Source organism: Zea mays, chromosome 8 (assembly GCF_902167145.1).
Source record: "Zea mays cultivar B73 chromosome 8, Zm-B73-REFERENCE-NAM-5.0, whole genome shotgun sequence".
In the NCBI taxonomy this organism is placed as follows: Eukaryota; Viridiplantae; Streptophyta; class Magnoliopsida; order Poales; family Poaceae; genus Zea; species Zea mays.
In genome coordinates, this window is record NC_050103.1 from 177246077 (window position 1) to 177386997 (window position 140921).

At 48.2% G+C, this 140921-nt stretch overlaps 9 protein-coding genes across 12 annotated transcripts; 3 read left to right on the forward strand and 6 right to left on the reverse strand.

The window, feature by feature from the left end:
• Positions 1 to 13346: 13346 nt before the first annotated feature.
• Positions 13347 to 18411, reverse strand: LOC542578 (2,3-bisphosphoglycerate-independent phosphoglycerate mutase). Of its 3 annotated transcripts, XM_008657218.4 has the most exons (10): positions 17992 to 18411; positions 17470 to 17643; positions 16726 to 16853; positions 16035 to 16185; positions 15748 to 15951; positions 15240 to 15664; positions 14346 to 14538; positions 14180 to 14275; positions 13880 to 14035; positions 13347 to 13778 (listed from the first exon to the last, which is right to left on the reverse strand). In XM_008657218.4, exons 2-10 carry the CDS (start codon positions 17629 to 17631, stop codon positions 13614 to 13616), a joined length of 1680 nt encoding a protein of 559 aa, XP_008655440.1. In that variant the 5' UTR covers positions 17632 to 17643; positions 17992 to 18411; the 3' UTR covers positions 13347 to 13613.
• A 6665-nt stretch (positions 18412 to 25076) lies between these two features.
• LOC103636557 (protein LURP-one-related 8) lies at positions 25077 to 26137 on the reverse strand. Its single transcript, XM_008658909.4, has one exon. It carries the CDS (start codon positions 25846 to 25848, stop codon positions 25228 to 25230), a length of 621 nt encoding a protein of 206 aa, XP_008657131.1. The 5' UTR covers positions 25849 to 26137; the 3' UTR covers positions 25077 to 25227.
• A 4345-nt stretch (positions 26138 to 30482) lies between these two features.
• LOC103636558 (cation/H(+) antiporter 15) lies at positions 30483 to 33740 on the reverse strand. The gene is made up of 4 exons (XM_008658910.3): positions 33315 to 33740; positions 32197 to 33195; positions 31680 to 32091; positions 30483 to 31589 (listed from the first exon to the last, which is right to left on the reverse strand). Exons 1-4 carry the CDS (start codon positions 33579 to 33581, stop codon positions 30640 to 30642), a joined length of 2628 nt encoding a protein of 875 aa, XP_008657132.1. The 5' UTR covers positions 33582 to 33740; the 3' UTR covers positions 30483 to 30639.
• A 21302-nt stretch (positions 33741 to 55042) lies between these two features.
• Positions 55043 to 58526, forward strand: LOC100277380 (uncharacterized). Its single transcript, NM_001150956.2, has 2 exons — positions 55043 to 55658; positions 57706 to 58526. Exons 1-2 carry the CDS (start codon positions 55278 to 55280, stop codon positions 58183 to 58185), a joined length of 861 nt encoding a protein of 286 aa, NP_001144428.2. The 5' UTR covers positions 55043 to 55277; the 3' UTR covers positions 58186 to 58526.
• Positions 58527 to 69030: 10504 nt separating this feature from the next.
• Positions 69031 to 71893, reverse strand: LOC100285297 (L-ascorbate oxidase). The gene is made up of 3 exons (NM_001158190.2): positions 71414 to 71893; positions 70211 to 71314; positions 69031 to 70115 (listed from the first exon to the last, which is right to left on the reverse strand). The coding sequence occupies exons 1-3, from the start codon at positions 71683 to 71685 to the stop codon at positions 69812 to 69814; spliced, it is 1680 nt and encodes a 559-aa protein (NP_001151662.2). The 5' UTR covers positions 71686 to 71893; the 3' UTR covers positions 69031 to 69811.
• Positions 71894 to 77062: 5169 nt separating this feature from the next.
• On the forward strand, positions 77063 to 104693 carry LOC100280369 (Protein MOR1). 2 transcript variants are annotated; one of them, XM_020542089.3, is made up of 53 exons: positions 77063 to 77543; positions 77697 to 77802; positions 77894 to 78017; positions 79075 to 79154; positions 79233 to 79410; positions 79493 to 79557; positions 81879 to 81961; positions 82054 to 82139; positions 82229 to 82342; positions 83140 to 83259; positions 83386 to 83488; positions 83905 to 84041; positions 84126 to 84191; positions 84294 to 84408; positions 84499 to 84539; positions 84865 to 84936; positions 85032 to 85136; positions 92920 to 93025; positions 93498 to 93610; positions 93694 to 93781; positions 95148 to 95248; positions 95463 to 95570; positions 95649 to 95754; positions 95831 to 95910; positions 95991 to 96143; positions 96237 to 96312; positions 96398 to 96522; positions 96611 to 96871; positions 96969 to 97043; positions 97132 to 97213; positions 97443 to 97564; positions 97643 to 97735; positions 97808 to 97885; positions 99718 to 99813; positions 99916 to 100017; positions 100124 to 100225; positions 100305 to 100487; positions 100568 to 100679; positions 100979 to 101055; positions 101162 to 101241; positions 101341 to 101406; positions 101488 to 101611; positions 101790 to 101909; positions 101976 to 102053; positions 102133 to 102291; positions 102363 to 102521; positions 102638 to 102735; positions 102813 to 102969; positions 103112 to 103228; positions 103332 to 103427; positions 103603 to 103674; positions 103777 to 103999; positions 104086 to 104693. In XM_020542089.3, exons 1-53 carry the CDS (start codon positions 77381 to 77383, stop codon positions 104328 to 104330), a joined length of 5991 nt encoding a protein of 1996 aa, XP_020397678.1. In that variant the 5' UTR covers positions 77063 to 77380; the 3' UTR covers positions 104331 to 104693. The 2 variants fall into 2 exon arrangements, with proteins under 2 accessions (XP_020397678.1, NP_001309236.1); NM_001322307.1 differs by having other exon boundaries at positions 77248 to 77543; positions 104089 to 104626.
• Positions 104694 to 113004: 8311 nt separating this feature from the next.
• LOC100381829 (uncharacterized) lies at positions 113005 to 114564 on the forward strand. The gene is made up of 3 exons (NM_001358095.1): positions 113005 to 113406; positions 113565 to 113848; positions 113952 to 114564. The coding sequence occupies exons 1-3, from the start codon at positions 113208 to 113210 to the stop codon at positions 114393 to 114395; spliced, it is 927 nt and encodes a 308-aa protein (NP_001345024.1). The 5' UTR covers positions 113005 to 113207; the 3' UTR covers positions 114396 to 114564.
• Positions 114565 to 115036: 472 nt separating this feature from the next.
• Positions 115037 to 117269, reverse strand: LOC103636559 (pentatricopeptide repeat-containing protein At5g15010, mitochondrial). Its single transcript, XM_008658911.4, has one exon. The coding sequence runs from the start codon at positions 117000 to 117002 to the stop codon at positions 115443 to 115445; it is 1560 nt and encodes a 519-aa protein (XP_008657133.1). The 5' UTR covers positions 117003 to 117269; the 3' UTR covers positions 115037 to 115442.
• A 10935-nt stretch (positions 117270 to 128204) lies between these two features.
• On the reverse strand, positions 128205 to 132020 carry LOC100273872 (Zinc finger protein VAR3 chloroplastic). The gene is made up of 5 exons (NM_001148267.1): positions 131536 to 132020; positions 131322 to 131439; positions 130937 to 131211; positions 130378 to 130476; positions 128205 to 130288 (listed from the first exon to the last, which is right to left on the reverse strand). Exons 1-5 carry the CDS (start codon positions 131943 to 131945, stop codon positions 128479 to 128481), a joined length of 2712 nt encoding a protein of 903 aa, NP_001141739.1. The 5' UTR covers positions 131946 to 132020; the 3' UTR covers positions 128205 to 128478.
• Positions 132021 to 140921: the final 8901 nt, after the last annotated feature.

Here is a 140921-nt window from a genome sequence, read left to right on the forward strand (position 1 = left end):
TAATTGAACTAGTTTGCATAATTGCAGTGCAAAGGTTACTTGAAATTGAGCCAATATAAATACCCATAGAGTATACATGGATTGTTTCTTTAATTTTTTTTATTAACATTTTGGACCACGCTTGCACCACATGTTTTGCTTTTGCAAATTCTTTTGTAAATCCTTTTCAAAGTCCTTTTGCAAATAGTCAAAGGTAAATGAATAAGATTTTGAGAAGCATTTTTCAAGATTTGAAATTCTCTCCCCCTGTTTCAAATGCTTTTCCTTTGACTAAACAAAACTCCCCCTAAATGAGATCCTCCTCTTAGTGTTCAAGAGGGTTTTGATATATCATTTTTGAAATACTACTTTCTCCCCCTTTTGAACACAATAGGATACCAATTAAAAATACTCTTTGAAAAACTAAGTTTTTTGAAATTGGTGGTGGTGGTGCGGTCCTCTTGCTTTGGGCTCATACTTTCTCCCCCTTTGGCATGAATCACCAAAAACGGAATCATTAGAGCCCTCGAAGAACTATCTTCCCCTTTGGTCATAAATAAATGAGTTAAGATTATACCAAAGACGAAGTCCTTTTGTTCTCTCCCCCAAAGATGGAGAGTGTCATGGAGCGATGGCGAAGGATGAGTTACGGAGTGGAAGCCTTTGTCTTCGCCGAAGACTCCAATTCCCTTTCAATACACCTATGACTTGTTTTGAAATAGACTTGAAAACATATTAGTCATAGCATATGAAAGAGACATGATCAAAGGTATATAAATGAGCGATGTGTGCGAATTAGCAAAAGAAATTGCGCGAATCAAGAATATTGAGCTCATGCCTAAGTTTGTTAAAAGTCTGTTCATCAAGAGGCTTGGTAAAGATATCGGCTAATTGATCTTTAGTGTTAATGTAAGAAATCTCGATATCTCCCTTTTGTTGGTGATCCCTTAAAAAGTGATACCGAATGGCTATGTGTTTAGTACGGCTATGCTCGACGGGATTATCCGCCATCTTGATTGCACTCTCATTATCACATAGCAAAGGGACTTTGGTTGATTTGTAACCGTAGTCCCGCAGGGTTTGCCTCATCCAAAGCAATTGCGCGCAACAATGTCCTGCGGCAATGTACTCGGCTTCGGCGGTGGAAAGAGCCACCGAATTTTGCTTCTTTGAAGCCCAAGACACCAAGGATCTTCCAAAAAACTGGCAAGTCCCCGATGTGCTCTTCCTATTGATTTTGCACCCCGCCCAATCGGCATCCGAATAACCAATCAAATCAAATGTGGATCCCCTAGGATACCAAAGCCCAAACTTAGGAGTATAAGCCAAATATCTCAAGATCCGTTTTACGGCCGTAAGGTGTGATTCCTTAGGGTCGGCTTGGAATCTTGCACACATGCAAACGGAAAGCATAATGTCCGGTCGAGATGCACATAAATAGAGTAATGAACCAATCATTGACCGATATACCTTTTGATCCACGGACTTACCTCCCGTGTCGAGGTCGAGATGCCCATTTGTTCCCATGGGTGTCTTGATGGGTTTGGCATCCTTCATTCCAAACTTGGTTAGAATGTCTTGAGTGTACTTCGTTTGGCTAATGAAGGTGCCCTCTTGGAGTTGCTTGACTTGGAATCCTAGAAAATACTTCAACTCCCCCATCATTGACATCTCGAATTTCTGTGTCATGATCCTACTAAATTCTTCACAAGTAGATTCGTTAGTAGACCCAAATATGATATCATCAACATAAATTTGGCATACAAACAAATCATTGTCAAGAGTTTTAGTGAATATGGTAGGATCGGCCTTGCCAACTTTGAAGCCATTTGCAATAAGGAAATCTCTAAGGCATTCATACCATGCTCTTGGGGCTTGCTTGAGCCCATAAAGCGCCTTAGAGAGCCTATAGACATGATTAGGATACCCACTGTCTTCAAAGCCGGGAGGTTGCTCAACATAGACCTCTTCCTTGATTGGTCCATTAAGGAAGGCACTTTTCACGTCCATTTGATAAAGCTTGAAGCCATGGTAAGTAGCATAGGCCAATAATATTCGAATTGACTCAAGCCTAGCTACGGGTGCATAGGTTTCACCGAAATCCAAACCTTCGACTTGGGAGTATCCTTTGGCCACAAGTCGAGCTTTGTTCCTTGTCACCACACCATGCTCATCTTGCTTGTTGCGGAAGACCCATTTGGTTCCTACAACATTTTGATTAGGACGTGGAACTAAATGCCATACCTCATTCCTAGTGAAGTTGTTGAGCTCCTCTTGCATAGCCACCACCCAATCCGAATCTTGTAGTGCTTCCTCTACCCTGTGTGGCTCAATAGAGAAAACAAAAGAGTAATGCTCACAAAAATGTGCAACACGAGATCTAGTAGTTACCCCCTTATGAATGTCGCCGAGGATGGTGTCGACGGGGTGATCTCGTTGGATTGCTTGGTGGACTCTTGGGTGTGGCGGTCTTTGTTCTTCATCATCCTTGTCTTGATCATTTGCATCTCCCCCTTGATCATTGCCGTTATCTTGAGGTGGCTCATTTGCTTGATCTTCTACTTCATCAACTTGAGCCTCATCCTCATTTTGAGTTGGTGGAGATGCTTGCGTGGAGGAGGATGGTTGATCTTGTGCATTTGGAGGCTCTTCGGATTCCTTAGGACACACATCCCCAATGGACATGTTCCTTAGTGCGATGCACGGAGCCTCTTCAATACCTATCTCATCAACATCAACTTGCTCTACTTGAGAGCCGTTAGTCTCATCAAACACAACGTCACAAGAAACTTCAACAAGTCCTGAGGACTTGTTAAAGACTCTATATGCCCTTGTGTTTGAGTCATATCCCAGTAAAAAGCCTTCTACAGTTTTAGGAGCAAATTTGGATTTTCTACCTCTTTTAACAAGAATAAAGCATTTGCTACCAAAGACTCTAAAATATGAAATATTGGGCTTTTTACCGGTTAGGAGTTCGTATGATGTCTTCTTGAGGATTCGGTGTAGATACAACCGGTTGATGGCGTAGCAGGCGGTGTTGACCGCCTCGGCCCAAAACCGATCCGAAGTCTTGTACTCATCAAGCATGGTTCTCGCCATGTCCAATAGAGTTCTATTCTTCCTCTCCACTACACCATTTTGTTGTGGAGTGTAGGGAGAAGAGAACTCATGCTTGATGCCCTCCTCCTCAAGAAAGCTTTCAATTTGAGAGTTCTTGAACTCCGTCCCGTTGTCGCTTCTAATCTTCTTGATCTTTAAGCCGAACTCATTTTGAGCTCGTCTCAGGAATCCCTTTAAGGTCTCTTGGGTTTGAGATTTTTCCTGTAAAAAGAATACCCAAGTGAAGCGAGAATAATCATCCACTATTACAAGACAATACTTACTCCCGTCGATGCTTATGTAAGCAATCGGGCCGAATAGATCCATGTGGAGTAGCTCAAGCGGCCTGTCAGTCGTCATGATGTTCTTGTGTGGATGATGGGCACCAACTTGCTTCCCTGCTTGGCATGCGCTACAAATCCTGTCTTTCTCAAAATGAACATTTGTTAGTCCTAAAATGTGTTCTCCCTTTAGAAGCTTACGAAGATTCTTCATCCCAACATGTGCTAGTCGGCGATGCCAGAGCTAGCCCATGTTAGTCTTAGCAATTAAGCAGGTGTCGAGTTCAGCTCTATCAAAATCTACTGAGTATAGCTGACCCTCTAACACACCCTTAAATGCTATTGAATCATCACTTCTTCTAAAGACAGTGACACCTACATCAGTAAAGAGACTGTTGTAGCCCATTTTGCATAATTGAGATACAGAAAGCAAATTGTAATCTAAAGAATCTACAAGAAAAACATTGGAAATAGAATGGTCAGGAGATATAGCTATTTTACCAAGACCTTTGACCAAACCTTGATTTCCATCCCCGAATGTAATAGCTCGTTGGGGATCTTGGTTTTTCTCGTAAGAGGAGAACATCTTCTTCTCCCCTGTCATGTGGTTTGTGCACCCGCTATCGATGATCCAACTTGAGCCCCCGGATGCATAAACCTACAAAACAAGTTTAGTTCTTGACTTTAGGTACCCAAACGGTTTTGGGTCCTTTGGCATTAGAAACAAGAACTTTGGGTACCCAAACACAAGTCTTGGAGCCCTTGTGTTTGCCCCCAACAAACTTGGCAACTACTTTGCCGGATTTGTTAGTCAAAACATAAGATGCATCAAAAGTTTTAAATGAAATATCATGATCATTTGATGCAATAGGAGTTTTCTTAGGCAACTTAGCACGGGTTGGTTGCCTATAACTAGATGTCTCACCCTTATACATAAAAGCATGATTGGGGCCAGAGTGAGACTTCCTAGAGTGAATTCTCCTAATCCTGTCCTCGGGATAACCGACAGGGTATAAAATGTAACCCTCGTTATCCTGAGGCATGGGAGCCTTGCCCTTAACAAAATTAGATAATTTCTTAGGAGGGGCATTAAGTTTGACATTGTCTCCCTTTTGGAAGCCAATGCCATCCTTAATGCCAGGGCGTCTCCCACTATAAAGCATACTACGAGCAAATTTAAATTTTTCATTTTCTAAGTTATGCTCGGCAATTTTAGCATCTAATTTAGCTATATGATCATTTTGTTGTTTAATTAAAGCCATATGATCATGTATAGCATCAATGTTAACATCTCTACATCTAGTACAAATAGAAGTGTGCTCAACGGTAGATGTAGAGGGTTTGCAAGATTTTAGTTCTACAACCTTAGCATGCAATATTTCATTTTTACTTCTGAGGTTGGAAATAGTAGCATTGCAAATATCAAAATCTTTAACCTTAGCAAGCAATTTTTCATTTTCATTTCTAAGGCTAGCAAGAGAAATGTTCAATTCTTCAATCTTAGCAAGCAAATCATCATTAACATCTCTAGGATTGGAAGTTGAAACATTACAAACATGAGAATCAACCTTAGCTAACAAATTAGCATTTTCATTTCTAAGGTTGTCTATCGTCTCATGGCAAGTGCTTAGCTCACTAGATAATTTTTCACATTTCTCAATTTCTAGAGCATAAGCATTTTTAACCTTAACATGCTTTTTATTTTCCTTGATTAAGAAGTCCTCTTGGGAGTCCAAGAGATCATCCTTTTCATGAATGGCACTAATCAATTCATTAAGTTTCTCTTTTTGTTGCATGTTTAAGTTGGCAAAAAGAGTGCGCAAGTTATCTTCCTCATCACTAGCATTTTCATCACTAGAGGATTCATATCTAGTGGAGGATTTAGATTTAACCTTCTTTTTGCCGTCCTTTGCCATGAGGCACTTGTGGCCGACGTTGGGGAAGAGGAGTCCCTTGGTGACGGCGATGTTGGCGGCGTCCTCGTCGTCGGAGGAGTCGATGGAGCTCTCGTCGGAGTCCCACTCGCGGCACACGTGGGCATCGTCGCCCCTATTCTTGTGGTACCTCTTCTTTTCTCTCCTCTTGCCCTTCTTGTCGTTATCCCTGTCACTGTCACTTGATAATGGACATTTAGCAATAAAGTGACCGGGCTTACCACATTTGTAGCAAACCTTTTTGGAACGTGATTTGTAATCCTTCCCCTTCCGTTGCTTGAGGATTTGGCGAAAGCTTTTGATGATCAAAGCCATCTCCTCATTGTCGAGCTTTGAAGCGTCGATAGGTTGTCTACTTGGTGTAGACTCCTCCTTCTTCTCCTCCGTCGCCTTGAAAGCCACCAGTTGTGCTTCGGACGTGGAGGGATCATCAAGCTCGTTGATCTTCTTTGAGCCCTTGATCATACATTCAAAGCTCACAAAATTCCCGATAACTTCCTCGGGGGTCATTGATGTATATCTAGGATTACCACGAATTAATTGAACTTGAGTGGGGTTAAGGAAGATGAGTGATCTAAGAATAACCTTAACCACCTCGTGGTCATCCCATTTCTTGCTCCCGAGGTTGCGCACTTGGTTCACCAAGGTTTTGAGCCGGTTGTACATATCTTGTGGCTCCTCCCCTTGGTGAAGACGGAAGCGACCGAGCTCCCCCTCGATCGTTTCCCGCTTGGTGATTTTGGTGAGTTCATCACCCTCGTGCGCGGTCTTGAGTAAGTCCCAAATCTCCTTTGCATTCTTCAACCCTTGCACTTTGTTGTATTCCTCCTTGCTTAGAGAAGCGAGGAGTATGGTTGTAGCTTGAGAGTTGAAGTGCTCGATTTGGCCACTTCGTCCTCATCATAGTCTTCATCCCCTACGGATGGTACCTGTGCACCAAACTCAACAACATCCCATATGCTTTTGTGGAGTGAGGTTAGATGAAATCGCATTAAATCACTCCACCTAGCGTAATCTTCACCATCAAATGTTGGTGGTTTGCCTAATGGGACGGAAAGCAAAGGTGTATGTTTGGAAATGTGAGGGTAGCGTAGGGGGATCTTACTATACTTCTTGCGCTCTTGGCGCTTAGAAGTGACGGATGCCGCGTCAGAGCCAGAGGTGGATGGTGATGAAGAATCGGTCTCGTAGTAGACCACTTTCCTCATCCTCTTTTTCTTGTCCCCACTTCGACGCGTCTTGTGAGAAGTGGATTTATCCTTCTTCTCCTTTTGGTGTGAAGAAGACTTCTTCTCCTTCCCTTTGGAGGAGTTCTTCTTCTCCTTTCTCTTGGTGCGGGACTCTTCCGATGAAGTGCTCCCATGGCTTGTAGTGGGCTTTTCGCCGGTCTCCATCTCCTTCTTGGCGTGATCTCCCGACATCACTTCGAGCGGTTAGGCTCTAATGAAGCACCGGGCTCTGATACCAATTGATAGTCGCCTAGAGGGGGGTGAATAGGGCGAAACTGAAATTTACAAAGTTAATCACAACTACAAGCTGGGTTAGCGTTAGAAATATAATTGAGTCCGCGAGAGAGGGTGGAAAACAAATTGCAAGCAAATAAGAAGTGTGACACGCGGATTTGTTTTACCGAGGTTCGGTTCTTGCAAACCTACTCCCCGTTGAGGAGGCCACAAAGGTCGGGTCTTTTTCAACCCTTTCCCTCTCTCAAACGGTCCCTCGGACCGAGTGAGCTTTCTCTTCTCAATCAAACGGGAACAAACTTCCCCGCAAGGACCACCACACAATTGGTGTCTCTTGCCTTGGTTACAATTGAGTTGTTCGCAAGAAGGATTGAAAGAAAGCACGATTGCAAAAGCCAAGCGACAAGAGCGACAAATAACACACGGATCACTTTCTCTCTCAAGTCACTAATCACTAATAATCTCTTTTCTCAATTGTGGAACTTGGAGAGATGGAGACTTTGAATGTGTCTTGGAATGGATTGCTAGCTCTTGTATTGAATGTTGAGGGTTGGAATGCTTGGATGAAGTGAATGGAGGTGGTTGGGGTTGTATTTATAGCCACCAACCACTTCCTAGCCGTTGCTCCTTTTTGCTGAGCGCGGACGGTCCGCCCGCCTGGTCCGGACGGTCCGCCCCTGTAGATCAACGGCTGAAAACGCAACGGTCAGCAGTAACGGCTATATCAACGGCTATATTGCATTTAATGCGTCGTCAGATGTCAGATAAAGCCAGTCGCGGACGGTCCGGTCGTGCACCCCGGACGGTCCGCGAGGCCGCTATAATTCGTTTTTCCGAACCCGTCACCTTCGGGTTTTTCGGTTTCTCACCTACCGGACGGTCCGCGCCAGAGGCCGGACGGTCCGCGCGAGGGCTCGGACGGTCCTTGCTTTTCCTCCGGACGGTCCGTAGTGCAGACTTGGATTTTTGTATTGGTTCTGTCCGAGAGTCATCCTAGTGCTGCGGACGGTCCGCCGCAAGGGCCCGGACGGTCCGCGCTTGGTCTGTTTTTCCAAAAAGCTTCTCCTGTCCGGAATAATCTACGGTATTCCGGACAGTCGATTTAGTATAGTTGTAGATGAACCTTTGGCACCTGTGGAACATATAATCTAGAGCAAACTAGTTAGTCCAATTATTTGTGTTGGGCAATTCAACCACCAAAATCATTTAGGAACTAGGTGTACGCCTAATTCCCTTTCAGTTACATCTTTCTTTTCTAGCTATGACCATCATGACTAGTCAACGTATTCAAAATGACTATTGTTCAAGCACATGTTCTTTTATTATTTTCATATGATAAATAGAAGTCATCATATATTAATTAGACTAATGCTTAAAGATGTTTGATGTTAAACAAACTCACTCCAAAATCAGACAAATGTTTTTTTTGTGGGGTATCCAACGGAAACCATAGAATATTATTTTTACAATAAAAAAGAGGGCAAAGTGTTTTTTGCTCGCAATGATGTCTTCTTAGAGAAAGAGTTTCTCTCTAAAGAAGTTAGTGGGAGAAAAATGTAACTTGAAGAAATTCGAGAAACGCCTGAAAATGTTTCAGCACCCAGTGAACTCATACAAGATTGCACAAGATGTGAGGCTTATGTCAAACGTTTGATGTCAGACAAACTCACTCAAAAATCAGACAAATGCTTTTTTGTGGGGTATCCAAGGAAACCAAAGGATATTCTTTTTACAATAAAAACGAGGGCAAAGTGTTTATTGCTCGCAATGGTGTCTTCTTAAAAAAAAGAGTTTCTCTCTAAAGGAGTTAGTGGGAGCAAAGTGCAACATAAATAAATTCGAGAAACACCTAAAAATGTTTTAGCACCCACTGAACTCGTACAAGATGTATAAGATGTTGTGCAATCTATTGATGATGTACAAGATATTGTGCAATCTATTGATGAAGCATTAGCCCCACGTAGGTCTATAAAGAAACACCATGTAACCCAAAAGTTCACACTCCTATCCATGAAGCATCGTGACATATTATTGTTGGACAATGATGAGCTTGCAACCTACAAAGAAGCAATGATGGGATCAACTCCGATAAATGGCTTGGAGCCATGGAATTTGAAATACAATCCATGTATGACAATCAAGTTTGGATCTTGATTGACCCAATAGATGGTGTGAGACTTATCGACTGCAAGTGGATTTACAAGAAAAAGACAGACATGGCTGGAAATATTCACATCTTCAAAGCACGATTGGTGGCCAAAGGATTCAAGCATCATAAGTCCATTTATGGGTTGAAGCGGTCATCTCGAAGTTGGAATATGTGTTTTGATGAAGTGATCAAAGGGTTTGGTTTCATAAAAAATCTAGAGGGGGCTACTATTTATAAGAAGATTAATGGGGGTGCAATTGTATTTTTGATCATGTATGTAGATGACATATTGTTGATTGTGAATTACATATCAATGCTTGAGGATGCTAAATCTTCATTAAGAAAGAGTTTATCAATGAAAGATTTAGGAGAGGCATCATATATTTTGGGCACAAGCCAAGATACATATAATGACAAAGTATTGAATCGATTCAATATCTAGGATTCTAAGAAAGGATTCTTGCCTATATCGTGTGGTGTTCATCTTTGTGAGAGTCAGTGTTCGATGACAATTGATGAGCAAGAAAGGAGGAAAGCAATTCCTTACGCTTCAACTATAGGATCCATCATGTATGGCATGCTATGTACATGCCCATATGCCTCTTATGTAGTAAGTGTTACCAGCAGGTATCAATCAAATTGTGGAGAAATCCATTGGGCAGCTATGAAGAACATCGTTAAGTACTTAAGAAGAACTAAGGATGTGTTCTTAGTGTTTGGTGTTGAGGAAGAGCTTGTTGTAACTGGTTACACTAATGCTAGCTTCTAGACAGACATAGATGATTATATATCGCAATCTGGTTTTGTTTTCTATCTCAATGGTGGGGTATTGAGTTGGAAGATTTCCAAACAAGATACAATAGCAGATTTGATGGTGGAAGATGAGTATATTGTGACTTCAGAAGCTGCAAAAGAGGTTGTTTGGATCAGAAATTTTGTTTGAGTTAGGTATTATTCCTAGTGTGTCTAGTCCAGTGGACCTCTATTGTGATAATAGTGGAGCCATTGCACAGGAAAATGAGCCTAGATCACACCAAAAGACCAAACTAATACCACGGTGCTATCACCTCATTCGTGAGATCATAGAACGAGGTGATGTGAAGATTTGCAAGGTGCACATGGATTCAAATGTTGCAGATCCATCGACGAAACCTCTTTCACAAGCAAAACATGAGGCACACATAATATCTATGGGTATACGATGCTTACATCACAGATTCTAGTGTGAATGTGTGAGAGACCTATGGCATGACTATATTTCTGTACTTGTCGAGTACCGTAATTAAGGGTACCCCCAACACTCCTAAACACGGCTGGTAACCACCATCAGCACAAGCTGCAGAGACTGATGGGCACAATTCAGGTCAAGGCTTTGTCTACTCAAGGGACGCGATCTCGCCTCGCCCGAGCCCAGCCTCGGGCGGGAACAGTAGTCCCAGGCGAATTCACGCCTCGCCCGAGGGCCTCCTCAAGCAACGGGCGCACCCTCGACTCGCCCGAAGCCCAGCTCGGGCAGGCTTCGTTGTGAAGCAACCTTGGCCAAATTGCCTCACCAACCGACCGTATCGCAGGCGCATTCAATGTGAGGATCGCTTGACGCCTTATCCTGACACACGTGCCTCAGTCGGCAAGGTCGAAGTGACCGCAGTCACTTCGCCCTTCCACTGACCGACCTGACAGGAAAACAGCGCCGCTCGCCCCACTCCGACTGCTGTGCCACCCGCCAGAGTGAGGCCGGCAACAGCCAAGTTCAGCCTTAGGCGCAACAGGAAGCTCCGCCTCGCCCGACCTTGGGCCTCGGCCTCAGGAGGAGGTCTCCGCCTCGCCCGACCCCAGGGCTCGGCCCCCGCCTCGGCCTCGGAAGGTGGTCTCCGCCTCGCCCGACCCCAGGGCTCGGCCTCAGCCTCGTCCTCGGAGGGTGGTCTCCGCCTCGCCTGACCCCAGGGCTCGGCCTCAACCTCGACCTCGGGAGGAATCGCGTCCTCGCCCGACCTCGGCCTCAGGAGGAGTCTCCGCCTCGCCCGACCTTGGGCTCGGACCGACCACGCCACAGGGGATACATCATTACCCTACCCCTAGCTAGCTCAGGCTACGAGGGAACAAGACCAGTTGTCCCTTTTTTCCTATGGGTTGTTTCGTGGTTCTCTTTTTGCTCTACCAGCTCTCCCTCGACGTCGAGGTCGACCCCTCCTTTTATAGACCAAGTAGGGGGTTTACAGATGGCTTCTCACCAGAAGGGAGTGTAACATAAACACAGTATCCACCCATAAAAATTGGTCGTGTGTTGATTCCCTTGCCTGTGTGGGTTCTCTGTCGTATCTCTAATATTGTCGGTGGTGGATATGATTCATGTTGGCGAGGGAAGCTCGAGTGTCATCATTAGTGATTTTGTCCTCTTCTTTTGGCGTCGCGGACTGAGACCTAGGACCTGTAGGTCATGAGTGAGACTCTGGCCCAAATCTCGTAGGTTGAGTGGGACTCTGGCCTAGAACCCATAGATCATAAGTGGACGGAGGCCTGACACTATTCACGTTGCGTCTACCAACTATCGTAATTAATACGGCATACTCGGCTCGATGCAGGGCAGAGGGGGTGTCCTGTGGACGTGGTGGAGTCGCTCGTGATGGATTGGACCCATAACATACTAACCCTGGTTCTTATCCGTCTACCCGAAGATCTCAGCCCCAGCCTGATCCAAATCAGTTTAATATATTAATATAAATTAATTTTATACACGTTACAAACATAAATAACATATTAAATAGAGGTTATACGGATGTACTAGCGTGCTTGTTTGTTTTAGGTTATTGCTAGCTTCTATCAGCCAAAAGTTGAAACAAATAACTGTTGAGCCACCTTTTAAAAAGCTAGAAAGCTAATTTATAAGAAAATAAACTAAAAGAGTGTTAGGAGGTTTTATGATTTTTGTGTGCTGAAAGGCTAAAAGATGTTACAAAAGACATTTTGACAAAAAAAAAAAGAGTTACTGTTCACAAGTACCAACTAAAAGACAAGGGCTAGAAAACCAGTTTTTGAGTCAAAATGTAAAAAACTCTTAGGAGGAATATCTTTTCATAGAAATGGACAGCCAAAAAAGTTTGACCTAGGACGAATGAAGATGAACTTATATTTGATTTAAGTAGCTAGCAATTATTTCTAGACAGTGTGAATTCACCAAAAAAAAAGATTATTCCAGCAGCTGGTGGGAACACTTAGGCCCTGTTTGGGAACACAGTTTTTCCAAACTGCAATTTTTTGGGAACACAGTTATGACATTACTACAGTTTACAATGCTTCAGTTTTCGAATACAACAGTATCTAATACATCAAGGTGTTTGAGAAAAACTTTGGTTGAGACCAATCAGCCAGAGCGGGACCAAGCTGGCGCTCTCTTTACATAGAAAAACTTTGGTTGATACCAAAGTTTCCAAAACTACAAAACAAGTGCAGTATTTACAATACTACAGTTTAGTATACAGATATTTCAGATGATGTTTCCAAACAACTCAAAGTATATAATACAACAGTATTACTCAATACTACAGTGTTGCTTTCAATAGTGCAGAAAAACTTTGTTATCAAACATCCCCTAGATGCGAATCTGATATGATTAGTCTCGATCGATAAGGCCAGGCTAAACAAGAGAGCCTTTTCCCGGGATGCTTCCTCCGGCACCGTCATCCTAGCTTGGACGTCGATATGATGTGGGGGCAGCTCCGCTGTTCGACCAAGAGCTAGGCTTCGACCACAGCGGGGCTCTCAAGTCTGAACCTGCGTCAGAGTCGTAGCTTTCGTCTAACAAGAACTCAAGTTCTGTTTGGAGTGATCGGAAGAGGATCCGTTGACATTAATTCCGACAAACTATTAGCTCCGCGAAGTGGATCGACTTAGCGAAGAACTGCTCAGTCTGCTCTTTGCACAGGTAGCTAGTTTGTGAGTGTTCCAACTCAGGAATGGCTTTATCTTGGAAGCGTGAGCGAATGAGAAAGTATCGGGCTTATCATAACAGCTGTGACCGGTTTCATGTCTTTGGCTTTGTTTATTTATAAGACTGGCGATTAACATCTAAAACTCCATCAGAGAAAAAAAAAGTTTCCGTCCTTCTGTCAACTCTCACAGAAACCTTGTTTTACGTGTGGAGTGATGGTCGGCGTTTGTGTCTCCATCAGATGGCACAGACACCACGATGTTTCTTTTTTTCTTTTTTCCATTCGTTCAGAGGTAGCCATCATAGACTGAACAAAACCTTCCGGCCTTCCGAGCCAAATCCGGATTCCCAGTAACAGCAAAGCCTGACCGGGATCAATGGCTCGTCATTCTCGGCAAGATTGGCAGCCAATATCGGTTCCCATCTTACCAGCGTAGCAAGCTCGTACATATAACCTCTAGCGATTTGAGACTGCCACAGTTTGCGGCCTCAGACTAAAAGACAGCACAGGAGGCAATCGTCAACGGTATATAAATAGAGCATCTAATGAGTTGTGCAAAGACAGTTGTTCGAACTACTGCAGCTATGATACATAGAAATGAAACAGAAGCAATAGAAACCGATAAGGATTAAAGCCAAACGAAAATGCTGTAAATGCCAAAGTCAAAAGGCATCCCTCGATGTTTTGGTGAGTTTGAGCAACGTGCTTGCAAACATAAATTATTGAATGTCCATTCTCAGAACTACATATAACCAAAATTGGACACAGGTGGCCAGTGTTTAGTTGTCAGCCACTTCAATGAGGGTTTGCTCGTAGTCAGCAGGAGCCTCAAATCCGTGGAGGTTCATCACGGTTGCGGCTACGTTGGCGAGCCCAGGGGTTTGGATGTCGTTCCGGAATTTCACTCCAGGGTGAAGGCCAGGGCCTCCAATGGCAACCGGGACCTGCAAGTTTTACAGAGGCATTAGCATCCAAGCAATCAACACGGGTATGATTTTGCTGGGAGAGAACCAAAAGACATGGGGTCAAATGGCATTGCACTCACCGGCTGAAGGGTATGCGAGGTAAGAATCTGGATACGGTCATTCTTGTCGAGCAACGGCTTGCCAGACTTGTTCCTTTTCACCATATCCTCAGCATTGCCATGATCGGCGGTAACAAGGTAAATACCACCAACTTGCTCGACAGCATCCAAAATAATCTGTTCAGAAGAACACTTGGTTAAAAAATAGGCAAAGGCCTATGAAGCGTGCTACTGTAAGAACCTTTATTGATGTATAAGCGAACTTCCAATGCAGATAATAAGACAACACACATGTCAGCGAACTTTCATTGGTGCTCTCACCTTAACAGCTTCATCAGCTGCCTTGCAAGCAACTACGGTGGCCTCAATATCACCAGTGTGACCAACCATGTCACCATTTGGCAGGTTGACACGTACCTGTAACAACGCTAGGCTAAGCAACAGGGAAACCGAAAGAGTGCTCTAATAGAAACTTCAAATTATTTACCTGGTCAAACTTTCCACTTAGGAGAGCATCCCTGGCTTTCTCAGCAATTTCAAGCGCCTTCATATTGGGTGCAACATTGAATGTAATACCACTGTCACTAGGTACTTCTACATACTCCTCCTTAGTTGCATCAAAGTATCCCGAACGGTTACCGTTCCAGAAAAATGTGACATGGCCAAATTTAACTGTCTCACTGTCACACACAAAACAATGTTGCTGCATAAGTAGAGAGAGAGAGAGAGAGAAGGGAAAATGTAGATCATGTTGCAAGCACAAGGATGATACAACAATGAATCAATCCAAAAATAACATTATGCAGCCCTAATATACAGTATTAGGGCACAAATCATGGGCAGAGCAATGCAACCAAATATCAGCCTAAGTTAGCACAATGTCAGCATACTGCACTGCAGCTAGAAGATTACCCTAGAAAAAAGAACTCTTCTCTACAGATGTCAAATATACTAGTACGGATGCAGTATAAGGTAATAGAGATAAGTCACAACAGAATTCGAAAGCATTTGGATTCCTTTTCACTAAAGAAAAATGTTCTTAAAACATTTTCCTTTAGTGAGATTGAATATTTATATGCAAAATGTAATGCCTTAAAAACACATATTTTCCTGTATTTCAATTTTCAAAATTATTTAAAATATCAATTAACTGAGTGAATCTTGAATTCCTGATGTTCTGTGAAGTGAAAAATGATATCTTTCCAGAAGGTCAGTGCTCCTCACAGGTATGTACAAGATTGTACGAAGTACACTTGATAATGTTGATTCAAAATAAATGGAGCATGCTGACTTAGATGACTCAGAAAAACTAAGTGATTTTACGATATTGAAGTAAATAAAAAAGTATCAAGAGAAAGGCTGAGAAATAGATAGTACTTGCCTGCAAGCAAAGGTGCGGATGCCATTCTTCACCAAGTACTCCCCAGATGTTCTATCTATCTCTGGTGGGGAAACAAGGTAACGGCTTGGAAGCTTCAACTCACCATCATACTGAAGCATCCCAGCATATCGGATTTTGGGGACACGAACACGGTCAAAGTTGTCAAAATCTGCATACTCTAGTGCTTTCGCAAGCATAACCATGCGATCAGCTCGGAAGTTGATAGTGACAACTGCATCACCATCTAATACAGGCCCAACAGCATTGCCACTGTCATCAACTATCACAAATGGGGGCAAGTACTGATCATTGGCTTTGGGCTGTGCTCTCAGTGTTTTCACAGCCTCAAGTGCACTTTTGAATTTGTAGGGTGCTTCTCCAAGCACTTGGGCATCCCAACCACGTTTAACCACATCCCAGTCATTCTGGAAGATATTAAACAAAATAAAACTGTAAGCCAAGGTGCCAGACAGTGAACACTGATGCTTGAACGGGAAAAAGTGTTCACCTCATAACGGTCCATCGTAACATACATCCTTCCACCACCAGATGCAATTTGTGCATCAACACCCTTCGCTCTAAGCTCCAAAAGATCATTCTCTAGGGTCTCCACGAAACCAATACTGCTTCCATCCAAAACATCACGTCCATCAGTAAGGATGTGCACACGGATTTTTTTCGCCCCTCTCTCACTGACACCTTTCAGAAGTAACTGGATAGAGCCCCAAAAAAATTATAGTAAATCTTGTGGCAGTAACTGAACCAGGCTAAATTGAAGAAAGAATATTAGCAAACCTGCAGTTGATCAAGACGGGAGTGGACACCACCATCACTCAACAACCCAATAAGGTGAAGAGTACCACTTTCAAAAGATTCTTTGATGTAGTTGAACCCATCTCCATCATAAATCTTTCCGGAGGCAAGAGCTTGATCGACAAGCTTAGCACTATAGTTAGAAAGAATGCAGCACTCAGATCAGAGAACATCTAGTATGAACTCTTAAGAACTAAAGGTATTATTTAAGACTAACATGACAGACAAAATAGCACACTAAGATAAAGTTCTTGATTGCATATGAATTCAAATGTTGAGCCAAAAACTACACTGCAGTAGTGAGAAACAAATCAGCATATGCAACGTGTCCTAGTTAACAGCATTTGCACAAAGCAATAAAATTAATAAAATCATTGACGTGTCAATGAAACTAGTAACTGATGACAATAAGAATGCACAGTTAGTCTATATTCTTGTCATGAAGCAAACTTTGTACTGTTTCAAGCTTCAAAGTTTTTGAATCTTATATGGACAAAATTATGTGTTATATTTGTTAGCAGCTGCATGCCTACATCACGTGGAGGCTTGGCCTGTATAGAAAAAATATAGCTGTGGGCATCATGTTCAAATGCAATATTGAAACCACATCAGTACATCACATTGTTACAACAGAAAACATATTTCCAAAAAACAAAATAAACATCTAACATACCCTTGGGCGAAAATTCGACCAGCACCAAGTGCATTGTGACCAACTTCACTGTTGCCCATGTCATCATCAGATGGGAGGCCCACAGCTGTTCCATGAGCCTTCACTAGTCTCCATTTCTCAGGAGCGCCCTAATATACATATTTCACTGAAGGGTAAGTAAAAGCATATAGACAGTATACCTGCAAAACAAATTATGCTGACAGAACAATCTTTCTTACAAGAGAAAGAAGCAGGGATTACGTGCAACACCTTGTTATTTTTCATTAACACCAATTATGAGACAACAGTCTAACAAGCAATCGAACGGATACACTTCCAAAGCATTAATAACCTAAGGGCGTAGCCATTTTCAGACGGTCCTACCTAGATGATTTTTTTTGTGCATAATATTTGTGCGATAGTAACTCAGCATTCACAGCTTGGCCCAGAGCCCCAATGCATAACAATGAGTATTGGAATGTAAAAGGCATTTAAACTTAATCTGTAGAACTTAACCTTAATCGAGATTATGTTAAAAAAATCTAAAAAAACCATTACATACCAGTATTAATTCAAATTAGATCCCTCGTCATATAATCGGAGCTAAGAATTAGGCTCCCGATAATAATATGGCCAGTGCATACTTAGAAACAATCAGAACTAAGATATCAAATACAAAAAAAAAAAAAACTCATCTACACAATCCCACAATGACTGCAATTGAGAGTTAAGCAGAAGAAAGGGTGTAAACGAAAGCATACACACATTCTTTAGCGAGTCCATGACAGGAGTCTGAGCGACATGGATGCAGTTGTACTGGTCGGGGTTGGCCTCGCCCCATCCGTCCAGCACGACGACAGCCACCGGTTTCCCCTTGGGGAGCTTGGGGTGGTCCGGAAGCGTCCACGAGAACCCTGAGCTCCCCATCGGCAACAAGACCTACCAAACATCACACGGCAGTCGGCAACGTGTTAGACAAGCAGCAAATCGCAGCATAACCAAAGAGATCCGCCGTCTGCGCCCGGTTCCGGAATCCGCCACACGGCGTCGCTATAGTCTACTAGATCTGATCATCTGAGCACCTAATGTAATAAAATACCCTAATCGGTTAATTCGCATGGTCGATTGAGACTGGACGACCGCCCAAAATCGGTTCAGACCGGATCTCGTGTTACAGATACGAGAACAGGAGGTGGTCGATCTGACGAACGAACGGGGGCGCAAGCAAAGCATATAGAGAAATGGAAAGACAATGCGAACGAGGGAGGGACCTGAGACTGTTCTTACCTTTCTCTTTTTGCTTCTGCTTTTGCCTTGCCTAACAAGAAGAACTCTTGGCGAGCGAGCAATGGGGCGATATAGAACAGATGGAGGTGCGAGGCCGCGGCGATATTAATAAAGGAGCGGAGACGGGGGCGCCCGGGGGTCGTGAATTACTTTACTGCATTTTAACGATTGTGTTTCGACTAAACTCAGGCGATTTATTAACAGGTGGACGGCAGGATCGGTGCTGCGAGGGACGGGAAAGGTCGCATCGCACAAAAGATGAGATGTTTTATTTTAATAGTTTATATATAAGGGAAGGAAAATACGGGCTTTGCTTCGAGTGAGGCAAGGCAACGAGGAATGTCGCCGCCGGGTTTGTGGATCCAGACGGCGGAGATCCGCTCCGCCGGTTTCATATTCTGCACCTGGTATTGGACGGTCACGATGGTGGCGGCTATTGCAGCGCCCAGGTAATCAGCGCTGCTTTTGGAACGGAACAGTAGGTCACCTCACGGTGGTCCCGCGACGGATTTGGATCTTTTCACGTCAGCTTTGGACTTTCGGCATCAGAGAGGCGGCCGCGTGCGTGAAAGCGTCAGACCCAGCCACCCGGGTCGCCGTCGGATATTGCCATATATTGGCTTGCATATAGAGTACGTGCATTCGAGCTTTTACACCGTATATACACAGGTGTGTAGACTGTAGAGTACGTGCCTAATCCTATCTCCACCGTATATATCTTATCTACTCTTCTATACTCTAAAAGTACTACTATCTTAGGAGATGTGCTGCAGCACATGTGTCTCGTCTCATCTTTTATATATCTAATACTCCCTACGTATAAGCTAGAATAATACCTCTAACAATTAATAAAATGAAGTTTGATTTCTATATATAGGTTCGTTGAGAGGCAAAATTTCTCTCTATTTATTATACATCATTTTCTCGTGTGATATGTACGTGACAGAGGCTGTTAAAATGGATTTTTTTTTTGGGTGTGGTCTCAGTTTGAACACAAGGACACACAGGGCTCACTGCCTCACGCTCACGCAGCTTGGCTCACACAGTAATACGACGGACGGTGTCTCTTTGTTGATGTGGACGACTGTGGAGTCATGCAGATGCTCGTCGCCCGGGCAGCCCTGTGTCCGTGCGCGGGGAAGCAAGTTGCTTGCTGTGGCTGTATGCGATGCCGATGGTGACGGGCCGCGGCGCGCGCGGGGCGCCGTAGGGGCTGCCGGGCTGGTCTCAGCGTAGCCAGTAGTGAACGCGATGCTAACTCGTCGCCTCGTCCGATCGTGCGCGCAGCTGCTCCTAAAACCGCCGGATGAACTCGCCCGCCCGCCTGTCCACCTGGGCGCCGTCCGTCGGTGGTCCGGCGGTGCACGCCGGCTGCTGCCGGTGGCAGCCAGGCGCATGCAGCAGCTACCGAATTTTTTGTATTTTAGCCCCTAAACCGAAGTAAATTTACGTTTAGACCTAAAAAAATTTTAAATGCAGTTTTGGACCCTTTGCTCGGCGCCATAGGCCGTGGCGCCGAGCTAACACAGCTCGGCGCCACAGCCTATGGCGCCGAGCTCTGACGTGGCCGCAACGGCTAGTTGCGTCCAGGGCTTACCTGGCTCCGACGTGGCGGCGGCGCGGCCTCGTAGCTCGGCGCCACAGATCTTGGCGCCGAGCTACGAATGCCTATAAAAACGCTCGCGCGGCTGGCCGAGAGCAGCTCATTTCATCCCATTTCCAAACTTCGTCAAAAATTGCTGGATTCAAAGATTTGAGTTGGTTCACTTCGTAGGCCAAGGTATGATTTCGAACTGATTCGTTTTGTATATTGGGTTGTTAGTTAAATAATTTGTATACACCTATTATATTATTATTTCGAATATTAGTTTGTGTAGACTTATTATAAAGCATAATAGGTACAAGTGATAATTATAATCGTTTATTAGATGAAAGACATGTACCGAGAGGCGTTGTGGCAGAAGAGAGGTCGTCCTCGGGAGTTATATCCGGGCGTATCTAGTAAGGATGCTCCTGTTCCTCCTGAACTCCCCGTGCCTAACTGTGACTGTGGCAGACTGGCTTGGGTACATCAATCACAACATCCAGACACGGCTGCTCGCTGCTACTACCTTTGTGGCACTTTGGACGTACGTAGCTTATGACTTGTCACTTAACTTTGTTCGCATTCATTTTTTTGTAGATATGTAATAGTGCATCTTTCCATTATTTTAGGGACATCAGAAGTGTTTCTTTTTCCAGTGGATCGATGGTCCTGATAAATTTGACCCTCGATATCTTCTTTTCGTTAATTGGTTGAGTGGAAAGACCAGTCATGAGCGTTTTAAGCGTTGGGTACCTCTTCCCCCGAATCCTCCACCAATGACGGATGCAGAGAAGGAGGTAGCAACAGAAAGACGGATGGACTCACCGCCTCGATGCGATTGTGGAGACCGTGCTGTCATCGACGAAGACTATGACAAGCAGTTCTGTTGTCCGAACATTGATTATGTGAGCCCATTGATACGCTAAATATATGAACTAGTTTTTATTTACAATAAATTACTAATTTTTTCTCCTGCAGCCATACGGGTGGCGTAAGTGTCGTTTCAGAGAGTGGTTGTATGGTCCTTTGTCCCATTGGCCAGAGCCAGAGGTAAAGGAAAAGAGATACATGGGGTGGGCGGCAGAAGAGGTCAAATTTGATCCAGTACTCTGCAAATGCGGTATTGAAGCTAAGTATGGATTAGTTCCTTCGGAGCTTGGTGTTGGATATTTTTGTGGACATATGGTCGATTACGATGAGGTTGGTATTTTTTTTTGCACCAGATGTAATGTTATAGCGGTACTTACTATTTTTTTGTAGGAGACGAGGAAATGCAGTTGGGAGAGTTACGACGACAAAGGAGAGGTGATGCGGACAATAGAGTCCAAGAGAATAATGGGACAGAAGATGCGTTGTGGATCTTGAAAGTCGCCTAGAGGGGGGGTGAATAGGGCGAAACTGAAATTTACAAATATAAACACAACTACAAGCCGGGTTAGCGTTAGTAATAAAGAAACGAGTCCGCGAGAGAGGGCGTAAAACAAATCCCAAGCGAATAAGCAAGTGAGACACGAAGATTTGTTTTACCGAGGTTCGGTTCTTACAAACCTACTCCCCGTTGAGGAGGCCACAAAGGCCGGGTCTCTTTCAACCCTTCCCTCTCTCAAACGATCCACGGATCGAGTGAGCTTTCTTTTCTCAATCACTTGGAACACAAAGTTCCCACAAGGACCACCACAAGTTTGGTGTCTCTTGCCTTGATTACAAGTGAGTTTGATCGCAATGAAGGAATCAAGAAAGCATGATTTGAAAAAGCCAAGCGACAAGAGCGACAAACAACACACGGATCCCTTTCTCTCTCAAGCCACTAATCACTAATGATCTCTTTTCTCAATTGTGAAACTTGGAGAGATGGAGGCTTTGAATGTGTCTTGGAATGGATTGCTAGCTCTTGTCTCAAGTAAATGGCTAGCTAGTATACTAAATACTAAACTAAATAAATACTAACTAAATGCTAAACACTAATGTAACCACTAACCCTAAACACTAAACCCTAAAATGCTAAAAGCTAAATACTAACTAACCACTAACGAACAACTAAACACTAAATAACTAGGTAATACCAACTAAATACAAAAATATTAAGTAATAATTATAAAAAATTATTACCTTGTGAGCTGGAAGGCCGGAGGGAGAGCGGAAGGCGGAGGAGAGCAGGCGGCGGCCGGAGTCGAGCGAGCTCGGCGGCGAGCTCGGCGGGAGAGGCGGGCGCCGGTCGAGCGGCGACCTCGGCGGCGAGCTCGGCGGGCTGCGGGCGGGCGGCGCGCTCGGCGGGCGGCTAGCTCGGCGGCGGCGGGCTGGCGGCGGCGAGCGGCGAACTCGGCCGTAGGAAAATGAAGCCGCGAGCGAAACAGAGAAGAAACGAAGAGGAAAGGCGTTTCGGTTAAGTTCCCTAGCTCGACGCCAAGATCTGTGGCGCCGAGCTAGGTGTGCCACGCGGGCTGCCACGTCACGAAGCTCGGCGCCATAGGCTATGGCGCCGAGCTGTGTTAGCTCGGCGCCACGGCCTATGGCGCCGAGCAAAGGGTCCAAAACTGCATTTAAAATTTTTTTAGGTCTAAACGTAATTTTACTTCGATTTAGGGGCTAAAATACAAAAAATTCGGCAGCAACTACACCTGTGGTAGGGACAGCGTCGTGGGGGCGCACAGCACCGCGCTCGGCGTCGGAGTCACCGCTGCTGTCGTCATCGTTGATCATCTCAAACCCGTGCCACATGGGCCGCGCAGGTCATAGATTGTAGACTTGTAGTACTGCAGGTATGGCTGCAGCTGGTATTGAGCATCTCGCGCTTGCAGCTAGTCGGCGCCGAGGAGGCCGGCGAGCCCCCGGGTATCTGAAAAATGATTCCAAAATCCAGTCTCAGGTCCGTGAGTCGTGACCGGTCGGCAGAATTTTTTTCCCAGTCGCTCGGCCGCCAACCGTGCGACGGTCAATCTCGACGGGCTGGCACAGGAGTTCCGAAGACCGGGGCTGCATAAACGTTCATGTTGGGCTCGTCTCTGGGGTGACGCATACGAGACGGTGGGGGCGGAGACAGGCCACCATGCTGTTGGTCAGCGAGCGGTGGGGCCGTGGTCGTTTATTCTCGACGCTTCCAGCTAGGAAGACTTTCTGTTAAAAAAAAAGAATCAAAGTGAGCTGCGTATACTCCTGCAATTCTCTAAGCTTTTGGGCCTTCGGCTTCGGCCTGGCTTGTTAAGGCTTTCTGGGCATACATGATTACTTGGGCTTCTCTGGAACTGGAAGAGCAGTTTGTTGGGCCCACTGTCGAGGTGTTCTGAAATGCAATAACCCCCGACAACCCGTATCCGCTACTAAACCCGCATACAAGTGTTAGAACTTACAAGAGTGTCTTAGATTTTTTTATCTGACTTCAGCGAATATTTTTAAAATTAGATGTCATTACAGTTTTAATACTGCATCCGTTCCAGAATAGTATTCGTTTTAGCTCTTGGTTTTTACGTCTATATTAAAATGCACCATATATGAATCTATTAATTACTTAAAACGAGCTTTAACTTGGGATGGAGAGAACAATGTCCTTATCGATAACGAAGCCACGCAATGTTTCCGTTAATTACGAGAAATTTTACCAATCCAGAATTCCAGACTTTGAATATTAATTGTTGGTAGGGGTTAAGTTTATGAGCGTATGCCTATAGAGATGAATATGTGTGCATCGTAAGCCGCATCTCCCCTAGAGAAAGTATAATAGATCTCTATTCATCAGGTTGTAAGACAGTTTATATCATAAAAAATCTCCCGTGAAGGAAATACAGTTTATATCATAAAAAAATCTACCTGGTGCAAGCAGCAAGCTTAGCTACTACGACCACCAAACAAAAGGATACTGCATGGGACAAGATCTAACCTGGCTTATTTCGTAGCCCAAGCTTGGGGTGGAGACGTGAACCAAATAGACCCCATATATCATGCCCTAGTGCCCTAGATATATAGTCTATCCAAATCTATGTAAATCTGACGAACACTTTGCTTGCTCAAGCTAAAACTAACCTGCCCCCACAGACACTGTGCTGAAGATTCGTTACACACACTACACATGTAAACGCAAGAAGCCGATCGACGATCAGATATATAGGATTCGTATCTGTGTATCTTTCGGCGCTCGGCTGTGTCAGGTAGCCTGGACCGACCTGATCGGTCACCAGGTATCTGGAAAGCAGCGAGACACCAACCTGCCTACTACTACCTCTAGCTAGCAGCAATGAAGTCTGAACTCCCACCGGAAAGTGCAGGCCCGCACCGCAGGCAGGACCAGGTGTGCGAGTCCGACGTCTCTCCAGTCCAGGTCCAGGATGGCAGGGTCCCGGGCGAGACACGGAAACGAGTCGGTTGTCCTCTCTGGCCAGCCCACATGCACAAGCGAACAAAACCGGTGCTCCCTCCCTGCGTGAGATTCGCCATATCCGTGTTTATTTAGGGCCTGTTTGGCGGAGCTCCGGCTCCTCTAGATATAGCTCCGGCTCCTCTAGATATAGCTCCGGCTCTAACTTCTCCAGCGGAGCCGCTCTACCAGGTGAGCCGCTGTTTTTTTTTCAAACCGTTTGGTAAAGGACTCTGGCTTCGGCTGCTCCAACGCCGGCAGCGATATGGACTTAGAGTTCGCCTGTGTGACCTTCGTCGCTCGCTCCCACAGCAATAGCAAGGAGAAGTTGGTCTTCCTGCAACCCTGCTCCAGCCCCAATCCCGTCACGTTGTTGAAGCCGTTCAGCTACAAGGAGGCGTCCGTTCAGAAGCAGGACAAGAAGGAAAGGGAGGCCTGGGCACGTGAGACGAAGCCCCCGATGCTCCAAGGACAAGGGGCCAAGGACGGTCCAAGCAGGCCAAAGACGGGGGAAGCAGACCAAGGATGGGTCGTGTGTCGCGCCGAGGCGACGGCCAGGCCGACGTGGGGTTGCATCGGCGCCAAACGTTACCTCAAGGAGTTGCATCGGCACCAAACGGGCGAGAGTCCATGGCGGCGGCGAACCAGCTGCGCGTGGGAGAGGAACGGCGGTGGGCTGCGCGTGAGAGAGGGCTGCGCGAGGGAGCAGTTTGGAGCCAGAAATTTGGGCTCCGGCTCCGTGGGCTGTTTTGGCTCCTGCTCTATGATGAGAGCCGTTTCATCAAGATGCGTTTGGGAGAGCTCCGGGCTGGAGCCGTAGCCGCGGGAGAGCCCTCCTAAACTGGGGCTTAATTTACGGCCAGACTCAGGAAGCTGTCAGTGTTGCTTTTGGTTTCCACAACCTGACGTGCCCAAAAATAGCACTCGAGTCGAGTGGATCGGGACGCACACAAAGGACAATATTTCTTTCACCTCCAGAAATCGGGTAGCAGTACATAAAAAAAAAGATCTGTTTTTTTTTTTGTGCTTTGTTTCTCAAGGTATTTACATCGCCTTCCCTCTTTACCAAGATTATGACGCTTTGGTTATCAAAGAGAATAAAAAATCATCAGAAATTTTGAAGGCAGGCAAGCAAGCAAGCAAGCACACAATAACAGAAATGGCTCCGATGCCCACGACGCCAGGCAGATTGAAGAATCATCATCATATGCATATCCAGTGATAACTCACAACCCCAAGTCCAGGGGCAAAACTCTATCTAGTCTAGATTATATTGAACTGAACAAAGAACATGTACATGAATCTACATCGTGGACCAGCTCCTGAGGAGCGACGGCCTCCCCCCAAACAGCTGGTCCAGCGCCACCACCACGGCCATGGCGAGCGACACGTCGAACCCGGGCCGCACCACCAGTCGGAACACGTCCGTGCCGACGACCGCCTCCTTGGGCCGCACCTCCGCCACAACGACCCGCCGCTCGGCGTCGTACACCACGCAGCGGCGGCGCGCGTAGGACCCCTCCACCTCGTACGCGGCGCCTGCAGCAGCGCACGGCGTCACGCGCGCCGTCGCCTTGCCGCGGCGCCTGACGACGGCGTACACCGCGGGCCGCCGCGTGTCCTCGCCCGCGTAGATGAGCCGCTGCTGGCCGGACAGCAGGCCGAGGAGGCGGCTCCGGCGCGCCACCGTGAAGGCCGGGCGGCCGGCGGGGTCCATGAGCACGGCCCCGGCGTCGGCCCCGGCGTCGTCGTAGCTGTCGACGCGGTAGGCCAGGTCGCCCCTGCCGTCGAACACCGTGTACCCCCTGCAGTTGAACAGCAGCGACTTGCGCCACACCGTCAGCGACGTCGCCTCCTCCTCCTTCTCCTCAGCCGGCGACGGCGGCAGCACGTTGGGGTGGCGGTCCGGGTGGACCTTCGCCATGTGTCGTCGTCGATCGGTGGCTAGGCTAGCGTGCTCGAGCGTATCAGGACGGAATTGAAGGGGGCGCTGGAGCGAGCTCGACTCCCAGTCCCAGGTGGTTGCTGGGTAGTAGCAGTCAGCCAGCTAGAGGTCTTGTTTGGCTTTTGCGGCTGCTGCTGCTGGTGAGGTCTGGAGAGGTCCGGCGGCTATATACATACAGTACAGGGGCAAGCAAGCGAGCGAGCGAGCGAAGCGAAGAAACAAAGGCATGTTGCCCCCTGACGTGTGTGGGGCACGGTGACGACATGGTGTGCCGGCCGGTGAAGCGCGACTCATAACGGACTCCCAATTATGGGTGGCATCGCGCTTGCTTTTTAGCCAAAGCAACCCGGCCGGTGCAACGGACGCATATGCATGCATGCCCCGCGCACTGTCGCAGATCCCATACATAATCTCGGTGGGGCACGACGAGGAACAGACGACGAGACAGCGAGAAAAAAAAGATCGTATAGATTTTCCCCTTTGGATGCAACTTGCGAGCATATCGATTCGAAGTAGCTGGATCGATCCGTCGAAACAGGCCGATGTGAAAACGTTTGGTGTGCGTGCTTGCTAAATGAGGTGGATCACGTACGTGGATGAAGAGAGATGATGCACGCCACGCGATTACACACAGATAAACAGAAACGTGGACGTGTTACCGGCTCGACTCGGCTGCGCTACGTGGATGAAGAGAGTTGTTTTTTTCCTTCTGAATTCTGATGGAGACGCGCAGATGGCATTGCGAAGCTAGCTAGTCTAACCGTACCTATACGGCGGTCGGCTAAATTGTACTGTATTAATTATTACTAGTTTGGATATATAAGCGCCGCGACCATATCATATGATGAAGTGCACAGCCCCGCTCGTTTTTCACCTGCAAGTAGTAGAACACAATTTTTCACTATTAGTTTTCTGCTCAATCCAATTTAGATAACCTCGCTCTGTTACTTTGATACATGTCCTCATAAATGTGCCCTCACTCCTGTTTTTGTTCTAGATCCGCCCTGCATGCGATTACCAAAAGCTGGGCAATGTGTTAGCTTGCCGAAAGGCTCTGCCCCTTTCAAATTCACTTTTTTTTCGTGCTCGAAAACGAAAGCGGGGCGCCGCGACGTTGCGGTGATGTCGAAATCGGAAACGGCATTGTGCGAGCAAGAGAACATCGGTAACGATCGAAACCAACAAAATGATAATTTATAATGAGACGGAACAACATTAAGATCGTACTAGCAATAAGATCGTCCTGCTTTGAAACAAAGGTTTGGTTTACCCTAAACTTTAGCTTTTCTGATACTGTAGGAAAGAGCTAGAAACCACAAAAAAGACTGCGCTAGAGAGACATAAGCTTTTGCAAGCTCAGGACTCGGGACCAACAAACACGGCCACACGCCCGTAGGAGACGCCCTCTCGGGCAGCTAGGGCTATGTGCATGCATGATGTCGCGAGGGTGAAATGCACCCCGAGGTCGCTCTCTCGCCCCGCGCGCATTAGGTCACGGATCAGCCACCCATCGCTCGAAGCTGACATGAGGGACAGGGATGAGACACGGAGATTAATACACACAGCACAGCGGCTTAACCGCATCATTGCCACCACTAATCCTACTCGAGCAAGAGAACATCCTGTCTAGCCCTTGATCAAGCGCCCAGAGCTGGCTCTGCCTCCCGGCCCGTGCCCTCCAATCCGCGCTGTCAACCAGGCAGCGTGTCCCCAGCGGCTCGGCCTCCGCCCCGGCACCGTCGCTCTCCGCGACCATCCGCCGCTAGCTGAGCGCTCGCACATTGCGTTGCTCCCCCCGCGTTCTGAATGTGGGGGGAAGTGTGTGGGGTCCGTAGCTTGCCTTGCGTGCAGCAAGGATCGCCATGTAGTCGCAGGACTGCAGCTACAGTGTTCCAAGCTGATCGGTGATGCTCTGGGAGCAGAGCCGTAGAGGTATGCATGCTAAAATGCTATACTAGCACGCCCCTGATCGCAGGGCGCTTTGGCCACGTCGCTGCCCTACGCACCACACACGCGGCGGCGGCTGCGGCGGCTGCAGCTGGCCCCCAGCTGGGTCGGCTCGGGGGCCTCGCAGAGGACAGAGACAGGCCATGTGGGAGCTGAGCAATGATGCGACGTCGGTTTGCGATCCAAGAAAGATTGCAGCAGTGACGCCGCACAGTTGCATTGATAGTAGAAGGCAGGAGCGGAGCAGAGCAAGAGCATCTCTTGTGGGGGGAAGGGGTGTTGCTTTTTCTGAACTGCGGTAGGATAGCAGCTGGACAGTGGAGTCAGGTTGCACTTTTGCTTTGTACTGTGTTGCCTGTGAGATCTTTTGTTGACAGTGTTCCATAATGCTATTCCCAGGAACGCGCGAGCGTGATATAGGGGGGTTAGTTTGTGGGGCTCGATAATAATATAAGTGCTAAAAGCACCAGGACTAGAGCCAGCGCGATTTTATTTCCTGCCCGTTCAAATGGACAGATAAAAGAAAATGGTGTTACTGAATATTGTGGAGTTTCCCTTTGGAAAAGTTGGAGCATGCTGCGAGACAAATGGAGGAAGAAGGCAAGTGAACCACCGAGATTCACGTGGAAGATGGATGTAGAAGCTCCCGGAAGCTCGGATGGGACTGAGGAACAACGTTACAACCCTGTTTGGTAGTGCTCTTTCTCTACGAGTTTCATCTCTATGCTCTACGTACTATAAGAAAACAACTCTCTCCATATTTTTAAGAAGAGCTGTAAAAAAAGCACACTGTTTTTCTTTGAAAATATGGTGTAGTGACGATAAAGAGAAAAACATGAGAAAAGAGTCGATAGAAGCTCTTTTTTCTGGCTCCTTCTCCTGCTGGATTTTTAGATGAGCTCTTCCCTCTTTTTAGGAAAAGCCCATCAAAAAGTCTCAACTTTGGTAATTTTTTTCAAAAAGTCATTGAAGGAACTTCAGATGGAGCCCTATCAAAAAGGGCATAAAGTTCTGCGTCTCTGCCTCGGAAAATGTATTAGTGTCTGAGAGTAATTTCTTTAAGTGCCGTTGCGTTTAGTAGCCCTCTTCTTGTAGCTCCGGGAGCTATTTTACACCTTCACCAACCAAACGGGGTCAGACAACTTCGCTCCGCCTGATTCTGTATTTTCCGCTCTCTGTAGCTGTACGAGATTAAGTGAACTAAGGTTAGTTTTAATGGATTTTTTTTTTAGAAAAAGTCCAAATTACTCCTCTTTGAATTTACATAACCCTTTAAAATATTTTTTTAGTTTAGCTTACCCCCTCCGTCTATTTAAGTCGGTTAAAGTTCAATCCACCATTTAACAAATTTTGTATTTTATTTCTTTATGTACAAGAGTTTTCAGTTCATTTTTTTATTAATAGCTAATTCCATAACTTAGTCTTGGAAATATATTATAATTTTTCATAAGTATTCTAATAGGTTAAGGATTAGATCACAAAAATAATTTTAATGTTACAAAAACTAAATTTAAAATATAAAAATAACATATCTTTATAATACAACTACGCTGTTCACCTCAGAAAATATAAACTTAGAGGAACTGCGCAAATGACGTTGGGCTCGAAGGGCCCTAGCCACAACAAAATAGCCCAATGGAAGGCGGGCCACCAAGGGAGGAAGGCCATTTGATCGGCCCGGCCTCGTTTCACCAACAGGTGTTAAATTGCCCGGTTTTATTTCTCGCACAAAGACAATGGTACACGCACATCTCTCTGTCTGACCATTTATTGGGTCTCCTTGTACCTGATCAAAAAAATCATGAGCTTACGATCGAACCATACGGATTTATCTATACTATACGCCTATATAAACAACCAAATTCAACTTGCAAAACTCATTCAACTATATCATTCTCACTCATAACTTCATCTAAATCCACCAAACGAATTACACACACATGACACAAGTTTCAAACCAACGGTTCAGATCGCTAGTTAATCACTACCACTCTTACTCGCTCAATTTCAATGACCAGTCCAGGGTAGGGGTGACGATGGACTCTAATATTTACACTATAAAATTTAAGGACCGAACCCTAGTTATATTTATTTTTATAACTAAAATTTATTTAGGATTATAAGAAATTGTGAAAAAAATATTTGGGCTGCGATCCATTGCCACCCCTAGTACAGGGTGAAGCTAGCCAATAACACTTCTGGTGTTATCGCCAATAGAGGGATATGATCATCTTTTATTGGCGGGGTCATAGTGGAGGTAAAGTTGGGTTTTCCAAAGTGTGTCGGTGTCAGATGGCACCATCAAATGCCTCTAGCTCCGCTTCTATGGGCAGTATTATTTTTTATCACCATTCCTCTCTTATCTCTCACCACTCACATTCACAAGAACATCCCTTACCTCTCCTGCGACCCTGCCACCGCCAGCATCTCCCTGTCTCTTTTGTGACCCCGACGCCTCCTTCTCATCCCTCCCTCGCGCAGCCGACATCGCAGGCCCCTCTCTCACGTTGTAGTTGTCGTCGTCCTCTTTCCCTCGATAGGATCGTAGCGTTAGTAGAGTGTTAGACTAGTATCTTGTTATATAAGAGAATATCATTGCCAAAACGGAGAGAAGTTAGCTGTCCTTTTGGTTGTCACATATCAGTCCATGGCAGTGCAACAAAACAGACACGAACCCCATACATGGCACTGGTCATATAAGCCTGCCAGATCGAAAATCGAATACAGCAGTATACATAGACTACAGAAACAATGAAAAACAACCTCCTGAATCAAAACGATGAAGTACCTACATGCCTTAACAAGCTAGGAAGTACACGATCCTCAGAAGCCTACGGTGCCACCAGAGCCAGACCACCTGCTATTGGCTGCTGACGCCGCACTCGTCCGGTATGCCCCGGACGCCGCCGCCGCCGCCCGTTGGTTAGCGTTGCTCACGTACTGGCGCACGGGGTCGCTGCTCGCTGCCGGCGCGGGGACGGGGGCGGGCGCTGCGGCCACCACGTACTGCTGCACCACCAGCACCGACACTGACATGGAGAAGTCGGACGACACGAGCATGTCGCCGATGGGCCCCAGCTCCGGGTTCTCCATCCACTCCTCCAGCGCCGCCGTCATCGGCGACCTGACCTCGCCGGGGCGCCGGCCCACGATGTACAGCTCTTGCAGGTTGTTGTCCATGGCCCGTATGGCCGCCACCGTTTCCTCGCTGTTGGCCACCGTCCTGGTGGCGTAGGTGATGGCGATGTTGCCGTGGTTGCGCGCCCGGAACTCGCTGAGGTAGTCCTCGTCCATCTCCAGCTCGCTCTTGCCCTCCGTGTTGATGGTGATGGCGCGCGAGTCCGAGTCGGCCGGCGGGCGGTAAGCCGAGCAAGAGACGGTCCGCGCCCGGTAGTCCGGCGGGACGAACCGCACGATGCTGAGGGTGACGCCGGGGTGCTCGACCATCCTCCACGCGTACGCGAGCGCCTCGCGGTCGTCGGGCCCGCCGAAGAAGAAGAGCGCTACGTGGTGCTCGGTGGCCATCCGCGCCGCCGCGGCGCTGAGCCCGCGGTCGACGAGGATGGCGACGGAGCACGGGGACGTGGAGAGGAGGCTCTCGTTGAAGCCGCGGACGTGCGGGTTGATCGGCTCCATGCCGCCGTCCACCGTCTGCTGCTTGTGGAACGGGACCACGATTAGCGAGACGTGCTTGTCCTCGGCGAGCACGGACACGTCCTCGTGCATGCTTTGGTACGGGGACACCGCCGCGAGCGTCTGGATGGACACGCCTCCTGCGCGTCACACGGGCAACATGCTCTGCGTCAGCCTATTATAATATGGAAACATATCCGTCAGCTGGTGCAATTGAATTACGCACGGACCAGTGAGCCTCTCGTAGTTCTCGAAGGCGTTGAAGATGTGCTCCGTCACGGGGGGCAGGGAGGATCCCGATCCGCCCCGGCTCTGCTTGGAGGCGGAGGCCGCGGCGGCGGCGAGCATGTTGGACGCACGTCCCGTGAGCTCGACGAGGTGGAGCGCGTAGATGAAGATCGGTGAGCGCTTGTTTGGGTTCGAGAGCTCGAGCAGCGACAGCACGGACGGCACGTTGCGGGTGGTGTGCACGCAGGCCAGCATGCGGAGCTCGCTGTCGTGCCGGATGCGCTGCAGGTTCCGCCGCTTGTAGCCGACGAGGCGCCGGGACGGCCGGTACACGCTGGTCACCACCGGCGTCACCAGGGTTGTCATGGCCACCGACACCAGCACCATCACCGCAAACGACTCGTCATCCAACACCTGCAACAAGCATGGCGGCGCGTGGTCAAAAATAAATCACGCTCAATCATAGACCAACGCATGCACATTGTTGTGACACCAGTAATACGGTACGTAGTATTAAACCTCTTTGTCTCTTCCAATGTTGAGCACGATCATTTCCACGAGGCCCCTGGTGTTCATGAGGAAGCCGAGGGCGATGCCCTCGCGAAACGGCATGGTGTAGAGCGCGGCGATGATGATGGTGCCCATGATCTTTGCAAAGCTGGCCATGACGAACACGAGCACGAGAAGGCCAACAGTGACGGGGTCCCTAATCTTCCGGACGTTGGTGCGCAGGCCGCTGATGGCGAAGAAGAGCGGCAGGAGCAGGCCGGTGACGAAGTCCTCGATCTTCTCGATCAGCACCACGCCGAGCGGCCCGGTCGGAATGACCAGCCCGTACACGAAGGCGCCGAAGACAGAGTGTATGCCGATGGCGTCGGTGCACACGCCGGCGAGCATGACGCCGGTGAGGATGAGGGAGACCTGCATGTCGCTGATGCCCTCGCCCTCGGGGGTGCGGCGGATGAGCCACCACATGCCGGGGCGCACGACGTAGAAGCAGAAGAGGACGAAGAGCGCCCCGGAGAGGAGCACCCACGTGGACGACAGCGCGGCGCTGCTCACCTCCGAGATGGCGATGGCGATGGCGAGCAGGATCCACGCGCACATGTCGTTGACGATGGCGGCGGACATGGCGATCTGGCCGAGGTCGGTGCCGAGCAGCTTGATCTCGGCGAGGATTCGGGCGAGCACCGGGAACGCCGTGACGGAGAGCGCGACGCCGAGGAAGAGGAGGAAGGACGCCTGGTGCACGTTCCGCGACACCTGGTGCCGGAAGATGAAGGACGTGGCGATGCCCATGCAGAACGGCAGCGCCATGCCCGCTAAGGCGACGAACAGCGCCTTCTTGCCCGACCGCCGGATCACGTCGATGTCCATCTCCAGGCCGACCAGGAAGAGGAAATAGAGGAGGCCGAGGTGCGCCACCGTCTCCAGCGTGAGCAGGCTGCGCATCGGGAACACCATGGTCGCCCAGGTCTCTATCTGCCCCAACACCGACGGGCCCAGCAGCACGCCGGACTGCGCGCGCGCGGCGCGCACAGACACGAACAAACGCATGCATGGTCACAGCAGCTCATGGCGCTACAGGCGCATCACGTGCACGAGAAAGAACAGAGAGAGAGGATGCATGTACGTACGAGGATCTCAGCGATGACGCGGGGCTGGCGGAAGGGCCTGAGCACAAGGACGAGCAAGCGGGTGGTGACGACGATGACGGCCGTCTGGAGGATGAAGAGCGGGAGGGAGAACTCGAGCGGGTTGAACCCTTGCCAGATGCCGTTGGTGGTTATCATCATGGGCGAGTAGCACACCACGGTGCTGGACGCCTTGGGCAGCGTCGTCGCGTTGCGCATCTGCTCCGTGATGTTGGGCGGCAGCTCTTCGGTGATCGGCGTGGCGTCCATCTTGGCGGCTCCTCGCCGGTCAGGCGGTCACCGGAACGAAGCTCTGCTCGGCGTCTCGCTCTCTGCTTTGTGTGTGTGCCTCTGCCACGCGCGTTACGTCCCAGGGACGTGGCAGCGAGAGCGAGGCTTGACCGCTCGGGGCGTGTGCGGCGGATGCGCTAGGACAAGGGGGAATAGGTCAAATGGCAGAAACATGGGGGACCCATCGCTTACCACGCTGTAATATCGTCGTTTTCGACCGGTTGCCCGGGGACTTTGGAGCTGTGAGATGAAACGTGTCTTGTTTTGATTGGCCGGGTGAATCACTTATACAAGGGACTAAAAAATAATCTTTTTGTTAAAATAAAACTTCATACAAAAAAAATTAAGACATACAAGTAGACATGCACTACGGCAAGCACGTATCTAAAAAAAACTTGCTTTAACGAAGTGGAGAAATGACGAAGAAACTTTGTGTGCCTTTGTTTCGTCTTATAGATTGCATAATCTATATTGTATTGAGATAAAATAATCTAGATTATGTAATCTAGACTAGTCGGTTGCCCGTGCGTTGCGACGGCTCACAACGATACCCACGTAAACTAACCACCAAAAAGATCTCAAGATTTTTTATCGATTGTCTCTGTTCTCCGCATAATGTTTTTTGATTTGACTAACTGGTGTTGTTGTTTTACTACATCCAATATATCTTGGTACAACACGGCCAATGAAGGGAGCGATTAGAAGATAGTTCACAACGATTGACTGAACAAACAGAGATTATGAAATGACATAATTCCACCATACACAGACCAATATAAAAGAAAGTTTGTGAGCTCAAGTTTCTAAAATAAGTCATATGAACTCAAACTTATAAAAAAGATAGATCAAAATATGGAGTGGTTGCTAAAGTCAAGCATCAATAAAAATTGGATGCACTCCATACAAATGATGGTACTTCATAGCAATTAATAACGTTTAAAACCAACAAATAACCTTTTCTTTTAGTGTTAGCGTGACGAATCATTGTTGCTCCATCCAATTCAGCAACCTCAAATACCATAGAATCCATTGCGCCAGTGTGGTATCATAAACAACCTAATGCATGCAAGAGCCAAGAAGACAAGGGACGAGCACCCTGTGGTAATGGTAGTGCCTGCATAGATCTCCAAATCCTAACACATATTTTGCAGAATCCATGAGCCATCAGCATAAGAACACAAACCATGTGCAGACAATAAATAAAGTATTAACACACCCAAATTATATTCAGTCCTTAGTGCAACAAAATACTAACACCCAAAACAGCAGAGGAACAACACAATATTTTTCAGAAGGATGGGTGACAGGTACATCGAAGTTGTAGAAGCATACCAAGTTGACACTGTGGTAAGGAAAATGGCATGTAGACAGACGATGTCGAACCATCGAATGGGTACCATATGTAGCAAATCAGGGACCCCCATCCCTCGTCTCCCCCACTTCCAAGGTTTTGTAGAGCAGGAAGGAAAGGGAAGAGGTGGACAAACATGTTCGTTGCCAGAGAAGGACACAACGAAGACGTGGGCATCTAAAGGCGATATAGGTAGTATGCCGCTAGATACATATAGGGAGAGAGCACGCAAGCAGAGAAAGAAGTCCAGCCGGAGCAGCTCTAAACCGAGAGCACGCAAGCGTCAGTCCGAGTAGGTCGAGAGAATGCGAGTGCCTTCCCAGCCCTTGACCCATCGAGGCAACACAACACCACCACCAACTCCGTAGCATATGTCGACTACTGTCACGCTACGAGCCTTAGTTATCCAATATCTCAGACCTGGACTCCTCATCACCAAGATAACATAAGCGTGGCAAGCGTCACTGTTCTCCTCGGCGGCACGCACGGACAAAGGCCAGGAGCAAGACCGACCCACCCCGTACTAATGTCGATGAGTGTCGGTCGACTCGTGGCTGCGATCGTGGGCGAGGGCAGCAGGTTAGGGAGGAAGAACAGGGCGAAAGCCAGGAAGACAAATGGGACGTCCGACGATGTCGAAAACGATGGTGCACGCATGCTGTAAAACGTCCTCGTGGACGTGCAATAGCCACTGTGTGGGTCGGTGTTGGGACTGGTGTCGAACGAATACGGAGAGGAGACGCCTGCTCCCACACCCTTTGCCGAGAATGGGGTGGCGCGGAGTCGGAGCATGAGTGGAGAGAGAAAAGAAACAGGATGATGAACGAGGTGCTGATAAGTGAGGTGAGGACCATCATTATCGTACGGAGGTATAGATGGCCAAATGGCTTGTGTCTGGGGAGCCAGTCTGAGGCAAGACCGATTTAATAGTGTCTAAGCCAGCCTGCCACGAGTGCCGTGCTAGGGCCGTAGCCTCGGCCCGTGCTGGCCTAACCTGGCACATTTATATATTTTTATTTTACAAAAAATCGTATATACATATGTACAATTTATATTTAATATTAAAAACACCTGCGCATGATGTTCTACTGGTTAGATAACCTCACCCACTTTTTAACATTTTATGTTGATTTAACCAAATGGCGTGATGAGCTTAACGGGTTAGTCCGGCACGGTGAGCAAGCCGACGTGTCATGCCTAGGCTGGAGCTGTGGTCCGCGGGCGTCGGGCCTAGCGGGCCCATGCTGGGCCACAATTTAGCCATCTATATGCTGAAGTGTGGTTTGTGACGTGGAGGTTGGTTGCACGGTGGGGAGTTAATTTAAAATAGATATGAGAGGTTATTTGTAAAAGTATAACGTGGAACGACCGTTGAAACCGATGATTTAATATAGTAGAGATAGAGATGAAATAATTTAGGTGCAGTTGTATGGTAACCTAGTTTATTGGAACTTTGATTATTAATTTTAGCCATATGTTAGGTGGTGGGAGCAAGGACAAATATTTTTTTAAGGAGTGATAGTGATCGATAACTTCTTCTAAAATTGCCATGAGTAGTGGGTAGTCTAATAATTTGTATGTTTGTTTAATATCCAAATTGTTTAAGCTGGATTATATAATATAGACAGATTATAAGGTAAAACAATGTGCCCCTCTTAAAAAGTATACATGACCTTTGTTTTTAGGTTGTATTCAATCTATATCATTGTTTGCTATTATTTATTGGAAATATTAATGTTTTATAGATATGACTACGGATTTGCTGATAACTATTTGTAGTTGACATAAACGAAAGCCCGAACCACTTTTTGAGACATCTGAGGAAGACTAATTTCAGAATAGGAAAATACATCCAAGGAAAACGTGACTCTAGTCTTGACATGACATCATTTAAGGCACAACCGCACAACTGATGAACATCAACATAATGTTTGAATACGGAGACTTCAAAGTTGGTGCGATATCTCTCACACCCAACACATACGGCCAAAGAGGTTCCATTTATAGTTACCGGGAAAAAAATATAGAGATATCTTCGATAAGCCAACAAAGAAGATGTTTGACGGAATCATAACCTACTTCTACTTCTGGTGGCATATATGGAAGAAGAACATTCCAGCAAAAACCAGTCGACCGAAAGAAGTTGCAATGATGACTGTTGCAAGCTGTTTGTGAAATGATGACTGTTGCAAGCTGTTTGTGAAATGATGACTGTTGCAAGATGTCTCTCCACGAAGCGCATAATCCTTCACTGCAAGGATTTCAGAAAAAAAAAAGTAATTTTATGGGTCACATGGACAAGGGAGTCCTTGGTTTTACAATGAAACGAACATAACATTGTTGACCACTTTTTGACTCTTCTTTCTGCCAGCTACTACGCGTCAATTGATAATGTCATTATACTTCTGAAATTATGTGCTTACAGAAGAGTACCGATTCAGACAGTTCTCTGAAAGTTTTTTTTTTTTTGTGAAATGATTACTGTTGCAAGCTGTTTGATGAAATCATTCCTGTAATGCTCTTGTATCATACTATACTCACTCCTTTACAGGTTTATGAGATGACTGGAACTGGATGTTTCAAATGTTACAGTATGTTAAATAACACGCAAAAGGTTGAGTGGAGCAGTAGTTAAGGTATGTGTGGACACAACCTTGTAGATACGTTTGCCTTTCTTATATTTTTCTTGGCTTTAGCTTTGTTCTTTTTTTGTTGTTGAGAAAATGGCTTTAGCTTTGTTTAATCTGATTATACGATGCCACATATCGGTAGGGGTTTCTCTACACTCCATGGTGCATTGGTAGCTGCTGCCGTTTCTTTCTACTTGGCCATGACCTCTTTGTAGCTTTTACGGAGCTTTCCGACTGTAGCAGCGTGGCTCCTGCAACTGATGCGAAAAAAAAAATGCGAGATCTTGTGATACGCTGCTACGGTGCTTCTGCAGCAGCAATAGAATGGAGTTCTTGTTTTTTTTTTCAAAAAAAAACAAACCTTTGTTGCACTCATGAAAAAACAGTCGTATAATTTATAGCTTTGTATTTAGCCTCCTTTCTTGCATCCTGTCTAGATGCGCTACTGGTTGGGCTGTTCGTCGCGACATTAACGTGCATCTGCCTCGTCTGTTGGGCGCTTTGGGGGTAGATGGGCAGTACGCCAGTACCAGCCTACCAGGTCCATCTGCCTCGTCTGTTGGGCGCGTCGCATCAGGTTGCTTTGTTTTTTTTTTTTTTTTGAAATGGAAACGCATTCCATGGCTATTAAGCAGCTCCAGGCACATCGCCGGAGACAAGATTACAAATGAAGTCCGGTGCATGATCTAGCCATAGACTAGAGTCAACGTCACCTGAATTTGCTCCATGAGCAGCTAAACAGACAGCAACTAAATTACAGGTTCTTTGACATTTAGACACAATACAACAAGCAAACTCAGAAAACATCCTACTCCTTATTTCCTTGAATACTACGCCCAAAGCAGAGAGGTCATATTCTTGTGAGGTCAACGCCGTCTTCAGGATCGCAGCATCAGTTTCAATCATCACATTTTGCATTCCAAGGAAAACAGCCAGCTCCAAACCTTTCATACAGGCGACGCTCTCAGCACGAAGGGCAGAGGATATGCCAGTCAAAGCGCCAGCCCCCGCAGCCAAGAAACCGCCATCGTGGCCCCTGATAATACATCCCCAGCCGCCCAAACCTGATTTCGCCAGATATGAGCCATCGCAATTTATTTTGTAAAAGCCTGCTGGGGGAGGCTGCCATTTTAGGTTCATAGGTGGGCCTCTAGCAGATTTTCCTATCTGAAGTTTCTCCATATTCATCAAATGGTAGGCAACAGTATTGCACACCTCTTCAGTAGATCCACACATTTCCCCTTGGATTGCCTTATTGCGAGCTGACCACCAGCACCATAACAACAGCACGACCTTAATCTTGGTTTCTTCTCGGAGAGTTAGGATGGATTCAATGACCTCCAAAGCCGACGCTTTGCTTGCCAGGAGTATTCTTGTGTCCTCCAGACATAAACACCTCCAGACCTGCTTCACTTTTTTACATTTAAAAAAGAGATGGCCACCATCTTCATCAAGACGGAAACACATGGGGCACAGAGTTTCAATTTTTATACCTCTTCTTGCTATGTTTACTCTGACAGGGTGGCTATTATGGGCTAACCTCCATAAGAACATTTTTATTTTGTTAGTCACATTTACATTCCATATTGACTTCCAAACGTTCTCCCCTCGCCCGCTAATTGAGGAGGATGCATCTGCATTATTGTGATGGTCACGTCTCCTACTTGCCAAGGCATATGCTGATTTAACAGAGAAATTTCCTTTAGGATCTCCATGCCACGCAAGTGTATCCTCCATTCCTTCTTGGATTGGGATAGCTAGAATACAATCTGCATCTTCTTGTAGGAAAGTATCACGGACAAGACGGCAATCCCAGCTACCTGTGATGGGGTCAATTAGCTCAGCCATCTTATGTAAGAGTGAGCCATTTCTTGGAGTAATGACCCTTCTAGTTTCCCCTCTAGGAATCCATGGGTCAACCCATATATTCACCTGGTTCCCATTTCCAATCCTCCAAATTAATCCTTCTTTTAATAAATGTAGTCCTTTCAGGACACTGCGCCAAGTGTAAGATATGCCTTTTTTTGCTCTTGCTTCAAGAACATTTGATGAGGGGAAGTATTTAGCTCTTAGGACCCGTGCACAAAGAGAGTTATTTTGAGTTATGAGCCGCCACCCTTGCCTAGCCAGCATAGCCATGTTAAAAGCATACATATCTCTAAACCCCAGTCCCCCTAAAGACTTTGATCTTGTAAGTTTCTGCCAACCAATCCAATGAATCTTATTTACTTTGTCTTGATTGCTCCACCAGTATTTCCCTATCATAGAACTCAGCTCATCACAAAGGCCCTTCGTAAGATCAAAACAAGACATTGCATAAGTTGGGATCGCTTGTGCCACAGCCTTAATAAGAATTTCTTTTCCAGCCTTGGATAGAAGTTTCTGTTGCCATCCTTGAATTTTTGCCCACACTCTTTGCTTTATATATTCAAAGGCCGATTTCCTAGACTTCCCAATATGGACCGGGAGTCCAAGGTACTTATCATTACTAGCAATCTGGGTGATGCCAAGTTCAGCCATCATTTGAGCCCTTATTGGTGGAGGTGTATTCTTGCTGAAAAAAGCCGCAGTTTTATCCTTGTTTATCACCTGGCCTGAGGCATTTTCATACAAAGATAGGATCTGTTGCAGATGTGCAGCCCCTGAAACTGATGCTTTGATGAAAATCAGAGAGTCATCAGCAAAAAATAGATGGCTGACACGAGGAGCACCTGGACAGATCCTTACTCCTTCTAACTGCCCTCTTCTTCCCGCATTCTCCATTAGTGCTGAGAAAGCTTCAGCACAAATAATAAATAAATATGGCGATAACGGATCACCCTGCCGAAGCCCCCTTTGTGGCCATATTGTTCTTGTAAACTCCCCATTCACTCTGATTTTATATGATACAGTAGTAACACAAAGCATAATTAAGCTGATCCACTTCTCCGAGAAACCCATCCTCCTCATGATTCTTTCCAAAAAGGACCATTCCACCCTATCATATGCTTTACTCATGTCTAATTTGAAGGCAGCTAGACCATAATTCCCTTCTCTTTTATTTCGCAGATGGTGAGTCAGTTCATATGCAAGGAGAACATTGTCCGTTATGAGGCGACCTGGCACAAAGGCGCTCTGTGATGGAGCAATAATCTCTGGTAGAATGGACTTGAGTCGGTTGGCAAGAACTTTGGCAATCAGCTTGTACAGCACATTGCAGAGGCTTATTGGGCGAAGGTCTTTGACTTTTTCTGGGCTCTTGACCTTTGGGATTAGGACTATGATTGTGTCATTCCACCCCCTGGGCATTTGGCCACCATTAAGGACTGCTAGCACCTCTTTTTTGACTTGCTCACCCACAATAGACCAGAATCTTTTATAGAATATTGAAGGAATTCCGTCCGGTCCGGGCGCCTTGAGATCTCCTATAGATTGGAGAGCTTCCCAAATCTCCTCCTGAGAGAAAGGCTTAATAAGTGCTTCATTCATCTCATCCGTAATGCGTGGTGAGATAGAACGCAACACTTCAGCCGTAGTATGACCTGCAGAAGAAAGAAAGAGATTTTGATAATGGTTAGCAATGAACTCCTTCAGCCTACTTCCTTCTACTTCTGCTCCATCATCCTTTCTCAAACTTCTTAATTGCATTTCTTCTCCTTCTTTCTGAGGCTGCAGCATGAAAATATTGTGTATTCCGGTCCCCCTTTGTGAGCCACGCGGTATGAGATCGCTGCTTCCAATAAATATTTAGTTGATCCTGTAAGCGCTCCATCTTATACCTCAAAAGATGTTCCCGGGATACACTCTCTTGACAGATTTGCTGCCTCCTACACCTCTCTAGCTCCTTTTTTACCTTACAGATCCTCTTCTCCAGCATCCCCAAAACATTCCTATCCCAGTCATGGAGCTCCCTCAGCAGAATTTTTTGGGCCTCCACAACTCTATCAGCTCCTGAATCCATTGCACCAGCCCATGCTTTCTTTACCCTTTCCAAACAGTCTTCCTCCTCCAGCCACTTCGCCTCAAACTTAAGGTATGATTCATATGATCTTCCATTCAGACTCTTCCCCCTTCCTCCCGTGTCAATGATCAAAGGCATGTGGTCAGAATGGCGTGGATCTCCATTTACTACCCGAGATAGAGGATGGACTCTCTTCCAATCTCCGCAAGCCACAGCACGATCCAGCCTCTCCTTTATATAGCCAGCAGCTATGTGATGGTTATTTCGCCATGTAAACACATCTCCAATAAACCCCAGGTCTTGAAAGTTGCACTCCTCTAAAACCTCCCTAAATTTTTCCATAGCACCCTGCGTTCTTGGCTGCCCGCCTTCCTTCTCATACCCAAACATAATTTCGTTAAAGTCACCGGCACACAGCCATGGCTTCTTATATTTATTCTTCAGGATGCGAAGAAGCTTCCAAGTTTTATCTCTCTCTTCCACTTTTGGCTCACCATATATTCCTGTAAATCGCCATTCTCCTCCATCCTCCTTTATCACAGCATCAATATGGTATTTAGAAAGACTTTTAACTGAGAGATCAACTTCACTCCTCCAGAAAAGAGCCAATCCTCCGCTCAAGCCCTTACAATTTTTCACAACCAGGTTTGGCATATTCAAAATCCACTTAAATTTCTCAATTCTTCTGAAGTCCATTTTTGTCTCAGACAAGAAAAGAACATCGGGGGATTCCAGCTTCTGGACATCCAGAAGCCCTAGAACTGCCGAGGCATTCCCCAACCCTCGGCAGTTCCAAGCTATAATCCTCATTTTGCCAGGCGGAACTGCTCATGCAGTCCCGCCCTTTCAATTAGCATCTCCATTTCCTCCTTACTCCCCCTCGACTTGTCCTCCGTCACGGATAGATCCCCTGCCCACTTCAACTTTTTTGGGCCCAGAAAGTCAACGTCTATCTCCTCTGGGGCTTGGCACTTCCTTTCCATGCTCCCCCCCTTGTACTGCAGCCTCTCCACCATTACCCTTTGATAGTCGCCTAGAGGGGGGGGGTGAATAGGGCGAAACTGAAATTTACAAAAATAATCACAACTACAAGCCGGGGTTAGCGTTAATAATAATAAATGAGTCCGCAAGAGAGGGCGCAAAACAAATCGCAAGCAAATAAGGAGCGTGACACGTGGATTTGTTTTTACCGAGGTTCGGTTCTTGCAAACCTACTCCCCGTTGAGGAGGCCACAAAGGCCGGGTCTCTTTCAACCCTTCCCTCTCTCAAACGGTCCCTCGGACCGAGTGAGCTTTCCTTCCTCTCAATCAACCGGGAACAAAACTTCCCCGCAAGGGCCACCACACAATCGGTGCCTCTTGCCTTGGTTACAATTGAGCGTTGATCACAAGAGCGAAAGAGAAAGAAAGAATGCGATCCAAGCGCAAGAGCTCAAAAGAACATGGCAAATCACTCTCTCTAGTCACTAGGGTTTTGTGTGGAATTGGAGAGGATTTGATCTCTTTGAATGTGTCTAGAATTGAATGCCTAGCTCTTGTAAGTGGTTGAGAAGTGGAAAACTTGGATGGCTATGAATGTGGGGTGGTTGGGGTATTTATAGCCCCAACCACCAAATGTGGCCGTTGGGGAGCCAGTCTGCTCGATGGCGCACCGGACAGTCCGGTGCACACCGGACATGTCCGGTGCCCCTGCCACGTCATCAGTGCCGTTGGAATCTGACCGTTGGAGTTCTGACTTGTGGGCCACCCTTGATGTCCGGTGGCGCACCGGACAGCTCCTGTTCATTGTCCGGTGCGCCAGTATGGGCAAACCTGACGTCTGCGCGCGCTGTGGCGCATTTAATGCCTCTGCAGGTAGCCGTTGGCGCGGAATAGCCGTTGTGCTGGAGTCACACCGGACAGTCCGGTGCACACCGGACATGTCCGGTGAATTATAGCGGACGAGCCGTTGGCTTTTCCCGAAGCTGAAGAGTTCCTGAGGCCGCTTCTCCATGGCGCACCGGACACTGTCCGGTGTACACCGGACAGTCCGGTGAATTATAGCGCGAGAGCCCCTGAAAATTCCCGAAGGTGGCGAGTTCGAGCTGGAGTCCCCTGGTGCACCGGACACTGTCCGGTGGTGCACCGGACACTGTCCGGTGCGCCCAGACCAGAGGGCCTACTGTTGGCTCTTTGCCCTTTTGTTGAACCCAACACTTGGTCATTTTATTGGCTATGTTGTGAACCTTTGACACCTGTATAACTTATACACTAGAACAAACTAGTTAGTCCAAAGATTTGTGTTGGGCAATTCAACCACCAAAATTATATAGGAACAAGGTGTAAGCCTAATTCCCTTTCAATCTCCCCCTTTTTGGTGATTGATGCCAACACAAACCAAAGCAAATATAGAAGTGCATAATTGAACTAGTTTGCATAAAATAAGTGCAAAGGTTGCTTGGAATTTAGCCAATATAACTACTTACAAGATATGCAAGGAATGTTTCTTTCTTATATAACATTTTGGACCACGTTTGCACCACTTGTTTTGTTTTTGCAAAACCTTTTTGTAAATCCATTTCATAGATCTTTTGCAAATAGTCAAGGTAAATAAATAAGAGTTTGCAAAAGCATTTTCAAGATTTGAAATTTCCTCCCCCTGTTTCAAATGCTTTTCCTTTGACTAAACAAAATTCCCCCTAAAAGAGATCCACCTCTTAGTGTTCAAGAGGGTTTTGATATACCATTTTTGAAATACTACTTTCTCCCCCTTTTGAACATAATAGGATATCAAATGATAAAGACTTTTGGAAAGCACTAAGTTTTTGAATTTGGTGGTGGTGGTGCGGTCCTTTTGCTTTGGGCTCATTTCTCCCCCTTTTTGGCATGAATCGCCAAAAACGGAATCATTAGAGCCCTTTAAGTGCAATCTTCCCCTTTGGTCATAAATAAGTGAGTTAAGATTATACCAAAGACGAAGTCCTTTTGCGTTTGAGCTTTTACTCTCTCCCCCAAGGATGAAGTCCTTTTCCTTGATGCTCATTTCTCCCCTGAAGAAGAGAGAGTTGCTCGGAGTGGTGGCGAAGTATGAGTTACGGAGTGGAAGCCTTTGTCTTCGCCGAAGACTCCAATTCCCTTACAAATATACCTATGACTTGGTTTGAAATAAACTTGAAAGCTCATTAGTCATAGCATATAAAGGAGATATGATTAAAGGTATTCAAAGGAGCTATGAGTGCAAGCTTAGCAAAAGAAATTTCTAGAATCAAGAATATTGAGCTCATGCCTAAGTCTGGTAAAAGATTGTTCATCAAGTGGCTTGGTAAAGATATCGGCTAATTGATCTTTAGTATTAATGTAAGAAATCTCGATATCCCCCTTTTGTTGGTGATCCCTAAGAAAATGATACCGAATGGCTATGTGCTTAGTGCGGCTATGCTCGACGGGATTGTCGGCCATTTTGATTGCACTCTCATTATCACATAGCAAAGGGACTTTGGTTAATTTGTAACCGTAGTCCCGCAGGGTTTGCCTCATCCAAAGCAATTGCGCGCAACAATGTCCTGCGGCAATGTACTCGGCTTCGGCGGTGGAAAGAGCGACCGAATTTTGCTTCTTTGAAGCCCAAGACACCAAGGATCTTCCCAAGAACTGGCAAGTCCCCGATGTGCTCTTCCTATTGATTTTGCACCCCGCCCAATCGGCATCCGAATAACCAATTAAATCAAATGTGGATCCCCTAGGGTACCAAAGCCCAAACTTAGGTGTGTAAGCCAAATATCTCAAGATTCGTTTTACGGCCGTAAGGTGTGATTCCTTAGGGTCGGATTGGAATCTTGCACACATGCAAACGGAAAGCATAATGTCCGGTCGAGATGCACATAAATAAAGCAAAGAACCAATCATCGACCGGTATACCTTTTGATCCACGGACTTACCTCCCGTGTCGAGGTCGAGATGCCCATTAGTTCCCATGGGTGTCTTGATGGGTTTGGCATCTTTCATCCCAAATTTAGCAAGAATGTCTTGAGTGTACTTCGTTTGGCTAATGAAGGTGCCCTCTCGGAGTTGCTTGACTTGGAATCCTAGAAAATACTTCAACTCCCCCATCATCATCTCGAATTTCTGTGTCATGATCCTACTAAACTCTTCACATGTAGACTCGTTAGTAGACCCAAATATAATATCATCAACATAAATTTGGCATACAAACAAGTCATTTTCAAGAGTTTTAGTAAAGAGTGTAGGATCGGCCTTGCCAACTTTGAAGCCATTAGCAATAAGGAAATCTCTTAGGCATTCATACCATGCTCTTGGGGCTTGCTTGAGCCCATAAAGCGCCTTAGAGAGCCTATAGACATGGTTAGGGTACTCACTGTCTTCAAAGCCGGGAGGTTGCTCAACATAGACCTCTTCCTTGATTGGTCCGTTGAGGAAGGCACTTTTCACGTCCATTTGATAGAGCTTAAAGCCATGGTAAGTAGCATAGGCTAATAATATGCGAATTGACTCAAGCCTAGCTACGGGTGCATAGGTTTCACCAAAATCCAAACCTTCGACTTGTGAATACCCTTTGGCCACGAGTCGAGCTTTGTTCCTTGTCACCACACCATGCTCATCTTGCTTGTTGCGGAAGACCCATTTGGTTCCTACAACATTTTGGTTAGGACGTGGAACTAAATGCCATACCTCATTCCTCGTGAAATTGTTGAGCTCCTCTTGCATCGCCACCACCCAATCCGAATCTTGGAGAGCTTCCTCTATCCTGTGTGGCTCAATAGAGGAAACAAAAGAGTAATGTTCACAAAAAATGAGCAACCCGAGATCGAGTAGTTACCCCCTTATGAATGTCGCCGAGGATGGTGTCGACGGGGTGATCTCGTTGGATTGCTTGGTGGACTCTTGGGTGTGGCGGTCTTGGTTCTTCCTCATCCTCCTTTTCTTGATCATTTGCATCTCCCCCTTGATCATTGCCGTCTTCTTGAGGTGGCTCATCTTCTTGATTTTGCCCTTCATCAACTTGAGCCTCATCCTCATTTTGAGTTGGTGGAGATGCTTGCGTGGAGGAGGATGGTTGATCTTGTGCATTTGGAGGCTCTTCGGATTCCCTAGGACACACATCCCCAATGGACATGTTCCTAAGCGCTATGCATGGAGCCTGTTCTTCACCTACTTCATCAAGATCAACTTGCTCTACTTGAGAGCCGTTAGTTTCATCAAACACAACGTCACATGAGACTTCAACTAGTCCAGTGGACTTGTTAAAGACCCTATATGCCCTTGTGTTTGAGTCATAACCAAGTAAAAAGCCTTCTACAGTTTTAGGAGCAAATTTAGATTTTCTACCTCTTTTAATAAGAATGAAGCATTTGCTACCAAAAACTCTAAAATATGAAATGTTGGGCTTTTTACCGGTTAGGAGTTCATATGATGTCTTCTTGAGGATTCGGTGAAGATATAACCGGTTGATGGCGTAGCAGGCGGTGTTGACCGCTTCGGCCCAAAACCGGTCCGGTGTCTTGTACTCATCAAGCATGGTTCTTGCCATGTCCAGTAGAGTTCGATTCTTCCTCTCCACTACACCGTTTTGTTGTGGCGTGTAGGGAGAAGAGAACTCATGCTTGATGCCCTCCTCCTCAAGGAAGCTTTCAATTTGAGAGTTCTTGAACTCCGTCCCATTGTCGCTTCTTATTTTCTTAATCCTTAAGCCGAACTCATTTTGAGCCCGTCTCAGAAATCCTTTTAAAGTTTCTTGGGTTTGAGATTTTTCCTGTAAAAAGAATACCCAAGTGAAGCGAGAATAATCATCCACAATAACTAGACAGTACTTACTCCCGCCGATGCTTATGTAAGCGATCGGGCCGAATAGATCCATGTGTAGGAGCTCCAGTGGCCTGTCAGTCGTCATTATGTTCTTGTGTGGATGATGAGTGCCAACTTGCTTCCCTGCTTGGCATGCGCTACAAATCCTGTCTTTCTCAAAATGAACATTGGTTAGTCCTAAAATGTGCTCTCCCTTTAGAAGCTTATGAAGATTCTTCATCCCAACATGGGCTAGTCGGCGGTGCCAGAGCCAACCCATGTTAGTCTTAGCAATTAAACATGTGTCGAGCTCAGCTCTATCAAAATCTACTAAGTATAGCTGACCCTCTAACACACCCTTAAATGCTATTGAATCATCACTTCTTCTAAAGACAGTGACACCAATATCAGTAAAAAGACAGTTGTAGCCCATTTGACATAATTGGGAAACAGAAAGCAAGTTGTAATCTAATGAATCAACAAGAAAAACATTGGAAATGGAATGGTCAGGTGAAATAGCAATTTTACCCAAACCTTTGACCAACCCTTGATTTCCATCCCCGAATGTGATAGCTCGTTGGGGGTCTTTGTTTTTCTCATATGAGGATAACATCCTTTTCTCCCCGGTCATGTGGTTTGTGCACCCGCTGTCGAGTATCCAACTTGAGCCCCCGGATGCATAAACCTACAAAACAAATTTAGTTCTTGACTTTAGGTACCCAAACTGTTTTGGGTCCTTTGGCATTAGATACAAGAACTTTGGGTACCCAAACACAAGTCTTGGAGCCCTTGTGTTTGCCCCCAACAAATTTGGCAACTACTTTGCCGGATTTGCTAGTAAGCACATAAGATGCATCAAAAGTTTTAAATGAAATGGCATGATCATTTGATGCATTAGGAGTTTTCTTTCTAGGCAACTTGGCACGGGTTGGTTGCCTAGAGCTAGATGTCTCACCCTTATACATAAAAGCATGGTTAGGGCCAGAGTGAGACTTCCTAGAGTGAATTCTCCTAACTTTGCTCTCGGGATAACCGGCAGGGTACAAAATGTAACCCTCGTTATCCTGAGGCATGGGAGCCTTGCCCTTAACAAAGTTAGACAAATTTTTAGGTGGGGCATTAAGTTTGACATTGTCTCCCCTTTGGAAACCAATGCCATCCTTGATGCCAGGGTGTCTCCCATTATAGAGCATGCTTCTAGCCAATTTAAATTTTTCATCTTCTAAGTCATGCTCTCTAATCTTAGCATTTAGTTGAGCTATGTGATCATTTTGTTTTTTAATTAAGGCTAGGTGATCATGGATAGCATCAACATTAATATCTCTACATCTAGTGCAAATAGATACATGCTCAACATTAGATGTAGAAGGTTTGCAAGATTTTAATTCAATGACCTTAGCATGCAACAAATCATTTTTAGTTCTAAGGTCGGAAATGGTAGCATTGCAAACATCAAAATCCTTAGCCTTAGCAATTAATTTTTCATTCTCACTTCTAAGGCTAGCAAGAGAAATGTTCAATTTTTTAATCCTAGCAAGCAAATCATCATCATTATTTCTAGGAATTGAAACATTGCAAATATGAGAATCAACCTTAGCTAACAAATTTGCATTCTCATTCCTAAGGTTGTCTATAGTCTCATGGCAAGTACTTAGCTCACTAGATAATTTTTCACATTTTTCCATTGCTAGAGCATAAGCATTTTTAACCTTAATATGCTTCTTATTTTCTTTAATAAGGAAGTCCTCTTGAGAGTCCAAGAGTTCATCCTTCTCATGTATAGCACTAACTAATTCATTCAACTTTTCTTTTTGTTGCATGTTGAGGTTAGCAAAAAGAATCCTTAAGTTATCCTCCTCATTTTTATCATCCTCATCACTAGATGTTTCATATTTAGTGGAGGACCTTGATTTTACCTTCTTTTTGCCGTCCTTGGCCATGAGACACTTGTGGCCGACGTTGGGGAAGAGAAGGCCTTTGGTGACGGCGATGTTGGCGGCGTCCTCGTCGTCGGAGGAGTCGCTTGAGCTTTCGTCGGAGTCCCACTCCCGACAAACATGGGCATCGCCGCCCTTCTTCTTGTAATACCTCTTCTTCTCCTTTCTTCTTCCCTTCTTGTCGTCGCCCCTGTCACTGTCACTAGACATAGGACATTTTGCAATGAAGTGACCGGGCTTACCACACTTGTAGCAAACCTTCTTGGAACGGGGTGTGTAGTCCTTCCCCTTCCGTTGCTTGAGAATTTGCCTAAAGCTTTTGATGATTAGGGCCATCTCCTCATTGTCGAGCTTGGAGGCGTCAATTGGTTGTCTACTTGGTGTAGACTCCTCCTTCTTCTCCTCCGTTGCCTTAAAGGCCACCGGTTGCGCCTCGGATGTGGAAGGCTCGTCAAGCTCGTTGATCTTCTTGGAGCCCTTAATCATGCATTCAAAACTAACAAAATTCCCGATGACTTCCTCGGGGGTCATTAGTGGATATCTTGGATTACCACGAATTAATTGAACTTGTGTGGGGTTAAGGAAAATAAGAGCTCTTAGAATAACCTTAACCACTTCGTGGTCATCCCATTTTGTGCTCCCGAGGTTGCGCACTTGGTTCACCAAGGTCTTGAGCCGGTTGTACATGTCTTGTGGCTCCTCCCCTTGGCGAAGACGGAAGCGACCGAGCTCCCCCTCGATCGTTTCCCGCTTGGTGATCTTGGTGAGTTCATCACCCTCGTGCGCCGTCTTGAGTAGGTCCCAAATCTCCTTGGCGTTCTTCAATCCTTGTACTTTGTTGTATTCCTCCTTGCTTAGGGAGGCAAGGAGGATGGTTGCGGCTTGGGAGTTGAAGTGCTCGATTTGGGCCACTTCGTCCGTGTCATAGTCCTCATCCCCTATTGATGGTACCTGTACACCATACTCAACAACATCCCATATTCTTTTGTGGAGAGAGGTTAGATGAAATCGCATCAAATTACTCCACATAGCATAATCTTCACCATTAAAAGTTGGTGGTTTGCCTAATGGGACGGAAAGTAAAGGTGTATGTTTAGGAATGCGAGGGTAGCGTAGGGGGATCTTACTATACTTCTTGCGCTCTTGGCGCTTAGAAGTGACGGAGGGCGCATCGGAGTCGGAGGTTGATGTTGATGAAGTGTCGGTCTCGTAGTAGACCACCTTCCTCATCCTCTTGTGCTTATCGCCTTTCCGATGCGACTTGTGGGAAGAAGATTTTTCCTTCTTCTCCTTGTGGTGAGAAGAGGAAGATCTTTTCTCCTTCCGCTTGGAGGAGTTCTTCTTCTTCTCCCTTTTCTTGGTGCGGGACTCTTCCGATGAGGTGCTCCCTTGGCTTGTAGTGGGCTTGTCGCCGGTCTCCATCTCCTTCTTGGCGTGATCTCCCGACATCACTTCGAGCGGTTAGGCTCTAATGAAGCACCGGGCTCCGATACCAATTGATAGTCGCCTAGAGGGGGGGGTGAATAGGGCGAAACTGAAATTTACAAAAATAATCACAACTACAAGCCGGGGTTAGCGTTAATAATAATAAATGAGTCCGCAAGAGAGGGCGCAAAACAAATCGCAAGCAAATAAGGAGCGTGACACGTGGATTTGTTTTTACCGAGGTTCGGTTCTTGCAAACCTACTCCCCGTTGAGGAGGCCACAAAGGCCGGGTCTCTTTCAACCCTTCCCTCTCTCAAACGGTCCCTCGGACCGAGTGAGCTTTCCTTCCTCTCAATCAACCGGGAACAAAACTTCCCCGCAAGGGCCACCACACAATCGGTGCCTCTTGCCTTGGTTACAATTGAGCGTTGATCACAAGAGCGAAAGAGAAAGAAAGAATGCGATCCAAGCGCAAGAGCTCAAAAGAACACGGCAAATCACTCTCTCTAGTCACTAGGGTTTTGTGTGGAATTGGAGAGGATTTGATCTCTTTGAATGTGTCTAGAATTGAATGCCTAGCTCTTGTAAGTGGTTGAGAAGTGGAAAACTTGGATGGCTATGAATGTGGGGTGGTTGGGGTATTTATAGCCCCAACCACCAAATGTGGCCGTTGGGGAGCCAGTCTGCTCGATGGCGCACCGGACAGTCCGGTGCACACCGGACATGTCCGGTGCCCCTGCCACGTCATCAGTGCCGTTGGAATCTGACCGTTGGAGTTCTGACTTGTGGGCCACCCTTGATGTCCGGTGGCGCACCGGACAGCTCCTGTTCATTGTCCGGTGCGCCAGTATGGGCAAACCTGACGTCTGCGCGCGCTGTGGCGCATTTAATGCCTCTGCAGGTAGCCGTTGGCGCGGAATAGCCGTTGTGCTGGAGTCACACCGGACAGTCCGGTGCACACCGGACATGTCCGGTGAATTATAGCGGACGAGCCGTTGGCTTTTCCCGAAGCTGAAGAGTTCCTGAGGCCGCTTCTCCATGGCGCACCGGACACTGTCCGGTGTACACCGGACAGTCCGGTGAATTATAGCGCGAGAGCCCCTGGAAATTCCCGAAGGTGGCGAGTTCGAGCTGGAGTCCCCTGGTGCACCGGACACTGTCCGGTGGTGCACCGGACACTGTCCGGTGCGCCCAGACCAGAGGGCCTACTGTTGGCTCTTTGCCCTTTTGTTGAACCCAACACTTGGTCATTTTATTGGCTATGTTGTGAACCTTTGACACCTGTATAACTTATACACTAGAACAAACTAGTTAGTCCAAAGATTTGTGTTGGGCAATTCAACCACCAAAATTATATAGGAACAAGGTGTAAGCCTAATTCCCTTTCACCCTTCCTCTCGTTTCTCCTTCTTTTGAAAGTTCCCTTCTTCTGGAAGCTCGGCTCCGGGGCCATTAAAAGTGCACTGCTCTTTTTCATTTCTTCCCCCCCCCCCTCAGCTTCCTGGCCATCAACATCCATCTCCCCCTCTACACCGTCCTGTTGAGATGTATCTTGTGATATTATGCTTGACTTGGGAAAACCTGGTTGGCTCACTAAGTCTAATTCCTTTCGCATCTCTGTCTTTTTCCGTTTGTCTTTCTTGGGCCTCTTGGTTTCCCATAATTTTTGCAGCAGACTTTTCACTGGACTTGCCTTGATAACCCTCTTTATTTATATGGTCCTTCCCCGCCATATTCTCTGCTGGACCAAAATCGAGCTTTTGTGGAACTCCTCCTTTCCTGCTCGTATTAGCAATCTTTAGAGGGCTAGTTGACACCTCCCCTTTCTCACAATCAGAGAAAGCCTTTGCACTTCCAGATTCAGATCTGATTGCGATCTTCCAGCTTTGTTTACTCCCACTACCTTGGCTCTTCTCCCATTTGCCTCCACCTGAACCACTCCCATCACTCCCTCTCCCCCTGTTTTCTTCCAGGAACCGGCGCCGAGACGGCACTATTCTGAGATCACCACTATACGGTCTTCTCTTTTCTCTTGAGCTCTTAATGTCACAAGATTTATCTGTATGCCCAAGGAGACCACAGATGTAGCAGAAATTTGGTAAAAATTCATACACCACCGGACACCAAATTTTATCCCCCTTCTCGTTCAACTCCATTATCACTCCTCTCTGAAGTGGCTTATGGATATCTAGGAGAACTTTCACTCTCAGGAAAAGGCCGATGGCTACCTCATCCTCCTCAGATTCCACCTCCAGAAAGGTTCCTAAACTCTCCCCAATGGCAAGTCCAGTAGCTTTGTTCATCAATCCTAACGGGAGTTTCATCACTCTCACCCAGCAAGGAGTTGTATGGAACTCTAAATCTTCCAAGCTGCTGCTACCCTCGTACTCCCTTACCAGAAATAAATCGCCACCAAAATCCCAGGGGCCCTCCTCCAGGGCTCTTCTTTTCCCGCCCGATTGCAAAAAGGTAATGAGGAAGAAATTGTTATCGAGCTCCTTGCATTTTATTCCCTTTATTGGGCACCAGATTTTCCCCAATGTCTGAGCTATTCCGTCTGCTCTGCCAGGCTTTTCAGCAAACAGCTTGCCCACCACCTGCACCTTCCCTCCTCCTTCTTCTAGATTCAGCCAGGCTCCCTTCACTCCTCTCCGCTCTGCTTCTGAAAGGCGCAGACCACTCAGCTTGAGCCCCAGATCTTCCTCCTCCCTCTCTTCCCGAAGCTCCATACCTCACCAATCTTCCCACCAGCACGACACTGCACACCTGCTAGGGCAGATACACAGGAGCAAGCAGACAAGAAACGGGAAAGGCAGCAAGGGGCGCAATGAGGATTAGATGCGGGGGAATGAATGGATTTTGATTGGGAATGGTTTGGACCCACTCGAAACCCTAGGATTGCTCTAGGAGTTCGAGACCCACTCTGAGTCGCGCAGGGTTCCAGAAGGAACGAGACGACCAGAGACGATTCCGCATCAGGTTGCTTTGTTCGTGGCGCGCAGTGCGCCGCCCGCCGCGTCCACGACGTGTTGACACCGACATGGGGCGCGCTGGGCTAAAACCTGGCCTGTGGGCTTGTTTGGGGATGGCGTCCGGGCCGGCTCGCCCGGCCGACCGCCATGTGGTCGCTGTTTCCGTGTCTTGTTATATCGGCACCGACGGAAGAATAAAATCGGAAGAACAGGTTCTTTCCCTCTCTTTTTTTTTGTTCTTTTTGGTTTTAGTAAACCTTGTTAACTCGCGAGCTAAGCTAAAGCCTTTGAACGTGGACATCTAGCCGACGAATTGGCTACTTGTCCTATAAAATTAATACCGGATCCTCCTCGCTTTAGCCATTTAGTAACTACGTGATTGGATGCCTGCTGCTCGGCAGCCAGGCTGTGTGCGTGCGTTGACTGCCCTGCAGCATCTGATTGGATGCTTGTTTGCAGATGGACGGACCTGGATGCGTGGATGCGGGATAGGCCAAATTAAGCACGTTCAGTTGCATGCGTGGAAACGCCGGAAAATGGCGTTTGCGGTAAGTCAGGCTCCAGCGAGCCAGACGCCGATTGCCTGGGCAACCAATCAGGCGTTAAGTGTATATAGTCATACAGAATAAATCCGAGTTTTCCACTGCGGTTACACGTACTGCTTTGTTTAGCTGTTTGTGCACACCCTATACAATTCGATGTATTTACTTTATTTCGATATGCTCAACCTTTTTTATTATTATCATGGGAACATAATTATTGACGGAATAACTTGTATGTTCACAGAACTTTGTAAAAAAGTTACTGTCTTTTAAGTAAACATTTTTTTTGAATAGGTGACTGAATAAAAATATTTTAAGGGGCAATTGAGATTATAGCATCGTTGCCTTGCAATTATGATTTTGTTCTCTATTTTTCAATGTTATGATTTTCACCCTCTCGTTTTGAAAACGAAGGTACTGTTTATGATATATAAAAATTGTATCAATGTACGGAAAGCTAACTAACCACAATAGAATCTTACACGAGCATTTTGTCTTCACCTCTGTCCAATCAGTATTACTTAGACCATCTAACCAATTTAACTAGAAGTTCTTTCACGAAATTTAATATTATCAACTACACCTAACGACAAGCGGTATGATAGAGATTTGTTTTTAAAACAGAGCGATAAAATAAAACAAACTAGAGATAAAATTACAATTGTAAGCCAGATAGGGTATAGTACTATAGTCACAGATACCCCCAAATTTTTAACGCGGCGTAAAGGCGTGATGACACTGCCCTGGCAAGCCGCTTCCGGGAAACCGACACGTTCCTGTCCTCCCTCTTTCTGTGATGCTGTGAACAGGAAAGGCCACATCACCCAGAAGCCATGCCGGACGAGAAAGGAGAAGAGGACCCCTGCCTCCAAAAATAAACCAAACCCCACGCGAAGATGGCCCTCCCAGGCCTCCCTGGCTGGCTCTCCTCTCGTCTTCGCCGCCCCTCCATACTTCCCGCTCCGTCCCTCTCCCCCGCTTTGACCACCTCCTCCGCCATATCTCTCCTCCCCCTCCCTTCCGCCCACCACACGCAGCATCACAAATAGAGAGAGAGACAAAAACAAAGAGGGGTCGACAAGCACTGACACGACCCATGTCAATGTGGCGCGTCTCCCGCTCCCTCCTCCGCGCCGCCTCGGCGGTCGGGCGCGGCGCCGCGCCCAGCCGGTGGGTCCCGCAGCCGTGCGCGCTGCAGCGCTGCGGCTACGCGTTGCTGCCGGAGGCGGCGAGGAGGGACGGGGAGGAGGAGGTGACGGCGGCAGAGGCGAGGCGCCTGATGCGGCTCGCCAACGTAGAGGCGCTCAAGCGACGCCTCGGGAACGGGGAGGTGATCCCCTACGCAGACCTGCTGCGCGCGTGCCAGGACTCCGGCGCGGCCCGGACGCGCGCCGAGGCCGCGGCGCTCGCCGCCGCGCTCGACGAGGCCGGCGTCGTCCTGCTCTTCCGCGACAGGGTCTACCTCCACCCCGACAAGGTCAGCTCGCGCTGCAGCCCTCTCCTCACCCTCACCCAGTCACCCCCTCCCCTTGATCCCCTGTAGATTCGCCGCGTTCGAGGCTCGGTTTCTCCGGTCGGCAACTCATCGGCCGTTTTCGGATTTTAATTTTTAAGCTGTGTTCTATCCGTTTCCCTTGCCGCCGCCGACTCCTCTTTCGTACAGTATGACCGGGTGCCATGCTAGCGGTGCCGGAAATGGTACGGCAAACATTTTCGATGTAATCAATGAAGGGATATCCACATGGTAGATTTTATTTGAGGCATTAGAGATTTTTTTCTCTGCTTGGTTAAGCAGCGTCCACACGGACACGGCTCAAGTACAGATCCGTGCAACCATTAGGTTGAGTCGGCCTGCGGAGTTTGCCCAGCTTCCCGCAAGTGCAAGCGATGGTCCAGGGTTACATCACCTACGGATTTTACCTATGGGCTATGGTCCATAGACCAGTCGTTAGATTTGCATCTGCCATTCGACGGCAAGCTGGTTTGGTGAGAACCAAGATTCAATTGTGCACTTCGTGCGACCTGCTTAACTGATGGGGACTGGCCTTTGAAATCACCGTGAGCTCGTCGCCCTATTGTTTGGACCAGTAGCAATAGCAATCCACCTGCCGGTGGCACACTCTCTGGACGGAAAGCCAGAAAGGTAACGCGACCGCGACTGGTGGCTCACAGCCTGCCCCTCTCGGTTGCCCACGCGGTCAAGCCGCAGCAGCACTGGAAAAGTCATCCGGTTTGCTTCCATCGGAGGAATCCGTCTGCTTCTAATTGGTGCCTTTTCTTTCTTTTTTTCCTGCTTTGCTCTGTCCTCTCGTACACGACGGGTCATTGGCTCGTTGCAGACTTGCAGTGGTGAGGCCAAGGCCATTGTCCCTTTGCACTGCCTCTATCCTAGTATCCTGTTTCCATTATGTCGTGTGGCTTGAGGCACAGGATGCATTGTCCATTACCTTTGGGCAGAACTACCAATAAAAAAACTCGGTTGGGAGGGAAATGGAAAGACTGACCACCTGATATTATATTAAGAAGAGACCGAAACATATTTTCGATCGAGAAAACCCTCAAACTCTGGCCATCCATCACTAACGGGCAGATCATTGCCCACTCTGCAACGGCCAGTAGGCGGGTGGCGCGCAGGATATCGATCCCCGAGAGCGGGCGGAGCACAACAGGTTTTTTTTAACCAAACCTGAAATTCGTCAGAGAGGGTGATCGACCTGGGACCCGGAGGTACTGCTCGGAAACCTTAACCATTATGTTAGAGGCCCTTTCGCACCGAACTACCAGTCTACCGGACACCTTCTATAATGCGGTAGCAAAATTTAAATAGTGAGTGTCTGGTTGGAAGGACAACTAACTTCAACGTTGGTTGCTTTTCACCATGCTTGTCCTTTGTTTTTTTTAATAGTCTCATAATAGTTATGTGTTACTCTCACTTTATTCAGTACGTGATGTTCAATTTGGAGCCTTATTGCAAGCTGAACTATGGGGAATACCAGCAAATTTTGTAACTACCATTCCTAATTGGAGTTGATGGTGCTGGATGTAAATTAGCTATTGTCTACTGAATATTTGGAACAAAAGCATGAAACTTCACATAGAATAAGCCACGTAAGTTGATTTATGTGGTGTTTGCCCACTCTGCTATACTCTTAAATCATGTTTGCCTTCCATTGCATTCCACCATTCTGCGTTTGAAATGTATTTACACTCTTGCATATTTGTTGCACATTATTTTTCTTATGATCAAATTCTTCCATTTTAGAATAGGCCACATTGTAAGTTGATTTTTTAGGATATTATCAATCCATATCTTTTTGACATGTTAACATTTCAGTGATATGTGGTGTAGCGAACTGAAATACAGATTAGGAATGTGGTGTATCCACACATGCTAAAATTGTCCATTTTGAATTTCTCAACTGGTTCAAATCAATATAGGTTCAGATTTGGTGTCTTGCGGGGTCCTCACATACATTACCTTATACTTGCCTTTGGTTGATGCTAATACCACTTGTGTTATACAGATTGTGGATCTTGTAAGGAAAGCTATGCCCCTTGCACTGACACCTGAGAATGATCCGGGGAAGGAAGAGCTCAAGCAGCTCCAGGTGCAGTTGGAAGACATCAACAAGCTTGCACACAAGCAGGTCCGGCGCATCCTCTGGTCTGGTCTGGGTTTCTTGATCACCCAGGTGGGCCTCTTCTTCAGGCTCACGTTCTGGGAGTTCTCCTGGGACGTCATGGAGCCCATCACGTTCTTCACGACCACGACAGGCCTGGTTGTGGGATACGCATACTTCCTCATCACATCAAGGGACCCGACCTACCGAGACTTCATGGAGAGGATGTTTGAGTCTCGGCAGAGGAAGCTGATCCAGAGGCAGAACTTCAACCTGGACAAGTACCTTGAGCTCCAGAGGCGCTGCAAGGATCCCCTGGAGAAGGCCTGCGGCACGACCAACCCTGACACGGCTCATCTTCATGAGCTCTCCGTTCACAAATGACAAAGAATTCACCATTGCTTCACTACTCATTCCATTCTATGGGAGAAATGGTCCCTGCTAGCAATAGTAAGCGGTGTTTCAGATACCTTTTCCACGGTCTTCTCCTATGCAAATGTGTAGGTCAGTATAATTTTTTTGGGGGTAAATTTGTAGCGATGCTGAAACACAAGCTAGTTAAAAGCCAAACTCATCCGCATGGCTGGATGCTTACTCACTACCCAGAACCGCGCGATTCTGTGGTCTCTACTAATATACTGTTTCATTGTGCCTAATTAGCTTTATTATGAAAACTCATTTGTTGGTGGCTAATATTGTCCTAATTAGAGACTTGTATTTGATCACGATCACGTGCCTTTAGAAATGTATACTTGGAAGCGGATATGAGGGTTCATAGCTAATTTGAGATGCACTAAGGGGCTGTTTGGATGCAACAGGCTAAAATTGTTGGGATGCAAGCTCGTAGGGTTATGAATGGAACCAATAAATATTATTGGTTCGAGATGAATCTTGGCTTTCTTCCCAGATTTCAACCTAAGCCCTGAAAACACCAAATTTCACCAAAAGTGATGGTTCTTGGTGATGATCAAGGAGCACGGCAAAACACTCATCATAGTAAAAAAAAAAAAGGTTCCGCTCCCACTGTGAAAAAAAATCAAGAGGACAAGAGAAACCCTCTGAAGCCCAAAAGCTCTAAAACCCGAAAGTGAAGCTCAAAAAAGTTCCTCCCACCAAAAAAAGGAAATTTGGATCCATACCATTAAAAGATCACCACTTTGGATCTATACCATTACTATCTCACTTACATGTGGGTCCACATGAGTCAATGACATTTGGGGTCCATGGTATATATCTAAAGTTTGGATCTTTTAATGGTATAGATCCAATTGTTCCAAAAAAATGTGTTCATCTCGTGCACGATAAGGCTAGCCGTACATCTCCACGGCCGAAATGACAACACATAGAGCAAGTGCATGTATGACCTTTTGACCTTTCTATGCTCTCCTCTGGCTTAAAGCGAAGGCAGGTACAGTAGGAAGGACCCTAGAACTCCTCACCCCAAACACCACAACTGATGGGAAGAAAGTCAATCGAACCAGACAAGACACGAGCAATGGGAGGGAACTACGAGGCGAACTACTTGTACGGCTCGTAGAGGCATACCCAACGGAAGGCTTCGCACACATGTAGTCAGCTCGAAAATGTCAAAACAAATGCATTCGCAATAGCATAGTGCATACTAGAGGAGCGACACATTCGAAGATAGAAACAACACACCCCCTCAAAGCCTCCATATAGCAATAAGTCAATAGATATTATTTTCGAGCTTAATTAGCAGATAATAAGGTATATTACGGTACTATAAATATGGAGTGTTTTTTAAAACTCCAAAAACTAATGTATAAAAGACAAATAACTCAGTTAAAGAGTCAAGAGGGAGTTGAATAAGGGGAATGGTTGGAGAGTAAAATAAATAGATGGAAGAATGATTGAGGGGGAGGTATTTAAATATGAATAGGAAGTACGAATAGGAGGATCTAGGAGGAGGAATGGTTGGAGATAGTCTAAAGGTACGAACCCTCGCTGTAAAGGGCAAGCAAAAAAACTCAAATGTATCCACCTCACACAAGCACGAGAGCCTATCGCTCCACTTTGTAACACTCGGAACAACAATAAAGACTTCAACATCATACTGGACGTAGCTCTAAACCAGTCTAAACCCTTCTCTCAAGTTTGTGAACCAAATAGTAAGGCCATTAAGACGCGGCACCACGAACCCCCACCTAACCTACAAATTTACTTGTCGTGGGCAAGAAATTACGACACCCGGTATGGGTAGACGTTAGGGATTTATTTCAATGAATTTTTGGTCTTTTATGAGCTAATTAGTGCTAAATTTAACAAGTGCATCTAACACATTAGGCTCACCTAGATCAAGGTACTAGTTGATGCCCTTTTACAGTATGACTAGAAAACAAAGTTCTAAACTACTCTGTAATACCCAAAAGTGTAAATCAAATAAAAGGATGTAGTTATTCCTATATAATATCCCTCCCTTATGATATCATATGTGAACGACCTTATTTAAGTGAGTACTTAAAGTAAATGACATCTAAAAATAATTTGTGCATCATGCCGAGGTTTATTTGTTTGTGCATTCCATGCCGGGTTCTTGTATTTTTGCATTTGTATTCAAATTTGGGAGACAAGTTTAAATTTGAAAAATAGAAATATAAAATAGAAATAGAAATAAGAAAAATAAATAAAAATGAAAAAAGGGCAGGTCGGCCTATCTTCCTTTTGCGGTTCGGCGCACATTCCCTTCACATGAGTACGTGACCGCACCATGTGTATTTTTTTTTATTTATTTTGTTTATTTCCCAAGCCGTATACTCATTTCCATGATGTCAGCATGCAAACCAGTTGTTCCCACGCCAATACCTGATTTGCTGCTGGGTGTGCTCGACACGCTAGATGACTTTCCCAGCTCGATTTCGATCTGGATTCTGTTGCCGAGTATTGCGTGAAGCCCCTGATCTTATGCCCGTTCCTTCTCCCAACAACTCGCGCGCACTCCTCCCATGCGTCCAAGTTTTGCCATGGGGCTGTGCGGCGTGCCGTCATGCAAAGCAGGAAGGAGACGAGTACCAGCCGCCGCGAGAAACCAGGGCGAGATCCGATTCCGTCGCCCTCTCGTCCACCCTCCCTCGCGGGAAAAAAATTTGGTGCAGCACTGCTGCAAACCAGAGTGGTTTGCAGCCCCTCACAAAAAGGAGGATAGACCCCACCCGCAGCAATAATAATACAACTAAAACGTTATCTGCTGGACCTGCAGGTGGGGTCTATCCTCCTATTTGTGAGGGGCTGCAAACCAGTCTGGTTTGCAGCAGTGCTGCACCAAATTTTTTTCCCCCTCGCGGCTTCATCCGTGCATATAAGCACCCCATAGACCCCTTCTCCCTCCAACCGACGCTGCTTCCTTTCTTCATCCACTAAACCGAAGCTCTGGAAGCCACGCCCGCCACCATGATTACCGCAGTTCGACTGGAATCAACAGCAATATATGATGTAGTGATGTTCTTTGGTGCACGGGGTCTGTACCTAGGGTTGATTCGTGCAGCAGGAAGTCCTGGCGAACAACGGACCTTCATCGCCGGGCATCGGTCGCCGCAGAACCGCGCAACTTCGGGGGCAGCCTATCTCGCCTATCGATTGGAGGTGAGCAACTACTCATCTGGTTTGCCTTGCTCTCCTCTCCGCATAGGGGCTTCTGGTGCGCGGTTTGGGGCTCGGTGATGGCTGGATACGTCTGCATCTATGGCGCCGCCGCTGGGTTCCTGTGCACAGCCGTGTTGTTCGTCGGGGAGAGAGGAGGGGAGGAAGAAAGGATTTAGTCCGTTAGATGTCGATCCGGCGGCCATGATCGCGTGTAGCGTATCCCTTCGTCAAATGTATCTGAGCCGTAGGATGGTAGTTCAATGACCGAGATTAGATCCTGTCCTCGTAAAAATTCTAGCCGCAAGATTTTAATCTGATGCCCCACGTTGCGTACCAGTTCGTAGTGAATCGGGATCTAATCCGCACCGTCCATTCGCGATCGTGCGGCCCAGATTTGATCATACCCCTTCGCGGGTATGGTTTACTAAAGAGTCCCTGTCCTTTTAACAAATGAACCCGCAGTACACCCAGGGTCGCTCTGTATCTTAGAGACGCTTACACTAGGGCCCCTGTGTTTTCTGTAATTAGTGCGCCCAGTCCAGAAGCCTGATAAAATTCAGAATTTATTTTAGAAATGATTTTTATTACAAAAACAATACTAGAAACTTGTATAATTCATATTTAATTCATTTTAACTCAAAATTGAGTCATTCCAGTTGCAATAAGTTTGTTTTAATATTGTCTACCAACTAGTAACACTGTTTAGCCATGAAAATTGAATTAAAATTGTTCACTTGAATTAGTCTATGTCAGGCATTAAATAACTTCAAAAATTCATATCTAAACAATCGTAGCTCCGAATTTAGTGTTTCTTGTTCCCACGATCTCATAGCAACGTATAGATTATTAATATATATTTTGTTCTGATGTTTAGTGTGATGTTAATTCTGCCTATACCATGTTTGTCTATATTGCTACGACTAGCGCGAGGTCGCGTGTCATCTGAAAGGCAAGTTGGTACCTGGAATCTCAAGTGCCAGGCAAGTTGTGCCCTTGATCACTTCTTTTACCCACTCATGTTCTAATTAATCATAATGATCTGCATAGGTTAATTTTGATGGGACCTAATAGGTTACCCTAGTTTGTCTATTTTTATGCCTTGTTTACCATTGAACTTTTTGGGTAGTACTTGCTAGTGCTATATGTGGTTTTGGGCATTGAGATACACATTATTCATGATTATACTTTTGTTATCCGTTGTTATTTACTGTTCATGTCAAGATCATTAATGTCAATTGGAACATAGAGCTTAACTTGAGAAACACGTGCCACCACAAGGGTTTATGGACGCCCTTGGCTGATTAATTAGGAAAGCTAGTGGAGGACTACCTTACCCGAAAGGGGCAAGGGCAGTAGGGGAGTGGTCAGTGTAGGGAGGTCCTTGGTTGATTTTGCTGCGATGGCGGTCAGGCAAGAACCCTGCATTGGAGCTTCCTATAAACTGTAGCGGGTTTTCTGAAGCTAGTGGAACTTTGTAAAGGCCTCGTAGTGTTACCCTGCCTCGCCTCCTCGGTAGAGGTGTATGGGAAGTCGCGATCCCTTGGCAGATGGGTAACATGACTTGTGGGTAAAGGGTACCAGCTCTGCAGAGTGTAAAACTGGTATACTAGCCGAGCTCACGGTCATGAGCAGCTCAGGACTCTCTGATGATTAATTTATGGAACTAAATTCAATTTGTCATATGCATTGCATCGCAGGTGATGTTGTTACTTTTGTTCTACTACTTAATTGGGTTGGTATTTACTTATACTTAGTAATTGCTAATAAAATTTTGACCAACCTTAAAAGCAAAGCTCAGCTCTAACCGTCCTCTTTGGTAAGCCTTACACTTCACGTGAGCTCCCACCTTTGGCGAGTTCATGCACATTGTTCCCCACAACTTGTTGAGCGATGAACGTATGTGAGCTCACTCTTGCTGTCTCACCCCCCCACAGGTCAATAACAGGTACCACAGGATGAGGCGCATGGAGGATGCTGTGGCGAGTTCGTGAGAGATCTAGGCCGTCGTCTCCCAGTCAACTTTGGGTTGCTGGACCGTTGTCTCCTTATAATGTAATTATTTATTTTGTATAGAACTCCTGTTATGTAGTAAAGATGTGACATTCGATCTTGTGCCATGATTCATCATATGTGTGAGACTTGGTCCCAGCACACCTGATGATTATGTTCGCACCCGGGCTTTGGACCCCTAAAATCCGGGTGTGACAGAAGTGGTATCAGAGGAATGTTGACTGTAGGTCGAAACCTAGATAGAACTGGACAACCATTGTCTACTTACCTTTACTACTCTGATTCTTTTCTAAACTTCCCTTAATCTTTTCTCATCTATTTCCGCTTTACTCTGATTATTCGTACCTTTTCTCTCTAAAGACAAATGTGGATTTCACACCTTAAAATCATGTGCCTAAAGTGACTTTAGGAATAGGAGACCTACTCTTAGGAACAAAAACAAAACTATTTTTATAGATGTTTATACGCTTGAGTGCTTGTTCTTATGATACTTGTCTGATTTGGATCTTTGATTGAGTGTGATGGTTTGTGGAGTAATGTCCACAATTGCATCTGCATATACACCTAGACACAAGGGAAAATATTTACAAAATAGACAACACAGAATATTCCATATTAAAAAAAATGGATCTATTAAACTAGATATATTTATAAGATAAACTAGATCATCTACGAAAATCCCCCACTAGAATATATCCATCTTATCTTAAAAGATACTCTCCTACTTTAATAGATTCATCTTAACTTAAAAGATTCTCTCTTATCTTAATAGATGCATCTTATCTTGAAAGATTTGTCTTACCCTAATCACTTTACTTAACTCATCCTAATGAAACAATCGGGACCTAATCCAAAATAATGAGATCTTAACTAGTTTAATCTATTCGTACCAACCTAATCTAGATTCTATCTAATCTACTATGATCTAATCTAGAGTAAGTTACTTAATGCTGGTACAAAGGATAAAGCCATACTCCAAATCCACTTAAGCTTAAATTGGTGACCTAAATCAACTTGGCCATACCCAACAACTTGACCTACATACACAGATCTATCTTAGCCTCTTGTCCCAAACCCGGATGGAGACACCAAAGAGCAAGACTAGAAAAGGACAATATCAACCTCGTCAAGGAAGGAGAGAAGTCAAACTCGATCTTCAGATGCATTACCACCCAACAAGGAGTTCTTTCTCACCCTAAACTTTCTTACACCAGGATATTATTGCCCTAACCAACCCATCTTTTGTCCTACATAATAAAATGACTATACATGTGGATACCCATGCCTTCCTAATCACTCACTAAAAAAAATAGAGGCTTTTGATTTTTGAAATAATTAGAAACTGAAAGCTAAACTGCAAACCACTCTTCTGATATCCCTTTTCTTACAAATCTCGAGGACGAGATTATTTTTAAGGGGGGTAGGATTTGTAATACCCAAAAGTGTAAATCAAATAAAAGGATGTAGTTATTCCTATATAATATCCCTCCCTTATGATATCATATGTGAACGACCTTATTTAAGTGAGTACTTAAAGTAAATGACATCTAAAAATAATTTTTGCATCATGTCGAGGTTTATTTGTTTGTGCATTCCATGCCGGGTTCTTGTATTTTTGCATTTGTATTCAAATTTGGGAGACAAGTTTAAGTTTGAAAAATAGAAATATAAAATAGAAATAGAAATAAGAAAAATAAATAAAAATGAAAAAAGGGCAGGTCGGCCTATCTTCCTTTTGCGGTTCGGCGCACATTCCCTTCACATGAGTACGTGACCACACCATGTGTATTTTTTTCATTTATTTTGTTTATTTCCCAAGCCGTATACTCATTTCCATGATGTCAGCATGCAAACCAGTTGTTCCCACACCAATACCTGATTTGCTGCTGGGTGTGCTCGACACGCTAGATGACTTTCCCAGCTCGATTTCGATCTGGATTCTGTTGCCGAGTATTGCGTGAAGCCCCTGATCTTATGCCCGTTCCTTCTCCCAACAACTCGCGCGCACTCCTCCCATGCGTCCAAGTTTTGCCATGGGGCTGTGCGGCGTGCCGTCATGCAAAGCAGGAAGGAGACGAGTACCAGCCGCCGCGAGAAACCAGGGCGAGATCCGATTCCGTCGCCCTCTCGTCCACCCTCCCTCGCGGCTTCATCCGTGCATATAAGCACCCCATAGACCCCTTCTCCCTCCAACCGACGCTGCTTCCTTTCTTCATCCACTAAACCGAAGCTCTGGAAGCCACGCCCGCCACCATGATTACCGCAGTTCGACTGGAATCAACAGCAATATATGATGTAGTGATGTTCTTTGGTGCACGGGGTCTGTACCTAGGGTTGATTCGTGCAGCAGGAAGTCCTGGCGAACAACGGACCTTCATCGCCGGGCATCGGTCGCCGCAGAACCGCGCAACTTCGGGGGCAGCCTGTCTCGCCTATCGATTGGAGGTGAGCAACTACTCATCTGGTTTGCCTTGCTCTCCTCTCCGCATAGGGGCTTCTGGTGCGCGGTTTGGGGCTCGGTGATGGCTGGATACGTCTACATCTATGGCGCCGCCGCTGGGTTCCTGTGCACAGCCGTGTTGTTCGTCGGGGAGAGAGGAGGGGAGGAAGAAAGGATTTAGTCCGTTAGATGTCGATCCGGCGGCCATGATCGCGTGTAGCGTATCCCTTCGTCAAATGTATCTGAGCCGTAGGATGGTAGTTCAAAGACCGAGATTAGATCCTGTCCTCGTAAAAATTCTAGCCGCAAGATTTTAATCTGATGCCCCACGTTGCGTACCGGTTCGTAGTGAATTGGGATCTAATCCGCACCGTCCATTCGCGATCGTGCGACCCAGATTTGATCATACCCCTTCGCGGGTATGGTTTACTAAAGAGTCCCTGTCCTTTTAACAAATGAACCCGCAGTACACCCAGGGTCGCTCTGTATCTTAGAGACGCTTACACTAGGGCCCCTGTGTTTTCTGTAATTAGTGCGCCCAGTCCAGAAGCCTGATAAAATTCAGAATTTATTTTAGAAAATGATTTTTATTACAAAAACAATACTAGAAACTTGTATAATTCATATTTAATTCATTTTAACTCAAAATTGAGTCATTCCAGTTGCAATAAGTTTGTTTTAATATTGTCTACCAACTAGTAACACTGTTTAGCCATGAAAATTGAATTAAAATTGTTCACTTGAATTAGTCTATGTCAGGCATTAAATAACTTCAAAAATTCATATCTAAACAATCGTAGCTCCGAATTTAGTGTTTCTTGTTCCCACGATCTCATAGCAACGTATAGATTATTAATATATATTTTGTTCTGATGTTTAGTGTGATGTTAATTCTGCCTATACCATGTTTGTCTATATTGCTACGACTAGCGCGAGGTCGCGTGTCATCTGAAAGGCAAGTTAGTACCTGGAATCTCAAGTGCCAGGCAAGTTGTGCCCTTGATCACTTCTTTTACCCACTCATGTTCTAATTAATCATAATGATCTGCATAGGTTAATTTTGATGGGACCTAATAGGTTACCCTAGTTTGTCTATTTTTATGCCTTGTTTACCATTGAACTTTTTGGGTAGTACTTGCTAGTGCTATATGTGGTTTTGGGCATTGAGATACACATTATTCATGATTATACTTTTGTTATCCGTTGTTATTTACTGTTCATGTCAAGATCATTAATGTCAATTGGAACATAGAGCTTAACTTGAGAAACACGTGCCACCACAAGGGTTTATGGACGCCCTTGGCTGATTAATTAGGAAAGCTAGTGGAGGACTACCTTACCCGAAAGGGGCAAGGGCAGTAGGGGAGTGGTCAGTGTAGGGAGGTCCTTGGTTGATTTTGCTGCGATGGCGGTCAGGCAAGAACCCTGCATTGGAGCTTCCTATAAACTGTAGCGGGTTTTCTGAAGCTAGTGGAACTTTGTAAAGGCCTCGTAGTGTTACCCTGCCTCGCCTCCTCGGTAGAGGTGTATGGGAAGTCGCGATCCCTTGGCAGATGGGTAACATGACTTGTGGGTAAAGGGTACCAGCTCTGCAGAGTGTAAAACTGGTATACTAGCCGAGCTCACGGTCATGAGCAGCTCAGGACTCTCTGATGATTAATTTATGGAACTAAATTCAATTTGTCATATGCATTGCATCGCAGGTGATGTTGTTACTTTTGTTCTACTACTTAATTGGGTTGGTATTTACTTATACTTAGTAATTGCTAATAAAATTTTGACCAACCTTAAAAGCAAAGCTCAGCTCTAACCGTCCTCTTTGGTAAGCCTTACACTTCACGTGAGCTCCCACCTTTGGCGAGTTCATGCACATTGTTCCCCACAACTTGTTGAGCGATGAACGTATGTGAGCTCACTCTTGCTGTCTCACCCCCCCACAGGTCAATAACAGGTACCACAGGATGAGGCGCATGGAGGATGCTGTGGCGAGTTCGTGAGAGATCTAGGCCGTCGTCTCCCAGTCAACTTTGGGTTGCTGGACCGTTGTCTCCTTATAATGTAATTATTTATTTTGTATAGAACTCCTGTTATGTAGTAAAGATGTGACATTCGATCTTGTGCCATGATTCATCATATGTGTGAGACTTGGTCCCAGCACACCTGATGATTATGTTCGCACCCGGGCTTTGGACCCCTAAAATCCGGGTGTGACATACTCTAAGTGCCTCTCAACTCCAAACGACAATAAGAACTAGTCTATCTTTAACGTTGTCATTCATCCTTTAAAAACTGAAGTAAAATCCATTATAAGTGGCATCAAAACCATTGATTGCCTAAACAATCACCATTATATTGACCTAACTCAAATCCCTCAACAAAACACATGTTAGTCACGATAATATGGTGCCATTATTAATCATTAAAACTAAATAAACAACTAGATGCTTTCACGTGTCTTCCACATCTTTTGGTGACAATAGGGGGACGTCCGGGGCTATCGGCGGCGTCGGGGAGAGCCATGGCATTGTTCGTGACCTTACCGAGTGAGTGTGCTTGTTTAGCCACCTGAGCTAGTTAACGGAGGAAATAATTACTAGATTGATAGAGGTGTAATAGACCTGTAATGTATAATATAATGGGTGTACGTTAATGTAATTACTCCATCTTTTTATATTTTTGCAACTCCTGATATTATATCATGGGCACATCAGCCTTCCTGTTGCATCCTCCCCGCACATAGAGAGCAAGTCTATAGAACCACCAGTTGCATCTATGGCCCTTCTGGACTGTACGAAAAATCACGTTTTTTTAGCATCTTCGTGATTGCTCGTTGATCGTTGCCTTTTTTCTAGTATTTTCTCGTACCTTTTTTCTCTTCATCTTAGTGAACGTCTGAGGGACAGGACTATAAACATCTACCTCCACCGATTATGTTCTACTACTATGAGCAACACACGATGTTGATCCCGTATAAATGGGACCCACCGGTACATGAGCATGAGTTTCTATGGTAGATATGTTTCACTCTCTAAATTTGCTTAATTTAATACAATTTTGATTATGGTCTATATTACCACACATATGCTATTCGTCACTCTATATGAAGATTCACCCAACCGATATATTATTGAAAGTATCGGTAATAATTGAGGGATATTCAGTTATTACTGAAAATTGTTGAGTGTTCTTTGTTAATTATTGGTTGGATAAAACATCACTTAGGGTGACAAATAGGGCTGCTCTATACATATATGTGTTATTCGTCACCTTAGGTGATGATCACACCCTGTAACGACTTAACAGATTTGAATACATGTATATCTATATTATCTTAACTTTATATATTATTTAAATATAATATAAAATCTTAAATAAATTCCTAACACCGAGCGTCCGAGGCTTTCCTCTGCTACTACTTCAAACCTCAGGTGTGCCGCCCCTCTGCTTCGTCAAACTCAAAGCAGAGAGTTGCATTGAGAGCAACAAGCAGTCGAGATCGATCAGCTGGAACGGGAAGCCATAGACCCATAGTAGATATGCAGTGATTACAATCTATTTGATCCATATCTCAAGTTACAGAGTTCGGCACGAAAGCGAAAGACACTTAATAAAAGGAGACGTATTTTTATATATATATATGCACGTACATATACATGACATAAAGAACAATTTTGGATGAGGGACTTATTAGATAGACATGCTTCCTCTATATATATACCATCAATGATCATGTACTTCAACTCCTACTCGAGGTGTTATGCATGCATGCATGATGAAGTCTTGAGCCCCTTTGTTTTTTTGTTTTTGGGTATTATTCCTCGGAAGCGAACGAAAAAAAAGAGAGAGAGAGAATAAACGAGGAGGGGACAGACAAGGCTGGCTAGAGAAGGAAACGCGAGAAAAAGTCCCCTCTCGCTCTCCTTTAGTTGTGTACAGCACCGTGCGCGATCGGTCGACGCTCTAGACGGCGCGGTAGGACGGTGGCATCGGCAGGCCGACGACCTTGCCGCAGCGGAGGCTGGTCTCCGGCATGTTGTACTCGTCCCTGAGCGACCGCTCCGGCGAGATGACGCTCACGTACAGCTGCTCGCCGAGGTACTGCCTCTCCCAGATGTTGGAGCGGACGCTCCACATGCCCGCGTTGTCGAACGTCATCATCACCGCCGTCCACGACCTTGGGTACACCTGGATCGTGTGCCGGCTCACCGTGTCCAGGAGGTTGTACGTACTCCGCGACGCTGCCGTCCATTTGCCGGGCCCCATGCTGCAAGGTCGATCGAGATCGGTCAGGCAGGCAGCCTCGATCTGGATGCATGCATTGCCATCCCATCGATATCTATATATAAATTGATTAATTACCCGACGGCGAAGAAGGCGTAGCCGTCGATGTGGATGGTGTCGATGCTCTTCTCGGGGTTCTCGAAGACCACCTCAATGAACGTGCGGAACTCGGCGCTGATGACGTTGGGTGCCATCTTGGTGGGGGCCGTGTTGGAGGGCGGCACGTCCCCGATGAGGTTGTACTTGAACACGCCGTCGCTGGCGTTGAAGTACTCGGCGAGCTTCACGGGGGTTTCCGGGTCCACGTGCGACACGCCGTTGAAGCCGAACCTCTCCTTGCCGTCGACCTTGCCGCGGCCCATGGCGAGCTTGATGGTGCGGGTGATGTTGATCTGGCCGTAGTGGTACGACCCCTGCGGGTTGGGCCGCGCCGCGCTGGCCGTCAGGTTCCAGCGGAAGGACCTGCACTGGTTGATGGACCACGCCCACCCGCTGGGGCCCTCCGGCAGCTTGGCCGGCGGCGGGGCGCTGGAGCCCTTGTAGCGGATCACGGCCGTGGTGCTGCTCTTCTCCTTGATGAACCGGGTGGACGCCACCAGCAGGTAGTCGCCGGGCTTCTGGTCCGCGGTCACCAGGAACGACAGGCACTGCCCGATGTGGAGGTCCAGCGAGTCGTAGTCGTTCTGCATGGTGTGGGACCCCTCCATCTCCACCAGCTTCATGATGTGGTCCTGGATGCGGACGTTGAAGGACGCCTTGATGCCCACGTTGCACACGCGGAACCGGTACGTCTTGCCGGCCTCCACGTTGTACATGGGCGGGTTCGACGCGTCCTTCTCGTTCTTGCCGTTGATCACCAGCCCCGCCGGCCGCCCGATCCCCTTGCCGGCGTCCAGGTTCTTGGCCAGCACGGCGTGGTCCTTGGTGTACCAGTCGCCGATGAGCACCGGGAAGTCGTCGGCCGGCGTGTCGAAGGGCACCGGGATCAGGTCACGGCTGTGGACGCTGATCAGCCCGTAGGCGCCCGCCGCCCGCTGCATGCCGGTGCTGGGGTAGTAGAAGAAGCTGCCGATCTGGTCCTTGGGCTGCCAGTGGTACGTGAAGTTGGTGTTGGGCTGGATCGGGCACATGGTGCCCGGCATGCCGTCCTGCCACGAGTTCTTCCTCTGCTGGATCCCGTGCCTGCGTACGTACATGCAGGTGCAGGCGTGCAGCGCATTACATATACATCATACATGCATGCACCAGCTAGCAGCAACCAATCAAATTCCTCTCGCTTACCATGTGAAGAGGAGCGGCTGGTCGAGCATGTTGAACACGTTGACGAGGATGTTGTTGTTGGATGAGCAGTTGATGGTAGGGCCCGGGAACATGTCGTTGATGAGGATCACCTTCTGCGCCGTCCCCATGATGGTCCTCGTCCCGTACGTCACCTTCCACTCGAAGAAGTGGTAGGGGTCCTCCGCGCGCGCCACGGCGGCGGCGAGCGCCAGCACCAGTAGCGCGGCGGCGGAGGCGCCTCGCATTGTTGCCATCCCAGCCGACCACACCATCCCTCGCCGGGGGGGAGGCCCTCGCCTATGCGCGCCCTGCGTGTCGCCGGTGTGTGAGAGCCGCCGCGCGCAGACGGTCAGGGTGATCGGTGCTGTCGATCCGGCCGGTGGCGGGGGCGTGCACGACGATCGAGTGGGGACAGGGAGCCGGGACGCCGCGGCTTATATGGGTCCGTCGCCCATTGGAAGGAGCGGTGCGCGCGCTGTCCGTGGCGCGGTGGTTTGCCCACAACGGCAAATGCAACACCCGTCTGGCCGTCTTGCCCGCGCGTCCGTTCGCCCAGCCACCGCCGATCTGGCTGCTGCCTCCACCCCCCTCTTCTGTCTATTCTAGACCCGTTCGTGCATGACATGCAACATGCGTCTATGCGGTGCGGCCGCGTTGGATTGGAAATGGACGTCAATCCCAACGCCATGTATGTATGTACTCGTTCAGCTACTCATGTTTTTTTTTAAGTTGTACATGTGTTTGTGTTTGGGAGCGCGTCTGTCCGTCTGGCTCTAGCCGTGGAGTGAAACGAAACGTTCATGGGCCGGCGCAGCTCGGCCTGCTCGGTTGCCTCCACTCCAGCATTGAGAACACAACTACGCAGCCCGGTCCATACAACCTACGCACCATTGAGAACACAACTGCAGTACTCTTGACCTTTTCTATGCGTTATTACTGCTTACACGCATTTGATCACTATATTTTTATACTTGGACACATTTTCCGTTAAATTTTGTAAGCTTTGAAAGGCTGGGTATTTAACAAATAGGATTCGGATGTTGGTTTGGCATGCTTACCTAGTTAGTATAATAATATTCATAGCTGTGCCAATTCTGTAGTAGTATGTTTTTGTTTATCGTATCTCTAAATTATAGCCTATCAGGCTACCATTTTTTTTTGTACAATCTAGCACGAATAAGCTGTATTTGTTATGCATCTGGTAGTCTGTAACAGCTCTAGCAAACCATTGATACTCTATACTGTTACAATCCACTCTCATCAAATAAATGTCATATATGTTTTCAATTTTTGCTTCATCAATGCCAGGACGGGTTATTTATACTTTTATCTGGTTTCATTAGTTTTATTGGGGTGCCTTTCTCACTGTTCCCTACAGATGTGTATAGCTTTACTACAAAATATGAAACTTTATTAAATCGTCTACCATATGAAGTAATACCCATCTGAAGTCATCAATGGCCCCTTTCCCTAAGTAAGTCACACCCATCTGAAATCACCACAACAATTTTCTTCTACTTGTATCGAGTGGGCAGTGCCAAATGTTCCTTACAAGATACCTATTTCAGAGAATCATACATGGTGCCAATGGTAAGACTGAAAATGAACAGAACAAAATAAAAGTCACACAAAAATATTTCTTTCAAGGAATGATTGTACTGTTGAAAAATTAACAGTGCCTAATATTAATTTGATAATGCAGCATAAAACGAAAAACTCAAATGTACTGACAGTTAATATTCACGACATTAAAACTGTTGCACATGCAGTAGTGCATGCATGTACTGAAATTTGGAGGGGACTTTGATTGATTTGGCGGCCTCTACTTTGCTGCCTGCCTGCCAGTCTGCCACCACCAAAATATACCGAAATTTTGTGGGCGGAAAAACGCCTGGGATGCCTTCTGCACTTGAAAACAGCACGTATCGGACTATCGGAGGATCCCTGGGCCGTCCCGATCACGATCGGTGTCACCAACAAACGGCCATCGCGTGTCCGTTCAGTCCAAGTGAGCTTGGGGACGTGTTTTGTTTCAGCTTTTCGTTTTCTGATTCTGACCAACAAAAACATTGTTGCGAACTATTAAACACTCAGTTTTTCCATCCGTTTGTGTAGGAATCGTTTGATAAAAACCGTTCAAAATCAACATGAATACATAATCGGTCAAGTCATTGAGATAGGAGGAATCCGACACTTAATAGATTCTAAACTCTATAAACCCCTTCATTTTTCTCGGACACCTAATGGCTAATCTTCACTGTACTTATATTGTCTCTACGGCTAGATTGTGCGTTGGCTGCTTTTCTGCTGATCTGCATGAAACGAAGGAGATGAGATGAGACAGGGATCTTGCCCTCTGGCAGTGGATGCGAGGGTCAAGCATGTGAGCCATCTATTGTAAAGGGAATCTAAAATAAATCTAACATTATTTTGTACAAGCCTTGTGCGGTGTACGTACGAGGATGTTTCAGATTCCGGTCTGCGGCCCTGAGGAGAGGAGGGAGGTGTGACGTGTGAGTCACTCTAACAAATTACGTCGGCGGTCTACACGCTCCCACATTATGCTCGTACTAAGTTCAAACTGTAGAAAATCATCACTTGCCTCGAAATTCCAAGTGAATGAGTTCAACAAGTATTCATCACTTGTATGCACTTAGTTAGGTAGGAGGATGGTCTATAATTTAAATCTTTGAGACTAACATTATTTTTCAAGTCTACTATTTGTGTAGTCTCAAATCGAAAGAAAAATGGAACCCTTAGGCAAAGACAAGTGTTTCCACTACAAAATTTGACTAGTGTTCAAGATTATTTCCTCTGATTCATGTTTACAAAGATATATCTTACTTGAAGTGGGGTAATTAATCATTGTTCCACATAATTGTTCTTCGTTTTTCGTGTTCGATGCCATAGGGGGGAATTGTTTGACCAAAGCAAAGGACTACAAACCACTGAGTTTTTAAAATTTCGAAAACTTATGAAAACCCTCTTGGAAGTTAAGAGGACAATCTTTTGCGAAACTTTGCAAAGTGGGGGGGAGAATTGGGCCAAAACAAATTAATTTGAAGGGGGTCAAAAAATGGGAAGAATTTGCCAAAAGGGGAGAATTTAGACTTTTCCGAAACAAAGGCAAAGTGCCATATTTTTCAAAGGGGGTAATTTCTCAAAACAGAATTGTGAAGAAAAGTGTTTAATTTGCAAAAAAAACAAAAGGGTTGAAAGTTATCAAGTTTACAAGATCAAAATGCAAAGTGGTTTCAAATATGGTCCAAGATATTAAAATCACAACAAACTCACACTCAACTTAGTTTTGAACTTCAAAGAATATCTTATGAGCATATATTCTTTAGCAAACACTTTACAAGTTAGAAGTTACATATTTGCTTTGATTGTATTGACATCAATCACTACAAGGGGAGATTGAAAGATAAGTGTGTTTCAAGCCATCTATACAATTGTTTTGTTGTTTGATGACCATCACAACATTATGTACTAACTAGCTTGCTAAGTGTATGGTCACAGGTTCATAAGAATAAATATGAAGTTTCAAAGTGAGAAACTGCTCAGATGAAAGAGTTGTAATTTGGAATAAATGAGCCATGAGTGGTTTGAGTGTTTGGATAGGTTCTAAAAGGTCATAAGAACATTACATAATACCTTAGATGGTTTGGCATAACCATAATTAGATTGGTTGAAACTAAGTTTGGAAGAAAATGAGCATATGGGTTTAGAGATATAAAATGACAAAGACATATGACTTATAGTGTTTGATATACTAAGGATATGTCCAAGTCGTAAAAGTGCCCAAGAGTATAGCCAAATAAAGACAAGAGAAAGGAACCCAAGTTTAATTAAGCCGTTTTTGGGTGCACTAGACCAAGCTTCGAGATAAGCTATTTTTCGAATGCAAAGGATTTTGGCATGCTAAATAAAGTCCAATGGCGCACTAGAGCATCCGTACACCCAATGGTCGTCAGATTGGACAGACCAATGGTCGATCGACGTGGCATGGTCCGGTGCGTGCTGACACCTGACATTTTTAGAACGACTACTAACATTGTTTTATACTGTACGTGCACTGTTTGTAGGGTGTAGTTTTGATAGAGGACGAGGCTCGATCTTTTGTGGGATACGATAACTTGATTGGGTGGAGATCTCGACGTTGATGATCCAAGGCTCCGAACGAAAGACTCCTCGTAATCACTACACCATTGCTCCATTGGTTATCACCCGTGACACACAAGTGACCTCGCCATGAAGGCTTATCCCCACAAGTGCAATCAAAAACACCAACAAGAACATGAAGAACACAACCAAACCATGTTGATTACGAGATGGGGTTTAACAAGTCGATGACGACGTAACTGTTCGACGACATAATAATCTAAGCAAAACCCACCCTAATGTGACGACGACTGCTGAATATATAGAGTATTTGGGCGTGTGTGACCCCTAGTCTCGTCCTTAATGGGCTTCGACGCGATACACGGGCCAACGTCCCAATAGACGGTGTCGCAGCACCAGAATAGAATTATTTCGACGATTCCCGTTGACTCCGGACGAATTTTAAGATGAGACCAGTTGAGTTGGTTAAATAATCTCGTTATCTTTCCCATATCTTGTCCACCGCAATCAGAGACCAGATGTGTCCTGTGCGTTCATTTTAGTACAAGTTGATCATGGAAACCGAGATGGAATCGCAGCCGAGTCAGACATTGATGTCCTTCCTGTTGTGGACGCCCTTGCTCCTCCTCTCAACTACTTGGCCTTTCCCAAGTTCTTGTTGGTTCTCTCCAAGGTTCCTAATCATTAAAACATACACGTTCCCAAGCGCAAATTCTGATATAATGTACCTGGATATTTATTCCCACCGATAACCGTCACATTTGACTTCACCTCCTCCATGGTGGGAGGTTGCAACTGCTAGAAGAGGAAGAGGAGGGATAGCGCTGGCGGGTATGCCACAAGCGAGTGAGGAGAGGTGACAACGAGGGTGAGGAGATACAACGACTACACACCCTGAGGAGATGAGGATAGGAGAGAGGTGAGACGTGTGAGTTGCTCTAACAAATTACGTCGGCGGTCTACATGTTTTATCGTGTGACTTAGTGGAGAGAAGATCTAACTTCGTCAACCGTCAATCCACAATTCTTCAAGTATACAACTAAATATCGTCCGCACATGTGGCCACAAAGCCCATCTTAATGGACGTGTTTCTTTGAGTTTTTTCAACTTCTGGCCACCAAAAGCTATTGCGGACTGTCAAACTGTCCAACTTTTCAGCCCGCTTCTATAAGAATTGTTTTGGTAAAAACCATTCAAGATCAACATGAACACATAATCAGTTGAGTTGTCACGATAATAGGAATCCGTCATTTTCTAGATAATGAATCCTTTGAAACACTTTATCTCACTTCACACGTAATCTCTACTATAATTAGATTCTTTTCATAACCAGATTCTCGCTACAACTAGATTCTCATAAAAATTCGTCTAAAAAAACGGAACTAAAAAGATCCAATATCTTATGTTGCCCGGAAATTCAAAATCTTTCAAACAGCACCGGAACCATCCCAGTATCCCACTACCTCCGTGGCGAGCGGATGCCTACCACCAAACTATCCAAGCAGCGGCGCGTGGACCCCATAGACTGGCCTACCAGAAAGGCAGAAAGTGAGTAACGCCTAGTCCCCGACACCGACGGGGAACCTACCGCTCCGCCGCTCCGCTCCCGTCGCGACTCCAAACTCACTCCATATTTCGTTACCATTTCCCACCTCCAGAAAGTGTTTTTTTGCCTTTTTATCTTCGCTCGTTTTCCTTCCCCCGCTCTCTCTCCACCCCCTCCGTCCTCCGATCCAAACTACCGACGAACGCCACCACCCGAATTCGAAACCCTAGGCGGCCGCTGTAGAACACGTGAGGCTGTAGTGCCTCTTGTTCGGTGGAGCCGGCCCGCGGCAGCCGGCTATGTCGACGGAGGACGAGAAGCTCCTCAAGGAGGCGAAGAAGTTGCCGTGGGACGAGAGGTTGCAGCATAAGAACTGGAAGGTGAGGAACGACGCAAACATCGACCTCGCCGCTCTATGCGACTCCATCACCGACCCTAAGGATGCCCGCCTCCGCGAGTTCGGTGAGATACCTCCCCCTACGCCTCCCGATCCGCCCCATTTCGCGCTCGGATCTGCGCTATGCTCGATTAGCGCGGTACCGTTTGGGGATTTCAAATCATTTTTGGGCTCAAGATCTGAAGTCTAGTGTTTTTCTGTTCTACTCCGATGGTTAGGGCCGTTGTTTAGGAAGACGGTTGCAGATTCCAATGCGCCGGTACAGGAGAAGGCGCTCGATGCCCTTCTCGCGTTCCAGCGAGCTGCTGACGCCGATGCATCAAGGTGTGTGCATTCAGCTGCCAAGTCATTCCATTCACATCTATGCTTCTGATTATTTGTTATCTGCAACGATTTATGAGTTGGCTCCTCTCAGATACGCGAAGGAGGTCTGTGATTCAATCGTGGCCAAGTGCCTCACTGGCCGACCAAAGACTGTCGAGAAAGCTCAAGCTGCATTCCTCCTATGGGTGGAACTGGAGGCATCAGAGGTCTTCCTTGTAAGTTGATCATCAATCCCCTGATTGTTATGATTGTGAGCTGTTGGTGAAATGCATGTGCATACATAATGCTACTTTTTTGTTCACTTGGTTTTCACAACATGCGGTGAAATGTTCCATGTAGTTGCAGGTATTATTGACAGTTTGGCATTGTCTAATAGACCAACTATCAATATTGTTACAAATGCTAAGCCTATGACATAGGATTATGTGCTGCATTCCTCCCGCCGGATGATTTTCACTTTCAATTAGCAAATATAGTCGTTCATATTAGCAATTTCTAGGCACTCCTTATGGATAAATGTGACAAGCATGAAAGTCATTTCTCTTGTTTGCCATTCAGGATTCAGTGTGGTCATGGACTCATGGTCATCATGTAAAACAGTAAAATCATGCAACATATTGATTGCTATCATTAGAAACGAGTTGCGAAAGGCCCTCTAGCTGAGTTGGTTAGGTGGTCTGAGTAGCACTCCTCAGGTCCTGGGTTCGACTCCCCGTGAGAGCGAATTTCAGGCTGTAGTTAAAAAAATCCTCTCGTCTCTCCCACGCCAAAGCACAGGTCTAAGGCTCAGCCCCGGTCGTGGTCGTTCTCACATGGGCTTCGATGCCGCTGTGTATGGGTGGGGCAGGGGTTCGGGGGTTTTCTCAACCTGTGTGAGAAGGTCTTCTTCTTAATACAATGCCCGGGGGCTGTCTTACCCCCCGCAGGTCGAGTTTTATCATTAAAAACGAGTTAGCTACTACCAGAACATTCTTTCTAAGCGAGACAACTAATTGCTATCAATAAAAATATTTGCGCATTTGATTTATGGTGATGATAACCTGTTTTTTTAGTTTCCAATTTGTTTCCATTTTGAGTATTTGTTACATCATCTGCAAGCAACCTTTCCCCACACAAGTCTAATGAAACAGACACTGTTCATATTTTGTTTTATTTGCTCACCGAAAACGTATACTTGCATGTCTGTTTTAATCCCATGTTCTCTCTTATAACTATGTATAGCATGGTAAATGATATCATGCTCAAGAAAACTACATATTGTTGTGGCATCAGGAAGCTATGGAGAAGGCTGTGAAGAACAAAGTGGCTAAAGCAGTTGTACCTGCTATTGATGTGATGTTTCAAGCACTAAGGTATGTTCCTAGCTAGTTCTTTTACTCCCTGATTTCGCAAGTTCTTGTAAACTCTTACCAACATGTTTCCTCTGCTAGCGAATTTGGAACTAAGGTAGTGCCACCCAAAAAGATTCTGAAGATGCTACCTGAGCTGTTTGACCATCCAGACCAGAATGTCCGGGCTTCTTCTAAGGGTTTGACACTAGAGCTTTGTCGGTGGATTGGCAAAGACCCTGTAAAGTCTATTTTATTTGAGAAGATGAGAGATACTATGGTGCGTTATTTTTTCAAAATTTTAACATGTGTAATTCTGTTCTATCACTCAATAAAATAACCAATATTCTTTGTGTTTACAGAAAAAGGAGTTGGAAGCAGAGTTGGCAAATGTGTCCGGACTTGCTAAGCCAACTCGAAAAATAAGGTGTTTCTATTTTTTCCATTTAAAATAATTCATCTTTTTGCTGTAATCAATCAATTAGATGAAAACACTTTTGGCTGATTCATGGTTCAGACTGTAGGACTGTGATTCGACACAACCATTTGAAATGCCAGCTGAAGCTAACTGTAGTACTATTTATATTTGAATAGTTATTTGCTAGCCTTGAGAGGGAATATGTGTTGATACTCCATTTTGTTATGTCATGGTAATTTATGTTATTTTTGCATCTCATTTATGATATAGCACATTGTGTAACTGCCATCTGTGTATTTTTAACCAAAATATTAATAAACAACCTTCAAATAGTACATAGGCTTGACTACTAAGACCTCGATGTGGAATTTTCAATTCATTGATTTAGCCATTGGATTTATCTCTCATAGGATGTAGTGGCAGATTTTGTGTAACACACACACACAACTTGTTTATAAGGTGCTCCTGATATTTTTTTGGACTGAACAACGTGTGTTACTGTTATGAACGGCAGATGGCTGTGAGGGTTTGAGGGCGACGGCTAGGGTTAGAGGCGTTGGGGAGGCCAACCGCAGGGCTTTGCCCATGGCCGGCAAGAGAGAAGGGATTTCCTTCTAATCTCTTGCTTACCTTCAATTGATACAATTCTTCTCCTTATATAGAGAGGGTTACTTGACCTCTAAGCACTAGATCTAATCTTATTTTTAATTCTAATCTTATCCCAAACTAGCCTTATCTTTATCATCTAATCTTATATCTAATTCTAACCTTATCCCAAAGTAGCCTTACCTTTATCTAACCTACCTAAGGCGCCCTGATAGTTACTTTTTGGGCCCTATAAATGTGTTAATGTTGTATTTGCTTCTATTGTATTTGTGCAATTTGTGGGTCATAAGAAATATGTAGACTGTACTATATTTCACATAATTAGACCTTTTTTTAAAATGGGATAGTTGTTCAAACGCGTCCCAAACCTTTACAATGAGCATACGAAAGTCCTGAACGACTTGCGAGAAAGGTGGTGACGGGGTCCTACTCGCGTCCTCCTGACTTCAGGCCCTCGCAGGCGTGCCTGTATCGGCGCCACGATGTGTGCTTGCGTCGGTGCCTTCCGCTCCTCAACCAAACAACTACAATATAGAATCGAACCTAACTAATCTCAAATTTACAAAATAAAAAACCAATGTATCTTAATCGATGACCTGGTAGTAGCCTGTCTGCACGGGCCATTGTCTTGATTCCACCGCTGCCTACCTGTGCGGGCGCATCACTAGTGTACAGCTATACATGTCAAAATGGAATGGATCTGTTGGATGGCCCGTGTTTGGCGCGCTTTAGTCCGACCCGGCCCAATCATCGTGCTGTGCTTGGGCCTTAGGTGCGGCACGGCTGGCTTGCCCGGCACCACTGATTTCAGATTGCCTGTTCGGCTGGCCTGGGTGATCAGCCGACTAATCGCAATTAGGGCGACGACGGCCCTAATCGACCCTAGTCGTCCACATAATCGCCAGGACCCAAGACACACACACACATAACACTGTATATAACAGTATATACTATACTATAATAGATAGAAGTTAGAAACCTAGAATATAGAGTAGATGCTAAAATTATGAAATATGAATATTGACCAGTATAGTAGCAGACTAGCAGTATGAATTATGAAAATGCAAAACAGAATTCACCAGCAACAGCAAGTCTATATGAAATGAAAGTTTGAAATAGCAAGTCTACAGCTTACATCAAGGCTTTTGTACTGGCAGCCTGCCACAACGCTTATCGGCTGATAGCCCAACACGGTGATTAATCGCTATATATCGTGATTAGGCGGACGATAAGGACGATCAGCTACCCTGATTGAATCGCTACCTCTTATCGAGCATTAACAACCGATCAGACCGACTAATCGCGATTAGTCGGACGATATGTAATCACTGCCTGTACAAATCGGTTTTTTCTTCTATTTTTTCATAAAAATCTATATGATGCTTGAGTATAGAATATAAATCACAAAATATGTGTGTTCCTTTGGTTAGGTGGGTGTGAATGTGGAGCTAACAACCAAGGTTCAAACCTCCACTTGTGCATAATTTTACCTAATTTTAAGCTGGAAGGAGAGGGGTGACACACGAACAGACTCATGCTTTATATTAGTAGAGATTTGTGGGTCATAAGAAATGTGTAGATTGTACTGTTGAACTGCTATGGATCTGTTTGAAATCACCCGTACAATGTACATAATGTTAACAAAACATACAGCATGCTATGAATATGTTCTTCCTTTGACTTGCATGATGCATTGAAAGTGGTGATTTGGCATTGTGTTCCAGATCCGAACAAGAAAAGGAACTTGAGGAGGAGTCTGTGCCCGAGACAAGCGGGGCTAACACTTCTGAAGAGGCAGCGACAGATGGTGTGTTCTTCTGAGGATTATTTATCTGGATATTGCTCTTGGTAGTTTGTTCAAACTAATGATGGAAATACTTATATAATTCTACTTTGCAGCCCCTGTGGAGATCGATGAATATGACCTTGTTGATCCTGTAGACATTTTAACCCCACTAGAAAAGTCTGGATTCTGGGACGGTGTGGTATGGGACCTGTCTTGAATGCACACGCTATTGGTCACACTATCGTATGAAAAGTAGTTATTATATTAGTTTTTGTTGTCTGATGTCAGAAAGCAACAAAATGGTCTGAGAGAAGGGATGCTGTGGCAGAATTAACCAAGCTTGGTTCGGCAAAAAAAATTGCTCCTGGTGATTTTCATGAAATTTGCCGGACACTGAAGAAGGTCAAGTCTCTGAGATTGATTTTTTAGCCTGTATTGCATGATTTTTTAAATCCTTATGTTAATTGTCCAAATTTTCAGCTACCACCCTGTGTAGGGGTGGATATCGAGCCAGCTTGGCTCGTTATGGCTCGGCTCGTTATAGCTCGTTATTGTAACGAGCCAGCTCGGCTCGGCTCGTTATACTAACGAGCTAAACAGCTGGCTCGGCTCGGCTCGTTAGGAAGCTCGAGCCAGCTCGTTAGGCTCGCGAGCCACACAACTAAATATAAAGATCTATATACATAAATATATGTATAACCAAAAAATCATATTTTAAGTGTTTAACACTACAAACATGTAGCCATGCAATAATACAATTATTTAAGCACATGGCACATCCACACATGTCCATATCACAGATCATAATAACGAGAAAACAAGACTATGAGAGATGAGACGACACCAATGACTAGATAAACTTGTGTTGTGGCTTAGCTCGTTTGGCTCGCGAGCTAGCTCACGAGCTAAACCGAGCTGGCTCATTAGAGAACCGAGCTAGAATGCTAGCTTGGCTCGCTACAAAATTAAAACGAGCCGAGTCGAGCCGAGCTACTAACGAGCCGAGTCGAGCGAGTTATCGAGCCACGAGTATTTCGTCCAGCCCTAACCCTGTGGGTGTATGTACTATTTCCTTTTTGAAGTCTTATAATTAGTCATGGATAATTTGGCTTAGAAGTCAGCACCCAGCACTTCTATCTAAGCTGGAGTGTTGTGGTAATCAGTATTTTTGTTCTTATGATGGTTTTTTGATACTGCAGCTCATCACAGATGTTAATTTGGCTGTTTCGGTGGAAGCTACTCAGGCAATTGGGAATTTAGCTAGAGGTTTAAGAGCCCAATTTTCTGGAAATGCACGAATGCTCCTTCCGGTTTTACTTGTAAGAAGAACAACCTTTTTTCCTGAATAACTGAATTTTGCTATTAGATCCTACTGTTACTTTATTGTGTGGACTTTGATGCCCATTGAAACTGGCATTTCCATTTGTCCTGATTCTTTTCAACAGGAAAAATTGAAAGAAAAAAAGCCAACAATGACAGAAGCACTATCTCAAACACTTCAAGCGATGCACAAGTCTGGTTGTTTTACACTTATTGATGTGATTGAAGGTTTGTAATTTTCTAGCAATCTTTATTGCACATGTTTGTTTGTAGCTTTATTTTCATTGTTGTTTTTTTGGTTTGGAACATATTTTGATTTCCTCCAAAGCATGTTATTGCGTAACCATATTCCTTTCACTAAAATGCACTCTAGATCCCTATTAAATTTGGTATAGTTTGTTCCCTAAACCAGAAAATTACACATTTAAGTTCCCAAAACTTTTTCAAGTAAAGATTAAATCTGAATTTGTTTGAAATATTCGATAACTGAAAACTTTTAGATGCTGACCTTAGTGAATTTAAGGGAAAACTACCAAGGGTTGTCCAGGAAAAAAGTATTTGCATTTTTTTATGAATCTCAAGACATGAACCTTTCAGCTTTGATCAATCTCTGAACAAGAAAATGCTGTCTTTTGATAATGCAGATGTTCGTGCGGCAGTAAAAAACAAGGTGCCCCTTGTTCGTTCTTTAACGCTGACCTGGGTTGCATTTTGCATTGAAACCAGCAATAAAGCAACTGTACTAAAGTTGCACAAGGAATATGTTCCTATCTGCATGGAGGTGAATAACCACTTTATACTTCTAGCTATGTCTGTTTTTATTTTTCTGTTTTGTATTTGTGCTGATCAGTTTTTCAATATGTAGTGCTTGAATGATGGTACTCCAGAAGTACGAGATGCATCCTTTTCTGTTTTGACTGCCATTGCCAAGGTTTCTTCTTGAGAACTTGCTTTTCTCGTCACTTCATTACGTTACATGTATCAGAATGTGGCTTTAAAGCCCGGATTTTTTTGCTACTCTTGCTCTCTATAGATGGTTGGTATGAAACCATTGGAACGATCCTTGGAGAAATTAGATGATGTGAGGAAAAAGAAGTTATCAGATATGATTGGTTCTTCCAGTGACAGTGTTTTGAGTTCAGGAACAGGTTAGTTTTGCTTTTGTAGTTTTACTTGTATTCAAATGGATCAAATATCTCTGTTTTGGACTAATTTATGTACAAACTACACTTCTCCAGCTCCAATCACAACATCAGGAGCAGCCACATCTGCTCGCGGGGTATGTTTATTGATATTCTTATTTCAATATTATACGAAGATGTTTGCAACCTGTCAGCCTTCCTCTCCCAAGTGCCTATTTACAGTTCTTGTGCTGTGTTGGGGAATTCTTGTTAGAAAATTTACCATTTGTGATTGGATTTTGTTAGTTATGGTTTAAAAAAACTTCCGTATTGTCACAGTAAAAAACTAGAAAAGGGGCAGTTGTTTCAAAAGCTCAATGATCACTAGTTATCAACTTTGTTTGTCAGGGCAATGTTTATTTGTGACCAGTTCTGTTGATCAAATGTTTGACAACCCATGTAAGATTATTCTGTATCTTGCAGGTTGCAGATAGCATGTCAATGAAGAGATCTGCTGCAAGCATGCTTAGTGGAAAGAAGCCTGTCCAGGCAGCGGTTAGTTTTGTTGGATGCATATTTGATGTGTAAGTTTCTAGTATTTGAATTTGTGCACCATGTTCTTATGCGGGTATTGGTTTCCTTGTTTCCAGGCTGCTACCAAGAAATCTGGACCGTCCAAATCCACTGCAGCAAAAAAGACAGATGGTGGGTCACAGTCTAAGGCATCAGCTGCTCTTGAGATTGAAGACGTTGAGGTGATTTGTTTGTCCGAGTTACACCATTTTGTTGTTCTGATAAGGTCTTCATGATGTGCATGACTGCCTTTACTCAAAGAAGCATTGTTTGTTAGTTTAGAGCTTTCATTTTGTCATTTCCTTTTTTCAGGGAAAAATCTATATACTGCTCTATTAAGAACCTAATGTGGGCACCTGTTGCTACCACGGCTTCACCCTCCCCACACCCAACGTCTGCAAAAATAGTGCAGAACGAGCACTCGAACCCACACCCCCCTGTTCTAGAAATTTGGGGCTAACCACCAGACCGCACATACCTTAGTGTTTAGAACTAAAAAAATATATTTGTACTCTAGGCGCCGCTCCTCACGCTCCCCCGCCTCGTGGCAACGCACAGACACATATCTAGTTGTAGTCCTTATGAATACTCGTGTTCACAATGTTTGTTGATTTAGAGTTGGGCACTACTAAGGAGCTAGGTAGAATGACCATCTTACGCTTAGTGTTCGTTCATGAGAAAAAAGTTAGTTAAAGATGCAATTAAGGGCATGACTAGAAATTGCTGTTTGAAGATGCCTTGAAGTTGTAGGACAAGTGTTTGAATATTATAAAAGAGTCACAACAACAACAAAGTCTTTTAGTTCCAAGCATGTTTGGGTAGGCTAGAGTTGAAACTTGAAACTCAACAGATCCCACAAGTCAAGGTTCAATCATGTGGATAGCTGTTTTCCATGCACTGCTATTCAAGGCTAAATCTTTGGGTATATTCCATCTTTTCAAGTTTCTTTTTACTGCCTCTTTTTATGTCAACTTTGGCCTTTCACTACCTCTTTTTTTCATCGCTATTGCACCTTAGGATCCCACTACGCATTGGTGCCTCTGGAGGTCTTTGTTGAACATGTTCAAACTGTTAGAATAGGAACCCATACCCTAATCAGGGGTTGGGAGTGGTATTAAATAGGGAGAGTAACTGGGCCAAGGCCCATTACACAGGGGTATAATGGTCATTACACAGGGAATAGCACAAACCCTAGACGGGTAGTCTAACACCCCCCCGCAGTCACAACTCTATCCTGTACAGATGTTGAGACTGGATCGGAAGTCTAAAAAGACACTCGACGGTAACCCCTTGGTGAAGATGTCGGCGAACTGAAGCGTGGTGGGGACGCTGAGAACGCGGACGTCACCGGCAGCGACACGCTCGCGGACGAAGTGCAGGTCGATCTCCACATGCTTTGTGCGCTGATGCTGCACGGGGTTGGTGGAGAGGTAGACCGCGCTGACGTTGTCGCAGTAGACGAGGGTGGCGCGCTGGAGGGGACTGTGGAGCTCGTGGAGGAGCTGGCGCAGCCAGGAAGCCTCGGCCACGCCATTGGCCACGGCACGGTACTCGGCCTCAGCGCTGGAGCGAGAGACGACGGGCTGCCTCTTGGCGGCCCAAGAGACGAGGTTGGCGCCCAGGAAGACGGCGTAGCCGGAGGTGGACCGGCGCGTGTCGGGACAGCCAGCCCAGTCAGCGTCGGTGTAGACCACGAGCTCCGACGTCGGGGATGGGCGGAGTAGGAGACCGTAGTCGAGGGAGCCGCGGAGGTAGCGTAGAATCCGCTTGAGCGCAGTGAGATGGGGCTCCCGCGGAGTGTGCATATGCAGGCACACCTGCTGGACGGCGTAAGCGATGTCGGGCCTGGAGAACGTGAGGTACTGGAGCGCGCCGGTGAGGCTCCGGTAGGACGTCGCGTCGGCGACCGGAGGTCCGTCGTCCTCAGAGAGCTTCGCCTGAGTGTCGACAGGCGTGGAGCAGGGCTTGCAGTCAGACATGCCAGCCCGCTCCAGGATGTCGATGGCGTACTGGCGCTGATGGAGGAAGAGACCCTGGGGCCGACGTTCGGCGGTGACGCCGAGGAAGTGGTGGAGGGGCCCCAGGTCCTTCATCGCGAACTCCCGCTGAAGGGCGACGATCGTGCGCTGAAGGAGGTCGGCGGTGGATGCCGTGAGCACAATGTCGTCGACGTAGAGTAGGAGGTAGACGGTGTCGTCGCCGCGCCTGTAGATGAACAGGGACGTGTCCGACTTGGCCTCGACGAAGCCGACAGAGGCCAGGTAGGAGGCGAAGCGGCTGTACCAAGCCCGTGGCGCCTGCTTGAGGCCGTACAGGGATCGGTTCAGCCGGCAAACCAGGTCCGGACGGTCAGCGTCGACGAAGCCGGTGGGCTGGCTGCAGTAGACAGTCTCCGTCAGAGTGCCATGGAGGAAGGCATTCTTGACATCGAGCTGATGGATCGCCCAGTCGCGGGAGAGGGCGAGGGAGAGGACGGCGCGAACAGTGGCGAACTTGACGACAGGGCTGAAGGTCTCGTCGTAGTCCACTCCGGGGCGCTGGGTGAAGCCCCGAAGGACCCAACGGGCCTTGTAGCGGTCGAGGGAGCCGTCTGAGGTCAGCTTGTGGCGAAATAGCCACTTGCCAGTGACCACGTTGGTGCCTGGTGGACGCGGCACCAGGTCCCAAGTGTGGTTGGCCAAGAGGGCCGCGTACTCCTCCTCCATAGCGCGACGCCAGTGTGGGTCGGCGAGGGCAGTGCGAACGGAGGAGGGTACCGGGGAAGCGTCGGGTGGAGTGCTGGTCGTAGCGGCTGCCAGGATGAGCCGGTCGACGGGGCGGAGAACGCCAGCAGCGCGTCGAGTCACCATCGGGTGGACGTGCCCGGGGTCGCGATGGATGGCGACCGGGTGGTATACGGATGACTCGGAGTGAGCCACCGGAACGTCGGGAGCGGCAGGAGGGGCCGGCTCACGGCGGTGATAGACGACGGCGGGGTCGGCGAAGCGGGCCGCGCTCGTCGATGGGCACGCGTCGGGGGGTGCCGAGGTAGTGGCGTGGCCGCGGCGATGGTAGACGAGGGCGGGGTTGGCGAATCGAGCCGGAGTCGACGGGGCCGCGCGTGGCGCAGGCGGGGTCGACGGGGCCGCGCGTGGCGCAGGCGGGGTCGACGGGGCCGCGCGTGGCGCAGGCGGGATCGCCGGGGCCGTGCGTGGTGCAGGCAGGACCGACGGGGCCGCGCGTGGCGCAGGCGGGGTCGACGGGGCCGCGCGTGGCGCAGGTGGGGTCGACGGGGCCGCGCGTGACGCAGGCGGGGTCGACGGGGCCGCGCGTGGCGCGGAAGAGGTCGTGGGGGCCGCACGAGGAACAGGTAACGACGCAAGACGGGGAGCCGAAGGTGGGGGAGGAAGCGGATCGGACTCGAGGAGGGAGTCAAGATCGGTGGGTGGGGTGGAGCCAGCAAGGGGAAATACATCTTCGTCAAAGACGACATGACGAGAGATGATGATGCGGTGGGAGGTGAGGTCCAGACACCGGTACCCCTTGTGGTCAGGGGAGTAGCCAAGGAATAGACAGCGGGTGGAGCGAGGAGAAAGCTTATGTGGAGCGGTAGCGGAAGTGTTAGGGTAGCAGGCACAGCCGAACACGCGAAGGTGGTCATAGGAAGGGGCTGTGCCGTAAAGGGCGAAGTGGGGGGTAGGGTGACGTACCGCCTTCGAGGGAAGACGGTTGAGGAGGTGGGTGGCAGTATGCAGGGCCTCTGCCCAGTAGCTGGCAGGGAGAGACGCCTGGAAGAGGAGACAGCGGAGCATGTTAGTGGTGGTGCGGATCATGCGTTCGGCTCGGCCGTTCTGGGCAGAAGTGTAGGGGCACGAGAGACGCAACTGGACGCCATGAGTGAGGAAGAAGGAGCGAGAGGCGTTGTTATCGAACTCGCGGCCATTGTCACACTGCAGAGCACGGACCGGGCGACGAAACTGAGTGGATACCCAGGTGAAGAAGTGTGTGAGGGTGGTGAATGTGTCCGACTTCAACCGAAGCGGGAAGGTCCAGAGAAAATGGGAAAAATCATCCAAAATCACCAGGTAATATTTATAACCAGAAAGACTGAGTACAGGGGAGGTCCAAAGGTCACAATGAACCAGATCAAAAGCCTGCTCAGCCCGAGAAGAAGAAGTAGTAAATGGGAGACGAGTATGTCGGCCTAACTGACAAGCATGACAGAGACCCTCAAAATGTCCCCTACTACATGAAAGATCGAGACTACTGGTAATCTTGGTCATGACGTCGGGTCCAGGATGGCCGAGACGTCGATGCCATGTGGTGGAGGAGGTGGTGGAGACCAAGGCAGGAGGTGGAGACACGCCGGCGGTGGAGGGCTGGAGCGTGTAGAGAGGCCCCGAGCTGTCACAGCGGGCGAGAAGGGTCCTGGTGGCCAGATCCTTCACAGAAAAACCAGAGGGGTCAAACTCAATGGAACAGGAGTTGTCAGTAGTGAATCGACGAACAGAAAGAAGATTGTGGGTGATGTGGGGAGCTACGAGAACATCGTTGAGGTAAAACGGCCCAGGGAGAACCGAGGCACCTACTGAGGTGACTGGCAGAGTGGAACCGTTTCCAACGACGATCGAGGATGGGTGAGAGGGGAGTGGGGAATGAGAGCGAGAGAGCGTGCCTGCCGTGGGGGTGGTGTGGTACGAGGCACCGGAGTCGATCACCCAGTCGGAGGGGGGTGGGGTCATCGCCATGGTGCTGAAGGCAGCAGCGAGGGAGGTGCTGTCCCAACCACCAGCCGGCGGGGACCAAGGCGTCGAGGTGTGGGTCCCCGGGGTCAGGAGCGTGGGCGGAGCCTGGGGCACGACGGGAACACCATAAGGAGGTGCGCCGTAGTGAGGTGTAGTCAGGAGGGCGGGCGCCGGAGGACGGGGGGCACTCGGTGCCTGGCCCGGCCACATGGCGATGGTCCCGGTCCAGGGGTTGTAGAAGGACGGCCACGCGTGGCCGCCACCCCGGCCGGAGGGACCACCACGAGAGGAGCCGCCGCTCCCACGGCCGCCCTTGCGGGAGCGACGACCCCCGTCGGTCGTAGAAGTCGGACGAGGGGCCGCCGGGACGGCAGGAGGGGGGCGGGTGGGAGCCCCGGTCGACGGAGGACGGGTGGCCTGCCCCCCTGAGGGCGGCTGACCACTGGTGGGAGCGCTGTAGAGGGCCGAGGCAGGAGTGGGTGCCTCATTCGCCATGGTGAGCTCCTCGAGGAGAAGCTCGTTCCGCACGGCGTGGAAGGTGGGGAAGGGCACGCTCCTCTTGATGAGAGCCTTCAGGTGGCCGTAGCGGGGGCTGAGGCCACGCAGGAGGTTCAGCACCAGGGTACGATCGGCAACTGGCTCGCCGAGATCGCGGAGAGAGTCAGCCAGACCCTTCATCTGGCGGCAGTATTCTCCCACGGAGAGGTCTCCCTGAGAGAACAGGTGGAACTGGGCGTCGAGGTGGAGCGCCCGCGCATCCCGATTCCCGAGGAACTGGTCCTCGAGAGCGAGCCACGCCTGGCGAGCAGTGTCCGCCTGATCGCGGATGATGTCCTGCAGCTCAACGGTGATGGTGCCGTGGAGCCACGAGAGGACAACGCTGTCCATGAGGCACCAGGAGCGAGGCGGTGGGGCGTCGTGATCGACGAGGACGTGATCGTCGAGGACGAACCGCCGCAGCGTGAGGAGGACCTGTCCGCGCCAGCGGGGGTAGTGGGAAGACGCCGGATCCAACACCACGGACACGAGGGCCCGGATGTTGTGCAGACCAGCGGCCTGAGCGTGAAGAGCAGCGATGAGGTCGGCGTCGAGGTCGGAGTCGCGGGGGTCCTCCGGGGGTTCCACAGGGGCGACCGGCGGGCGACCGAGGAGGCGCTGCGTAGTGGTCATCTGGGTGGTCAGAGCGGCACCCAGAGCACGCTCTCGCTCCAGAGCGAGGGAGGCGGCGCGCTCGCGCTCCCGCGAGGCCGTCACAGCGGCCTGGATCTCCGCGAGGGTGTCGACGAGCGGGGAGGCGACGGTGGGAAGAGCAGAGGGCGTGACGGCGTGGCTCCAGGTGGGTGAAGTGAGGGTGGGAAACCCCGGCGGAGATCCGCGGCGCAGGGTCAGCGGGGAGGCGGCAGGAAGCGGCGCAAGGCCGGTGATGTAGGGGGCCCCTCCAGGGGCGGGCGCGCTGCTGATCGCAGCGGGGGTGATGGGGCCGGTGGCGGCAGAGGTGGTGCCGTCCATGGCAGCGACGGCTGGAGGAAGTCACGGCAAGGAAAGAAGCCGGGTCGGGGAGGGAGCGAGGTAGGGAAGCCTGCCTGAAGAACAACACCAGAGGGAGCAGTGGAGGTGAGCGGCTGCTCCCTGCTGCGTCCAGAAACAGAGGAGGTCGCGGCCTGGGGCGGTGGTCGCGGCAGAGGGAGGCGCGGCCTCGGACGAAGGGACGTCCGCGGCTGGGGCGGGGCGTCGGAGGCGCGGCACCGGGAGGGCGCGGAGCCGGGGCGGGTGCCCGCGCGCGGCCTGGAGCGGTGGTCGCGGCAGAGGGAGGCGGCCGCGCAGGGGCGGCGGCCCTGTGAGCGGCGGGCGCGCACAGACGGGAGCGGCGACCCAGGGGAGGGCGGCGCGCCGGGGAGAGGGGAGGGAGGCCGGCGGCCGGAGGTGGGTCAGGGGAGGGCGGCGGCTGGAGCCGGCGGCGCTGGCTGTGTGGAGGCCGGCGGCGGCTACAGTGGAGGGAAAGTCCCCTGGCGGCTGTGGCTGCTCGGGGAGAGGAAAAAAAGACTAAACCTAGCTGATACCATGTTAGAATAGGAACCCATACCCTAATCAGGGGTTGGGAGTGGTATTAAATAGGGAGAGTAACTGGGCCAAGGCCCATTACACAGGGGTATAATGGTCATTACACAGGGAATAGCACAAACCCTAGACGGGTAGTCTAACACAAACCATCCCAACCGGTGTTGGACAATATTTTCTTCAATTGGCCCTAGCCTGTCATTTATATCACCGTTCTGGACTCGATTTCTTCTTGTATGGCCACAAATCCAATGCAACATACACATTTGTGCAATAATTATCTGTTGAACATGTTGTCTTTTTGTAGGCCAACATTTTGCACTATAGAACATTGCATGTCTAATTGCCGTCCTATAAAACTTGCCTTTTAGCTTCTGTGGTACCCTTTTGTCACGTAGAACGTCAGATGTTTGATGCTAACTCATCCACCCTACTTTGATTCTATGGCTAACATCATCAATATCCCGTTCTCTCTGTACCATTGCTCGTAAATACCAAAATGTATCTTACCTGGTCTCTACTTGACCATCCAAACAAACATCTTCTTTCTCATGTGTAGTAGTATGGAAGTCACATGTCATATATTCGATTTTAGTCCTACTGAGTCTATATAACCTTTGGGGCTTTGGGCTCTAAAAGTTCTTGCCACAATTCTAGTTCCCTATTTACTCATGCCTGACTTTCATCAACTAGCATAAAAGCATACACCACCCCTTGTGACCTCATCCATCACTAAGGCAAAAAGGCAAGAGCTTAAAGGCGATCCTTGATGTAGTTCTATTTTAATCGGGAAGTCATTCATGTCTTCATCATTTGTTCGAACACTAGTCACAACATTGTTGTACTTGTCCTTAATGAGTTTAACGTACCTTGTTGGAACTTTACTTTTGTTTACAACCTATCACATAACATTCCTTGATATTTTGTCATAAGCCTTTTTCAAGTCAATGAAAAACCATGTTCAAGTCATTCTGCTCTCTGCAGTCCACCTTTTTGTGCCAAAGATTTTGAATAGTAGAGTAGTTTATTTTCGGCCAAAGATACTAAAACAATGGATTTAGATGAACTTTTATTCCTCTTTTACGTCATCTAGATGTTTAAATCACTAATTGGTGTTGGATAAAAATCATTAGTACAAATAGTACATACAACTCATGATATTTATTGGTTTGATCTTTTGCAGCCGGCAGAAATGAGTTTCGAGGAAATAGAAGAGAGGTTAAAGTCTGTTGTGAAAGCTGAGACAATTTCCCAGCTAAAGAGCTCTGTCTGGAAAGAGCGTCTTGAAGGTTGCCAATATCCCTGTGTTGTCTATCCTGTAGTTATTGTCTATTTGTTTGGTTTTGAAGAATTAACTTGGATTCCTTTCTTTTTTCTCTTTTAAATGTCATATCCTTTTTCCTTTGGCTCTTCTTGCTCTTTTACATTACATCTATTTTTTCGTTTGCTCTTCTTAAACTTGGCTGTAATATTTAAGGACTATAGCAATATAGCATGCGTGTGCAGCCATTATCCTATCAAGGGTGGTAGTGTGCATGCATTTGTTTTCTTTGTACCGTTCTGTGCCTGGCAATTATTTTCATTAGCTTATTAGAATAACTCACAATTCTCACACTTGGTTGAGACCAAAAGAAGGAACAAAACTTATTGTGATTGTGGCAGTTTTATTTGTACGATAAATATCGCTCATATTTTCTGCTGTGAAGTTTTAAGAAAGAAGAAATATCTACAATGAGAATATAACATTACTCTTTGTGGCAGCTATTGGCGTACTCAAACAAGAGGTGGAAAATCTTACGGAACTTGATAAGTCTGCTGAACTTCTGATTCGTTTGTTGTGTGCTGTGCCTGGATGGAGCGAAAAGAATGTTCAGGTTCTTACTGTTTTGGTAACTATTTGTTTTGTTGAGTGGAATTTTCCTTTGCTATGGAAGTAATGCCATTTTAATTGAAACAGGTACAACAGCAAGTTATAGAGGTCAACACCTATATTGCCTCGACTGTAAACAAATTTCCAAAGCGATGTGTGGTTTTATGCCTTCTTGGTATGGTCCCTTCTACTTCTCCATGTACTTTTTCTATGTAATATGTATATCTTGCACCCAAATAAGGTTGAGTTTGGTTTCATCGAATTACCCATCTAATCTTAGCAAACCTGTTGACAGATTAAAACCATGATTTTCTGAGCTTTGGTGACAGTAATTATAAATAGTTACACACACAGACACTGGGTTGTAGCCTGCTGGTTGAACCTAAGTTATTCTGCCTAGTTTGGTTGATGGGCTCATAGGCACAGGCTATTGACTTATATCCAGGGTCCGGGCTTAAGACTTTGTTTACGAAGGTTTAAAACTTTAGATTCACTGTATAGGTGCGCTTCAGCTGCCTACTTAAATCGGGTATAATGTTCTACTTGATCTGTCCTAAAATATAAAAATTTCTCTCCTTGTCCTTAACTATCCTAAGTTTGACCATAATTATAGAAAGAGTAACCATGTTATTTGCAGTGTCAAATGAGCATTGTTAGATCCATTATGAAATGTATTTTATACTTATTTGACTTCCCAAATGTTAATACTTAATACTCTTCATGAACTTGGTCAAACTTCGAATAACTATCCCTTCATTAATCCCTTCACTTGAAAATTGAAGCAAGGTTTGGAATTTAGGATAGGCTTGGAACTTAGGTCCCATAGTTTATTTAATTTATTTTCTATAAACTTCTGAATAATTTAATTTCGACAAATCTTTATATCTAAACCCAAAAAAACTCGACCCGCGTGGGGTAAGACAACCCCGAGCATTGTATTAAGAAGGCTTTCTCGCACAGGTCGAGAAAAAACCCTGAACCCTTGCCCCACCCATACACAATAACACTGTTGCCCATGTTAGAATATCCGGTACTGGGTCTTAGACCTGTGCTTTGGTGTGGGATAGACGAGAGGATTTTTTAACCCAAGCCTGAAATTCACTTCCATGGGGAGTCGAACATCTGAGGAGTGTTGGACCACCTAACCAACTTAGGTAGAGGCACTTTTGCCTTATTTCTAAACTAATAACTATCAATCAGCTGATTGGGCTTCTTCAGTCAAATTCCTTTTTTTCTTGGATACCGTAGAGAAAGTTCTATCTATTTTTTTTTACTTTAATTTTCTTGCCTGTGGGCATTAGTTTAGGAACTTGTCTCTGATGTGCTACAAGAGGGAGCCGTGCTATTTTCTGCAACAGTTTATTCATAAATAATGTAGCATGGAGCTTCATCTTGGTACCCTGTTTCTGCCCACCTTGTTTTTGTCCTTATTTTCACATCTAATGAAAGGGTTGCTGAGCATAGACGATTCAATTCTTGGTCATGTGCTGTAAAGTTTGATTTTAGCAATTTTAATAACACCCGATTTGCTATTTTCTCAGGCGTAAGTGAAAGGGTTGCTGATATAAAAACACGGACCTCTGCAATGAAATGTCTCACTGCCTTCTGTGAGGCAGTGGGTCCTGGATTTGTGTTTGAGAGGGTAAGAGATACCATTACACTGTTATTGTTTTTTGTTCAAAAGGTCCTCCACATTTGTTTAATTAACCCAATTATGTGATGTTATATGCTGGCGTTCAATAAAATTCAGCGCACGCACTGTCGAACATCTTTCAATTTTATTCTGTGCTTTAGGTGCACGCTGCTTCCACCATGATGTTTGACAACTACTATATTTATGAGTTTTATTTTTATAGCTTTACAAAATAATGAAGGAGCACAAGAATCCCAAGGTTCTTAGTGAGGGTATTCTTTGGATGGTCTCTGCTGTGGAAGACTTTGGGATCTCCAATTTAAAGCTAAAGGTGCACTTTTCTATGCTTGTTTGCTCTATACTTACTGTGTTATCACACACTTGTTCTTTTCTGTCTTTGTTGTTCCAGGACATGATTGATTTTTGCAAAGACACCGGTCTTCAGTCTAGTGCTGCTGTAACAAGAAATGCTACTATAAAATTAATTGGGATGCTACATAAGTTTGTGGGCCCAGGTCATCTTCATGTCTTCTTATTTTAACATGTTATGATAGTCGCCGGATCATGTTCTTGAAATAAACCATCCTGCAGATATTAAAGGCTTTTTAAGTGATGTTAAACCAGCACTTCTAAGTGCCCTCGATACTGAATATGAGAAAAATCCTTTTGAGGTATGCCATGTTAGTCACTGTTTGGAAAATACTTATTGTAACTTTGATTTTCACCGACATCGGTTTGGTTCAATTATTAGGGTGCTGCTGCTGCTGCTCCGAAGAGAACAGTTCGAGTTCTGGATACCGCATCTTCTGTATCTGCTGGCTTGTTTGATGGGTTGCCACGAGAAGACATTAGTGCTAAGATAACACCTACTTTACTAAAAAATCTGGGCAGTCCGGACTGGAAGGTAGCGGCCTCTTTTAATTTATTTGATTTACTTTGCAAGTGTCTTGTATTTTATTTGTGATATTTGCTATTATGCTTATATGTGAATTGATAGGTACGATTGGAGTCCATAGATGCAGTCACCAAAATTGTGGAGGAGGCTAATAAACGTATCCAGCCTACAGGAACAGGTCCACTGATTATATTCATCCCAAACAACTACAAATGTATTCATTCAACTTGTATTAAATTGTATTAGCCATCTTATCACTGCAGCTGACCTGTTCAGTGCACTTAGAGGCCGTCTTTATGACAGCAACAAAAATTTAGTAATGGCAACCTTGTCCACTATTGGTGGCCTTGCATATGCTATGGGACCTTCTGTTGAAAAGTCAAGCAAGGTTTGGAACTAACTCCCATGTTATCTTTACTCCTGCATGCTTTTATTTGGTCGCTACCATAACTGACAACTGTTTGTTTGTTATGAAGGGTATTTTGGCAGATGTGCTGAAGTGTCTTGGTGACAATAAGAAGCACATGCGAGAATGCACATTGACTGCTCTAGATTCATGGATTGCTGCAGCCCAACTTGACAAAATGGTTCCATATATTATAGTGTCTTTGGGTGATCAGAAAACAGGTTCAGAAGGGCGAAAAGATCTCTTTGATTGGTTGTCTAAGCACGTTTCTAAAATGAGTGATCCATCTGAGGCTTTGCCTTTGTTGAAGCCATCTGCATCTTCTTTGATGGTATTAGTCTAAACAATCTTTTGATTGTTGTTTGTTTTATTTATAACAGTGTTGTTTAATGGAAAGAATGTAATGGTTACACGCTTCTTTTGAAAAGGATAAATCTTCTGAAGTCCGCAAAGCTGCTGAATCCTTTATGAATGAAATTCTCAGGATCTGTGGCCAAGAAGTGGTATGTTTCATCTGCCTATTCCATTCATTCATATTTCCATTTAATGCTGCAACATTCTAACTACAACTGAATTTATTGTTTGGTGTAGGTTGGAAGGAACTTGAAAGATTTGCCATCACCTACTTTGGCTATTGTATCAGAAAGGCTGAAACTGTCTACTGTACATGAAGGTGGTGTCTTATAGATTGTGTATTGTAATACACTCTATTCCATATTATAAGGCATTTTAGGTTTTCTGGATCCATAAGTTTTCTTATTCACTTCGATTTCGATATACACTGCCTACATACATAGTAAAAAGAAAAGCCAAAACAAAACATTTTATAATTTGGAATTGATTTTTTTCTGTGCTTGTTGAAATTTTTGTTCTTGGCTTACTATTGTTGCTTATTTCATCAGGATTTTCTGAATCTGTTAAGATGGTGACAACAAGCATGAGTTTGCCATCAAAAGCTGGTTTGAAGAACAATAAACATGGTCTTAATGATCGTGGTTCTAATGTGGGCAAACTTGTGTCCCAAGTATGTGTTGCGTCTTTGTTTGTCTTTGTGGATATTGTTATTGATACCTGTTTTCTAACTATGATCCTCCCCTATCAGAGAGGACTTCCCGCCAGGGCATCTGTTACTATGGTTTCCACCCAAGACCCTGCACAATCCCAAGCATTATTTAACATAAAGGACTCAAACAAGGTGAGCAATCATCAGGCCCTGCAACATCTCTGTATTATGAACAGGTCTCATACAAGTTTACTTATTGATCAGGAAGAGCGGGAGAGACGTGTTTTGGTAAGAAAATTCAAGTTCGAAGAACCACGTCGTGAACAGATAGATGAACTAAAGGTTTGTATATTGCATAAATGGGAACTGCTTTAAGATCGTTACATTTACATCCTGCTATATTCGTTATTGGAATCTTCCTGCTGAGTGCTATTATACAGGTATTTTTTTTCTTCTGACATATCAAATGCCCTCAATGATAACAATGAGAATTAAGCTGTTACAACAGATGATATTCTTTCGTGCTTTCTTGCAAAATCCTATGGTTACAATCACACACAACTCGATCAAAATTCATTGTAGTAGGTGCTATGCAGTTGTGTAACTAGAAGCAGAAATCTTAACTTCTTAATCAGTTTACATTTACATTAATACAAATTAAAGACCTTTAGCCTGGATATGTGATATTAGGCTGACTCTAGCAGTGTGCGGATCAGGCCGTGGATGTGCATTTTTCGTGACCGCGTCCCACTATTTGCTTCCAGCGGAGCGCGGATGTGGTCGCGCAAAATGAGCGCTCGGCCGCCTGGTCGCTCATTTTTACGCATTCTCTCTTCTCTGTGGGTGAGATTTCACATCGGCGATCTGCTGGGCGTATTCACTTTTTCCGTTGTGCATCCGGGCGTCACGGCGTGGAGCCGTGGACGATGCACACGCGCATGCGTCCGCCGTTGGAGTCGGCCTTAAACGATGGTTTTGCAACGATTGACCCCTTAGAATGAAAAGGAAATCCTTAGCCTGACTGGTACTTTGTTCAGAAATGGTAATTGGTAATAGTATTTGATAAGAAGAAAAGTTGAACATCATAAATTTTGACCAACAATTAGTCAAATTATATGAGAGGTTAGATCATAAAATTTTTAAGCTGTCAACTTTATATTATAATAGAAATTAACGGTCAATCTATTTTTATGACTTCTTCTATGTTCTAATACAATTATAATTTTTGAATGGAAGGAGTATTAGGAATGACTAATACCCAGATTTTCATAGCTTCAAATATGTAATCCTTAAAAAGTTGGATGTTCACTAAGAGCATCTTCAACAGTGCCCTATCTTGAAATATAGGGCTCAACTCATGAAAAACAGTTCCAACAGTGCCCTATTTTACAAATTTTTATCAAAAAAATATAGGGCATACCATGAAGTGACCCAAATATACTAAACCTCATAGTAGTGGCCTATCCTTGTTTTCTACAACATTCTCAATATTTTCTTCCTAATAATGTAATTTACTTTATTTTAATTTTTGGGGCACTATTTTAAGTCACCTTTTTGGAGATGCTAGATATGTTAACTTGATGTAGATGAATTTGATATTACAACGGAGGATGAAATCTAGTGGGTCTATAGGTCAATCTTTGTATGTGGTGCCCCAATAAAAGAAGCAGTCTCCAGAGAAGTTACAAGTGACCCATGATAACTGAGAAATGATGCAAGAGAGGTTACCGTCGTGTCAACTGGTTTCTACCTGGGTCTTTATGGCCCTTATTTTCCCCTCTACTTTAATATATGGGTGCGCAGTCCTCCTGCGCTCTTTCGGGAAAAAAACTGGTTTCTTTGTGCGGACACTTGTCATAATTTGAGTGAAACATCCTCAGTTTTCTCCAAATTAATGTTTATTGCTGGTTGTGAATTCATAGTGTCTCAGTCTCTCAGAAATCTGCTTCTGCCGATATCCTGCCTTCCTTTTGCCTGTTCTAATTTACGACTATATGAACATATCAGCAATTTCCTTGGAATAAAATTTTATGTGCAGATTGATTTTCTTAGCCATTATTGATCTTTAATATGTTTGGATATAGTGTCTGCCTTTCTTTTGCCTGATGTAGTATATGAGTTACTACTGTTTGAACATAACAGCTAATTTCCTTGGACTAACATTTTATGTGCAGATTGATTTGTTTAAGCATTTCCGAGAAGATGTAAGCCTGCGATTATGGAACTCAGACTTTAAGAGGCAAATCGATGGTATTGAATTGCTACAAAAGGTTGGAAGTTGATCACAATATTACTTCATCTCTTCATTAGAATGATTCCACACAGTTTGTTCCTGTGATTTTTCTTGTTTTGATGCTGTTGCAACTGTGCAGGCACTTCCTTCAAGTTGGAAAGAAGTGATTGAACTTCTTGACATATTATTAAGGTGGTTTGTCTTACGCTTTTGTGAATCGAACACAACATGTTTGTTGAAGGTGAATGCATAACACTCTTGTTAAGAATCACGTTGGCCTTATTTCTTTTTGTTGCTGCACAATAACCTAATTTGTTTCTTGCACTGTGTACTACTTTGATTTACAGGTTCTTGACTTTCTTCCTGAGCTTTTTGATATTTTAAAAGACCAGTCATACATGTTGACAGAAGCTGAAGCTGCAATTTTTCTTCCTTGCCTCATAGAGAAGGTACGGTTAGTACAAAAATGCATATTTGATGTGTTATCATAGTTCATAATACAATCATGACCAAATTACTGTTCTGCAGTCTGGTCATAACATTGAAAAAGTCAGGGAAAAAATGGGGGAGCTGATAAAGCAAATGATCAACATTTACTCTCTTCCCAAACTAATTCCCTATATACTTGAGGGGCTCCGCTCCAAGAATAACCGGACAAGGATAGAATGTGTTGATATTGTTGGATATTTCATTGACCATCATGGGACCGAGGTCTGAATTGGTATCTTCACCCATTTGTCAGTTAGGTGGTCTTGGTTTACTTATAGGAGATGCTTGGTTTTGTCACGCAGGTTGGTGGGTTGATGAAAAACTTGCCATCTGTTGCAGCACTGACAGCAGAGCGTGATGGTGAGATTAGGAAAGCTGCCCTTAATACGCTTGCAACAGCCTACAAGAACCTTGGTATGTACCCACCCTTTTCTTCCTATTTGATCAGATGATATTTCATTTACATCTGTAGCTTCTTTTGGTGCATAACCAATCAAACCCTGAGCTGGTTCACAAACTCTCAACATTTGAATCTACCCATATGCCCAGTCTAGAAAAAAACCGGTTATTTTATATATCAATTATCTTTAACAGTATATTTGCACATGCAATAAATCACTGCATATACTCAGTTTAGCAGGATGTCACTTTTTGCAATATTTTATACTATTGATTTGCATGAGCCTCATAATATTCTTTGTTTGACAAAACAGGGGATGATGTATGGCGATATGTTGGAAAACTCTCAGATGCCCAAAGAAGCATGCTCGATGATAGGTTTAAATGGAAGGTTTGTTTCTGTCATCAATAAAACATATGATAATCTTTTAGCAAAACTGTACTCCAATCACTTTACGACTAAGGAATGTACTATATTCTGTCTGATGGTATGTTAGGCAAGAGAAATGGATAAAAGGCGAGAAGGAAGGCCTGGTGATGCACGAGCAGCTCTGAGGCGTTCAGTTAGGGAGAATGGGTTTGTTCTATGTCTCTTAATACCATTTATTTATTGCTAATGTGATGGCTGCTGTTATTTTTATTTTTAATTGTTCGTGCTTCCAATTTGTGGATGTAGGTCTGATATAGCAGAACAAAGCGGAGAAGTAGTGTCCCGTCCAGTGGCTGGATCAATGATCTCAAGGTGCTCCAGTTGTCTTATTGTGCTCTTTATACCTAATATACCATTACATGACACTACCTGTCTATGCTTGACTATCATCAGGGACTTCGGATATGCAGATGCTCATATGGATAGGCACATGGTACCTAGGCAGATTCCAAGTACAAGTGGTCCTGTGGACTGGCGCGAAGCTCTCGAGATAGTTGCATTAGGTTTGCCTGAGCAGGTCATGCTGTTGATCTCTTCCCATAGTTCTCCCACCTGTCTCACCTCCTTGAGGCTCCGTTTTTATTTGTCACATTATTTTTTCACATGTCAAGATTTTTTAAAATCTAGTGTTATATTTTTTACATTCACTCCTTAAACAAAAACATTGTCTGATATATGCCTTTTGTTTTCTGCAGTCCGTTGAAGGTATGAAAGTTATATGCCATGAGCTAACACAGGCAGCTGACCCTGAAAGCACATTGCTTGAAGATCTTATTAAGGAAGCTGACAGATTAGTGTCATGCTTGGCTGTTATGGTTAGTATTTATTGTGTTATTCATGTTCTGTTTTCCTGAGTCTTATTTTGATTATGGATCTTGCAGGTTCCGAAAACCTTCAATTTTAGCTTATCTGGTGCTTCTTCAAGGTCTTGCAAATATGTGTTAAACACACTCATGCAGGTTTGACATGTTTGTATTCTACCCTTCACATTTTTTATGGAAGATTTTGTTTATCTGAAATCTTGGGCTATTTTGACAGACATTTCAGATCAAACGTCTTGCTCATGCTGTGAAGGAGGGTACCCTTGACAACCTTATTACGGAGTTACTTCTTTGGCTTTTAGATGAAAGGGTTCCTCTTATGGATGATGGCAGCCAATTACTCAAAGCACTAAATGTTTTGATGCTTAAAATCTTGGTATGTAAATTTCTTTTTCATGCTCTTGTTTGCTCTACCTGTGCTTTCTTTAATGGTTCTGTTTTAAACAGGATAATGCTGAGAGAACATCCTCGTTTGTTGTGCTGATTAATTTGCTGAGGCCTTTGGACCCTTCAAGATGGCCATCGCCTACACCAACGGAGTCTCTTGCTGTAAAAAATCAGAAGTTTTCAGACTTAGTTGTCAAATGTTTAATTAAGTTGACGAAGGTACATGACTATTTGCTTGACACATATTCCTGAACCTCTTCATGACATTACATCTGACACTTTTCCGAAGCTCTCTACTTTACACTACTTCTGACACTCTGCATTTCATCTTTCAGGTTCTTCAGAGTACAATATATGAAGTTGACCTTGATCGAATTCTTCAGAGCATCCATATTTATTTACAAGAACTTGGGATGGAAGAAATACGGAGAAGGTCTGCCTCCCTTGATAGCTCTTCAACTTTTTTCTTGTTTTTTTGAACGTCCATCATGTATCATCTGTATTCTGTAGGGCTGGTGCTGATGACAAGCCATTGAGAATGGTCAAAACTGTCTTGCATGAACTTGTGAAGCTTCGGGGAACGGCAATAAAGGGTCACCTTTCAATGGTTCCTATAGATGCTGAACCTCAGCCAATAATTCTAGCATACATTGATCTCAATCTCCAGGTAGAACTTGCAAAACCACTGTTCTGTTGTTGTAGACCCTTGCAGCCGCTAGATTGTTGACCCTTGCAAAACCACCATTAGCAACAAGATTCTTCGCAAAGCCTTTTTTTTCTTGGTAACCAACATTGTTCGGTTGTTGTAGACCCTTGCAGCCGCTAGAATGTTGACGCCATCGGGGCCTATGGGTCAAACTCACTGGGGTGATGCTGCATCGAACAATCCAAATCCATCTACTCACTCAGCTGACGCGCAATTGAAGGTACAGCTGTTCTTTTAGTCGTTCATGCTTTGTGGTGCAAATGCTTAAGATTAATACAGTGATTTCACATGCTATTTTTGTTCTCTTTTGTGGCTATGGACAGCAAGAGCTTGCTGCTATTTTCAAGAAAATTGGTGACAAGCAAACATGTACCATTGGCCTCTATGAACTGTATCGGATAACTCAGCTCTACCCAAAGGTATTATTCCTAGTGTACTTCCACATTAACATTCGTATTCCTTTGGGGAACTATTTGTAAAATGGCGGTCTTCATTGCAGATTTTAATCATGCACTTTGCATGTTTTCATTGCAAGTGTTTTGTTTATTGAGCATTCTTTCCTGTTTACAATCTGATCTGCCATCATTATCTCAGGTTGATATATTTGCTCAGCTTCAGAATGCTAGTGAAGCGTTTAGAACCTATATCAGAGATGGCCTAGCTCAGGTTTGTAACCTCAGTCATGTTGGGGCGGGGGGTTGGGCTTGTTGCTTTGTTATGGATGTTGTTTGACGTACGATTGATTTAATTACATTGTTTGTAATGCAGGTGGAGAAGAATGCAGCAGCTGGAAGAATGCCTTCCAGTCTTCCATTATCCACGCCGCCCCCAATAGCAGCAATACCCAATCCAAAATTTGCACCATCCCCTGTTCACACAAAATCAATCGGTAAAACAGATTATAACGAAGATAATGCCAGTGGTGAGACACAACCCTTCAGAGGTCAAGGTGCCATCACCGACCAACAAACTGATAGATACCATACCTCAGGTCGCCATCCTACTCAGCCTCGATGCTAATTATATGCTATCAATGTTTATGTGATCTGATTATTGGAATCATTATTTCTGTACCAGCAGGCACGTTGGATGCTCTTAGGGAAAGGATGAAAAGCATTCAAGCGGCAGCTATAGGTCATTTTGACGGTGCTCAGGCTCGGCCGTTGGCAAGTATGAACGGAAGTAATATGGTGCATGGGGGAACTCGATTGGACGGTGAACCCCAACAACGAAGTAATATACCACCCATGGATGAGCGAGCTCTATCTGGGCTGCAAGCACGAATGGAGAGACTAAAGAGTGGGTCTATGGAATTACAATAGATACGATAACAATTCTGAGAAATACCAACTATTGTAGTTCTTTGTAAATTTGAGGCATAGTGATGGTGTTCTTTGTAGATAGGTATTTGAATGTCGGAAGAACTATATGGCACGGGGTCAACATTTCGTAACCCATGTGTCAAGCCATTCTTGCAGAGCCTTTGGATGCAGTTTTAGATAAGAGGTAGCCAAATGTTTTCCTTGTTGCTACTCCAAGGGCTAATTAGTGTTGACACATTTTGCCGTACTGTATTGGTTTTCCTGTGGTGTACAGCAATAGAATTTTTCATTCTAAATTAACTGGAAATGTTACTTGTGAAATATATGGTTTTTGAAATGCATATCCGTATGGTTTCACATTTATTTGATTATCTGAATGGGATTTTGATTGGCTACTGTTCTTGTCAAAATTGAACTACAGTTTAGAAAGAAATGTGTTCACATCTATGTCGTATCGGTTTGATGCTCGTTACTTTAAATTGTCTAACTGTGAATGACTGCGATACTTTCTGATTGGTTTGGATGAGATGTCCTCATCAACTGGCATCTTGTTTGCCGCTGTACTTCTCGCTCTGATGGTGTCGTAATTAATCAACTGATTGGTCATACGTGATCTCAAACCCCAAATCTTCCATTTTTTAAGCCTATTCGTTTGACTTTAATCGGTATATGATTATACTGATTCAGTTTCGTATTTAATTTTGTATTTATAGATTACAGCTGTATCCATTCGAATAACTAACTAGCTTTAAACTGTTGATCCTTCAAACGACCTACGTTGCTGCACCTCGTATCCTACGGAACGAGCCCACGTGCATCAACCGTCCCCATTTACATACACATCGTCATTGAGTCAAACAAATCCCCGCCTGCGCCGCAAGCCCGCGCCCACACAGTCACGGGACATATAGCTTCGCCGATGGTCACATCAGCCGCAGGTAATTGCAAGCGGCGCACCGCGCACGTGAGGCTATGGGCCAGCGCACGTACGGATCGTTTTGTTAGCTAGCATCTAGCTAAGGATGTAAATGGTCGGTAAAATTCGGTAAATTTCCGGTACCGTTTACCAGATTTTTCCGGCCGTTTTCAGATTTTTCGGGATATACGGAAAACGGGACGGAAACGGGATGTGTTATTATGAAAACGGTACGGTAAACGGTGAGACATATTTACCGTCCGTTTTCGGAATTTTCGGGAAAATCCGGTATTTTCCCGTATTTTAACCGTATTTTCCCGGTCCACAAAAAAAAACAAAGGAGGCAAAAACTATACCCGTTAGGGTTTAGAGATTAGGGTTTTAGATGTCATAGAAGATATATCAAGTGATCCAGATGACATGCCACATGATTTCTAGTTTATGTATCGTGTGTTTAAGACTTATATACTATGTGGTTAAAACTTTAGTGAACATGTATGATCATTTATGTATGGTCATGACTATGTATTGTATATTTGTGTGGTTGAGACTTGTATGTGAATGTGAATGAACAATCGTGTTTTAAGACTTATGTGTTGTGTGTTAAAATTTAAGAGTGAACATGTATAAGTGTATGACCAATTATATGTGGACAAGATTGTGTTTTGTGTACTTTTGTGAATGAGACTTGTATGTGGATGTGAAAGAACATACGTGTGGTTAGGATTTGTTTATTGTGAGCTTTTCCGATTACAGTTACCGTTTCCCGATCAATTTCGAGCTATTTTTCTCGGATTTATCCGTTTTCGATATACCGGAATTTACCGGCCGTTATCCGTTTCCGACTTTCCCGTTTACCGATTCCGACCGAACAAAAATTTATGCGGGTGAAAACGGTGAGAGGTTTTTTCCGACCGTTACCGGCCATTTTCACCCTTACATCTAGCGATAGAGATGGGGCAGGCCGTCGGATGACGACTGACGATTATCATACAGCGGCTGCATGGATTTGGTCCAGTCAAGGCCACCGCACAAACACGAGCACCCATGCACGCCTTCCTTTCCTGCTAAAGGAAGCAGGACGAAGCACCGCGGCTGTCAGCGTGCCTGTGTTTGCGTCAGCACTGGCGTCATTCGTTCTGCCTTCTTGGATATGCATGCACCTACGGCCTAACTCTCTGACCGTGACCCTCATCGGCAGGCGGCAGCTTATGTCGTCGTCGACCTTTGTGCTGTTCTTTGAGAACCTGTAGAACTTAAAAGGCCACCTTTGTTTAGTCCTGTTTCTTTTTGATTTGACAGTGTGATCGACACTGAAGTCCCGAACATATACCAGAGATTGGATACCTGCGCACTTGCGCACAGGGTCCCGCGAGGGTGGCTGTGTGGATACACCAGTTTTGGGCGTTCCTGCTGATGGAAGTAAAATGACTTACTTTACATCTGTTCATATATGTCATGTCTTTCATGTACAGGTAATCAAACAGTAACTCACATAAAGTCAATAAACAGTAGCTCACATAAAGTCAACACACGTACAGAATAAAATGATGCGGACAACCAATCAAACAAAATATGATCATCCGTTCGTCGTGAACATATACATGAGCATACGGTCATGCTTGTGCGCTAAGAGCAGCTACAGTAGTTATGCCTAAATCATGGATTTAGTAAGCCCTCAAATAATATATGGAGCAAAAAAAAACTCCCCTCCAACAGTTCTCTAAATGTTATTTGTAAAATATACTAGTCGGTTATCCGTGCGTTGCGACGGCTCACAACAATACCCACGTAAATTATACACTAAAAAGATCTCAAGATTTTTTATTGACCGTCTCCGCTCTCTGCATAATAATTTTTTATTTGACTAACTGATGTTGTTTACTGCATCCAATATGTCTTGGTACAACACGGCCAATGAAAGGAGCGATTAGAAGAGAATTCATAACGATTGACTGAACGAATAGATATTATATAATGAAATATTTTCACCATACAGAGACCAAATAAGAAGAAGTTTGTGAGCTCAAGTTTCTAAAATAAGTCACATGAACTCAAACTTATAAAAAAGATAGATCAAATATGAAGGGGTTGCCAAAGTCAGGCATGAATAAAAACTGTATGCGCTCCATACAAATTATGGTACTTCGTAGCAATTACTAACGTTTAAAACCAACAAATAAACTTTTCTTTTACTGTTAGCGTGACAAATCATTGTTGCTCCATCTAATTCAGCAACCTCAAACACCATGGAGTCCATTGCGCCAAGGTGATCTCAGAAACGACCTAATGCATGCAAGAGACCAGAACACAAGGGACGAACTCACTGTGGTAGTGCCCGCATGGGTCACTAAATCCTAACACATATTTTTGCAGGATCCATGAGCCATATCAGAAGAACACAAACCATGTGTAGACAATAAATAAAGTATTAACACACCCAAATTATATTTAGTATTAACACACCCAAACTAACACCCAAAACAACAGAGGAACAACACAATAATTCTTGCAATGACAAAAGGATGGGTGACAGGTACATAGAAGCGGTAGAAGCATACCGAGTCGACACCGTGATAAGGGAAAGGCCATGTAGACAGGCGATGCCTAGCCATCAAACAGGTACCATAGGCAGCAAATCAGGGACCCCCATCCCTCGCCTCCCCACTTCCAAGGTTTCGTAGAGCAGAAAGGGAAGGGAAGAGACGGGCATACCTGTTCGTGTCGAAGAAGGACACGACGAAGACCTGGGCATCTGGAGGCGGCATAAGTAGTATACTGCTAGATACATATAGGGAGAGAGCACGCATGCGAAGAAAGAAGCCCAGCCGGAGCAACTCCAAACCGAGAGGCACTCGCACCATGCGTTAGTCCGAGAAGGGCGACATAATGCGAGTGCTTTCCCAGACCTGGACCCGCCGAGGCGACACAACACCACCACCAACTCTATAGCATATGCCGACTGCTGCCGCGCTACGGGCCTTGTTTGTCCAATATCTCAGATCTGGACTCCTCATCGCCAAGATAACCTAAGCGTGGCAAACGCCACCGTGTCCTCCTCGGCGGCATGCACGGTGAAAGGCCAGGAGCACGACCGAGTCGCCCCGTACCCGCGTTGATGAGCCTCGATCGGCTCGCGGCTGTGACCGTGGACGATGCAGTAGGATGGGGAGGAAGAACAAGGCGAAGGTCGGGAAGACGAACGGGACGTCCGACGACGGCAAAAACGATGGTGCGCGCATGATGTGAAACGTCCTCGTGGACGTGTAATAGCCGCGCGGGTCGGTGTCGGGGTTGGTGTCAGATGAATACAGGAAGGAGGCGCCTGCTCAAGCCCTCTGCTGAGAATGGGGTGGCGCGGAGGCAGAGACATAAGGGGAGAGAAAAAAAAGGCAGGATGACGAACGAGGTGGCGGCAACGGAGGCGAGGACCATCATTACCGTGCGGAGGTATAGATGGCCAAATGGGTTGTGTCTGGAGGGCCGACCTGAGGCAGAGCCATTTAATAGTGTCTTGGCCAGCCCGGCACGAGCGTCGTGCCGTGTTTGGGTCGTAGCCTCGGCCCGTAGTGCTGGCCCGACCTGACACAATTATATTTTTTTATTTTACAAAAAATCATATATACATATGTACAATTTTTATTGAATATAAAAAACATATAAGCATGATGTTCTACATGTTAGATAACTTCATCTAATGTCTCTTGCCCTTCTTTCATCAGTGTGTGGGTTCGAACCCCGGCTCCTGCACTGCTTTTTTAATATTTTACTCTGATTTAACCAAACTGTACGACGGGCTAACGACCCGGCTCGACACAGTCAGCAGGTCGGCGTGCCGTGTCTAGACCAGAGCTGCAGCCCGCACGCGTCGGGCCCGTGCCGGGCCGGCGTTTCGCCATCTATATGCGGAGGTGTGGAGCGGGTTAATTTGAAATAGATGTGAGGGTTTAAAAAAATATAACGCGGGACGAATATTGAAACTGGTGTTTTAAGTATAGTAGAGATTAGACTTGCCATGTCAAGTGGGTCCAACTATTTTTTCTTTTACCATCTTCGATCTGTTAAATTTGTGATCTGGTTATTGGGTACCGGCTGTGCTTCAATCTATAGATGTCCAAATGGATCGGGCTTGCCGGGCGGCCCGAAACCCGGCACGGGTTTGGCCCGGCACGAACTCGGCACGACACGTAGTGAACCGGATCCGTGCCGGCCCGGCCCGGTCACCGGGTCGTGCTTGTACCGAAGGCGTGGCACGACGGACTAGGTCCGGCACAGCCCGATTTTATTTTTTTTTCTATTTTTTCATATATTATACTTAAATATAGAGTATAAAACACAATAAACATGTGTTTTTGTTGGTTATATTGGTGTAAATAAATGTTTAGAGCTAATAAATATGGTTTAAACGCTCAAAAAATAAATACTTTTAGGATATTTTTATTAATTAAACGTCATATATTGTTATTGGCCCGTTAGGCCCATCGGGCCGTGGGCCGGCCCGACACGATTATTAACCTAGCAGGTCGTGCTTGGGCCGCGCTTGAAGCTCGTGGGCCGGCACGACACGGCCCGCTAGCTAATCTGTGCCGGGCCGCCACGGCCCGCCTATTTGGACATCTATACTTCAATCAGGTGAAGATTGCTTCAACCTAGTGATTGAAGTGACGCCAGGTGGCAGCACTGCAGGTCGAGGACACGCTACTCTCCAGTAAGGTGGTCCGAGGTCACGGCTTTGGACGACAACTCCAAGACGGTGGTCCAAGGTTGTGGCTCTGGACGAAGTCGCAGTGACGGCAACGCTAGGGTTCGAGCCCGCACCGTTCTATAGATGTCCGAGGTCGCGGTGGTACTCTGCCGCGGCAGGCACCTGCCGGAGGGAATGGGATCCAGCAGCGGTGGGGCGGCCCGGCGGGCGAGGGTCGAGCGGGGGTCGAGGCCTCTCTACCGCTTCCGATCTCTACAGCCACCACACTTTCCTAATCTAAAGTGTACATAATATAAAAAAGATTTTTATACTACAACAGTTTACTTTAATTACTTCTAAACTTTTTTCTAGCTCCATTCCAGCCGCAGGGTGTGGGTTCGCAGCAGCTCTGGTGAATTTGTACATGCGCAGTTGGGGGAAGGGAAAAGATACCGAGGTTGATGGAGAGGCGCGAACAGTGCCCGCGCTTTGGTTTTTTTTTTGCGTCAAAAAATGGCGTAGAAGTGTATTTCGGGAGTAGTTCTATGTTCCTAAACGCAGGGACTAAATTGAGCTAGGTAGGAACTTTGTACATTTGCAAAGTTGGTTTACACATCCGAACTTTGTACATTTGCAAAGTTGGTTTACACATCCGCTTGAGAGGTGTTTTTTTAACATCTTCTTAAATGTATGATTCAGGAAGTTGTTTCCATAACTACTAGAGCTGCTCTAACACATGATTTGTGTGCCATTAATCTTAGAAAAACAGTACTACCTCCGTCTCAAATTAAAACTCGTTTTACTTAATTAATATGAATATTCGATGTATATATTTTATATATATGTCTAGATTTATCTTCAACAATTTGAATAAAGACATAAAAACCAAGAGCTAAAATGAATAATATTTTGGAAACGAAGGGAGGATATTTTTAGTCCTTGTTTTTTTTTGTTGAAGTCTAGATTTAGCAATCAACTCTAGAAGGAGATATGTATAGCCTAGTAACCAAGACAACTTTGGCTCTTGGCTGATTTCAAAGGTAGTTTAAGCATTATCTTTTTTTAATATCACATTATATTTATCGTAAGTTAAATATTGCAATCTTTGACCATAACTTCCAAAAAAAACTTTATAATCTCATAATATATGATTGTAGATTATAAAAATATTTCTCGTAGTGGATCTAAAAATATAAACCATATATGCCATGAACTTAAATAACGTTTTTTAAAAAATATTTATGAAAGATAAAAAATGTTTTACTTACAACAAACTTAATGCGTCACCTAAAAAAACTCAGGGAGCATATGCATTTTCTAAAAATAATAGAATAAAAAGTAGATGGCTTCTAATTAATTCGTTTTAAATCAATAAACCATGAAATTTGTACATTCTTTCCGACAATATAATGTACACTCAAATCTAAATTAGATTGCCATATAATAACTACTCTTACCGTTCTTCGCTTTAGATTTGTTATAAGTCGAATTTCTCTAATTCACCAAAGTGTATACAAAAAGCATTAACATATGGGACGTCGTCAAATTAATTCCATTACATTCTCTAATTTGATTGGCGATAAAACTAAAGTACACTTCAACTTCACAATAAACTACAGCCAAAACAAGCTAATTTCTTCAGACCGCGCACACGTTCTGGTCGGGAAAAGCTCAGTTGCATGCGGGGCACTTTTAAACTATATAATTGATCATAGTTAAGTAAAAACTAACTACAGGCAAACACAATGTTCTCCTTTTTACTTAAAGGAACAGACAAACATAGTGGAGAAACCGCTTTCTGACGGACCCCGTTTTTCCAGTGTCTTTTTTTTCAACTAGATATGGAGACACACGTAGTTCATAGCATATAGCATGTATAGTGGTAGTCCATGGCAGGAGGAATTTAAGGAAAACGCATCGGATGTTGACGACGACGAGCTAGAGCGGGAGCGGGCCCCCGCCGGCGCACCGCACCCGGACCCGGGCAAGGTTGAACGCACCTGGACAGGAACAGGATAGCATGCATCCAGGACCAGGACCAACCAGTGCAGGAGGCAAGCACCAAGCTGGTTCATCGGCACCACCTGCTGAATGCCGACTTCTCTTTATCTAAGCTGTTTATTAATAATAAATAAAAGTGGACGCATGAGACCATCATCCATCCTCGTATGAACGAACGAACGGGGCAAGCTATAGATTGGAAAGCAGTGTGTACATATATATATGCTGGCTTGGCTTCTGAACTTTTTTTAAAAAAAAAATATATTCCAAGCATATCCTTTGTTGTCGACAGGCAGAGGATCCTGCGCCTGAGATGCGTGTGAAAGCCAGCAGTTGACAGGCGAAACAGTAGCATCTGTCGTGATCGCATTGATACCGACTGAAACACACACGTCGCTCACTGCTCACAGCACGTTTTGAATCTTAGCTGTTCATCGATCGGAAGACGTGGTGCGATTTTGTCAATTCAAATCAAGGCACTTTCCCTAATTTTTCCATAGACTGGAACTGGAACTGGACGCAGTAATGCCGAGCACCAAACCTGCAGATCAAAACAGTCCTTGGAGGACGAGAAAGCCAGGGCCTTCATGCCCGGAACAGCGGCGGCGGCGGCGGCGGCGGCGGCACAATGCGCACGTGGCGGCGCCGCCACCGGCCCTTGGCGCGCGCCGAGCCCATCGCCCACTGCTACGCAGTCAAAACCACGGAGAGCTTTCACGATGACGACCGGGGCGTCCCATTCGCCGAGATCGCTCGCTCGGATTTTAGTACATTTCCCGGATGGAAACTGGCGAGATCCCCTCGACAAGCTTTTGACCCTTGCGGGAGTTGGGCGTCGCGCGTGGGCTGCAGCCGTCGTCGGCCAGGCAGGCCACCAACGGCGGTGGAGTGGACAGGACAGGGTCAGAGCCTTTTCCACGCGGGAACCTTCGCGGCAGCGTCGCCCCCATCCTCATCCGGAGGAGGGCACGGGGCCACGCCACGCCTGGACCGCGCGAGGCGGCACGAGCTGGGCTACGCAGCGCAGCCCATATAAACGCGCTCCGAGACCCTCCATTCGCCTTGGTGGCCAAGGAGGCAAGGAAACAGGCAGCTCTCCACGGACAACGCGATTCTATTTATTTATCTGGCTGCCAGCCAGCCAGCCGCCTTTCGAAACCGAGCACGAGGGAGCCGACGTGGTGGTCTCTGGAACCTGGTTCGAGCGAGCGAGCGACCCATCTATCCAGCCGCCTGCCGGGAATTTCTGTGACGACGACGAGGAGGAGGAGGGGGTATGGCAATGGTGGCGGCGCAGGGAGGCGGCCGGAGGGACGCCGAGGCGGAGCTCAACCTGCCGCCGGGGTTCCGGTTCCATCCCACCGATGAGGAGCTGGTGGTGCACTACCTCTGCAGGAAGGTGGCGTGTCAGCAGCTGCCCGTGCCCATCATCGCCGAGGTCGACCTTTACAAATTCGACCCGTGGGATCTTCCAGGTGCGTGCTCTTCTTTCTTCCCCTGCTCACTCATGCTGTTGCAAACAAAACATTTTCTTGTTTTACTAAAAGAACAATCTTCTCGTCGATCCATTCATCCAAACCCCGGACGGAATTTCTAACTTGGCTCTGTGCCGCTCTGGTTCCTTTCCCTCCAGAGAAGGCGCTGTTTGGCCGCAAGGAGTGGTACTTCTTCACGCCGCGGGACCGCAAGTACCCAAACGGCTCGCGCCCCAACCGCGCCGCCGGGAGGGGGTATTGGAAGGCAACGGGCGCGGACAAGCCGATCGCGCCCAAGGGCGGTGGCGGGGCGGCAGGAATCAAGAAGGCTCTCGTCTTCTACTCCGGCAAGGCGCCCAGGGGATTCAAGACCGACTGGATCATGCATGAGTACCGCCTCGCGGACGCGGACCGTGCGCCGGGCAAGAAGGGCTCACGGAAGGTGCGTGTGTGGCCGTTTCATCCCGCCAGTTGCATTCCGTGGCGAGCCATGGCGCTGCAGCCGCTGCGTTCAGTGCGCTTACGTCTTTGCGTTGTTCTTGCAGTTGGATGAGTGGGTGTTGTGCCGGCTGTACAACAAGAAAAACAATTGGGAGAAGGTGAAGGCTGAGGAGCCGGAGGCGGCGGCGCCGTTCCGTCACCAGCAGGGCGCAGCGGAGGATTCCATGTCTGACAGCTTCCAGACGCACGACTCGGACATCGACAACAATGCCTTCGGCATGCAGAACGGCTTCGGTAACATGGTGCACGGGCAGACCATGACCATGAGGAACGGCATTGGCAGCGTGGCGAGGACGGTGAAGGAGGACAACTATTGGTTTACCGACCTGAATCTGGATGATCTACAGGCACCCTACAACGTGACCCATGTGTTGAATCCGAACCCTGTTCAGACGATGAATCTGGCAGCTGGGCAAGGCCATGGCTACTTGCAGTCTATGAGCTCGCCGTCGACGAAGATGTGGCAGACCATCTTGCCTCCGTTCTGAGAGTTGCTGTGATGGAAGGGGGAAGAGATGATCTTGGGCGTAGGAGTGGTTAGACTGGCTAGGAACAGCAGGTTTAAAATTTGGAGGGTCTGAATTCTGCAACTGTTGCTGGTAGTCTTGTAAGGGTTATTCATTTGTTAAATTGTGTGCTTGGTAATATACCAAAAGGAAAATCCATCTCCCTTTGCACTACTTGAAGAAACTAGTACAGAATTACAGTTCTCATATTTCAAATGGTCGGCCTGAACCGAGATTGGTCTAGGACATTTCATCTTTATTCTGGTATATATTCGTACAGTTGTTTCAAGATGATGAAATGGTAGGAGTAGCATTCAGTGAATGGAATCGGCTTGACTTTTTTTCCCTGTCTTTCTATGAATTCAGATATTTTTCTATCTATCAACGAAACGACACGCAGCTCTGATGCGCGTTTTAGAAAGAAAAAAAAACCTTCATTGAGTGGATGGATAAAATCGCATGATTATATAGTGGGATGAAGTGATATTGAACCAACCAAATCTATTTCTCAAACCGGGACTGTCAAAGTGTCCATTCGACTGTTGTTGCGTTCCTCAAATGAAAAACGCTAGCCTCATCGGTAGCCGCCACGTCATGATCCATCTGAGTTATTGCACTGACACTTGATGGTGGATTGGATCCGTACCATGAAAATGACATGAATACTTGAGCCACTTGCAATCAGCATCGGCATATCTAAGGATATGGTACAATGGTCAGACCGTACAAGGATAAGCTCGTTGACTTAGACCATGTTATCAGTAATCTGATAAATATAAGCCAACGGCTCTTAGGCATCATTGATTTACTACTCAAGCCACAGGATAGCCACGAGGTGACAACCAAAAGATTAGAGGATAGCCACGAGGTGACAACCAAAAGATTAGGTTTAGGGATAACCCCCGTTTTCTGTGTAGCAAAATATCTCTTGAACTTTAGCAGTTCTACAGGAATAACAATAAGCGCCGTCATATATCGTTTCGTTTCATTTCATTCTTGAACTTTATCGTACCCTAAACCTTAAACTTGTCACTTCTTGGGAAGTTTGAGAGACACTGGACCACGACCACCCTTGGAGCTAATAACTGATGCCTTGGCAAGCTCTCTGCCTTCAAGCCAAGCCATTACCATTTCTTCAGTCTTTTTCTCTGGTAAAAAGCCCTTACTTTTCATCTCTTCATAATACCTTGCTGCCTCCTCTAGTCTTCCGTTTAGGAATAAACCATGTATCAATACAATGTACGCGCTCCGGTCAGGGCTCAGGCCATTTGCAGGCATTGCACTCCACAGCTTTTCCACACTCTCGTGCTCTCTCCACCGGCAGAACTTTCTGATCAACATGATGTAAGTGTCCATCTCTGGCTCACATCGCAACTGTTTCATCTTATCCAAGAGATCAAAAACTTCGGTGGAGTTCCTAGCCACATTAAGCAGTGCATGGAAAGTCCTTACTGAAGGAGACAGCTTTCTCTGTAACATAGCATCGAACATTTCCATTGCCTCCTGAAACTGACGAGCCTTGCACAGAGGGCCGATGAGAGAGTTAAAAGTGGCCGTGTCTGGGGCAACCTGCTTCTCCTCCATACTCCTGACAAGCATCTTCGCCTCCTTCACGCACCGTCCCTTGGCCAGGGCGAACACAATAGCATTGTACACTTTCCGATCTGGAGCAACGCCAGCCTCGTTCATGCGGTTGAAGAGTTTCATGACTGAGTCGAGGCTCCCGGCCTTTGAGAAGCAGGAGATCATGCTCCCATAGGACAGAACATCCCTGGCAATGCCCTTTCTCTCCATGGAGCTCCAGAACCTCTTCGCCTCCCGCACGCTGCAGACAATGTTGCACCATCCGTTGAGGACGATGTTGAAGCTCTTGGTCTCGAAGGGGAACTCCTTCTGCCAGGATATCAGCAAATTCTCCGCGTCCTGCACGTTCTTGTACCGGCAAAGCGCGCTCAGGAGGCCATGGAACTCGGCGGCGCCGGTGTGGAACCCGAAGCTCGGGAGCGCTCGGAAGGCGGCGACGGCGCCCGCGACGTCCCTCGCGGCGCAGTGGCGCCGGACGAGGAGCAGTACCGCGGCCGGAGACGCCGTGGACGCGCGGCGCATTTCGTCGAGCAGGGCGCGCGCGGCGTCGAAGCGGCGGTGCTTGGCGAGGATGTCGAGCATGGAGTGGCACGCGCGCCGGCCCGGCGCGTACCCGGGCTGCGCGGCGGCCCACCGGAACGCGGCATGGGCGGCGGCGCAGCTGTTCCGGAGGCGCGCCAGCGAGGCCACCACGAGCGGCTCGGACGCCTCGGCGCCGCACCCGTCGAGGGCCCGCGCGGCGTCCGTGGCATTGGAGCCGGTGGCCTCGGCAGCTGCTACGACGGCGTCCACTCCCCGGGCGACATCGGGCGGGAGCTGCTCGTAGTAGTGGTCCGGGAAGCAGAAAGGGTCATCTTCGCCGCCGATGCCACCGTCCGCGACGGGGTCCCCGGAAGAGGTGGTTAGGCGCGGTCCACCGATGTGGAGGAGGGGGCTTAGCGGTTTGGGGAAGCCAGAGGAGGCGGGGGCGAGTGGGATCGCTCTCGCGAGGAGTCTGCGCCACATCGAGGAGGAACTGGCGGCCGCCCGCTTGTCGAAGAGCGAAGAAGGCGTTTGATGAAATGCCGGTGAAGAACGTATTTACGTGGAACTCATTTGATGGGGTGAGATTGAGTATGCGAGACTTGTGTTTGATCAGATGCACTGTAGGAATGTTGTCTCATGCAGAGGCTGTTGCTCTTTTCCACCACATGATGGCAGGAGGCAGGAGGCCCAGTGAGATAACTGTTTTAGCAGTTGTTCCTGCAATGTCTAATCTTGGAGGTATCCTACTGGGTGAGATGTTCCATAGCTATTGTGAGAATATGTAGTATCAGTATTTATAAACAAACTCGGTACACATGTGTCGGGGACCATAATTAGAGGTACCCCCAAGACGCCTAATTCTCAGCTGGTAACCCCCATTAGCATAAAGCTGCAAAGGCCTGATGGGTACGATTAAGTCAGGGATCAGTCCACACGAGTGACTCGATCACGCTTCACCCGAGCCTAGCCTCGGCCGAGGGCAGCCGACCTCGAGAGACTTCCGTCTCGCCCGAGGCCCCCCTTTTAACGGCGGACACACCACCGGCTCGCCCGAGGCCTTGGCTTCGCTCAGAAGCAACCCTGACTAAATCGCCACACCGACTGACCAAGTTGCAGGAGCATTTAACGCAAAGGTGGCCTGACACCTTTATCCTGACACGCGCCCCCCGGCAGAGCCGAAGTGACCGCTGTCACTCCACCGCTCCACTGACCAGTCTGACAGAAGGACAGCGCCGCCTGCGCCACTCCGACTGCAGTGCCACTCGACAGAGTGAGTCTGACAGGCAGTCAGGCCTTGCCAAAGGCGCCATAGCGAACTCCGCTCCGCCCGACCCCAGGGCTCGGACTCGGGCTAAGACCCGGAAGACGGCGAACTCCGCTCCGCCCGACCCCAGGGCTCGGACTCGGGCTAAGACCCGGAAGACGGCGAACTCCGCTCCGCCCGACCCCAGGGCTCGGACTCAGGCTAAGACCCGGAAGACGGCGAACTCCGCTCCGCCCGACCCCAGGGCTCGGACTCGGGCTAAGACCCGGAAGACGGCGAACTCCGCTCCGCCCGATCCCAGGGCTCGGACTCGGGCTAAGACCCGGAAGACGACGAACTCTGCTCCGCCTGACCCCAGGGCTCAGACTCGGGCTAAGACCCGGAAGACGGCGAACTCCGCTCCGCCCGACCCCAGGGCTCGGACTCGGGCTAAGACCCAGAAGACGACGAAACTCCGCCTCGCCCGACCCCAGGGCTCGGACTCCGCCCTGGCCTCGGCCAAACGATCTCCGCCTCGCCCGACCCGGGGGCTCGGGCTCGGCCTCGGCAACGGAAGACAGACTCGACCTCGGCTTCGGAGGAGCCCCCACGTCGCCCTGCCTAGGGCACAGGCCCGCCACGTCAACAGGAAGCGCCATCATCGTCCTACCCCGAATCGACTCGGGTCACGGATAACAAGACCGGCGTCCCATCCGGCCAGCTCCGCCGGATGGGCAATGATGGCGCTCCACGAGCTCTGTGACGACGGCGGCCCTCAGCTCTCTTACGGAAGCAGGGCGACGTCAGCAAGGACTCGACCGCTCCAACAGCTGTCCCTCCGCCAGGCTCCGTCGCTCCTCCGACAGCCACGACATCACGCCAGCAAGGTGCCAAGACCTCTCCGGCTGCCACATTGGCATGTACCTAGGGCGCTAGCTCTCTCTCCGCTAGACACGTAGCACTCTGCTACACCCCCCATTGTACACCTGGATCCTCTCCTTACGACTATAAAAGGGAGGACCAGGGCCTTCTTAGAAAAGGTTGGCCGCGCGGGACCGAGGACAGGGCAGGCGCTCTCTTGGGGCCGCTCGCTTCCCTCACCCGCGTGGACGCTTGTAACCCCCCTACTGCAAGCGCACCCGACCTGGGCGCGGGACGAACACGAAGGCCGCGGGACTTCCACCTCTCTCACGCCCGACTCCGGCCACCTCGCCTCTCCCCCCTTCGCGCTCGCCCACGCGCTCGACCCATCTGGGCTGGGGCACGCAGCACACTCACTCGTCGGCTTAGGGACCCCCCTGTCTCGAAACGCCGACAGTTGGCGTGCCAGGTAGGGGCCTGCTGCGTGCTGACGAACAGCTTCCCGTCAAGCTCCAGATGGGCAGTCTCCAGCAACCTCTCCGGCCCGGGACGGTGCTTCGTTTCGGGACTCTTGAGTTCATGTCCTTCGACGGCAGCTACGACATGATACTTCTTCCACCGCCGCGCGACAACGACAATGGCGGCCGACAACCCGCCCGCCGGCGGCGGAATCGACGACATCTTCCCCGCGTGGCGGAAGAACAACATTCGAGTTCGCTCCGTCCTCTCCCCCGCCAACGGAGGAGGAGGCGGGGCCATCAAGGCCAAGCGGGAGGCCGCGCTTTGTCGGCCGTCGAGCGAATCGACGCCCCCGACGCCCCGACAGAAGGCACGCCGGACGTCGACCTCGCGTTCGAGACGAAGGCAAGCGTCGTCCCCCCGCGACACGTCGACCCCGAGCAAGAAGACGACGCCAGCGCGCTCGCGGAAAGCTTGCAGGACGTCGCCCTCGTTCCTGAGATGACGGTGCAACCAGTCCCCGATGTGACTACGTCGCTCCTCGTCGACCAAAAGGTACCGACTAACTCCCATCTTACGTCATTTCGACTCGGCCTCAACCCGCCAAACGACCTCGCTTTGGCGGGCGCTCTCATTGAGGCGAGTGCAACCCCACTGGGGTTTCGTATGCGGTCGCCTTGGGACCGGGTGACGGACGTCTCGACCTACGGGCCCTCTGGGTCCGAGGAAGATGACGATCCCAGCGTCTGTAGGGATTTCTCCGGACTTGGCAACCCCAGTGCCATGCGGGACTTCATGACCGCATGTGACTACTGCCTCTCCGACTGTTCCGACGGAAGCCGCAGCCTTGACGACGAGAGCTGCGGCCCAAGCCGCGAATGTTTCCACATCGAGCTAGGGGATCCCTCCGAAGGCAACCATCTCGGCATGCCGGAGGACGGTGATTTTCCTAGGCCGGTGCCTCGCGCCGACATCCCACGGGAGCTAGCTGTGGTCCCCGCTCCGGCGGGGGGTTACGACCCACAACTCGAGCAAGTCCGCGAGGCGCAGGCCAGGCTCAACGAGGGAACAGGAGCGCTTGAGCCGATCCGTCGGGACGTCGGGCAGGTATGGGCGGGCCAACCCCTGGCCGGAGAAATACGTCACCTGCCCCAAGGTCTCCAGCACCGCGTCGCCAACGATGTCAGGATCAGGCCGCCGCCCGCATCCAGCGGGGTTGGCCAGAACCTGGCAGCCGCAGCGATGCTCCTCCGCGCGATGCCGGAGCCATCAACCACCGAGGGTCGGCGAATCCAGGGGGAACTCAAGAATCTCCTGGAAGGCGCTGCGGCCCGACGGGCCGAGAGCACTGCCTCCCGAAGGCAGGGGTACCCCTCGGAACCTCATGCCGCGACTTCCCGATTCATGCGGGAAGCCTCGGTCTACACCGGGCGCACGCGCAACACCGCGCCTGCGGCCCCGGGCCACCTCGGCAACGAGCACCATCGACGCGACCGTCGGGCCCACCTCGACGAAAGGGTGCGCCGAGGCTACCACCCCAGGCGTGGGGGGCGCTACGACAGCGGGGAGGATCGGAGTCCCTCGCCCGAACCACCCGGTCCGCAGGCCTTCAGTCGGACCATCCGACGGGCGCCATTCCCGACCCGGTTCCGACCCCCGACTACTATCACGAAGTACTCGGGGGAAACGAGACCGGAACTGTGGCTCGCGGACTACCGCCTTGCCTGCCAACTGGGTGGGACGGACGACGACAACCTCATCATCCGTAACCTCCCCCTGTTCCTCTCCGACACTGCTCGCGCCTGGTTGGAGCACCTGCCCCCGGGGCAGATCTCCAACTGCGACGACTTGGTCCAAGCCTTCGCCGGCAATTTCCAGGGCACATACGTGCGCCCCGGGAATTCCTGGGACCTTCGAAGCTGCCGGCAACAGCCGGGGGAGTCGCTCCGGGACTACATCCGGCGATTCTCGAAGCAGCGCACCGAGCTGCCCAACATCACCGACTCGGATGTCATCGGCGCGTTCCTCGCCGGCACCACTTGCCGCGACCTGGTGAGCAAGCTGGGTCGCAAGACCCCCACCAGGGCGAGCGAGCTGATGGACATCGCCACCAAGTTCGCCTCTGGCTAGGAGGCGGTCGAGGCTATCTTCCGAAAGGACAAACAGCCCCAGGGCCGCCCATCGGAAGAGGCTCCCGAGGCGTCTGCTCCGCGTGGCGCCAAGAAGAAAGGCAAGAAGAAGTCGCAATCAAAACGCGACGCCGCTGACGCGGACCTTGTCGCCGCCGCCGAGTACAAGAACCCTCGGAAGCCCCCCGGAGGTGCAAACCTCTTCGACAAGATGCTCAAGTAGCCGTGCCCCTACCATCAGGGGCCCGTCAAGCACACCCTCGAGGAGTGCGTTATGCTTCGGCGTCACTTCCACAGGGCCGGGCCACCCGCCGAGGGTGGCAAGGCCCGCGACGACGACAAGAACGAAGATCACCAAGCAGGAGAATTCCCCGAGGTCCGCGACTGCTTCATGATCTACGGTGGGCATGCGGCGAATGCCTCGGCTCGGCATCGCAAGCAAGAGCGCCGGGAGGTCTGCTCGGTGAAGGTGGCGGCGCCAGTCTACCTAGACTGGTCCGACAAGCCCATCACCTTCGACCAGGCCGACCACCCCGACCACGTGCCGAGCCCGGGGAAATATCCGCTCGTCGTCGACCCCGTCGTCGGCAACGTCAGGCTCACCAAGGTCCTGATGGATGGGGGCAGCTGCCTCAACATCATCTACGCCGAGACCCTCAAGCTCCTGCGCGTCGATCTGTCCTCCGTCCAAGCAGGCGCTGCGCCCTTCCACGGGATCATCCCTGGGAAGCGCGTCCAGCCCCTCGGACGACTCGACCTCCCCGTCTGCTTCGGGACGCCCTCCAACTTCCGAAGGGAGACCCTGACGTTCGAGGTGGTCGGGTTCCGAGGAACCTACCACGCCGTACTGGGGAGGCCATGCTACGCGAAGTTCATGGCCGTCCCCAACTACACCTACTTGAAGCTCAAGATGCCGGGCCCCAACGGGGTCATCACCGTCGGCCCCACGTACAAACACGCGTTCGAATGCGACGTGGAGTGCGTGGAGTACGCCGAGGCCCTCGCCGAGTCCGAGGCCCTCATCGCCGACCTGGAGAACCTCTCCAAGGAGGTGCCAGACGTGAAGCGCCATGCCGGCAACTTCGAGCCAGCGGAGACGGTTAAGGCCGTCCCTCTTGACCCCAGTGGCGACACCACCAAGCAGATCCGGATCGGTTCCGGGCTCGACCCCAAATAGGAAGCGGTGCTCGTCGACTTTCTCCGCGCAAACGCCGACGCCTTTGCGTGGAGTCCCTCGGACATGCCCGGCATACCGAGGGATGTCGCCGAGCACTCGCTGGATATCCGGGCCGGAGCCCGATCCGTCAGGCAGCCTCTGCGCCTCGGTCATCAAGGAAGGGTCGGCCTCGCCTCGGCAGAGCCCGACCCTCCCTCGGGGGCTAAAAAGGGGGAACCCCTCGGCGTCAAGATTGGGCATACTTCTCCGTGTCAAAAATTTTCAATAAAAAAAGGGGCCTCTTGCGTTCTCCCGGATATGTCAGAAGCAGGGTCTCGAGGAGCGAACGCGGGTACATGTAAATGGCAAGGCCGACTGAGCCGAGGAACTCCCGTGCCTCCGGGTTAGGGATACCTCACTCATCACCTGCCACGAAGAATGGCCCAACTCGAGAACGAAGACAGGGTCCGAGGCCTCGCGGGTCCGGAATCGGAGCAACGGGCGCCGGGCCTCGGGGCTCCGCCGCACAGCGATGAGGCTGTCACCCGGCTGGACGGATTGCGCGTCCACGCCCACCTCTTCTGAGGTCTTGGGCGCCGACGCATCAGCCGTCCCGACGCTGGCGGCAACTGGACGCCCTTCGACAGGGACGGCGGCAACCTCGGCGGTGGCAGGCGCCGGCATGACCGGCACGACAGGCGACCTCAGGGCCACGTGGGCGTCAGCCGCTTCCTCAACCACGATAGCCGCCTCGGCTGAAGAGCCGGCCTCGGGAGCCCGCTCCTCAGAGATTGGCGACGCCCGAGCCCCCTGCGGTGAAGTACCCCGCGAAAGGGTCGGCTAAATGGCGCTGGCCACACAGTCCGGCGCCGTCTTGAGGGCCTTCCGGGGTGCCAGGTCGGTCTGGCCGTGACTTCGCTTGCTGGATATAAAAAAAAGGAGAGGAGGAAAGAAAGATCACGACCGAGACATATGAATGGGAAGCCAAGACGAAGACATTCCGAGATACTCACCCACTTTGGGCCATGATCCACCGCGCCTGGGGGGAGCCTTCCTGGATCCCGGCTCCCGAAACAGCCGCCGAGGTCCGCTTCGCCGGCACCTTCGGCGCCACCCTTGCTTGGGGCGCCCGGGAAGCAGATTCCCCGGGCACGGCCGCGACGACTTGAGGGTCACCCCATGCGCCGCCGACACGAGCGGCGGCCCCTGGGGAACAGACGCCTTGGCCTGGACCTCCGGAGCTGCCTCAGCTCCTCCGGCTGAGGGGTCAGGTGACCTCTCGGTTCGCCCCCGTGCCTCGGGTCGGGAGCCCGACGCCCCGACTTCGGGGGCTGGCTCGACGGCTCCTGGCCACACCCCAAGCCGGGGCTTAGGCCGAGACGGGCGGCCATGTCATCCTCTTCATCATCATCATCGTCATCATCGTCGTCGGGCGTCTCCGGCGACGGCTCCCTCGGGAGTCCGTCCCTCTCCTGCTGGCGACGGCGCTTCTCCAAGGCGTCCCGAGCCCGCCTCCGCTCGCGGGCCCGGGCCTTCTCCGCGTCCTTCTTTTTCTTCTTCTCCTCCGCGGCGACCCGCCGCGCTGCACGGTCCACCGCGTCCTCCGGGACCCGTGGCTGGGAGGGTTTGTGCCACCCCACATCCTAAAAGGAGGGGAGAAAGGAACCCGATCATAAGGACCTGGAGCGACCCGATATACGAAGAAGGAAGGAGCGAACACTCACCAAAGTTACACACCCCTGGTCGGGGCGCATCCGAAGCTGGGAGTATGCGTGAGGGTCCGGCTTCCCCATCGCAGCCGACACCCGCCATTGGAGGGCGTTGAAGGGGAGAGGATCAGGGGACATTCGCGAGCCCTCCCAGTCAGCTTCCGGGGTCATCTCCCAGAGCGGCAGTCGCCGCTCCGCCAATGGAAGCACCCTCCGACGGTGGATAGCGGCGATCACTCCCGCAGCGGTAAGTCCCCCCTCCCGCAACTCCTTCAGGGCCTGGAGAAGGGGTTCGAGATTCTTCTGCCTCTCGTACGGGGTCCCGTGGCGCCAGGCGTCGGTGGCAGCAGTAACTACTCGCTGGGAGAACGGTGGGAGCAACTCACCGTCATTCCGGAGGTAGAACCACCGGCGCTGCCACCCCTTGTTCGAAGACGCAAGAATGGCAGGAATGTACTGCAACGCCCGCGACTGCCTCAACAAGAGAATGCAGCCGCCGGCCCGCACCGCTGCACGGATCCTCCTCTCCCCCGTCGACAAGGCGAAAGGCTCGGCGAGGAAGAGATGAGTCCACAAATCCCAATGAGGGGCGATCCCCAAGTACCCTTCGCATACCGCTATGAAGATAGCGGCCTGTGAGATGGAGTTGGGGGAGAGGTTGTGCAACTCCACCCCGTAGTGGAATAGGATGGCCCGCATAAAGCGGCCCGTCGGCACACCAAATCCCCGCTCATGGAAGGAGACGAAGCTCACGACGTACCCCGGCGGTGGGGACGGAGCGGCTCCGCCCACGGGAGGAATCCACTCTGGCCGCTGCTTGTCGGTGAGGGGGAGGAGCAAACCCTCGCCGACCAGCTCCTCCAGATCACTCGCCGTCACCGTGGAGAAGGGCCACGGATCGCGCGGGGGGGATTATGGTCACTCGATCCGCCATCACCAAAATGGAGGAGATGGCGGCGCGGGGGGCAGGGAGGGCGGTTTTCTCTCTTCTCCGACTAAAGTTTCCCGGGTTGCAAAAACCTAAAGGGAAAAGAAGGGAGCAGAGCAAAGAACCGTCACCGGACCCCCTCTCAAGTATATGAAGGCCAGGGCGAAACCGTTTCCAGCACACCGCCCGGACCGGACGCGGGATTCAAAAAGCGCGAAGCGAAACAGCCGTTCCTCGAACGGCTCGCGCACGCGTAACGGCCGCCCCGTCGCATTAACTCCGCGGCGGGACAGGCGGCGCCTCTGGCAGGAGAAGCGGACGACGCTTCGCCTTCGCCGTAATAACCGCGTCAAAAAGAGGTACGCCACGTCGTTCGATTTCGTATCCTTTTCCTTTTTCCTCTTTCTCTATCTCTTGCAACAGGGACCGGGAAAGGGGGATATCCCGAAAAGGATCCTTCTCCGCGAAGGAACCGGGCTCCGAGCCTCCCCTACTGATTAGGGGTTCGAAGACTGGCCCTCCGAAGGGTTCAACAGTCGCCTCAGATCGCGTGGGCCCGACACCCACTACTGGTCAGGGGTTCGAAGGCCAGCCCCCCGAAGGGTTCCATGGCCGCCTCAGGCTACTCGGGCTCCGCGCCCATTACTGATCAGGGGTTCGAAGGCTGGCCCCCGAAGGGTTCACAGTCGCCTCAGACACCGAGCGAGGGATGACCAGGGGTACGTTCGATACATAACCGAGGCTCGGGCTGCGCTCCCGAGGTACCCTAGGACATTTCCGAGACCAGCGGGAACGATCTTGTAACGGAATCCCATCGAAGGTAGGCATCGAGCCCTCGGACCCCGTCGCCAGGGGACCGGGTCCGGCAAATCACCCGCAGGTACTTTTGGGCGTGCCTCTGGGCCCCTAGCCGACCCCCAACGAACGGGGCACGGACGTCCACTCGGATTACCCGCTTGCAGCTCACCGGAGACACCATGTTCAGTGCCCATCGAGGGTAACATGGCGCTCTCCCCCCCCTCCTCCTTGCGGAAAGGCGACGTAGGGGCGTATGTAAAAAAGCCGAGTCTGTCCCTGATCGTCCTCTCGCCCTGTGCAGAGGCTCGGGGGCTGCTCTCGCAAAACCGGCTCCAGCCAAACCGTTGACAGCGTCAACATACCAGCCCGAGAGCTTGGGCCCCGACCGTGCACCCGGGCTACGACCAGTTCGCATGAGGGAACGACCAGACCAGCCGAAGCATTACGCAAGGCATTAAGACCTCGAAGGAGTGTAACCACTCCTCCGAGGCCTCGGGGGCTACACCCGGCGGGTGCGCTCGCGCGCACCCACCGGAACAAAATCCAACCGAGAAAGGCTGGTCCCCTTGCAAAAAAGTGCGACGAAAGCCTCCAAGCGAGTGCTAACACTCCCTTCGAGGCTCGGGGGCTACTGTCGGGGACCATAATTAGGGGTACCCTCAAGACGCCTAATTCTCAGCTGGTAACCCCCATCAGCATAAAGCTGCAAAGGCCTGATGGGTACGATTAAGTCAGGGATCAGTCCACACGAGTGACTCGATCACGCTTCACCCGAGCCTAGCCTCGGCCGAGGGCAGCCGACCTCGAGAGACTTCCGTCTCGCCCGAGGCCCCCCTTTTAACGGCGGACACACCACCGGCTCGCCCGAGGCCTTGGCTTCGCTCAGAAGCAACTCTGACTAAATCGCCACACCGACTGACCAAGTTGCAGGAGCATTTAACGCAAAGGTGGCCTGACACCTTTATCCTGACACGCGCCCCCCGGCAGAGCCGAAGTGACCGCCGTCACTCCACCGCTCCACTGACCAGTCTGACAGAAGGACAGCGCCGCCTGCGCCACTCCGACTGCAGTGCCACTCGACAGAGTGAGTCTGACAGGCAGTCAGGCCTTGCCAAAGGCGCCATAGCGAACTCCGCTCCGCCCGACCCCAGGGCTCGGACTCGGGCTAAGACCCGGAAGACGGCGAACTCCGCTCCGCCCGACCCCAGGGCTCGGACTCGGGCTAAGACCCGGAAGACGGCGAACTCCGCTCCGCCCGACCCCAGGGCTCGGACTCGGGCTAAGACCCGGAAGACGGCGAACTCCGCTCCGCCCGACCCCAGGGCTCGGACTCGGGCTAAGACCCGGAAGACGGCGAACTCCGCTCCGCCCGACCCCAGGGCTCGGACTCGGGCTAAGACCCGGAAGACGGCGAACTCCGCTCCGCCTGACCCCAGGGCTCGGACTCGGGCTAAGACCCGGAAGACGGCGAACTCCGCTCCGCCCGACCCCAGGGCTCGGACTCGGGCTAAGAACCGGAAGACGACGAAACTCCGCCTCGCCCGACCTCAGGGCTCGGACTCCGCCCTGGCCTCGGCCAAACGATCTCCGCCTCGCCCGACCCGGGGGCTCGGGCTCGGCCTCGGCAACGGAAGACAGAATCGACCTCGGCTTCGGAGGAGCCCCCACGTTGCCCTGCCTAGGGCACAGGCCCGCCACGTCAACAGGAAGCGCCATCATCGTCCTACCCCGAATCGACTCGGGTCACGGAGAACAAGACCGGCGTCCCATCCGGCTAGCTCCGCCGGATGGGCAATGATGGCGCTCCACGAGCTCTGTGACGACGGCGGCCCTCAGCTCTCTTACGGAAGCAGGGCGACGTCAGCAAGGACTCGACCGCTCCAACAGCTGTCCCTCCGCCAGGCTCCGTCGCTCCTCCGACAGCCACGACATCACGCCAGCAAGGTGCCAAGACCTCTCCGGCTGCCACATTGGCATGTACCTAGGGCGCTAGCTCTCTCTCCGCTAGACACGTAGCACTCTGCTACACCCCCCATTGTACACCTGGATCCTCTCCTTACGACTATAAAAGGGAGGACCAGAGCCTTCTTAGAAAAGGTTGGCCGCGCGGGACCGAGGACGGGGCAGGCGCTCTCTTGGGGCCGCTCGCTTCCCTCACCCGCGTGGACGTTTGTAACCCCCTACTGCAAGCGCACCCGACTGGGCGCGGGACGAACACGAAGGCCGCGGGACTTCCACCTCTCTCACGCCCGACTCCGGCCACCTCGCCTCTCCCCCTTCGCGCTCGCCCACGCGCTCGACCCATCTGGGCTGGGGCACGCAGCACATTCACTCGTCGGCTTAGGGACCCTCTGTCTCGAAACGCCGACAACATGTAATCTCAGACAAGCCACAAAAAAAAAACGATAATGCCGCGCACCCACGGGTTGCATGTTAAAAGGTTCTTAGTACAACGTAAACGTGTATAGTGTACATGTAGCGAACACAATCCAGCAAACCCTAGGTCATTGCGGACATAATTTTTACCGTACAAAAACCTTCCTGGAGCATTATTCTTGATGATTCTTGTTTCTGATTGCTCCCTTATCGTCACAAAGAGTAATACCTTGGTGTAAAAATGGTGCGTCGCAGTACAGTTAAGATTGTGGTATGCAGGCAATCATACCTCTGTTTTCAGTTGGCATCTTTGTCCGTTTCAGAACTAACGATTGGCAGGTTCCTTCTGTATTGCGGGGATGTTAATCTCCTCTCCAATGGCGTCTTCCTCTTACTCACGACGAATCTATTCACCCCCTTCCTCATCGGCATTATCTCAGGGAAGTCCTCGTCGGGAATATTCGCCAGCTCAGAGATGTCCTTTATCTGAGCTGCCCTCCTAAACCATCTCTCAGCCTTAGCTTCCTCAGACATGTCTAGAGGATCAGGATCCTTCACAGCAGATCCTTCCAAGCTCTTTCCAGTATAACCTCTGTTCGAGTTTCCTCCATAACCTGAGCTGTGAACCGAGTGATTAGCATTCACGGAACTACTGCTTCTAGTGGCATTGCTATTGTCAGCAAATGGACCACTCTGGTTATTGTTGTTGCTGCTGCTCCATGCACTGTTGCTGCTGGCACTCCATGTATCATTGTAGTTATAATCACGATTGCTGTTGCAGCTGGTATTGTCGTTCCTAATACACCCGTTATAGGAATTGTTACCACTCCAAGCATTATTGTTGTTATAATTAGAGTTGTCACTCCAGGCATTGTTGCTGTTATTGTTATCGCTGCTCCAATAACCGTTGTTGCTATAACCTGAGTTATAATAAGATCGCTTTTCAAAGTTAGCTTCATGGTAAGTAGATTCGCCCCTACTCCCATTAATGTTCCCCTCGGAGTTGCCTGTGTTCCCAGAGCCAGTATATGCATTACCACTAGGCCTAAATTCTTGAGATTGTGATTGATATTGATAGTAATTCCTGTTCCAGTTCTCATTATTCAGGTTACCTTTTGGCTGACCGTCTCCTGACATAATTCCTGTGTGTGTAGTACTCTCTATTGGCGTATCTTTCTTGCCAAAGTAGCCAGGAGGAAAAGGAACAAATGGGACAAAATCAGAACTGTCTGCCTGCTCGAGAATACTGCGCCTTTTGTACTGCTGTGATGTCAATGAGCGATCTTTTTTCTTACTAACAACAAATCGATTTTCACCTTTCCTTATTGGCATAATCTCAGGAAAATTTTCATCGGAAATTGCACTTGGAGAATCCTTTACATTGTCAAGTTCTGCTACTTTCTCGGACCATTTCTCAGCAGTATCTAATGATTCCATACTTCGCCTCTCAGGTAAAGGCACTGTATTATTTGCCATAGAACTGCCATCTTCTACATTGTTTTTTTCATTCTCATTTCTCTGTCGATCATTACTCTCTGGTTTAGCAAAGAGATCTGCAGACAGGGGCTCAAAGGGAACAGGGTCAATGCCACTGAGGTGATCTATTGATTTCTTCGGAGCTTCCATAGTTGCATCACTAGTAACAGATTGATTGTTTGGGGCTGCAGTAGGAGCTGAACTCCCAAGTATCCTGTCCAAAGTTTGACTTATCTTTGGGTCGGACAATGTGAGGATATTGTTACTGCTGTACTGTGCATTTGCAAGCCTTCTCTCCAGTGGTGTTTTGCGTGTGCTAACCACAAACTTATTCACCCCCTTGCGCATAGGCATAATCTCAGGAAAGTCCTCATCTTCTGCTAGACTACTTAAGTCTGCTGAATCATGAAGTTGAGATACTTTGCTCAACCATCTCTCTGCCTTTTCATCATTTTCAGCAAGTTTTCTCTCAATTTCAGATTTACCAACACTTGTTGTTACCTTGAGAAGCTGCTGTACCACACCACCTAAATCAGCACCAACAGATGTAGGATGCGGTGGGATTGTTGCTGGCCTCTTGCAATCACATTTTAAGCATGACATATTCCTCCCATAGTTATAGAAATCACACCTTAACAAAAGGACAAAACAAAGTCAGCTTTGTCAAAGTTATATAAGATTAATACAAAAAAATTTAGCACTTAACATGTCAGATCTTACTGAGGGCATTCCCACTCTCCACCAGTCAACATCTTCTTTGGCCTCTGCTCATTGCACTCAAGGCACCTAACGTTTCTTGCGAAGTTCATGAAGCTACATCTGCAAGTTGCAGAGCAATTTTCATAAAAAATGAGTTGCAGATGAAAGAACACACGAAGTATTTTAAGAGGGGGAAAACAGGTAGAAAGTTAAAAAATTAGTGTGTCAATAGTTTAAGAGGGGCAGACCCAGGGCCACAGTCTCCCACATGAGTGGGGTATAGGAAAGGGATAAACCGATGCAAGTCCTCCCCCGCAAATGCAGAGAGGTTGTTTCAAACCCACGACCTGCTGACTCGGTGAGACAGCTCTCAGCCTCTCACCACAACACCAGGCTTGCCCTTCAATGTGACAATAATATCAAGTTGCAAAAAAAAAAAAAAAGGAAACATCTGGGTACACATTCTAGATGCATCATATCTAGTAGCAAAATGAACAATAAGCTAGGTCGATACTTTGATGCAAGGCATTGAACGGAGCACAAATATTAAAGAAAAAGAAGAATGTTAGAAGTGGCATACCTTGTGCAAATCCAATCACCTCGCTTCATTTCGATATTTTGCCCTGGAGGCCTGGAAAATTGTTCATGCTGACTCGAGCAAATTTGGTTGGGAGTTAATTCCACAGAAGTGGAAGACTGGGAAAGAGCACTAAAACTCACTAACTCAACCATGATATTTCTCACGGCCAAATCAGTGAGTTCCTTGTCTTCTGAGCAGATGTCAGAAGAACCGTATATGTAACTTAGCAGATATCGAACAATATCAACAGTTCCAGCTCTCTCTGAAACAGTGACCTGGCAAAATTTTCCGATGTTTAGTGTGTTGAGCTGAGCAAGGTCATATTTACTAGCCCAAACTAATAATGATGCAACGTGACCGATTAACGGAAGCCCAAATGACATACGTCGGTTTCTTCCCCAGCAAGGTAGCGCCGAAGCCGCTGTCCTGATGCCTCCCCGTCCTTGAACAGAGACGGCGCCACATTGCCCACCAGGACCTCCACGTCCTTCCTTTGAAGCGAACTGAACGCACACCCGAATTAGTCAGCAAGACAGCAACAAAGAGACTCTCACCCCGCCAAAGCCCAGTCAGGTATCCACTCAAGCGATTCACTTTACCTCAGGAGGTCAGGCCGGTCGCGCGCGAAGGCGAGGCAGGTGGAGACAGCGGCCTGCTCCCCGTCCGACAGGACGCATCCGGACACGAGGGCGAGATCGTCAGCGGAAAAGGGCAGGCCGGAGCCGTATCCGGTGGCGGCAAGTCGGTCGACGAGGCGGGACCACTCGGGGAAAGGCGCTCGGAGCGGTGGCGGCGGGCAGGCCGAGCTGGAGCCGTGCGGAAGGGAGGCGGAAGCGGACGAGATGTAGAGGGTACGGTGCGGGGAGGGTAAGGAGAGCAGGAACAGGCGGCGCGAGGCCGCCGCGGGCGGGGATAGGAACAGCGCGGCGGCGGCGGCAGTAGCGGGTCGGAGGCGGAGCGGGGAAGAGGTGAGGAGGAAGGAGGAGAGCAGCTTGGAGGCGCCGCCCATGGCGCCGGAGCAGCGGAAGGAGGGTTTTGCGCCTCCGCTCCCGGCTTGGGGACGGCCGGATGGGGTGTAGCAGGCGGGCCGCGCGGGTGGCACGGTGCGGCGGACGGAGCTTGGAGAGATAATATGTCGTTGTGATCGGACGGCTAGTGTTCTGTTTCTGTGGTCGCCGGCAAGGTGATGGTTCGGGCTGGTCCTTGGGCCTGTGGGCTGCAGTTCTAGGCCGAGATCACTGTTTATAGGATTAAAGCCTATCTAGCTCGTGTTTAGTGGATTGGGTCATATTATCTTAGTTGTTCTGTTCTGTCGTGTCAATAATGGGGTCACATGCTTCGTATTGTTGATGGCATCATTTATTCTAGCTAATGTTATGTTAATTTAGTCTCTCCAAGAAGAATAATTAGAGTTGTTCAATAGGTCAAGTCTAGATATTACACCTTAGGTATTCAAATCTTGGATGATAATACTTTATAAATAATTAAACAAACTTAAATCACTATACATAAATAATTCAAGAGTAAAGTACACTAGCGGCCCACGAACTCATAAAACCGGCAAACAAGTCCATAAACTTTGTCAGCTCATGCAAAACCCTCCAAAACCGGGTTTGCAAAACCAGACGCCGACGTGGCAATGACATATCGGAGCCATTTGGGGTCTCCAACTTGGCATGTTGTATCACTTGTGTCCTCAAACTTAAATGCTATGTCATCTGAGTCCCTGAACTTTATGAGCTCAGAGGGTGAATGCCATAGCGTGTCAATAGAGAAACTTATGTGTATACCTTCATCATTGGGGGTCGGGATGGCAACGTGTACATACCCGTCAGGTAGTACCATTCCATACTTGTACTCATCAAAAAAAATTTACACGTCGGGTTACCCATATATGCTCGCAGGTATAAAATCTTACCCATAGCCGTACTTGTGCGGGTAATTTTACCCGTAAGGTAACCCATGTCCGCTAGGAAAGTCTTAAATTCCAATATACCGATCACTCAAAATATTAAATAAACATACAAAATAAGTTCAATTTCACATATAACAAATCATATAATCACATAACTTGGTAGCTAGAAAATGATAGCTAGAGAAATGTTTTATTTTAGCTAAGATGAGCTCTATTAGATGGTTATAGAGGTATTAATGCGGGTATATTTTACACATGGGTAGACGAGTATGGTTAGTGCCAACCCGTACCCGTCTATACAACAAGTAGAGATTATTGCCCATTAAGATACCCACGGGTAAGAAATTATCCCGTACCCACCTTCATATCGGGTAGTCAGGTTTCGGGTACTCGTTGCCATAGGCTGGCTCCAACAAGACCCTCTAAAGGGTCTTGTACCCTAAATTTAGAGGACGAGGACGTTCTCTACTCCCTCCAGCAACGTCCTCTAAACGGTCCTCTAAATTTAGAGAACGCTGTTGGATCCTCTATATGTAGAGTTTCTCTAAATGGTTCTCTATCTATTTGAATACTTTAAACAACCGGTTTAATAAAACTAAAATATGTACAATACATTTGAGAGTATGACAAATACGTATGTACAAAAATTATAAATGTCTTTAATATAGGTATTTATATATAGAGGACGTGATTTAGAGGACGTTGTTGGAGAGAAAGTAGATATAGGAGATGAAATCTTTTAGAGAAGACTGTAAAGGACGGATATAGAGGATGTATATAGAGGACGTTGCTGGAGACAGTCTAATTAGGGATGGTCGTCACGAGAAGGTAGGAGTGTGGCAATCGGCGTCACAGATTGGATGCCGTCGTCGGGTTTTCTCTCGCTAGCCGTGTAGAGAGTAGATCGGGTCTCGTTAAATTTGTGGGAGGACGAGAAGGTACCAACGAACGACGGTTCGTATGTCAAACGCGGTATAAAGAGAATTGTAACTAAGGTCCTGTTTGGAAGCACCCAGTTTTTAAGAATCTAGTTTATAATTGAGATGAGTTCAAACATACTAGTTCATGAGTCAGTTTATAGAAATAAGATTATCAATTTCTTAAAAACCAAAAAGCTGAACTCTTCTATCTAAAAGATAAAAATTGGTTTCTTAAAAACTGAGTTGCTTACAAACATGGGCTAAGATGGTTAGTGTGACTTTGATTGGGATGCTAGAGATCTGACCCCAGCCGTTTGACCAAATCCAAATGAGATCAACAAATCCAAATGAGATCAACCTAGCGTACCCAACCTAGCCGAAGGTTGAGTTGGTTCGCAGTGCACAACACCCAGTAGTTGCACGTACGAGATACATACGACGACTCGAATGGCAAACGTCTTGTGTTGTGTTTGTGTATAAAATCCCCCATTGCCCATGACCGTTGGCCACCATCCAATGCAAGCACATGCCGATCAAAGTCTAATAGAAAAGAAGCCACTCAAACCTTTTTTCCCGAAAGATCGAGAGCGCCACTCAACCAGTAGAGCAGTTCGTACCCTATCTTTGCTCTGTACCGTGGTTTGGGGGCCATTTCATTCGCTCGCTCTCTCCTCTGCAGCTTGTTGGTAGATTTCGTCACACATGACAGCTGCGCACAAGCTTGCGCTTTTCTCCGTGAGCTCTGGGGTCTGGAGCATGAACGCATGAACCCGCTTTGCCCTCCATATAGAATGTATATTAAACTCAAATTATTAACAGGTACGTACAGAAAGCAACAGCAAGCACAACCTTTGTAATTGACAAGACCTGTGTTGTAATAACAGGAATAAGGTAGAATACACATACACTCTACATCACATGACACCACGTGTCAACTTCAAAAGCATATTCTAGTACAGTAGTACTACACACAGTTCCTTATTTCCACTGTATTAGTATCACTCTAAACAAACACTGCATTATGAAAGAAAACATATGAGTTGGTACAAACCAAGCCTTTGAGTCGTGGCGGCGAGGCCGGAGGCGAGGCGGACCAATGGAGCGGACGAAGGGGACACTACAACCCGGCGGTGATGCACACGGATCTGAGGAAGCGTCGTCGTGGTGGCCAGGTTGGGGGCAAAGCGGGTCGATGGAGCGGACGACTGGGACACTAAAACCCGGCGGCGGTAATGCGCACGGATCTAAGGAAGCGTCGTTGTGGCGGTAATGTCGGAGGCGAGGCGGGCCGATGGAGCGGACGACTGGGACACTACAACCCGGTGGCGATGCGCACGAATCTAAGAAGGCGTCGCCGTGGCGACAAGGCGGGCCTATGGAGCAGAGTAACGAGGCTGGCGGCGAGGTCAGGAAGCATGGGCGCTATTGGAAATTATCGACACGTGGTCAAGCTAATTCGAACAATGGGATAACGAAAATAATTTGATGCTTGCTGACACAGTGTATTAGAGCAACAATGTTTTTCAGCGTCCTCATTATGGTGTTGTGCGGGGGTATTTATAGGTAACCAGAGACGGATTCACCCTGTCAAATACGGTTATGTCCCTGGTTAGTGGTTACCTACGTTATCCCTGGAATATTCCCCTCTCAAGGGTTATCACGGGTCATTACATCGTGATTAAATATTTCACGTACGGACACACACCATCAACTCTACTCACACAGTGGCTTACAAGTGGGACCAACCGGCCCAGGACGGTTTCACACGGACCCACTGTTACAATAACGTGCGGGTGGCGACATGTAACCTTCGTGCTCCATGCACCAGATCTTCGGCTGTCGTAGAGGCCTTCGCCGTTCCTGGTTTTCGACGGGGACCGGCAAGGCATTCGCCTGCTCCGTTTGCTCTTTCAGTCTTCATCTGCTTTACGCCTTCGCGCCCAACAGGCATTACGGGACTCGAGGTAGAGCGTGCAACTCTCAAAGTTGAGTTTGAGAAAACTTTCGGATCCATTATCCGCACATGTCGACAGGTGGAGTACGGGGAGGGTCTCAAATTCTCGTGGCATTTAATAGAAGAGATTATTAATAGAAGAGGTGCACTGCACATGTACCACACGTCCACATGGACATAAGTGTGTGGGCTTTACCAATCCATAAAGATCCTGGTATATCGAGTGCTCCGGTTTGGAAGCCGCACAACCTGTCGACCTAAGGGTTTGTTCGGGTTGAGGGGATTGTAGGGGACTAAATTTCCTCTATTTAAATTTGTAAACTTATAATTCAAACATTCGATGTGACATAAATTAAATTTTATTTGAGGAAATCAAACACCACTAAAGTTTAGTTCGTGTTCAGTGTTATTAAAATTACGTTTAAACGTCAAATCTCTAATTAGAGGTTGAAACCGCGTTTTAGTGTTTTGGCGTTCTAAACTGTAAAATGCAGTGTTTTATGCGTTTTAGACCATTAGCTACTTTTGGACACAGTCCGTTAGCTACTTTTGTGGTCCAATACGGCTTATGGGTGAAATTTTGGTAAGCCACTAACCTCTCGATTTTTGTGTCGGGGACCATAATTAGGGGTACCCTCAAGACGCCTAATTCTCAGCTGGTAACCCCCATCAGCATAAAGCTGCAAAGGCCTGATGGGTACGATTAAGTCAGGGATCAGTCCACACGAGTGACTCGATCACGCTTCACCCAAGCCTAGCCTCGGCCAAGGGCAGCCAACCTCGAGAGACTTCCGTCTCGCCCGAGGCCCCCCTTTTTACGGCGGACGCATCACCGGCTCGCCCGAGGCCTTGGCTTCGCTCAGAAGCAACCCTGACTAAATCGCCACACCGACTGACCAAATTGCAGGAGCATTTAACGTAAAGGTGGCCTGACACCTTTATCATGACACGCGCCCCGGCAGAGCCGAAGTGACCGCCGTCACTCCACCGCTCCACTGACCAGTCTGACAGAAGGACAGCGCCGCCTGCGCCACTCCGACTACGGTGCCGCTCGACAGAGTGAATCTGACAGGCAGTCAGGCCTTGCCAAAGGCGCCACGGCGAACTCCGCTCCGCCCGACCCCTGGGCTCGGACTCGGGCTAAGACCCGGAAGACGGCGAACTCCGCTCCGCCCGACCCCAGGGCTCGGACTCGGGCTAAGACCCGGAAGACGGCGAACTCCGCTCCGCCCGACCCTAGGGCTCGGACTCGGGCTAAGACCCGGAAGACGGCGAACTCCGCTCCGCCCGACCCCAGGGCTCGGACTCGGGCTAAGACCCGGAAGACGGCGAACTCCGCTCCGCCCGACCCCAGGGCTCGGACTCGGGACAGGCGCTCTCTTGGGGCCGCTCGCTTCCCTCACCCGCGTGGACGCTTGTAACCCCCCTACTGCAAGCGCACCTGACCTGGGCGCGGGACGAACACGAAGGCCGCGGGACTTCCACCTCTCTCACGCCCGACTCCGGCCACCTCGCCTCTCCCCCCTTCGCGCTCGCCCACGCGCTCGACCCATCTGGGCTGGGGCACGCAGCACACTCACTCGTCGGCTTAGGGACCCCCTGTCTCGAAACGCCGACAGTTGGCGCGCCAGGTAGGGGCATGCTGCGTGCTGACGAACAGCTCCCCGTCAAGCTCCAGATGGGCAGTCTCCAGCAACCTCTCCGGCCCGGGGCGGTGCTTCGTTTCGGGACTCTTGAGTTCATGTCCTTCGACGGCAGCTACGACATGGTACTTCTTCCACCGCCGCGCGACAACGACAATGGCGGCCGACAACCCGCCCGCCGGCGGCGGAATCGACGACGTCTTCCCCGCGTGGTGGAAGAGCAACATTCGAGCTCGCTCCGTTCTCTCCCCCGCCAACGGAGGAGGAGGCGGGGCCATCAAGGCCAAGCGGGAGGCCGCGCTTCGTTGGCCGTCGAGCGAATCGACGCCCCCGACGCCCCGACGGAAGGCACGCCGGACGTCGACCTCGCGTTCAAGACGAAGGCAAGCGTCGTCCCCCCGCGACACGCTGACCCCGAGCAAGAAGACGACGCCGGCGCGCTCGCGGAAAGCCTGCAGGACGTCGTCCTCGTACCTGAGATGACGGTGCAACCAGTCCCCGATGTGACTACGTCGCTCCTCGTCGACCAAAAGGTACCGACTAACTCCCATCTTGCGTCATTTCGACTCGGCCTCAACCCGCCAAACGACCTCGTTTTGGCGGGCGCTCTCATTGAGGCGAGTGCAACCCCACTGGGGTTTCGTATGCGGTCGCCTTGGGACCGACTGACGGACGTCTCGACCTACGGGCCCTCTGGGTCCGAGGAAGATGGCGATCCCAGCATCTGTTGGGATTTCTCCGGACTTGGCAACCCCTGTGCCATGCGGGACTTCATGACCGCATGTGACTACTGCCTATCCGACTGTTCCGACGGAAGCCGCAGCCTTGGCGACGAGAGCTGCGGCCCAAGCCGCGAATGTTTCCACATCGAGCTAGGGGATCCCTCCGAAGGCAACCATCTCGGCATGCCGGAGGACGGTGATCTTCCTAGGCCGGTGCCTCGCGCCGACATCCCACGGGAGCTAGCTGTGGTCCCCGCTCCGGCGGGGGGTTATGACCCACAACTCGAGCAAGTCCGCGAGGCGCAGGCCAGGCTCAACGAGGGAACAGGAGTGCTTGAGCCGATCCGTCGGGACGTCGGGCAGGTATGGGCGGGCCAACCCCTGGCCGGAGAAATACGTCACCTGCCCCAAGGTCTCCAGCACCGCGTCGCCAACGATGCCAGGGTCAGGCCGCCGCCCGCATCCAGCGGGGTTGGTCAGAACCTGGCAGCCGCAGCGATGCTCCTCCGCGCGGTGTCGGAGCCATCAACCACCGAGGGTCGGCGAATCCAGGGAGAGCTCAAGAATCTCCTGGAAGGCGCTGCGGCCCGACGGGCCGAGAGCACTGCCTCCCGAAGGCAGGGATATACCTCGGAACCTCATGCCGCGACTTCCCGATTCATGCGGGAAGCCTCGGTCTACACCGGGCGCACGCGCAACACCGCGCCTGCGGCCCCGGGCTACCTCGGCAACGAGCACCATCGACGCGATCGTCGGGCCCACCTCGACGAAAGGGTGCGCCGAGGCTACCACCCCAGGCGTGGGGGGCGCTACGACAGCGGGGAGGATCGGAGTCCCTCGCCCGAACCACCCGGTCCGCAGGCCTTCAGTCGGGCCATCCGACGGGCGCCATTCCCGACCCGGTTCCGACCCCCGACTACTATCACGAAGTACTCGGGGGAAACGAGACCGGAACTGTGGCTCGCGGACTACCGCCTTGCCTGCCAACTGGGTGGGACGGACGACGACAACCTCATCATCCGTAACCTCCCCCTGTTCCTCTCCGACACCGCTCGCGCCTGGTTGGAGCACCTGCCTCCGGGGCAGATCTCCAACTGGGACGACTTGGTCCAAGCCTTCGCTGGCAATTTCCAGGGCACATACGTGCGCCCCGGGAATTCCTGGGACCTTCGAAGCTGCCGGCAACAGCCGGGGGAGTCGCTCCGGGACTACATCCGGCGATTCTCGAAGCAGCGCACCGAGCTGCCCAACATCACCGACTCGGATGTCATCGGCGCGTTCCTCGCCGGCACTACTTGCCGCGACCTGGTGAGCAAGCTGGGTCGCAAGACCCCCACCAGGGCGAGCGAGCTGATGGACATCGCCACCAAGTTCGCCTCTGGCCAGGAGGCGGTCGAGGCTATCTTCCGAAAGGACAAGCAGCCCCAGGGCCGCCCATCGGAAGAGGCTCCCGAGGCGTCTGCTCCGCGCGGCGCCAAGAAGAAAGGCAATAAGAAGTCGCAATCGAAACGCGACGTCGCTGACGCGGATCTTGTCGCCGCCGCCGAGTACAAGAACCCTCGGAAGCCCCCCGGAGGTGCAAACCTCTTCGACAAGATGCTCAAGGAGCCGTGCCCCTACCATCAGGGGCCCGTCAAGCACACCCTCGAAGAGCCGTGCCCCTACCATCAGGGCCATCACCAGCATGGGACCCATCAAGGACTTAAAAGGTGTACAGAGGGTCATGGGATGCCTCGCGGCCCTGAGCCGCTTCATCTCACGCCTCGGCGAAAGAGGTCTGCCTCTGTACCGCCTCTTAAGGAAGGCCGAGTGTTTCGCTTGGACCCCTGAGGCCGAGGAAGCCCTCGGCAACCTGAAGGCGCTCCTTACGAAGGCGCCTGTCTTGGTGCCCCCGGCGGATGGAGAAGCCCTCTTGGTCTACGTCGCCGCGACCACTCAGGTGGTTAGCGCCGCGATTGTGGTCGAGAGGCAAGAGGAAGGGCATGCATTGCCCGTTCAGAGGCCGGTCTACTTCGTCAGCGAAGTGCTGTCCGAGACCAAGATCCGCTACCCACAAGTTCAAAAGCTGCTGTATGCTGTGATCCTGACAAGGCGGAAGCTGCGACACTACTTCGAGTCTCATCCGGTAACTGTGGTGTCATCCTTCCCCCTGGGGGAGATCATCCAGTGCCGGGAGGCCTCGGGCAGGATCGCAAAGTGGGCAGTGGAAATCATGGGCGAAACGATCTCGTTCGCCCCTCGGAAGGCCATCAAGTCCCAGGTGTTGGCGGACTTCGTGGCCGAATGGGTCGACACCCAGTTGCCGACGGCTCCGATCCAACCGGAGCTCTGGACCATGTTTTTCGACGGGTCGCTGATGAAGACAGGAGCCGGCGCGGGCCTGCTCTTCATCTCGCCCCTCGGAAAGCACTTGCGCTACGTGCTGCGCCTCCATTTCCCGGCGTCCAACAATGTGGCCGAGTACGAAGCTCTGGTCAACGGGTTGCGGATCGCCATCGAGCTAGGGGTCAGACGCCTCGACGCCCGCGGTGATTCGCAGCTCGTCATCGACCAAGTCATGAAGAACTCCCACTGCCGCGACCCGAAGATGGAGGCCTACTGCGACGAGGTTCGGCGCCTGGAAGACAAGTTCTTCGGGCTCGAGCTCAACCACATCGCTCGGTGCTACAACGAAACCGCAGACGAGCTGGCTAAAATAGCCTCGGGGCGAACGACGGTCCCCCCGGACGTCTTCTCCCGGGATCTGCATCAACCCTCTGTCAAGATCGACGACGCGCCCGAGCCCGGGGTACCCTCGGCTCAGCCCGAGGCACCCTCGGCACAGCCCGAGG

Excerpts from the sequence above, each read along its gene's own strand:
- LOC100381829 (NM_001358095.1), top strand. The coding sequence starts at position 113,208 with ATGGCAATGGTGGCGGCGCAGGGAGGCGGCCGGAGGGACGCCGAGGCG. Across the intron at positions 113,407-113,564 it reads CGACCCGTGGGATCTTCCAG|AGAAGGCGCTGTTTGGCCGC; the intron begins GTGCGTGCTCTT and ends CTTTCCCTCCAG. Across the intron at positions 113,849-113,951 it reads GCAAGAAGGGCTCACGGAAG|TTGGATGAGTGGGTGTTGTG; the intron begins GTGCGTGTGTGG and ends TTGTTCTTGCAG.
- LOC103636559 (XM_008658911.4), bottom strand. The coding sequence starts at position 117,002 with ATGTGGCGCAGACTCCTCGCGAGAGCGATCCCACTCGCCCCCGCCTCC.
- LOC103636557 (XM_008658909.4), bottom strand. The coding sequence starts at position 25,848 with ATGGCGAAGGTCCACCCGGACCGCCACCCCAACGTGCTGCCGCCGTCG.
- LOC542578 (XM_008657218.4), bottom strand. The coding sequence starts at position 17,631 with ATGGGGAGCTCAGGGTTCTCGTGGACGCTTCCGGACCACCCCAAGCTC. Across the intron at positions 16,186-16,725 it reads GGTCGAATTTTCGCCCAAGG|TGCTAAGCTTGTCGATCAAG; the intron begins GTATGTTAGATG and ends TTCTAACTATAG. Across the intron at positions 15,952-16,034 it reads CCCGTCTTGATCAACTGCAG|TTACTTCTGAAAGGTGTCAG; the intron begins GTTTGCTAATAT and ends GGCTCTATCCAG.
- LOC100285297 (NM_001158190.2), bottom strand. The coding sequence starts at position 71,685 with ATGGTGTGGTCGGCTGGGATGGCAACAATGCGAGGCGCCTCCGCCGCC. Across the intron at positions 71,315-71,413 it reads CAGCCGCTCCTCTTCACATG|GCACGGGATCCAGCAGAGGA; the intron begins GTAAGCGAGAGG and ends GTACGTACGCAG. Across the intron at positions 70,116-70,210 it reads TACGCCTTCTTCGCCGTCGG|CATGGGGCCCGGCAAATGGA; the intron begins GTAATTAATCAA and ends TCGACCTTGCAG.
- LOC103636558 (XM_008658910.3), bottom strand. The coding sequence starts at position 33,581 with ATGGACGCCACGCCGATCACCGAAGAGCTGCCGCCCAACATCACGGAG. Across the intron at positions 33,196-33,314 it reads GCGTCATCGCTGAGATCCTC|TCCGGCGTGCTGCTGGGCCC; the intron begins GTACGTACATGC and ends GCGCGCGCGCAG. Across the intron at positions 31,590-31,679 it reads GAACTACGAGAGGCTCACTG|GAGGCGTGTCCATCCAGACG; the intron begins GTCCGTGCGTAA and ends TGTGACGCGCAG.
- LOC100277380 (NM_001150956.2), top strand. The coding sequence starts at position 55,278 with ATGTCAATGTGGCGCGTCTCCCGCTCCCTCCTCCGCGCCGCCTCGGCG. Across the intron at positions 55,659-57,705 it reads TCTACCTCCACCCCGACAAG|ATTGTGGATCTTGTAAGGAA; the intron begins GTCAGCTCGCGC and ends TGTGTTATACAG.
- LOC100273872 (NM_001148267.1), bottom strand. The coding sequence starts at position 131,945 with ATGGGCGGCGCCTCCAAGCTGCTCTCCTCCTTCCTCCTCACCTCTTCC. Across the intron at positions 131,440-131,535 it reads GACCGGCCTGACCTCCTGAG|TTCGCTTCAAAGGAAGGACG; the intron begins GTAAAGTGAATC and ends GTGTGCGTTCAG. Across the intron at positions 130,477-130,936 it reads GGTGATTGGATTTGCACAAG|ATGTAGCTTCATGAACTTCG; the intron begins GTATGCCACTTC and ends TGCAACTTGCAG.
- LOC100280369 (XM_020542089.3), top strand. The coding sequence starts at position 77,381 with ATGTCGACGGAGGACGAGAAGCTCCTCAAGGAGGCGAAGAAGTTGCCG. Across the intron at positions 99,814-99,915 it reads GTATTGAATTGCTACAAAAG|GCACTTCCTTCAAGTTGGAA; the intron begins GTTGGAAGTTGA and ends GCAACTGTGCAG. Across the intron at positions 101,407-101,487 it reads GCTGGATCAATGATCTCAAG|GGACTTCGGATATGCAGATG; the intron begins GTGCTCCAGTTG and ends GACTATCATCAG.